General features: G+C 43.6%; 3 protein-coding genes and 1 long non-coding RNA gene across 7 annotated transcripts in view; 1 reads left to right on the plus strand and 3 right to left on the minus strand.

The window, feature by feature from the left end:
* Positions 1 to 36,063: 36,063 nt before the first annotated feature.
* KCNS3 (potassium voltage-gated channel modifier subfamily S member 3) lies at positions 36,064 to 70,380 on the minus strand. Of its 2 annotated transcripts, none has more exons than XM_027113777.1 (3): positions 70,234 to 70,380; positions 47,140 to 47,331; positions 36,064 to 38,071 (listed from the first exon to the last, which is right to left on the minus strand). In XM_027113777.1, the coding sequence occupies exon 3, from the start codon at positions 38,013 to 38,015 to the stop codon at positions 36,540 to 36,542; it is 1,476 nt and encodes a 491-aa protein (XP_026969578.1). In that variant the 5' UTR covers positions 38,016 to 38,071; positions 47,140 to 47,331; positions 70,234 to 70,380; the 3' UTR covers positions 36,064 to 36,539. The 2 variants fall into 2 exon arrangements, with proteins under 2 accessions (XP_026969578.1, XP_026969579.1); XM_027113778.1 differs by lacking the exon at positions 70,234 to 70,380 and adding an exon at positions 69,113 to 69,836.
* A 29,489-nt stretch (positions 70,381 to 99,869) lies between these two features.
* LOC113624030 (uncharacterized) lies at positions 99,870 to 112,950 on the plus strand. The gene is made up of 2 exons (XR_003434173.1): positions 99,870 to 100,051; positions 112,903 to 112,950. It is a non-coding gene; the product is annotated as an uncharacterized LOC113624030 (long non-coding RNA).
* On the minus strand, positions 100,264 to 102,866 carry MSGN1 (mesogenin 1). The gene has a single exon (XM_027113779.1). The coding sequence runs from the start codon at positions 101,658 to 101,660 to the stop codon at positions 101,094 to 101,096; it is 567 nt and encodes a 188-aa protein (XP_026969580.1). The 5' UTR covers positions 101,661 to 102,866; the 3' UTR covers positions 100,264 to 101,093.
* A 20,471-nt stretch (positions 112,951 to 133,421) lies between the features above and the next one.
* The window catches only part of GEN1 (GEN1 structure-specific endonuclease), a 29,309-nt gene continuing 18,551 nt past the window's right edge, over positions 133,422 to 144,179 (minus strand). For all 3 annotated transcript variants that reach the window (XM_027113783.1, XM_027113784.1, XM_027113785.1), the window contains 9 exons: positions 143,676 to 143,749; positions 142,247 to 142,338; positions 140,762 to 140,912; positions 140,422 to 140,458; positions 140,251 to 140,331; positions 139,151 to 139,281; positions 137,594 to 137,655; positions 135,562 to 135,702; positions 133,422 to 135,004 (listed from right to left, as the gene is read on the minus strand). In XM_027113783.1, coding sequence (XP_026969584.1) covers positions 133,686 to 135,004; positions 135,562 to 135,702; positions 137,594 to 137,655; positions 139,151 to 139,281; positions 140,251 to 140,331; positions 140,422 to 140,458; positions 140,762 to 140,912; positions 142,247 to 142,338; positions 143,676 to 143,749 — 2,088 coding nt within the window. In that variant the 3' untranslated portion in view covers positions 133,422 to 133,685. The remainder of the gene's footprint in view (positions 135,005 to 135,561; positions 135,703 to 137,593; positions 137,656 to 139,150; positions 139,282 to 140,250; positions 140,332 to 140,421; positions 140,459 to 140,761; positions 140,913 to 142,246; positions 142,339 to 143,675; positions 143,750 to 144,179) is intronic.

The following is a 144,179-nucleotide window of genomic DNA, read 5'->3' on the forward strand; positions in this document are numbered from 1 at the left end:
CTGAGCACATTAAATATTACAATTCAGTGTGATAAATGGTGTCAGAAACCAGATAGAGGGTGTCTAACCCAACTGAGGGGATCTAGAAATTTTCCCTAAGGGAGATGCTATCTGGGCTGAATCCTGAAAGATTCAAGAGTTTGCTAGATGAAGAAGAGAGCAGCATTCTGGGTAGCAACATATAGGAAGGAGCAAAGGCACAAACGGGTATAAGACAATCTGGTACCTACCAGTTATTCCCCACAGGTTGGCAGTGTGGAGAGGTGAGAGACAACAGGAAAACCAGCAGCCACATCGTGACAAGCCTTATGCACTGAAAGAGGGGGAATGGAAATTTATTCCGTAGACAATCAAAAACCATTGAAATATTTTACACGTCTTGTGATATGGTTATATTTGAGTTTTGACATACTACTCTGTCTTACTTTTACTAGCAAGACCAGTTAGGATGCTATTCTAGATGGGACATAATGGAGCTTTAACGTAAGCCAAAGGCAATCAGCTATCAAGTATGAAGCAGATTGTAGAATCATCAGAAAGCATGATCGTGAGGATTTGATAACATGAGATGTGGGGCTGAGAAGCGTTAGAGAAGAGAGAATGACTTACAATTAGTTTTCTCCCCTTTCTTTTCTCAGGTGTAACTTAAAGTCTCCAACTTTGATTAAAAGTAAAAATCAGGGCTTCCCTGGTGGCTCAGTGGTTGGGAATCCACCTGCTGATGCAGAGGACACGGGTTCGAGCCCTGGTCCAGGAGGATCCCACATGCTGCAGGGCAGCTGGGCCCGTGCGCCACGACTACTGAAGCCCGCGTGCCTAGAGCCTGTGCTCCGCAGGGGGAGAGGCAATCTCAGTGAGAAGCCCGTGCACCGCAACGGGGACCCAACGCAGCCAAAAATAAATAAATTAAATAAATTTTAAAAATTAAAAAAAAAAAAAAATCAAAGCCCTCTTTCAATAGATGATCCTAACAAGAGCAGAAACTGGTAGGAAACATTAAGGCAGAGCATCATGCCATGCAAATCCCATCACAGTGTCCCATATCGCTTCCAGTTGATATGTGTTTTGTCTGCTGGGAATCCTTAGGTTCTTCCCAGCAAATGACTAGGAGAGCATTTACTCACTGAAGGTAAAGAATGTGTGATTCTAAAAAATAAACTCAAAATGGATTAAAGACCTAAATGTAAGGCCAGACACTATAAAACCTTTAGAGGAAAACATAGGCGGAACACTCTATGACATAAATCACAGCAAGATCCTTTTTGACTCACCTCCTAGAGAAATGGAAATATAAACAAATATAAACAAATGGGACTTAATGGAACTTAAAAGCTTTTGCACAGCAAAGGAAACCATAAACAAGATGAAAAGACAACCCTCAGAATGGGAGAAAAATATTTGCAAACGAAGCAACTGACAAAGGATTAATCTCCAAAATTTACAAGCAGCTCGTGCAGCTCAATATCAAAAAAACCAAACAACCCAATCCAAAAATGGGCAGAAAACCTAAATTTGCATTTCTCCAAAGAAGACATACAGATTGCCAACAAACACATGAAAGGATGCTCAACATCACTAATCATTAGAGAAATGCAAATCAAAGCTACAATGAGGTATCACCTCACAGTGGTCAGAATGGCCATCATCAAAAAATCTACAAACAATAAATGCTGGAGAGGGTGTGGAGAAAAGGGAACCCTCTTGCACTGCTGGTGGGAATGTAAATTGATACAGCCTCTATGGAGAACAGTATGGAGGTGCCTTAAAAAACTAAAAACAGAACTACCATATGACCCAGCAATCCCACTACTGGGCATATACCCTGAGAAAACCATAATTCAAAAAGAGTCATGTACCACAATGTTCATTGCAGCTCTTTTTTTTTTTTACAATATTTTTTATTTACAATAGCTGGGACATGGAAGCAACCTAAGTGTCCATCGACAGATGAATGGATAAAGAAGATGTGACACATATATACAATGGAATATTACTCATCCATAAAAAGAAACGAAACTGAGTTTTTTGTAGTGAGATGGATGGACCTAGAGTCTGTCATACAGAGTGAAGTAAGTCAGAAAGAGAAAAACAAATACCACATGCTAACACATATATATGGAATCTAAAAAAAAAGAAAGGTTCTGAAGAACTTAGGGGCAGGACAGGAATAAAGATGTAGATGTAGAGAATGGACTTGAGAACTTGGGGAGGGGGATGGGTAAGCTGGGACGAAGTGAGAGAGTGGCGTTGACATATGTACACTACCAAATGTAAAATGGATAGCTAGTGGGAAGCAGCCACATAACACAGGGAGATCAGCTCGGTGCTTTGTGACCACCTAGAGGGGTGAGATAGGGAGGGTGGGAGGGAGACGTAAGAGGGAGGGGATAAAGGGATATATCTATATGTAGAGCTGATTCACTTTTTTATAAAGCAGAAAGTAAGACACCATTGTAAAGCAATTATACGTCAATAAAGATGTTAAAAAAAAAAAGAATGTGTGATTCTACGATTGTGCTTGGCCTCAGTGCGGGTTAAAATGAAAGCACTCTCGGCCACTAAAAGGACACATCGATACACCCCAATCCAAGCTTCCAATTCTCCCTTTCCTAGTAAAGCTGTGAGGCCCTTGCTGGTCTGCAAATGATTTATCTGTCTCGAATCCTGACAAACTTTGGCCCAGCTCTATCCAGACCTTAGACTCTAAATGGCTGAAGAAATAACAGGAAAGGAGCAGAACTGAAAGGCCGCTGGGCAACTGTTTTCCTTTAGTTCTGTCTGAACTGAATAATCAGTCAACTGGGGTTCCGCCCAGCCAAGTCCACCCCACATTTTATTACTCAGTGAGACAACTCATGTGACCTAAACTCAGAGCAGTCGCTGGGGCTGGCAAAGTTCTCAAGAGCCTACGGCCCCACTGTATATGTTTCCTAGACCTACCAATAGCGCTGTTTATGTCTTGCTAAGCCACAAAGAACATTCCATTGTGCAAAGTCCGCTTATCGCAAGTTTGGGGTTTTTTTGGTTTTTTTTTTAAGGAAGGAAAGAAAAAGAAAGATGAAAACCTCAGTGATCTCTCATTTGCCTGATTCTGACAGAGATCTTTGTGACTTACCAAAGCCTATGTGCTTTCCTAAATTTCCAAAGCCCCTGCAGTTGGAGAAGGCCAGGTAACTAGTTCTGACCAATCAGCGTTGAGCAGAAGTGATGTGTGTCATTTCCAAGCTAAAGCAATGAAGAGATAGTACACAGCCTTCCAGCTCACTCGTCCTCCACCAGCTGACCTGGATGCCATGTTTTCCACATGGTACAGCTGCCAGATACAAAAAACTGAAGTCCTTAAGTTATGGTTTAAAAAGGAATTGTCCCCGAGAGCTACCAGACTCATGAGTGAGAAATGAACCTTTATGTATTGAACCACTGAGATCTGGGGGCTTGTCTGTTACTACACTAAAGCCTAGATTCGTCAAAGAGATAATGAGCAAGAAATCAAGGCAGAGACTGAGACCTTGGGTTGTTACAAATAACTTCAATGACTGAATCAAGGTAGAGTAAGAAGCCAGCAGTAATCCAGCCAGGTCAGAGCTGGACTCAAGCCAGCTTGCCTGAGACAGAGCCTCCAGTCTCTTCACCTTCCTGCCACCTTGGGGCTTGGCTACTCCCAGATCCTCAGACAAGTATGAGCTGGGGATGGGGCTAAGTAGGCTATAGGACAGGTAGCCTGGTGGAATTAGAACACAACAGATGGGGAAACCCACAAGAGAATCTTTTCTGTGTTGCTAGGAAGTTAAAACATAAGCACTTTGTTCTTTACCATAGTTACACAGCCAACACTCTGTGTGCCACGTACCTTTCGAGGTCCTATGGTGGATGTAACAACAGCTAAGCTAGAGCCCTGTTTAGCACTGAGCTTACATCCCAGACTCAGTGTGGCAGAAATTGTGCTGCACCAAAGGCTAGGATGCCTGATGCTTTAGTCACAGCTTTACTCTAACTGTGACCTTGGGCAAGACCCCTCCCCTATCTGTGTTCCATTTCTTTGACTTTAAAATGGAATATTCAGACTTAATAATATCTAAAACACTTTATTACATAGACTATCTCTGAAGGACTACTTGAGGGCATAAGAAGAAATTGCAAGCCTTCTGGACAGAGAGTGTTTGCACCAGAAAGAGTATATAGAAAATTCTGAATAGCTAAATCAGAAAGCTTCTGAAAACCTTGGCATGCCTCTTTGCCCAGTTTTCTAAAGCCCGATGACACCATTGGTTCTTTAAATGTGTCATATTCAAAATATTCTCCTCCTTTTTCTCTTTGGATAGATATAGAAATTCCCCTTGGTATACTAGCTAACTTTAGAAGAAATCATTCCTAAAACATACTCAAAGAAAGACACCTTGAGAAGGCATGAGCTATTCTCTTATATCAGATAATTGGCTTCAGATAATACCTACCTGCACTGAATGAGAATCATGCCCTCAAGGGTTTCTATACCGATCAACTACTAAGCTTGTCTTCAGAGATTTTTAACTGAAAAATGCATTGCATCTGTAAACTATTATGCTAGTATTGATTTTTTTTCTGTCTATATAAAAGTTCCCCAATTTCCCTGTCACTTGCTGATCAACCTGGTCTTTTTTATATACCTAACATCAGCTTAATGCAAAGCCCTTGCAGTGAATTTCGTTTATGTTCCTCAAAAGGAACATTCTGCCTTTTATTAAAGAATACTGTCTGTGAAAATCTAGCAAGGATGGCTCTAAGACATGATCTACTACCAAATTCAATTCACATTCGGCCTGGTGCCTTATCTCTCCTCACAATCATCGTACAGTGCAGGATAGTGAAAAGAACACAGGTTTTGTTGTCAGACAAACATAATTCTTAATTCTCAGTTCAGAAATGCATTGAGCGTATGAACCTCAGCGGAATCCTTAAGCTCTCTGAGCCTCAGGAGAAGTGGCATGCCAGCATCTTGCACAATTTTATCAAAATTATGTGACTACCGTATATTTGGTGTTCCAAATGGTATCTATTATTAAGAATGTTAGAACTGAAAGCATCTCACTTAGTCTGACTTCTCCTCTTACAGAGGTGGAAACAGGACTTGAGAGGAAAAGGAACTTGCCTAGATCTCTTGATGGTTTTAGAATCCCTTATAATTCTGCTACCGTGTCTGCTACTGGTGGGCACTGCTGTAGCCCAGATTTCACCAAAGACATCCTGATTCAGTTCCAGTGGAGACATTTGCATCGATATTTTACTGGTCCTCCCTGCTGCTCTTGTTGGCTCAGAACATCGAAAAACACTCTGTCCTCTGGGCTCCCAGCACCTCTCACTCCTCCGGAAGGTCCGGTCTGTCTCAGGAGATCTTTGTCTCCTTAATTTAAGTGTTCCCCAGGGTTTCATCCTGGGCTACTGACTTTCTCACTCTGTAGAGTTACACTCCCATTTTCCATACCTCCTATGATAATGACTTCCAAATTTGAACCTTCACCCCAGAGCTCTTCCCCCAAGCTCTAGACAATCATCTCCAACTGGTCTTTCAACATATCTACCTGGGCGTTTCCTATCCACTTCACTTTCCACAGCACTGGATGTTAATGGACCCCACTAAGTCCATGTATGGACTCTTCTTCAGCTGATGACTCTACTATCCACCCAGACACTTGATCAAAAAACTTAGGACTTTTTATGGCTGAGTAATATTCCATTGTATATATGTGCCACATCTTCTTTATCCTCTGTCAATGGACATTAGGTTGCTTCCATGTCCTGGCCATTGTAAATAGTGCTGCAATGAAAATTGTGGTACATGACTCTTTTTGAATTATGGTTTTCTCAGGGTATATGCCCAGTGGTGGGATTGCTGGGTCGTATGGTAGTTCTATTTTTAGTTTTTTATTTGTAAAAAATTTTAGTTTTTTATTTGTAAAAAATTTTAGTTTTAATTTTAGTTTTTTATTTGTATTTGGACTTAGAGTTGGTCATACGGTGTGAAGTAAGTGAGAAAGAGAAAAACAAATACCATATGCTAACATATGTATATGGAATCTAAAAAAAGAAAAAAAAAAGGTTCTGGTGAACCTAGGGGCAGGACAGGAATGAAGACGCAGACGTAGAGAATGGACTTGAGGACACAGGGAGGGGGAAGGGTAAGCTGGGACGAAGTGAGAGAGTGGTGTGGACATATATACACTACCAAATGTAAAACAGATAGCTAGTAGGAAGCAGCCGCATAGCACAGGGAGATCAGCTCGGTGCTTTGTGACCACATAGAGAGGTGGGATAGGGAGGGTGGGAGGGAGACGCAAGAGGGAGGAGATATGGGGATATATGTATACATATAGCTGATTCACTTTGTTATACAGCAGAAACTAACACACCATTGTAAAACAATTATACTCCAATAAAGATGTAAAAAAAAAAAAAACTTGACTCATTTTTTAAAAATTCTTTTACAGTCATACCACACCCTGATCTTGCACTAAATATTTCTGAAATCCATTCTCTTTTGTCCATCAATACCTCCACTGCTCTAATTTAGGTCTTTGTCAATTTCCTCTGGAATTATTCCCCCATTCCCCCTAAGTGGTCACCCTGCCATGAGTATACACCCTTCACATCAGTTGTCCACAGCAAACAGAATAATTTGCCTAATATGGGGCCACTCCAAGTGTGGTCCTCAGACACGGGAACAGTTTTCTGGACATGACGAAATAAGAAGCTTGTGCCAAAATGAATATCAGTCACATCACTGATCTTGCTACTTAGTTCAGCTGACTTTTTTTTTTTTCATAGCGAGACATTTTCCATGAAAGAAGCAGAGTGCTGATACACATGCTGCCACGGGCTTCTTACAACATCGCAGATCAGCACGTTGAATAGTACTGATCTCAGAAAGCCCAGGTGACCAGTGTGACAGGTAAGACCCTCTAAGTTCTGACATCTGCTTCTCTCTCCAGCCCCGTGTGTCACTACGCTCAGGCTCATCTTTTCTGCTCCTGCAACACTGACCTGCCTCTCATTCTCCCCTTCTCTCAGCCTACAGCCACCCTCCCCAACCATGCCTACACTTGCAAGAAATACACAATGATGGGTTTCCTTCAGAAAGTCTTTCTATCACCATCATCATCCCCATCTTTCTCCTCGTGCTACTTCCATTGTATGTTATGCATCTCATTTGCTACACTGATCACATTGTTTTAGAATAATTTATATGCTTCTCCCAACCAAAATGTTAACTCCTTGAAGACAAGATCTGTATCTTACTCATCTCTATTAGTCAGAGAGTATAATATATTATTGTATTATACTACTATATAATTATATTGTATTACTCCATTAACTGAACTCTGAAATCTCAGTAGCTTAACAACATTAATGTTCATTTCTTGATCACGCAAAGTCCGATGCAGGATATTTCTAGGCAGACAGTTATCCCAGGTTGCTGTCCTCCACGTGGTGATTCAGGTACCCAGACTTTGTGGTCTAGCAATGGAGCTGACTCCGTGGGCCTTGGGGTCCTTTCCTGGATCTTCTGCATTCAGCTAGAGATGATATAAGAGGGAGAGAGAATAATATCACGCAAGATAGTTTAGGAGCCGGGCCTGGAAGTTGCTTCCATTACTTTTGCTGAAATCCATTAAACAGAATCTAGTCACGTGGTCTCACATGACTGCAAGTGAACTGAAAAATACCTGTGGGCCCAGGAAGAAAAGGAAACTGGTCTATGGGCACCCAAGCCACACCATCCTTGAACTTCCAGCATTTATCACAGTGCTAGGCATAACATTGTGGTTCTCAAAAAAAAAAAAAAAGTTTCTTAGTAAGTAAATGACTGTGTTCTCTCTTTTAGGCAAGTTTTTTTTTTTTTTTTTTGAGCAGAGAATGGTTTATTACAGGGCCAAGCAAGGAGAATATGACTCACGCTCAAAGCCCCCAAACTCCCAGAAGGTTTTTGAGGAAGAGTTTTTAAAGGCAAAATTTGGGGTGAGGGCTGCGGGGTGTGTGACTTTCTTCTATTTCTAGGCAAGTCTTTATTCCGTAATATACCAGCAAGAGGATGGAAGATGGAGATTGACAGATTGAACTAGTAGAGGCGTGCTGCCGACAGCTTGGAAGCATGGAAGCTACTAGAGGCAGTGGCAGGCACAAAAGCAGAGACGGCAAATGAACTATCTTAGGGATGGGTTCTGGAAGTCATGCTCGGGGTTCTCGGGCAGATGGGCCCGGTTGAGGCTTCTTCAAGAGGCATTGCTCTACTTCCCTTGCCATTTCAGGCAACAACTTGACTGCTTGATGAAGAACTTTCAAAATCCTTCCCTCATTTATCTTTCTATTTACATTTTTCATTTCCAGAGGCTTAAAGAAGAAAAGTAAAGAGTCTTACATTCCATTTATAATGGCTCCACATTTTTTCCTATGTGTTTCAGTTCCCTGGGAAAATCTTAAAAGGTTACGTTTAGACTCAAGTAACTTTCTCATTTTTTAACTTAAACCATTCCCCCGAAATCTCTTAATCTTAACCTTAAATGGCACTCTTTAAACAAAACATAAATTCAGACCTCAAACAGCCTAACAAGTGTCCCTTTACAGGAATAGTATTTAATAGTAAGAGCTATTAAATAATCAATCCAAAGTTCAGAAAGTTATTAATAGAAGATGCTGTGAGATGGATCAAAAACACATCACATTCTTGGGCTAAGAAACAACCCATTTTAAACACTTCCATGGAAATACTGATGTCCTATTCTTAGAATCTGGTTGCAAGTGTTCCACTCAGTCTGGTTCCTAGTTGAAGAAAATTATGACTTTATTTCTAACCTGACAATGTAACATAATGGAACATCCAATCAAAACACCTCCATTAGATAGTTTGAAGAAACACAGAAAGTTTGATTATAAGATCCAATTTTGTGGAAATGCAGACTTTTAAAACTATGGCGTAGAGAAGCTTTCTGTCAGATTTACAAAGGATATTTGATTTAAGTTAGTCCATCTACAAATCTCTAATCTACCCCATGCCTCTTCCATACACTGGTTTCGGGTTCAGAAGATAGACCCTCATCTTTAACTACATCCTGACTACCTTTTAAATTCAACAGAAGTTTATGAAACAAAAAAACCAAGTGGACCAAACTGTTTGCTTTCAGTTCTCTAGCTGATCCCACATGACAAGCTGGGAGTCAGTGTCCTATGACACCACTGGTCTGCCTGCTAGCTAGAAGCCAATATCTAAATAGTCATTTGTACACACTCTTCATTAATTCACTGGTTTCTTCAGTAGATTTTGAGTGCTGATTATGTGTAGAGTACTGGACTAGCATCCCTGAAGATTGCGATAAAGCAGAAAAGACACTTTAAGGAGCTTATAATCAGATAAGGAGAAGAAGAAATAAATGCCAATAAGTACTGTAAAATTCAAACCTATTTCCTGGACACCTGTTAATGCCAAGTACTGTGTTAAACGCTGAGGAGTAAGGATAGATGAGATTGAGGCAGACTGACATCAACAATAATAATCATGTGAATAAACTTGGTGTGAATAAAAGCACAAAGGAGGTATATACATGATGATAATGGTAGTAATAAATTACAATAAAGATAATTAAGAGGTTAAGTTATTATGTGATTCTAGGAAACTTCCTAAGAGCTTTATCCTCATTTTAATTTTATAAGGCATAGTATTATTATTGTTATTATCCCCATGATACAGTTGAGGAATTTGACGCACAGAGAGATTAAGTAACTTGTCCAAGGTCACACAGCATTAAGTGGTGGAGGCATGAGCCAAACTTGGCATTCCCATGCCAGAACAACATCACAGATGAGGAAACAATTACTTCTGCTTGGGATGTGACTGGGAATGGAATCAGAGAGCTGTCCAGGGGAGATAATTTGCTAATTCTTGAAGATGAATATAGGAAGATGGAGAAAGAAGAAAACTGGGCTTTCCAGGGAGGAGAAACAGTACCTATAAAGGCACAGAGGCATGAAAGAGTATGTCACAGTCAGGGACTAGCTGCTTTGGGTGCCTGGAGCACAGAGATAGAATACATGCAACGGACAACATAGAAAGACGGCATGGAAGAGTTAGGCAGGGTTCCAAGCCTGTATCTGCCACATTTAGGAGCACGGGCTTATCTTGAAGGTGATAGGAAGCTATGCCCGTTATGTGGCCCAGGAAGGATCTCTATCAAAAGCTCCGGCCTCCCCTCCAAGCCAGACCCTCCCTTTCTCATTTCTGTCCAACTGCTGATAACATTAGTTTTAGTATTTGACCCGTTCCCTCCTCTCTGTGCCATAAGATTCAGCACTTATTCTTTAAGGCTTTGCTGGCAACAAGTCACAATAGCAAATATCTGCCCCTTTTAAGCAAGCTGAGAGTTTTTAATTTAAATCAAAATTCGTCCGGGTTTAGAGTAACTAAAACAGCGACACTTGAAAAAACCCAATTTATAAAGCACCTTTAAAGTATAACAAATTCAGGAGCAAAACAATTCAACACAGCCCCCTTGAAAGGAATAGTATTTACTGGCTGTAAGTACTTAGAAAACAGTCTCCAGCTCAGAAAGTGAATGCAGATACGCCAGCCAAAGCTAATGTCCAAACTGCACCTGTGCAAACAGCCTCAGTGCTTCTTTTTCTGCCGTGATGTCTCATCTTTCTGGGGCCACCACCCCATCTCCAAAGTCCAAGAGATGGAATTGCTCCACTGATCTTACTCTGCATGAACCTATAGTGTCTGACCTTCAAATTGTGATTTCTGCAGTCCTGAGAGGCTGCCATTCCAATGGTCACCAGGCACTTCCGCATCAGTCACCTCAAGCCTGTGATGCACTTGCTCTTCGATCTCTAGAAAAAGAAAAGGGAGGGGGTGGTGCTGTCCTGTGGTGGAGAGGAAGTGGGGAGAGGGGGCGGTTTGCCTTGGGGGAGCAGTCTGCAAAGGCAATCGGTGGGTGCTCTGTTGTAGAGAATTTCAAAACAATAATAAAACCAAGTACTATCCTATCCTGGAAATTTCAAACAATGGCAGTGATGAAACAGGGCTCTGGATCAGGGCAGACACTCCCACCACACCCCTGCTCCGCGCTAGGTCACTGGTGCTTCCAGTTGATGGCTGGATTTCACAAGGAACGTGGCTGCTGCCTTTGCTGTTTTGGCTGGCATCACTTGTGGGCTTGGGCGGAGATTATCAGGTCATCCAAGAGGGCATCCCTGCTCTCATCTCCTGCTGAGAAATCTCCCTCTTAACCCCTTGAGGGAGAATCTGTGTTGTTTACTGGGTTACAGAAGACCACCTATGTGAGGAAGTTGGAAACACCATCCAGAGCAGTCACGTGGGCAAAAACCTCATGGATGGATGGATGTGCCTTGACTAACAGGGGACGTCTTGTCCATCTCGTTAGGGAGGGTTTGAAACAAAGGATTGATATAATCACATTTGTGTTTCACAGAAATTATTCTGGTGGATGGTAGTGGAGGATAAACTAGGCAAGAGTCGATTGGGAGGTGATAAAAAAAGATGAGACTATTTGGTTGGATGGAGAAAAATCTTCACATGAAATATCTCACGGTGCTTTTCATCTGTAACCCTATTAAAGCTGTGAACCACAGGGACCAGTCTGTAAGGAGTGCCACGTGGAGGTCAACCTGCAAAAAGGATTCTTAAAGTAATTCCACTCTTTACTTGTCTTATAACTAGCATACTTCTTTCTCTTCTCCACAACATTTTTATAGTCACCTGTCTCAAGAACTTCTCATGTGTAAATACCCCTAGAAAAATCTTCCTCTCCATCCCCTTTTGCTCTCTTTCTCCTCTTCCTGCCTTCCCTCTCTGTTTTCTACAATAAATGTTTAGTGTGAAGAATAACTTTTCGGGAATGGACTAGGAGATACATGGTGCGTGTGGCTGCCAATTACAAATTCTCTTTGGCAGGGGAAAAGTGTGAACTCTCTCACTGCCTTCAATCACATGTCCTGACTTGACTAAGTGCTCACTGAATAGCAGAAAAAGCAAGTACTGTAGGAATTCTGAAGAGAAGATATCGAAGATATCAATGTAACTTAAACTGCTTAAGACTTGTAGCCACGCTACTGTATGTAAGTAAAATAGAAAACTAATAAGGACCTACTGGGAACTCTACCCGGTACTCTGTAACGACCTATATGGAAAAAGAATCTAAAAAAGGGTGGAGATATGTATATGTATAACTGATTCACTTCGCTGTACAGCAGAAAATAACACAACATTGTAAATCAACTATACTCCAATCTCACTACTGGGCATATACCCTGAAAAACCATAACTCAAAAAGAGTCATGTACCAAAATGTTCATTGCAGCTCTATTTACAATAGCACAGAGATGGAAACAACCTAAGTGTCCATCATTGGATGAATGGATAAAGAAGATGTGGCACATATATACAATGGAATATTACTCAGCCATAAAAAGAAACAAAATTGAGCTATTTGTAATGAGGTGGATAGACCTAGAGTCTGTCATACAGAGTGAAGTAAGTCAGAAAGAGAAAGACAAATACCGCATGCTAACACATATATATGGAATTTAAGAAAAAAAAAATGTCATGAAGAACCTAGCGGTAAGACAGGAATAAAGACACAGACCTACTAGAGAATGGACTTGAGGATATGGGGAGGGGGAAGGGGAAGCTGTGACAAAGTGAGAGAGGGGCATGGACATATATACACTATCAAACATAAAATAGATAGCTAGTGGGAAGCAGCCGCATAGCTCAGGGAGATCAGCTCGGCGCTTTGTGACCACCTAGAGGGGTGGGATAGGAAGGGTGGGAGGGAGACACAAGAGGGAGGGGATATGGGGATATATGTATATGTATAGCTGATTCACTTTGTTATAAAGCAGAAACTAACACACCATTGTAAAGCAATTATACTCCAATAAAGATGTGAAAAAAAAAACTATACTCCAATACAAAATTTTTAAATAATAAAAAAATGTTTTAAAGACTTGTACTTATTTATCTTTTAATCAAAGCTCTTTCCCTCATTCCCACCCCCGCCGGCTAGAAACACTGTGTGTTCATTTTACATACCCAGAATATAGTCACTTTATTTCTGTTAGTGTTCCTCAAATATCAAATAATTCCTTATCTCTTAAACATAAAAATATAAACATAAACATAAAAATATCAGATTGTCTTAATAACAGAGCAAAAAATTCTCTTCATTTATCACTTACATTATTAAGACTAAATAAAAATATATTTATATCAATTTTTGTCATGCATCATTTTACTTACTATTCACAAATGGTAACTAGAATCATTGCCATTTGCAGATAAAGGAATTGAGGTCCTGAGTTAAGGTCATTGGACTAGAAAATTGACAGCATTGGGATAGCAACCTAGGTCTTCTTATGGCAGACTGTAAGCTCTGTGGACCCAGAGAACTTTATAATGTAGTTTCCTAGGTGCCATTCACCTAGCCTTGATCACACACTAGAAAAGCATTCACTAAGTTCCAACCATATGACATCAGCAACAGCAGAGGACTTTCAGTGGACGCTCTTCCCGTAAAGAGAGTAGGACCACCGATCAGGAAACTGGGCTTCTGACATTTATCCACTGTCATCCTTTTAAGCAACCTTTTGGCCTCTGTCACAATGGCACCAAGCACCTTTGCAAATGTAAGTTTTCCTATGAATAACAGGAAGAGGAGACTTTGCAGCCTTGCTCAAACTTTATAAAAGAATTCCTGGGAGAAATGGAAAAATGAGCAATGTTCCTACTGGCTACTCCTCAGAGGATTAACAGGTAACTAAGCCTACTGGTTCCAACAGCCAGATACAGCCCAGACCTACTACTGTCTATTCTTTTATTCAACACTTTAAAAAGCTTGGGTAGTTTTAACAGGGAACAAAATATGCTGCATTCAGAAGCTCACTTCAGGGCATGCTGAATAGACAATAGACTGCTTTAAATATTTAGAGCTGAGCTGAGACACACAACTCGCAAGAAGTTTGTCAAATGCATCATTTGTCTGTGGTTAGCAGCAGCCAGCTGAGAACAGGAAGTCATTTTTCAATTACCTGGTCACACAATACATGCCTGAAACTTCCCAGCATTAATCACTCAAATATAAATCTTTTTTGCCTAAAGGATCAGAGATACTTAGAGCCTACTTGGAACCAAAGTCACTGTATCTCAATGCAACCACATCTCCATGGGCGAAAGTGTCCCTGCAATCAATGGCCTCACCCACCTGGCCACTTACCTGGTGAGACCCGGGACCCATAAAATCTGGGCTCGGAAGAGCAAGGACTCCAGTAGCTCACTGGCAGAAAAAGATGGTGGGGTGGAGAAAGGAGAAGTTAAGGGGCAGGGAGAGTTGGGGAAAGAGAATAACTACTTTGATTCTAAGGAAGTCTCATTCTTCAGGCAACAGTCAATAATGGATTAACAGAGGCAAAGGAGTGACACAGAGGTAGAGAGTTTATTTTGTAGCCAGAGGCTGAAAAAGAAGCAGATGTCTCTGCTGTTCAGAAAGACCCTGTAATGGATTTCCACTTCTTATGCACAGAAGGTTTCCTGTACATGAACCTGAAAGCAAGAGGATGGGCAGAAAAAGGGAGAGAGCTGCCTGCATTGTGGGTAAGGGAAAGGATTACAAATTATATCGCCTTCAGGAAAACTGTTCTCATCCTAAACCTGGAATTAGTTTGAACTGCCTGCAAGCATTTACATGTGTCCTTGGGGGAGGTGTGAGTGTACACCCAAATATGGATTTGTGTCCATGAGCTGTCCTCAGCTGGTTGGGAGGCCACGGGAAGAGCAAACCCACATCTTCATTTCACACTAATAGTGACCTCAAAGCAGACCTGGTTTGCCAAGACCTTTCCTTTCTCACACGGCCAAATCCGGGAAATGAACAGCTACAAATCATTTTGCCCCACGGGTGGCCTGCATAAGAGAAAGTTATGGACTGCATTTTGCAGCCTTCAAAAAATTATATGTTGAAGCCCTAAACCCCAGTGGTATTAGGAGGTGAGGGCTTGGGATCTAATTAAGTTTAGATGAGGTCATGAGGGTGGAACCCCCATGTTGGGATTAGTGTCCTTGCAAAAAGACCAGAGTTTGCATTCTTTGCCTTAGGAAGACACAACAAAAAGATGGCTGCCAGCAAACCAGGAAGAGGGCTCTAACGGGACACTGGATCTGCCAGCACCTTGATCTTGGACTTCTCAGCCTCCAGAACGATGAGAAATAAATGTTTGACGTTTAAGCCACCTAGTATAGTATTTTATTGTAGCAGCCTGAACTAAGCCAGAAGAGATCTATAGGATAGAGTCTTGGAGGAAGCCAACTTCTGTGAGCAGGGGACGGTGATTTACTTCAAACAGGAAGAGAATTTTACTGTAAAGGGTTGAAGAAGTGCTTTCTCTCTGACAAGGAAAAAAACAACAGAAGAAGTGAGGCAAAACCTGGGGTATGTCATAAGGGGATCTCTACAAAGGAATCTACCTTTTTCTTTTCCTCTTAGGTGATGGAAACGGTGATATTTAACATCCAGCTTTATTTAATATTTCTTGTCATGTTCTCATTATCTCAAATGTTTAGTAAAATCTACTACATTGAAGCTTTATATTGATGGTGTTGGGAGACATAAAAGGATGGGGTAATAAAGAGAAGAACATCTTACACGTTGGGACCAACATGCTGGTGATGGCAAGGTATGGAGGCAGAAAAGAGATCCAAGAGGTCCAAAGGGTGAAGCAGAAAGTGGCTGTAGAAGACAGTGAACACAAAGAAGCAGCTGAATGTGAACAAACTTGGAAATAATTATTCCCAAATGTGCTGGAGAGAAGTGATTCAAGACTTTAGGTCACATGAAGAATCCTTACTCATTGGATAGACAGATCAGGGCCATAACAGAGGTCTCATGGAGTGAAATGGGGACACAGTGGAGGGATACCTAATACATTCTGTGGAGTCAAAGGATGGTTAGGAAAATTTCCCTGCAGTTGTTGACAGCGAACTGGGTTTTGAAGGATGAATAGGAGTTAGCCAGAAGAAGGTGGAGCAGATCATTCTGTCATTATAGGCAGCAGAAACAGGTATTTTTAGGTTGATCATTTTACCTCCATCATCAATCATACTTTATCTGGGTAACTCTAGAACGTATATGCCCTGGAGGTCATAGGATGCAATTACCGCCTGGCACCATATAATAACTAAATTCTCCCACCATTTTTCTCTGTTTGAATAAGTGCCAAAACATTTACTAGATCTTTGTTTGCATATGCTCATAAACTCTAGCTCTCATGAACTTATCCCACTGTAGCCTCTGGATCGTCTTTTCTTCTTATGTCCCAATTTATACCCCATGCGATAGCCTTCCTCAGTACCGCTGGCAGGCTGGCCAGGACGGGGCTGCTGTTGCTGACTCCACGATCTAGCTCAGCTGCACATCTCCGTGGACTGAGATAACTCAGGGAGCAGCTGAAGCATTTTCAAATGCATATGCAGATGCATCCGTCTCCAAGTCCAATCTGAACTGGCCACCTAATTCTTTTGTTATCTTTCAGTTTGGAACATGCTGGAATGGCAATTATGAAATTTTTGAAAGATTCATTGGCACCATTAGAATGAAATTCATCTTCAGAACAAAGAATTTGACTTGCTTGCTTGTGCGTACAAATAAAACCTGCCCAAAAGCCTGGAATAACTCCCATTTTCCTCCTTGGCAGAGGTTCCGTCCTCTAGAAATAAAGTAATTCTGAGAGGCAGCATGCTTTGCAACTTTATTCCTCTTCGTTGGAAATAGACCAGGCACTGGGGAGGGAATATATGGGAGAAATGCTACATTGTGAATTTGTAGTGCTTGTCAAAATAATGAACATTTACTCAACGCCTGCAACGTAGTAGCTGCTTTCTCTCGTGTGTCCTTAAATTCGGACAGTAATTCTGTGAAAAGTATTGCTGTCCCTGCTTTATAGAAAAGAAGACAAATCTGGAGAGGTGAACTCATTTATCCAAGGAAACACAGTGGTGAGACAGTAGTCACACTCTGGTGTGACTCCAAGCCTATGCTCTTTTCGAAACACAGATGGAACCTTCCCTTGAAAAGAAAGGAAAGGGTCCTTGGCATCACCCACGCTGCCTGGTGTGCCAGGGTCCTCAGGCTCTAGTGTCAGAAGGTGGTAAGGCTGGGTGTGCTCTGAGACCTCCTATGTAGGCCAATCTTAACTGCCAAATGAGGCTTCTTTCAAAATGACTTTGATGCTGGGAAAATATTGTGAACCTTGAGTGGGAACAATGGATCGATGCTCCAATGCCTAGATGAGGTGCCTGGGCTGACAGAGGGCTCCCCATTATTTTTCCCCATAAACATGGGCAGAGCCAGGCCTCGGGTAGGTGGTCGAATCAGCCACGTTGGTCTCCCTCTACTGGGTAGTGTGCTTACTAAAAAGAGCTCTTGGGGTCAGACAGATTCAAACCCCAGTTCCACTATGTGTTAGCCTTGTGACCTTTGGGAAAGCACTTAACCTCTCTGAGCCTTAACAGGGTTACTGGGGTGATTAAATGCTGTATAAGCCTCAGCATGGTACCTGGTTTAGGCAGGTGCTTAAGGTAGGGTGTCCCGTGGACGTGTACCCCACCCTGAAATTAAGGACTCACGACTGGGCTGGGCTTGCCCTGCCTCGGTATTGACCCCGGGAAGCTGGCAGCAGAGTAAACACGGATTTAGGGAAGCTGCATAGTTAAAACATTCCCCATACACCTATTAATTCACCTTATCTCCACAGGATTAAGGGTTTAATATTTTGGTGAAGTATCGCTGAAGTCCAAAGCCCAACTCTGGCAAAATAACTTAGAAGAGCAAATAAAAAGCAGCTAATCTCTATTTTACTATGAAGCATAAATTAGAAATAATAAAAAAATGTTAGGAGACACCCAAGTCATCTTAAGGACACTGATTCATATGTCAACTTTACCATCTTTTAAAAATAAGAGCACTGCATTTTTTTTAAAAAACTCTTTTTTTAATTTATTCATTTATTTTTGGCTGCATGGGGTCTTTGTTGCTGCGTGCGGGCTTTCTCTAGTTGCGGCGAGCAGGGCTACTCTTTGTTGTGGTGCGCGGGCTTCTCATTGCAGTGGCTTCTCTTGTTGCGGAGCATGTGCTCTAGGTGCACAGGCTTCAGTAGTTATGGCATGCGGGCTCAGTAGTTATGGCTTGTGGGCTCTAGAGCGCAGGCTCAGTAGCTGTGGCGCACGGGCTTAGTTGTTCCGCGGCATGTGGCCTGAACCTGTCTCCCCTGCATTGGCAGGTGGATTCTTAACCACTGCGCCACCAGGGAAGCCCGAGCACTGCATTTCTGAGCAAGTCATTCAGGAGAGAGAACTGATTCCCCATCTTAAGCAATTCATAGCTTTTCTCTTTGTAGGACTGAAAATGCCACATAAAGAGAGGGCCATGTATCATCTTAATAGTTCAAAGTATTTGAATATAGGGTACAAACAACCAGTGACTGGGAAAGGACAGTAAATCTCTCACACAGGTGAGATGAGACTTTAAAATAATGGAACTGTTTCCAAGGACATCCTTCAGAGACTTAATCTGAACATTAGATAGCAGCGGTCCGGGCAGGTATGCTGTCCTCTATTTTTCTCCCACCAGAGTGTGCTGACCCTCAGACTCTCAGCAAGGATATGGTTGATGGCCATCTGCACCCCTCCACTCTCTTCCTCATGACCTCCTGCCTGCAAGGTCATCCCGACCCGCTTCTCCAGGATGTAATGGACCTGAGGATGAGGCAGTTGGGCAGCTCTGACCCTTCACCTCTGGTCCAGTCCTGACCTCATGCCCCACATAAAGTGATGAGAAATCTGCTTCCTTGTTGTAGTTTTAACCTTTTATTTTGCTGTAATTTTAGACTTGTAAAAGTACTACAGAAAAGTACCCTTCACCCAGCTTGCCCTAATGTTAACATCTTACATAACCAGAGCAAAATTATAGAATTATAAACCCAGGAAATTAACACTGGCGCAATGTTATTAACTAAACTACAGACCGATATTTAACAGTTGCAGACAAGGCTGCCATGAAGAAACTGGTGCATATGTATTTTCATATTGTTGAGATATGTCTTCAGGGCAGATTCGTAGAAACTGGAATGCTGTGTCAAAAGGTAAGCGCATTTATAGTTCTGTCAAGTCTTACCAAATTCCCCTCCAGATGATTTGTACCAGTCTGCATTCCCCCCAGCAATGTCTAATAGTATCTGTTGCCCCACAGATTTGCCAACCAGTTGATTAACCTTTTTAATCTCTGCAAACCTGACAGGTAAGAAATGGTGTCTTGAGATGTTTTATTTCTCTAATTATGAGTACGTTGGAACATTTCTCATATGTCTCAGGTCCATCTGCTTCGCTTCTGCTGCTATATCAAGGAAAGGTATGGAACTATGCACCCATTCAAGCTGGGTGTGGCCAGAGAGTAAAGGTCTCAGATTCTCTGGTCAAAAGTTGGACGTTAGCAGTCATTGCGCCTCTGCTGGCTCTGGTCTCAATGCCAGCAGAGGGACGGTGACATCCCCAGCCCTGGGGATGTCCTACTCTGCTAAAAGATACCAGGAGTTGCTCTTTTCCCAAGAAACTGAACCTACAGAAAGAGCATGGGCTTGGGGTCAGTTGAACCTTGTACTACTTTCAAGCTATGAGTTTTGGGGCAAATTACTTCACCTGCCTGAGTCTCAGTTTCCTTATTTTTAAAATGGGGATAGAGAGAATCTCTCTATTTCACGTGGCTGTCACAAAGATTAAATGAGTCAAGGGGTACAAAGCTTTTCCCCAAAGTTTAACAAGTAAGAGAACCTTGGTAAATGTTAGTTCTCCTGACTTAACTCTCCCCTCCCAACACGGGCCATGGAAGAGTGCTTCATTAAGAGTAACACCCCTTGTGGCTGCCAAGGGGGAGGGGATATGGGAGAGGGATGGATTGGGAGGTTGGGATTAGCAGATGCAAACTATTATATGTAGAATTGATAAACAACAAGCTCCTACTGTATAGCACAGGGAACTATATTCAATATCCTGTGATAAAACACAATGGAAAAGAATATGAAAAAGAATGTGTATATATGTATAACTGAACCACTTTGCTGTACAGCAGAAATTAATACAAAATTGTAAACCAACTATATTTCCATAAAATTAATTTAAAAAAATAAATAGTAACAACCCTTGCCTTCAGATACCTGAGAGAGATGGGTGCCCATTGAAGAGGTTTGAACCCAAACATTGCTTCTTTGACTGTGGAGTAGAAAACCAAGATGGCTCTTGGATACTAGAATTTAGGTGCTGTATCATCAAATCAGGAAGATAACTGAAGTAGGGAACATATTCAGCAAATAAAAATACAGGATGCCCAGTTAAGTTTAAATTCTACGTTGTAGGTATGAATGATATTCATGTAGGATGCTCTCTTAAATTTAGAAACCTCATAATATTATTTTAAGCACGTTCTTAAAGTATGGTTACTTGGTGAGACTAGTATTGCCAGGTAAAATACAGGATACTCAAATTTGAATTTCAGATAAGCAATGAAATTTTTGGCATAAGTGTGTCCCACGCATTGTATGCAACCTACTTATACTAAAATTATTTGGGTTTGGTCTGAAATTCAAGTGCCACGTGGGACATAATTACACTAGAAGAAGGATTAGTTATCTGAAATTCACATTTAACAGGGCATCCTCTATTTTATCTGGCAACCTTAGTAGGAGACCTTCCATCTCGCTGAAAACCACCTGCCTACTGCCCTTCATGAAAAGTGGGTGTCCATCCATCGTCCACTCTGTGCAGATCACTGGACCAGCTGGTGCCCGAGGATGCCAGAGAAGTAAAAGAAATAAGCAATGAAACTTAATAAATAGGATGAAATGGCTGGCAGTTGCCTCACTTAGGATACTTTGATTGCAAATGACAAAAACCCAACTTAAGCTGGTGTACACACAAGATGGGCTGTAGCCCCAGGTAGGTGGAAGGGAGAGAGCTGACTGAGGTGTGTCAAAAGGAAGAGGATCGAGAATGTCGTCAAGAGCATCTCTGTCTTTCCATCCCTCAGCTTTGTGTTTCTGTTCTGACTTCTCATGCAATTTCCCCTTGTGGTAGCAATGATGGGAACCAACAGTTTCAGCTCACATCATCCTTATAAATAACGATCCTACGAAGGAGAGGAGCTCGCCCCCCTCCCATTTGTACCTGAAAGGCCTGGGGCATTGCCCACTCCTGTGGCTGCCAAGTGGAAGCATTAGCCTCTTCAGAGAGCACAGGAATGGGTTCCCCCAGAAGAAAGACAATCTTTGCCACCAAAGGAATTGGAGAAAGAAATGTGCAAAAACTGTGCCGCTCAATATGTTTGTTAATCAGGAAAATCTCTAATACCAAGAGATTCTTGCATTTGCAGGAGGGAGGAATCAAAGCAGAGGTATGACAGGTGACTGACGAGTTGCCTACAATAGTCTAGAGAAACCAGTAGTACCAGTATGAGGCCAGGGAGAATAATGAAGTGATGAAAGTTTACCACCCTTTATCACTCTACCTGATATAGAGATGAAATCTACATGGGAAAAACCTCCATCAATTATTAGGCACTAATAGATCTCAGGGTTCCACCAAAGATACTAACTGGAACTGAAAATGTATTACTGTCCTACGAAAGGAGGGGATGACGTCAGATTTACACCACCAGGTGAGAAAGCATTCACATCCCTGCCTAAAATCCTCCACAGCATGGCCTCACTCCTGCAAACACGTAGCTTTATAAAGTCAACTTTTCTAAAGTTGCCTTCTCCTAATCTCATATTCGTGACCTAGAGAGATTTTTCTGAATGGAAGAATTCGATCTTCCTAAATGTCGTAAGCTTGAAATTACTTGTTTTAGTGGAAGCAACATTTCTGGTGATCAGTCAGCCCTGAAATTAAACAAACAACCTAAAATGATGGTTAGAAATGGGGACCAGGAAGCTAGTAAAGGGATTGTCTTAGATCTCAGAGGAAATATTAATTGGAATTCATGGTAGGATCCAGATAAGTGAATACTAAAGTGTGACCCACAGATACCTCTTTCAAGAGGGTAAGAAAAATGACTGTGACTCTTCAGATGGGAGCATCGCACAGAAAGAGGAAGCATGGTGCAGCGGGCAGCAGGCAAGGATGCAGCAAAAGGCAAGAACTCTCAGGTTCGTCCCTGGTCTGCATCCTAAATCCTTCCAAATCTTCCAAAGCATCTCTGCCAATTAAAACAGTTTTTCTCTAATGACATTTGATGCATGTGATCTCAAATACCAGGCCAAGAGTAAGGAAATATTCCTCAAGCCAACTGCTTATAAAAATATAACATAGGAAATACTATTTCCTATGATAAAATACTAATGATAAAATGATAAATGATAAAATAAATAAATACTAATTTTATCATTTAAAAATATTAGTGTGCTTATTAAGTGTAATATAGGAAAAACTGGGTGAAATCGTATTTCCAGTGACCTCAGGAAAGCATTATTCAAGGAAACTTTTTCCCTTTTAAAGCTTGAATTCCTGTATAAAGAACACAATTGCCTTCCTCTTTTTTGTGTTTTTCGAAAGAAACTGTTTTACTTTTCCTGGGTCCTAGAGCAAGATGACAATTTAGGTATGAAATCATAAACTACCTTCTGTCTAAATCTAAGAGTAAAATGGGGGTGGGGAAAAGCACAGCAAAACACAAACTAAGGAAGTATTGACCAAAGACCAACATTTAACTTGACTAAATCCTGGGGAGCCCCATGCAACCCAGTCTCCGCATGGAGTCACATGCAAAGGAAACATAAATCAGATCTTAAGAGCATTTTTTGAAAATGTAGTTCTTTAAAAGGGGGCACCAAGTCAGGGGTTTTTACACATCTCAGCACCCAATTAGCTTCCCAGAAATCCCTTCAGGCATTGATTCCTCTCCCCCGTCTCATGCATGTGGGTCCCACACCACATGCTCCCCTCTCCTGTCCCTTCTTCCTTCACATCCAAGTGACATGTCATCCTGGCAGAACCCATGCTCGTTCCTGGGCCTGCGTGTTTTACCGCAATTAAACAACTTTTAATGTAATTAAAAATAAAATGACATGGTTGGAGAGACCGGAAGAATATGATGGTATAAAGAACATGCATTGGCCGAGCAGAAAGTGGAAGTAGATTGGCAAAGACTGAGGCTTATGTGAAAGTGCAGGGGCACAGCAGCCAAGGCACAGGCCCCAGGGGGGCAGAGGAAGGGTGGCAGCCCTGTGCCGCCTCCCCGCACACCTGCCCAGCCATGGAGAAGTCTCTGCTCTTCTAGGGGGCTGATATGGCCGCACACTGGGTCACATGCTGGCCCTGCTGACCCCAGAACCACAGCAGAAAATCAGCACAGCCCCTACCTGTGAACCATGGTCCTGCCTAGAGAGCCACGCAGCACGTGACTGTGACACAGTCACAGACAAGGGCCCACGTGCCGCAGCTCCTCAATTCTCTTGGGATTGAACTCTAACCAGTCATGTGACCAGAGAGCAGTCCTTCCACATGGCCAATTCCCAAAGAAGAAGACTCGAATAAAAATATAAAAGAAAACCACTCTGAACAATAAGCTATGCCAGACCCCACGTCACCTCCACGGTTAACTGAGGGCCGCTTACCCGAGGGCAGGAGTATGCAGGGCCTCGCTCTAAGGCCACTGCAAGTCTGGGCTGTGAGTCAATCTAATAGATGAGACTTTGTCATAATGAGACCCCGCTGTACAGCTGAAAACTGTCAGCATATTCTTTTTGTTCCTAATATCACTAGCCTATTGCAGAGATGTTGAGTAAGACTGTTGCATATCCCATTTTTAAGTCCTCACTTCCTGTTTTTCATGTCTTCTTACTGCCCTCACTATCACTCAGCCCATCCTCCACAGGGCTGCCAAAGAAATCTTTCTAGAATACACACTTCTCAAGATTATTCCCTCCTTAATGCCACCTCAGAGAGGCCTCACGAGACACAGTATCAACTCTAGGCTCTTCAGCCCAGGTCATTTGTGACCTGGTTCTGCCCCTTGCACCTGCCTCGGTGTCCACAATTCTCGTCTCAACCCAACACACTCCCTTTGCTCCAGGGTCACCTTTGACCCAAGTTTTCTCAGCCTAGAACACTCTCCCATCTTTACCAATGCCCATCCAGCCAGCCTAGTTATCACACATCCATCCGTGCATTTAGTGCAGCCTGTACTGCCAAGCTGGGTTAGGTTCCTCCAGCTGCCCCCACACTTGCTAACACCTATCTTGCCCAAGCATTTATCCAAAGACTTGAACAGAAAGTGACAAAAATTATCTTCGTCATCAACAAAAGTTCTGATTATTTTGAACAAACAAGAATCAGTTGAGCAAGTTTGATCCTTTCAAATGATTTCAGTTGAGATGGTTAAAGAAGAGGGGAAAAAAAACATTTGTAAAGAACCACATGATTATTCTGAGTCCAAAAACCCAGCAGCTGGAGTCAGTCGGTGAGGCCTCCAGGGAGGCGTCCTTGGCGACCCTGCAACTACCCTGGTCCTGTCCTCCCATGGCTTGATGTTCTGTTCTTCCTACGGATCAATGAGTCTCCCTCGAGTTTTCTAATGAATCCCCCCTTATGCTTAAGTTATCTAGAGACTTTTTTTGTTGTTTGCAACCAAAAGAGTCTTCATGGACCCCGGGAGTTTCTAATTCAAGTCCACTTTGACTACTAAGCCTGAGTATGTGAGAGGACTGGGAAAAAGAAGCAAGGAAGAAAGAAGCTCCTATCCCAGGAACGTTCCAGCTTTTGAGAAGTTACCTAATATCATGCAATATCCTTTTGTGAGCCTCTGTGCCCCCATCTGTACAATGCTAAACGATTTACAGTCTTCCAGTTGTAAATTCTGACAGCCTCTGAAGTTTTGAGAGCCCAGGATGAGCCAATGTACATATGTGTTTAAAGTCCCTGTACTGACGGTTCCACCAATAGCCCGTGACAGTGGTAAAGCTTAGTGCCAACACCAAGATCCTGCCAGAAACACAGCAGAGTGCAGTAGTCCAGACGTGCTCCTTTGTTTATTTGTAAACCAGAATGTCTGGGCTCCCTGGAGGTGTGCCTCTGCCTCTGGACCCATGAAATAAGACACAAATCTAACTGCAAAGACCTCGAAGAATAACATAGAACTTTAGTGAAGGCTTTTGAAGGAACTCAGAAGACTGTTGCTCCCATAAAACACACAGTAGAATTTCTTTAAAATCTTTCTTGAACATATTCCTCTTCCTTCAAATTTGATAATACAGGGCGGCTACTGCACCTCTTTCTGTCCACAGAGCGCCCTCATTACCAAGTGCATCCCCAGTGTCCCCCCTCCTGTGGGATGCCCCCCATCACCTATACACTCCAGTGGCCCCTCCAAATCCTGACTTGTTGTCCTGATGTCCTTGCAGAATGATGCTTCCTAAAACTTTGGCAGATAGATTGTAACTTCATTCAATAAACACCCATGTGACTGGGAGGAAGGTGTCCCTAAGGGAAAATTCAAGCTGCATTTCATACTCCGATGCCAGTTCCATCCCCTATTTCAGTTCTAAAGTTTAATGATAGGGCTTCCCTAGTGGTTAAGAATCCGCCTGCCAATGCAGGGGACGCAGGTTCGAGCCCTGGTCCGGGAAGATCCCACATGCCGCGGAGCAACTAAGCCCGTGCGCCACAACTACTGAGCCTGCACTCTAGAGCCTGCAAGCCACAAGTACTGAAGCCCGTGCGCCTAGAGCCCATGCTCCTCAACAAGAGAAGCCACCGCAATGAGAAGTCCACGCACCACAAAGAGGAGTACCCCCGCTCGCCACAACTAGAGAAAGCCCGCGCACAGCAACGAAGGCCCAATGCAGCCAAAAATAAAGTAAGTAATTTTTTAAAAAAATAAAGTTTAATGATAAAAAAATTAATTCATTGAAAAACCCTAGTCCAGCTGGCAGTTAAAAGCGGCCTCATTTAACCCAGGCTGCATGTGACGCCCCACTGGGCCACCGGTATCAAAGCCTCAGCACAAGGGGGCGGCTGCCTCACGCAGAGGCCACCCAAGGCCCAGGAGTGGGGAGGCCACCGCCACTCCCCGAGGCACTGGTGCTGTCTGGGGGGCCTTCTGTGTCCGCTGTGGGGTAGGCACTGCTGATCGCTCTGGACAGAGATCTGAGGACACTGCCGACAGGGTGACCTCAGCCTCCTGGCTCGCGTCCGACTGACGGGGCTTCAGCGCCCATGGAGGAATCGCTGGAAACTGGGCTCGTGTGGCAGCAAAGCAGCTTCTTCAGGAGGATTCAAGTTATTCAGAGAGGTGAACTGAGTTATTTCCAACCAAAAGTGACAGACTTTGTGTAAAGTGACCTACAGCTCTCTGTTTGGGGGGGGATACTAACAAGCTACCGTCATCCCACGCCTCTTAACCAGCACCTCCCTCCCATGCTCTCTCCTCTCTTCTCCATCCTCCACACTTGAAGACAAAATTTAAAAAGGATCACATCACCGCTCTGCTTTAACCCTTAAGCAACTTCTCACGTACTTGTAGGACGAAGACCGGAACCCCTCAGGTGACCCCACAGGCCCTGCATGGTCAGCCCTGCCCCCGCCCAGCCTCACTCATGCTCCCCTGTTCCCTGTGGCAGCCTCTCCGGACTTGTTCCTGTTCCTTCAGGGCCCTGGCTTCCTCTCACCAGGGCCTTTGCACATTCTATTCCCTCTGCTGAGAACCTGTCCTCCGCCCTTTAACTGGTTAGTATACATTCTCCCACCAATATCAACTGAAACCTCACTTCCTTTGGGGAAGCTTCTTACTTTATGTTTCCAAACCAATATTTATCACAAACGCAGTGTTCCTTTTGTTTTTATAGTTCTTTGATTAAAATATAAGTTTTATTTTGATTAAAGTATAAGTTCATGAAAGTGGAGGCTGGGACTTTGTTTTATGCTTACTTTTGTTTTTCCGCTAACTAGCATTAAGACTTGAAGGAAGGAAGGAAGGAAAGGAGGAAGGGAGGAAGGGGGGGAGGGAGGAACTCACGTGGGCAGGTCCAGGGGGCGACCTCCAGGCCTCGGGCTGAGGTCACTGGGTGTATGGTGCTGCCATTCCCTGAAACAGACAGACAGAAGGTCATCATCTCAGGAAGATGATGAGTTCAGCTGGGGACTTGGTGGGAGAACCCAGTGGTCATTTCTCTGTCAGTCTGAAGCTCAGGGGAATGAGTAAGTGCTAAAATGTAAAGGTCTGTCTTTGCCTTGTGAGTGGATGGGGTCGCACGAGGAAGAACGCACATGAAGAGGAGAGCACTGGGCCAGAGGGAGCTTGCCCAGAACCCATCTTTAAGTACTAGGCAGAGTGTGCGCAAGCCATAAATGAGACAGAGAGAGACCATTCAGAAGATTACAAAAATCCAGAGAGTAGAGGGTCAAAGACGCAAGGACCGTTTCCAGGAGGGAGGGACCGAAGCTGTCCAGTGTGGCTGAGAGGCCCAGCACAGTGTGGACCCAGAGTAGGCACTGGAATGACTTTGGCGGGGGCAGTGCCGGGAGCGTGATGGCGGAAGGACCCAGATTGTAGGAATTGTGGAGAAAGGAAGAGAAGGCTGGAACTGTAGGCAGTTCTTTAGAAGCTTGGCTCAGAAGAGGGAAACTAAAGTGACAAAAAGAAACGGCAGAAGAGGATAAAAAAGATTTGGGCATTTTTATAGACTGATGTAGAGGTCAGAATTTTGGTCAATATCCTAGTGAAAAATGGCAAGACCTTTGCTTTTCTACACCCACAATGGAGAGTAAAGAAAAATGAGTTGGATTTTCTTTGTATTGAGGAAAATTGGCGATATGGCCGCAGGTTACTCAGATTCTTTGAATAATGGTTAATCCCTGTTGTCTTTACCAGCAACACACAGGCACAAGTTCTCCCTTCTCCAGGAAGTTTTCTTTAATCACCCGACTCCACCCCCTGACTTGTCTCTCTCTGATCATGTCACTATTGTTCTCAATCCCTCAGTCGTACTCACTGTCCGAGGGTGAAGTTCTGACTCCATAGTTCTGGCCTTAACAAAAACAGCCATAACAAGATAAGGAACACACATTTCCAGCATTCACTCGGCCTTTTGAGATAGTCAAAATCTCATCAATCTGGGCTGCCCTGATGGCGCAGTGGTTGAGAGTCCACCTGCCGATGCAGGGGACACGGGTTCGTGCCCCGGTCCGGGAAGATCCCACATGCCACGAAGCGGCTGGGCCCGTGAGCCATGGCCGCTGAGCCTGCGCGTCCGGAGCCTGTGCTCCGCAACGGGAGAGGCCATACCAGTGAGAGGCCCACATGCTGGGGAAAAAAAAAAAAACAGAAAACCTCATCAATCGAATTTCTAAATAACATGTAGTCATGTGACTTAAATTAGTATTGAGCCAGTATATTGTAGTGGTTGAGAGCATGAATTCTGAGGTCAAACCAGCTGCCTTGGTTCAAATTCTAGCTTCCGAATTACCAGCTGGGTGACTTTGGGCAGGTTTTATAACCCCATTGTTCTTAGTGGTAAAATGAGGGTAACAGCAGTACCTTAATTCACGGGGTTCTTGTAAGGATTAAATGAGTGAATTTATATCAAGCACTTAAACAAATGCCAAGTGTACATGTCATATTATTACTGTACAGCTGCCGTTTCAAATGCAGCAACACATTCCAATGGCACCAAAATCACTTTAAAAACACCAGCTTTATTAGATCTGCTGACTGCAGACGATTTCCTGACGTGGACTGAAACATTTCACCATCAGAAATGAAGGATGCCTGTCCCAGGACTGACCTATGCAGCTCCATTGCAGAAGTCTGGTACTCAGTGAAGGATGGAAACCTTTGCCAAAATTTTTGTGGACCATGGTGTTGATTATCATCCCTCAAATACCACATTCATGAGGCAGTTATTTTGGGCCCGTGTTGTGTTTAGAATCCCTCATTGACAAGGCAATACTGGATCCACAAATGTCAGCAAGTCCGTAACCGCTCAAGGAAGCTCCCACCGTTCAGGAGTCTCCTGTCTCAGGATGCATACGATCATCAGGGGAAGATGGAAAGGTCGGTACCAGCAATCAGACAGCGGTGGAAGAGGCTGCTCTTGACCTCAGAGCAACAGGGCATATAATATCATTCCAATGAACCAACACAAGTCTATCAGCAAAGGGTGAGCTGAAGAGCAAGGACACGCAGTAAGTCTGAATCATCTGGCCCACAGTCCTCACTATTCAGATTCACTAAACACATGTCAAGGCTTCAATTCCTCTTATATAATGAAAGCTTAGCCAAGAGTGCAATATTGGTTAATGGAAAGAAGAGGAAAGTAATGTTTATTGAGCACCTACTATGTGTCTTTAATGTGCATTATCTCAACTTTGTGAAATAGGCTGAATTAGCCCCCTTTGACTAGTTGAGAAAACAGAGGCTTCAGAGAGGTTAAATAACCTGATCACGATCACAGAGGAGTAAGTGATGAAGCCCGTCCCTGAACAAGGTCTGTACTCCCAAGTCTTGTGCTCTCTTCCTGCTCTGCCTCGGACACCTCAGCCCCAGATGCCCATTCCACCACACCATGAGCTTCCTGTAAGCAGGAGCTGTGTCCTTTGCACCAGTCTATCAGAATATATGTATACATATATATGTATATATTTTAAATATAATATTAGATATAAATATATATATTTATTAGTAGAGCCCTTAATAAACTTTTATTGAAAAAATGAAATTGGACATCTGGCAAAATCATAATAAATAATCTGGGTTCTTGAAGGCAATCAGCCAGAATAAGGGCTCTAGGGTCCTCTTCTATCAACTTGGGAAGCTGCCGCAAATGACGACTCAACTCTGCAATGCCTCTTGGCCACCAGGAGCAGCTGGGGCAGGCTGGTTAGAAGAGGCGACAGTTATACTGGAGGTCCCAGGAATATGCAAGGGAAGGATGGCCCATTTAAAATCCTATTATACCTCATGCATTATCTTAGATTTGACCCTGATGTTAGTGGATAACTCTTGCTATGAAGCCTGGAGTGACGTCTGATCAGGCCTACATCCGTCAGCTGAGTTCATGGATTCCAACAGCCGGAAATGTCCAGGTTTCTCCCTGCAGGGCTTTCAGCAGGTTGGGCTGATCCCTGGCTAGCCGGGGCTCGGGGTTTTCCTGAGAGGCCAGCTGGGGTAGGTTCACATTGAAAATGGTCTGAAATGAGGAGACAAATAGACTGAGGGGATGAGGGCAAACTGAAGTGAGGAACAGAGAAATCGTTTGCCATGATCCAAGGGCAGATGATGAACAAAAGTCAAAGCTGAGAGTCAGGAGCCAGATCACACCCAGAGCCATAGGAAGCTAGAAGGGACCAGTGAAGAGGGCTTGAGTCTATCGCTGTGAACAAGAGCGCCTGGGTCGATGGCCGTGAACTGGCAGCTCATGTCCATGGGCTAGGCAGTCAGGTTAGCCTGGCGGCAAAAGGTATAGCAAATGTGGACCACCCTTGCCCCCATCCTAACATAGCCAACCCCCTTGAGAACCTGGAAAGGATTCAAATGTCCTGGCCTTTGCAGGTCCCACCCCCCAGCATGGCAGTGAATTATATCTGAGATAGCTCTGAAAGCTTTCTCTTGCTGGGCAATGGGAAGGATGAAGATGAGGATTGTGAGTGTGCTGACCTCCCCCGATCCATCAGGGACTGTGACATCAAGGGCTGTACACCATGACTCTTCCCTTACTTCTGGAATCTGTTGGGATTGACCCAGGGAAGAATGGGCCCAGTGTCTGACCCAGGGCCTTCCACTCAATTCAGTCCACAATCAGAACTGCACGTGCTGGAGTCATCACCATCCGTGGAGAGAATCCCTTGCAGGAATAGCTTTGTTGACAGAATGTATGAATCCATCAATAGCTCTTCAGAAACAATGAGCCTATTTCTTGCCAGCACTCAGGCTTGAATGTATGTGCTGTGCGTGCTGACAAACATCTTTTACCGTTTATAAATACCAGAGCACGTGCTCCCTACTCCAACGGGAATAGATCCGGTTCGCCTGCTGCAGACAAGGCGCAATTTCATCAGATAATTGCTGCTGGAAAACGAGCTCGTCGTGTGTTTCATACATCTGGCCTTGCAGCACCATGGTACTTCTCAATAGAATGTATACTGATGTTGGTAGCCGGCAGGATTCATTTGGAAAGAAAGCCGTGTTCCAGCTGCACAGAGCTTCAGGAACCATGTTCATTGATTTTTTTTTTTTAGTGATGCAGTAAAGTCCATCACTGATACCCATGTAGTTGCTTCTCTATCTTTCTTATAAAAGGGCCTCATGATAGCTTCTTACTGTGCAGTGTTTGTAGAACAGGCATGAAGCATTTTTACATCCTCACAACCATGATCTTGTTGTTCCCTTTTCATACGTTAAGACACTGAGGCTTAGAGAGGTGAAGCGGCTTCTCCAAGCCCATTCAGAAAGAAATAGGCAGATCTGGAGGCAAACAAAAGGTATTCCGGCTCCAGGTCCGATGCCGTCTTCCATCTTCAAAGCCGTTGCATCTCGGTGACATTTTCTGTTTTCCAAAACCCTTACGATCCGCTTAAAAGTTGACCCAACATTAAATGTGATTCTTCTATCTTAGATTTATATTTCTTAATTTTAAATTAGCTTTGGTGTCTTTTCACACCATAATACTTTTTAATTTTTCTACTGACACCTGTGAATGTCTTACAGTCAAATTGTGTTTGATTTCATTAATGTACTGCAATCAGACAGAAAATACCAGGTCCTGCCTGGGTACCACTTGAGATAAATCAAAAGAAGTCTTGCACTAAAATAACATGGAAGACCATTTACGGAGTGCATGTTATATGCCAGGCACTGCACCAGATCGTTTATATTGACTAGCCAGTTTAATCCTTACACTATCTCTATGAGAAGGTTGGTGTCAACCCCATGCACAGATGAGAAGACCAAGACTCAGAGAGGTTGAAGAGCTTATCTATGATTACAGACCAAGCTAGGATTAGAACTCAAACTTGTCTGGCACCAAAACCCATGTTCTTATCCAACGTTCCTTTCTCCCAACTAATAAGATGCATTATATTCACATACCACTAAAATTAACGCTTCTTAGTAACAGTGTAACTTTGGTGTAGTTGGCTGAATATTGGCCCCCAAAGATATCCAGGATATCCAGCTTCTCATTCCTGGAACCTGGAACTATTACCTTACAGGGCAAAGGTACTTCACAGCTGTGATTAAATTGAAGATCTTGACATGGGGAGATTACCCTGAGTTATCTGAGTGCATCCTAAATGGAATCACAAGTGTCCTTATAAGAGGGAGGCAGGGAGAAATGCGACACAGAAAAGAAGGCGATGTGACCGCATTGGCAGAGACTGGAGTGATGCATCCACAAGCTAAGGCAGGCAGGCAGCCATCAGAAGCTGGGAGATGCACAGAACGGAACCATGCCGGGAACCTCCAGAAGGAACCAGCCCTGCCAACAATTTTAGCCCCTCAGACTCAGTTCAGACTTGTGGCCTCCAGAACTGGGAGAATGAACTTCTGTTGTTTTTAGCCACCAAGTTTGTGGCAAGTTATCACAACGGCCACAGGAAGCTGTTACTCTTGGGAAAGTTGTCTAAGCTCGCTACTAAAATACCTACGTTTATCTGGATGTTGGTTAAATTGAGTAACACCTAATAAATGTTTTATCTTCTTCTCTTATCTTCCTGGAAAAAAAAACTGAGTAAAGTTTTCAAAACGGGGATTCTTTATAACAGGAGAAGAGAGCTCAGAACAGAGACTGAACAGCTCAAAGGACACAAACGTTCCTTATTCAAGGACAGTCGTAGTTGGGTCCACCCTCAGGGAGTGTGAAACAAGGACAAATGAATTTTAAACTGCTGTTGACAACATTTAGGTTAAATGTCAGCTGTAAGGTGTGTTCTCTGAGCCTCTAGAGATTTTTAAATCTGGAGAAAACTGTTATGTGTCTCAGGTAATTTGAAGGTCTAAGCAGAAATCATTTCAATTACTTCTTGAGGTTCCCTGCTTTCCTGCGACTCTTTAACTCATGATTTGTAGAAATTCTTACCTGAACCAGGTGTATAGAGATGCCAGGTAACTGGAAAGTCATGGCTCTGCCATACCTTCTAAGACTGGATCGTTGATAGAATTGAGAAATTACTGTTAACTTTTAGTTTTACTAATGGCTTTGCAATTGTGTTTAGAAAAAGTTTATTCTTTTAAGGATACTGAAATACTTATGGATTCAATGATATGACTGACAGTTGCTTCAAAATAACCTGGGGAGGAGAGGAAGTGAGTTGAGGAAGAGATAAAATAAGTTTCTTATGAAATGATAACTGTGGACCCTGAAGAGTAGGCACACGTAGGTCACAGAGTAGGAACAAGGAGTTTGAAAGAATTAAAAGACAAAACTCTGCGAAGTGGCCTGGTCCCACCGGAACGAATGCACCCCGGCGCCTGGGACTGAACAACTCATGTAGAGGCAGTGCCCATTAGGTCAGGTTGCCTGGCTTCCTCTGCCCTCTGCGCCCACTCCACTGCCAGCATCCCTGGGCAGCGGGTGTTCAGCCACTGACTCAGCCCCCCTCACAAGAAGGACCCCGCCATCTCACCACGTGGGAATGACCAAGAGGTGACCTGCGTGCAGCGCAGGAAAGCTGAGAGGCATAGACACAGAAGGCACTGCAGCTCTATTGCTACAGAGGTCTAATGGTGTGGCATGAATTTTGACTGAAGAGCATGACAGGGACTGAGGTGAGGCCCTGGGGGAAGGAGTTCCAGCTGGCCAAGCCCAGAGGGGAGCCACCAGCTCCACTCACTCTGCAGGCGCTCAGGCGGTCTGGCGAGCTACCTCCACGAATTAACACGCAGTACCGGTGGAAACACGAGTCCCGTACAGCTGCGACCTTGCAAGAGCTCAGAGTATACAAGCATCCAGGTTTGGAAGCTCTTCTTAAGGACCCACAAGCTGAGAGACATTCCTGGATTCTTGTAGAACCACAGGTTTCCCACTGTTTCTACCACTCGGCGGCAGGGAAGGGCCCTCAGAGCCTGTTCCAGCTTCTAGAAAATTCTGCCCTGTCAACAAATGTGTCTGCTTTGTGAGTCAGGAGAGGGACGGTACATAAGCCAGCATTTCCCCTTTCCACTCACTTCCTGGAAAAATCAACGTCGGACGGAGTTTATTGCTTTTTATCTCTTCAGATGAACGTGGCCCTGATGCATCCTTAAATCCACTCCTGAACCCAGGAGAGCAGGAGGCAGTGCCGTGTTCAAGGCAAAGGCTCTAGAGTCCGGCTCCTGGGGCTCTAAGCCCAACTCTTACTCCCTGTGTGAACTTAAGCCATTTTCCTGTGACCTTGTGTCCTCATTTTTTTCTTTTAATTTATTTATTTAATTTATTTATTTTTGGCTGCGTTGGGTCTTCGTTGCTGCGCGCGGGCTTTCTCTAGTTGCGGCGAGCAGGGGCTACTCTTCGTTGCGGTGCGCAGGCTTCTCATTGCGGTGGCCTCTCTTGTTGTGGAGCACGGGCTCTAGGCGTGTGGGCTTCAGTAGTTATGGCGTGTGGGCTCAGTAGTTGTGGTGCACAGGCTTAGTTGCTCCACGGCATGTGGGATCTTCCCGGACCAGGGCTCGAACCCGTGTCCCCTGCATTGGCAGGCAGATTCTTAATCACTGTGCTACCAGGGAAGTCCTGTGTCCTCATTTTTAAATGGAGACAGTAATAAAGCCTTGCTGCTAGGGATGTTGTAAGGAATAAATGAGATTATATAGGTAAAGCCCTTACATAGTAGCTTATTATTATTATTGCTGTTGCTGTTATTACCACTACTATTGTTATTACTATTGCTATTACTATTACTATATAAGCAATCTTCAATTACTTTATGACTATTTGGGAAATCTTAAATAAAACTGGGTTCCAAGTTCTACTGCCACGCTTCAAAACTGTATTTATAAAAAAAAAAAAAACTGTATTTATGCCAACATCAAAGGCACTTGGGGAAAAAGAAACATTTTTTTCAATGGGCAGGGGATGATACACATGCATGTAATAAACCTCCAGATTGAAAAATAACTATAAACCCTGTTCAGTGGTACCCATCTCAGAAGTCAAGAAAACATTAGAAGGAGTGATGAGTCTAAAGGTTACTTTCATCAGATAACCTACAGAGAATGTCCTTCTTTCAACAAAACCCATCTGTAAACATAAAAAGTTGGATCGTAAATCCACGTGGCTCTTCCATTCAGAAGATCTCACGGAAAGAACCCAGTCTGACAGCATGAGTTAGAGTCGCCATACAACTCCAAAATTAAGATTTTAGCTAAATTCTCTCCACCTGGGATAGAATTGCTGTCACTGCTCTGGATATGAGTACGTGTGTCTTTCGTTATGAGGGGTAGAAACATAAGAGGCGGACATGACTGCCTCTCAGGCTATTTTTAAATGTTGGCTCATTTCACAGCTGCTGGCATAGCTTCGTTCAGTGATTTAAGTCTCGCTCCTCTGGCCATAGTGAATCACATCTGTGTTTGTACAGCATTTCTCCTTTCTTCCATTCACTGAATGTATCTCTGCCTGTGAGCGTGTAAGTTTACTCTGCTCTGCGTAATTTTCAGGTGATGAGGTTTGATCTGAGCAGTAGAAATTAGAAAATATATACTGGAAACGTATCTGTAAGGGCACATGTTTCATGCACCTATGCCAATTTGAGTATGTCCTAAACATGTACACGCATAATCGGGTTACACTGGACAGTGTGGTTTAATCACGAACGTGATCCTCCCACTCGCCAACCACTACCAAGTCTACTGAACAAAAGAACTAGCCCGCTGTTGATGTATATCCAAAATTCAGAAACACACAGAAAGGGCTCCTAATGTGTGCCAAAAAGAGCTTTTCCCTCCCAAGCCAATTGTGAATATACTGAAATATACTTACTTGACATAAAAACATACGACCAAGACATTCTCCATACTGAAGTAGGCAGTTTATTAGGCGCCTAATGTCCATGTTTAGAACGTGAACATGGGTTGACATGCATTTGTCTCGTTTTGTGGATCTTACATGCTTGTAATCTTCAGTCAGCTGGGCCTTTGATTCTACTTGTCAGTAATTGACAGTTAGCTCAATGTGAGTAAATGATAAACACAGAACGATACGTAAGCCGTAGCAAGAGATCCCACCCAATACCATCTACCTTTTGTTTTTCAAAAATCATATCACAACTCTCTCTTATAAAGAATAAATTTCAGAGCAAGGCATTTAATCCACCTCTCTGAAAAAAATAAAGACGTTTCTATCATTTCAGAGCAGTGAAATGTCCAACTATGGCTGAAAAGTACACCCTGAGAATTAAATGATTTTAACAAACCCACTGAGGTTTATAAAGCTGTGTTAACCTAACGTCGGTAAGGGACACGAGGTACAGGCACAAACGTCCCTGCTCATTTCGCCGTGCAATTCTCCAAGGATGCCGTGTTATAAACATCCTCGTTCTCGTCAATGCTCGAAGCGTCTGTGGCTTCGGGGTCACTCACCACGATGCCCACAGAAGAGAGACTGGTGAGGAAGGCATGCATCCGCTGCGCATAAATGTCCCTAATGTTAAAGTAAGGGAGCTCGTGACACTTCTCTGGTGGGTCCTCACTACACTGGTCCACTTCAATGTCCTTTTGCTTCTGGTAGTACTTGGAAAACTTGTTGAAGATAATGGTGATGGGAAGGGCCACCACTAAGATGCCACAGATGATGCACGTGCTGGCGATAAGCTTCCCAGCCAAGGTGACTGGGTGGGTGTCTCCGTAGCCCACGGTCGTCATGCTGATGGTGGCCCACCACCAGCAGACAGGGATGCTGGTGAGGCTGGACGTGTGGTCATCCTTCTCCACAGAGTAGATAAGCACGGAAAAGATGGAAATGCCCACCGATAGGAAGAGAAGCAGCAGCCCAACTTCGTGGTAGCTGTGCCTCAGTGTGGCACCGAGAGACCGGAGTCCTACCGAGTGCCGGGCCAGCTTGAGGATGCGGAAAATCCTCATAAGCCTGAGGATCTGGACCACCTTGCCCATGTTTTCAATGTCCTCACTCTCTTCCTTCTTGGTGTCTACAGCCAACGTGGCATAAAAGGGAATAATGGAGATGAAGTCGATTATGTTCAGAGGGTTTTTCCAGAATTTCTTTTGACAGGGAGCAGCAACCAGCCGGACGGCCAGCTCGACGGTGAACCACGCGATGCACGCGATCTCGACGCCTTCCAGCACGGGGTCGTCCACCTCCCCGTCCTCGTTCTGGAACTCCGACATGCTGTGGACGCACATGGCCACGATGGAGGCCAGCACCACGCTCAGGGAGGAGATGGCGATGAGCTTGGCCGACAGGCAGTAGGCTGGGTTTTCCGTGCGAATCCAGATCTTCTTCCGGAGCTGACCGAATCGCAGCTTGTCAAACTTCTCCAGCTCCTTCTCGAACAGAGACGACTCTTCGAACGAGGAGTCAGTACTCACATCGTTGCTTTTCTGGTCCCAGTCCTTCTCGTGGTTTTCCTCCTTGAGCTCGTGGTAGCGATTACTGCAGCAGGAATCGAGGAAGAGCTCGTTGATGCCCCAGTACTCGATCTCCTGGCAGAACGAGAACACGCACAGCTCCTCCATGACGTGCAGCTTCCCCGTGTAATAGAAGTTCAAAACGTATCTGAACAGGGAGGGGTTCCGATCAAAGTAGTACTCTTTATCGGCCACGCTGTAGTCATCACACAGTTCCAGGATGGCCTCTTCCGAGCGGCAGCTGAGCAGCTTCCCGAGTCTGGTGTGAGGAAAGCGCAGGAGGGTGCTCTGGTCGATGGACTGTTTAAAGCCCCCCACGTTCAAGTTGACAAGTTCCTTGTCTTGTCCAGGGCGATGGAAAATCTCACCAAACACCATGGTGGATACAGGCGGCGGAGAGCTGGCTGGGAAGGGAGATGGAGTTCACGCTGGACCTGGAAGGAACATAAGACGGCATTTAGCCCTGTCCCATGCAGCCAGCCGTGCCAAGCTTATTTTTAAACTGCCCTTTCCAGGATGATGGGCTACATTAAAAGCAAAACAGGAAACAGGAAAAAAAAAAAGAATACGCTATCCCCTTTTTGATTAGAAGAGAATCGACACAAAACAGGTTTTTGGTTTTCGTTTTTTAAAAAAATGGGTTTATATATCCATTTTTTGGAAAAAGACTGCCATATAAATTTTATGAACCCCAATTCCTATTTCTCTATTTTTTAGTCATCCAACATTACCTCCCACTCCCCCAAAAGCAATGCATTTGGGATCACTTACACAATACAAGCATCTCCAGTTTTAACCACGAGGCTTCTTCATTTGGAAATGCTCAATTCAGACGTGACAGGCTACTTGCTGCCCGGCTTGTAGCTCATCTCTCCTGGCCCCTAGGGCTTGGTCGTGCACCCTCAGGAACAGCTCTGTCCTCTGCTCTGCACCTCGTCCACAACCCACACATCCCTGGGGGCTCAGCTCAGCTCTTACAAAAGATGTAGGTTTCCTCTTACGCTCCAGGGTTTCACTCTGTTTAGAAAAAGCCCTATTCCCCACGTTTCGATGTGGACAATCAAAAGGATATAATTATCTCCCTGTCCCTAAGTATCTTAAAAGATACAGTTACACTTCATGGGATGGGATTTCAGGTACATCCACAAGGGAAGAAACTGACTTAGGGAACCTTTTCAAGTTAACTGCACTATCAGTTTCCTGACACGAACAGGCTCCTCTGCCACCTCCTCCCTCCCTTCACAGTTTCCCACACGCTCCCAATCTATGACACCCAAGTCTATACCGGCCCAGCACGCACAGGCTATTTTATTCTTGATGCTAACCAAGATGTACCAGAACCATTTCTCAGAGAGAAAAATAATAGATTTTGACCATCATCCAATAGAATGACACTTCCTCAGAGCCAATGATGCAAATAAAAGAAAGGTAGGAAACTGTCATATACTAAGTTCCAACCGAGTACCAGTAGATGTTTTGTTTTTATTACGTCTTTTAATCCTTCCAGTACTATAAGGTAGGTGTATAGGAAAATAGATACTCAGAGAAGTTGAGTAGAGCCATGATTTAAACCCAAGTTGGATTAACCCCCAAGCCCATGCTATTTCCACTACACACATCCCCCCCATCCCTTCCTATTTTTTTCCTTATTATAATCTAATAACCCAATGTGGGAAGTGTTATAACAGAAATGAGTCAAGCATCTTTGGGTTTATTGAGAGAAGAACAATGACCTCTGTCTGGAGAAGCTTCATGGCAGAGGTTCTATTCAGGTCAAATGTTAAAGGTTTAAGCAGAGCTGAGCAAAGAGGGAAAAGGACATTCCCAACCGAGGGTATCAAAAGGTGGGCACAAGCCAGACTGTAAAAAGACTTGTGTATCAACCTAAAGAGTCTGGAGTTGATCCTGTAGGTAAGACCACTAAATCATCTTAATCAGTAAGTGGGCGTGGCTATATTTGTGGCTGTAACTTGGAACGACCCCACTGACAGCAGGAGGGAAGACTGCTGGTGGGAATGGCTGGAGTCAAGGAGGTAGGGCTTCAATAGAATAGGTGAGAGGACCCAAACTCATACAGCAGTGGCGTATATAAAGTGACAAATTCAAAAGTTTATGAAGTGGAATTGACAGGACTTGGTGGTTGACTGGAAGGAAAAGATAAGGAAGTGGAAAGTCAAAAGGAGGATGTGTTTTCTACTCTGCATTAGTGGGTGACATCCTTAGAGGAAACACAAAGGTCAAGTAGGAATTTCTTGCCCTTATGTTTATGCAAAGCCCAATCTGTCGGCGAGACGAGAGATTCCTCCTCTCAAAAGGACACCCCAGAGGACGCAGCCTGAAAACATAGCCCTCTGCCATCCACCCTAGGAGGAAGCCTAGTGTCATAGGGAATACATAGCCGTTTGCTCTGGACTCACCAGCACTGAATGTGTTCCCATGAACCCAGAGACCTCAGCCTGGCATGGCAAGAAGCTTCATAGATTTGCTGACCTCTTTAAAAGACTTGATTTTTTTCTGCCTCTGCTTTCTATTTTTAGTTAGAGATCTTCTCTGAAGGGCTTAAATCAGAGCTTACGGCTTGGTCCAAATACTTATGGAACCTCTGAAAGCAGGCTTATGCTCGTGGCAAGTAGGGTAGTAAAATGTTCCAAGGAACTAGTTTTAGCTAAGCTAGCGTTAAGGCTTGAGTGGACATTATCTCCTGGTGGATTATTTTTTATCTCCTTGGCACTCCTGGAAACCCACCACGGTAGAAAGCCACTGTCTGCCTTCATGATACTACCTGCTCAAGTCAGTCTCAATCAGAGACTGTGCCATCCACTTCCTAACCGTTTCACAGTCACTTCTCCAAAGAACAATGTTATCAACCATAATATCCGTCTTCCTGCTCTGTCCTCCTTGCTTTGTATTGACTCCATGCCAGTAAAAGAGAGCCCGTTCTGAGGTCCACTCATTCCTCAAAGTCTAATCACAGAAGCAACACACATCATAAGACCAGGGATCTCTTGTTGTGGGTCTTTCAGAAGAAAGAAAAAGGAAAGCATCTCTGGATCAGATCAAATGCTTCAGCTCAGAGGGCCAGACGAGATTCTCTGCGTCACGGCGGCCAGAGTACAGTGTTGATTTCTTTGGCTGTGTCTGGCCCATAGCAGCCTATGGAGGGCAGGCAAAAAGAAGACGCCCACCTTTACAGACTGTAGCAAGGTTCCCTTACGTACAGCTAGTCCCTGGCCAATTACAAACAATCCTTATATCCTTTGCTCCTCACTATTACTTTGGGATTTTGCAGATGAGGAAGCAGGATCAGAAGAGATGAATGGGCATCATGCAGCTATTAAGGGTTAGAGCAAAACCCAAGCCAGGGCTCCTTAGGCAACCCCTCTGCTCTACAGCGTGCTGGCTCACACATCCGAAGTGGCATAAGAAAAGCAGATACTGAACATCACTATTCACAAGATTCCTATATTCAGGCCAGCATTTATTTAACAGCCATCATTTACTCCCATTCAGAAAATAGTTGCTGCATCAAAGGTATATCTCTATATATTTAATATATATTTATATATAGTACATATTTTATATATGAAGTTATATGTAAATGTACATATAAAGGGATGTATATTATATACACATACACCCACACTTAGTGTGAACCATATCTCTCTCTCTCTCTCTCTCTCTCTCTCTATATATATATATATATATATTTAACTGTGCACACACTAAATAAAAACATGGGTCAATTCCTCTTTAAGTGAGACAAACTTCTCTAATTGTGACTAAAACTATAGAAAAAAATAACCAAAAAATTTTTGATTACATAAAAGTAAAATTTTGGGTATGGAAAAATATGCCATAAGCAATGTTAAAAAAGAGAATACGGGAAAAAATATTTGCCACTTACATCACAGACAAGTGGTTAATATACCTAGCATGTAAAAAGCTGTAGACAGAGAAGAAAAAAGAGAACAACAATATAGAAAAACGGACCAGATATGAACAGACAGTTCACAGAAAAAAATGCAAATGGGTCTTAAAACAGGAAAAAAAAAAAGTTCTACCTTGCTCATAGTAAGATAAATGCACATTAAACTTACGGTGCAGTATCATATCCAATACCAAAATGGAAAAAAAATCCAAAAATTGGACTACATACTCTATTATCAAGTATATGGGGAAGCAAACACTTTCACAGACTGGGAATACAAATGAAAGGGAATCTTATGAAGGGGAATTTGGACATATCTAGCAAAACTGCCCACAAAATAGGAGAAAATATTTGCAAATCATATATCTGATAGGGGTCTAGTATCCAGAATAGGATTTAAAAAAAAAACCTCTTACAACTCAACAGTAAAAAGACAAATGGGCAAAGGATTTTCTAGACATTTCTCCAATGATATATAAATGACCAAAAAGTACATGAAAAGATGGGCTTCCCGGGTGGCGCAGTGGTTGAGAGTCCGCCTGCCGATGCAGGGGACGTGGGTTCGTGACCCGGTCCGCGAAGATCCCGCATGCCGCGGGGCGGCTGGGCCCGTGAGCCGTGGGCCGTGGCTGCTGGGTCTGCATGTCCGGAGCCTGTGCTCCGCAGCGGGTGAGGCCGCAACAGTGAGAGGCCCGCGTACCGCAAAAAAAAAAGTACATGAAAAGGTGCTCAATATTATTAGTCATTAGGAAAATACAAGTCAAAATCACAATGAAATACCACTTCACACTACTAGGATGGTTATAATCAAAAAGTAATAATAATACAATATTGTATTGTGTTATAATACAATAACTGTTCGTGAGGATGTGGAGAAATTGGAAGCCTCAAGCATTCTGGGTAGCCGTTTTGGAAAACAGTGAAAGAATGATCGAATTAAAATCTCACCATTTTGCAACTCATAATGAAATAACGGATCTGGACAATGATCATAAATGGCTGCTAAAACCCAGATAAAAAGATGATGGGGAGCTTCCTAACTGGTAGATCAGAGGACCAATACCTGAACCCGCTGATCAAGCCTGGTGTAACAATAAGAGACAACAAGATAGGATGTGCCTCCTGATGGAAATATATACACAATTCTGAACTATACCAGCCCCCAAAACGTCAGACCTGAATTTGATCTAACCTCTAGATCTAACAATTGAAGTAAAATAGAGACTTCAGAGCAACATGTTCAAAGACACTATAGGGATGCAATCAGCAAAAACCAGACTGTGGGAAATTATACAGGACAAATGACATGGATCAAACACATGACATATCAAATAATCCAGCATGTGGCTCTGTATGGATACTGACTTGAGTTAGCCAAATGCTTTTAAAAATACATATGAAGGGCTTCCCTGGTGGCGCAGTGTTTGGGAGTCCGCCTGCCGATGCAGGGGACACGGGTTCGTGCCCTGGTCCGGGAAGAGCCCACATGCCACGGAGCGGCTGGGCCCGTGAGCCATGGCTGCGGAGCCTGCGCGTCCGGAGCCCGTGCTCCGCAACGGGAAAGGCCGCGGCAGTGAGAGGTCCGCGTACCGGAAAAAAAAAAAAAAAAAAACATATGAAAATCAGGGACATATGAATGCTAAACTAGACACTTGATGACATAAAATAATAACTGTCAGTTTTTCAATGTGCTAATGGTATTGTAGTTATGCTCTCAAAAAGAATCTTTATCTTTTGGAAATATACACTAAGATCTATGGATAAAATTATACTACATTTAGGATTCATTTCAAAATAATCCATTGATGTGGGGTTGGGGGGGACAGGGTGGAGGCACTGTCATACAAGATGGCCATGAATTAATAATTACGACAATCGTTGCAGCTGAGTGATGGGTACAGAGGAGGTTAATGCATTATTCTATTTTTGTACATGTTAAAATTCTCCATCAACAATGTTTTGAGAAAAATTTACTAAGCACCTTTTTGAGCCATGCGCTGTGGTAAATGCTTTCATATACACTATTGTGCACCTTTTAACTACCAGAATCTCAAGCAGTACCTCAGTGTAAGTATCCCTGAATGACTGAATCATTTCATTTAATTCTCCCACAGTCCTAAGGGGTAGATCCTACACCCCATGTTGCAAACAGGGAAATCTGAGGCTCATAGTTTAGCCAACATTATACAGCTTTTACAGGGCAAACTCTTTCCAGTATGCCTCAAATATGAGTATTTAATTTTTTTTAAGTGGGAGGAAGGAGGGACTGGTTGATCTTCAATTTTACATATTTTATCAGTCATCCTCATTAATGAATGCTAGATTCTTTGGTAGGAGATTTGGTACTAGCATGCCAAGGACACATGTGGTCTCAAATCAGGCACATCTGTGGGTCCCAAAGGCATCTGGCCACAAGGTAGAAAAATCAAATGCTATTTTCATTCTCTTCCCCAAGAAGAGCTTCGGTTCATTGTATCAATCGTCCTGCCTGCTATCAACCCAAATCACTCATGGTGAGAACACCATATACGGTATGTGGCCACCTTGTTCCTCTTGGTATTTGTAAGACTGAAAAGAAAGAACAGATGTCAAAAATCCAAGATATTCTCTGGCAGCTTAAAAGAAAACCCACATTGATCCACTTCTCTCCAAGTGGCACCCATAAAGCCTTTCCAAAGCCATTAACCTCTTACCGCTCTCTTTGCCTCATGCTTTCAAAATCACTTTAAAAATACTCTCAGAACTGTGTCTTTTCAAGGGTGAGACATATACATGCACACATGTGCGTGAGTGGCTTTGATAATGCACTTGATTTGCTCAGAAAAGTAACAAAAGCAAAACAAATACAAGCCACTTGTACTTGCTTTATTGGGCAGAACCACTTTTTAAAATCAATTCCATAAAAGTAAACAGAAAACCTTGATTCTTTTTTCCTTCCCACTTGTCCAAAATCTACATTAGTCCTATCATGAAATCCAAAAAAAAAAGGCGGGGGGCATTTTTCTGCATTAATGCTGCCATCTTTTTGGAACATTCTTCTGAAAGAGCTGTATTTCATTCTATTAAATTTAAAAGAAAAATAATTTATGTTTTTAAAAAGGGTAGGTCATACTAAATTGTATTTCTGGCCATGCCATATGAGAATATTCCAAGTAAAACTAAACAAATGTAAACAGACTTGAAAATCTAAATTCAATCCACACCCAAGTATTGAGCATCCTCTCACCAGGAACCTTCCCTGGTGATGATTTTCTCCTACAGCAAGCTCCCCGTGCAGTGGGGTGGGTAACGTGTAAGGAAAAGAAAATCAGAAGTCAATGTGGGGCCACAGAGGAGCAGAGAGTATAATGAAATGTCAGTGGCATTGCACGGTCCACCCTGACTGTGAATTTGGAAATGGAAATGCTAGTGGTCCTTGATTCAGGCCTTTGTGAATCAGAGCGTTTTTACAGCAGCTAAAATAGCACAATCCTGAGAAAGAAACAGCTGTTTATGAGACATTTAGGAGGACATGTCCAGAGCCAGAGTACAGGACACACAAAACTTCAAAGAGCTTGCTGGATTTAAGTCTTTGTTTCCAGGGATCAGCATTTCCTGGGCCTCCTGAGCCTTCTACATGGAGCCAATCCCCCCAGTAGCCTTCCAAACGGTTCTTCCCAGCCCAGTGAGGAAGCCTGGATATAAAGTGTGATTCCCACTGGCCAAATAAACGGCAAGGAAACGCCCTCCTGGTCTATTCCACATCTGACATGTTCCAACAGCATTAAGTGCAGCTGACAACCAGTGGCATAGGTCCCAGGTCGCCCTAATTCAGAACATTCATCACCTAAACCCAACTTTTAAATGTTGAATTGAAAGAAATGAACCCACCAGGTCCCCTTATCTGTGCTGAACTATAGAAGCAACGAAAGAATAGAGAAAAACGTCAAGACTCCGAAAACTTGTGCTTGAGCTGCCGCTCCCCAGCTACATGACCTTGGGTGGGAGATTCTCGATCGACAAAAGATGATGTACACACCTTGATGATACAATAACAAATGCAAACGTCTTTTGAAAACACAAAGCATAAGATACATGTAAAACCTTATTCCAAAAATAAGACATTAAGGTAACAGTATCCCTACCTCCCCTTTCCTGCCCCTACTTACTCCCTTCCCTCTCTTGCCCCCTCCACCTGGACCAGTCATATTAGAGTGGTACTTATTCCCTCTGGACTCTATTTAGTGTGGCCAATCCCCTCTGGAAAATCCAGGGAGCCCTGTAATCCACGCAGCCCATCTCCAAGCAGGAAGGCTGCTCGGAGGGCTGATTCAGTGAGACAAAAAGCCAGAAATCTCTCCTATGTGTAAAAAGCAAAGAACCCCAGGTGAAAGATTTTCAACCAGAAACAGGAAAAATGTGGACTTTGCCCCAAGAGGGGAGCCTTAACTCTGCAGTAGCTCCATCTGAGTCACAGCTCCACCTGAGTCATGTGACATGGAGGGACGCACATACAAACGGCTGTCAGAGTGACATTCTGGTGTCCAGAAGAGGGAGTACTGGAGCATTTGAACGCACCTACGCCAAATTAATAGTTCACCCCTGCCCCTGCTTGCCGGCTCTGCTCACCTTTTCCCACAGCCCTGCAGGTGCATTTTTATTTGAGCCCCTACCACAAGGAATTATAGTGTTTTTACAGTTCTCTATCCTCCACAAGTCTGACCACGGCTGTCACTAGACTCCAAGCTCTTCTGCAGAGGGGACCAGGTCTCGTCATCTCCACAGCCCCTTATGCTAATTGCTGTCCACCGTCTAGCGAAAGACACTTTTATCTGGAAGAATTAGCAAAAACTATCACTGTTTTTGTGAAAGAGCCAGCAGAAGGGTCTAGATCAGGCATGGCGAAATGAAATGCTTCCAGTGGCCAAACAAGTTACACAAGTGAAGTGGTCAGGCTGGGGACTGTGGTGAACCACCCATGCTTGTCTAAGTGGCAAAGGCTACTCAGCACCAGAGTCCCTTGTGGGAACAGAGGGCCAGTCTAGGTGTATCTTACAGTGTTCCCGGAAAACCCAGAAACCCTGCTTTTTACGTGGTATATCTCAACTGTAATTAGAATTGATCCAAAAAGTTTTTAACATTATGTGGCTCAAACAAAAATGTACCCCCGGGCCAGGCACTGCCAATAAGCCCTCAATCTGTGACCTGAGTGAGATTCTTACCAACCCCAGGTCTACGCACCGATTTCAAGCCAGACTGACTCAAATGGACACAAATAGAACCTTGTCACAATAACAGTAGTGTCATTCCCTCAAGTCTGAACTACAAACAACAAAAGGGGGTGAGCCACAAAGACGACAGAATCTTCCATAGTTGACCTGCCATGTCCCCCAGGACAACTGCAGCCCCATCCTTCCAGGCTGGCACTCTCCCTTCCTCCCTCAGTCATCTGCCCCAACTGCCCAGTGGATTTTACAGTCGGAAGAGTCTCCCTGATGTCTGACTTTCATTTCTGTCACTGCACTGTAAGGTTTGTTCTCCCCTTCCTCTGATAAGTAATGGTGTCAGAGAAAACGTCAGAGAGGCAGCGCTTACCCTTGTGGTGTTGATGTCACACACTCTGCCCTCATCCTGCCCGGTGGAATATCCATCGTCATCCAAGAAGCTCCGCCCTTCTTCCTTCACTGGAAAGTGTGGTGCACAGAGGCATTTAGTGGCCAAAAAGAAGAGAAGAATCCTGTTCTCTGGTTCTACTGGCCAAGGCAGTCGCTGGGAAATCACTCTCACCTGCAGAAGAAAGCATGCATCAAGTTGTAACTCCAAGGGGAAAACACATACAAGAAGTTTTATCTCAGACTCATTGTTCTGGGTGTTTTACTGATTAGACCCATATCTTAGAGCCCCATCTAACTCTCAGGGACCCGTCACTCCCACTGGACACGTGGCTACAGAGACATCAGGAAGGGATTCACAACCACTTTCAGGCCCCAGGACTCTCAGATCTTGACTGGAGTGGACACGTGGGACATCTCCACTGACCCCAAGGCCAAGAAAATATCCAAGGATAAAACGAGGCACTAGAATTAGGACTGCAGTCACCTCCCACGCAGCTTCTTCTAGGAGCATTATTTTAGCTAATTCATAATATTAGCTAATTCATCAAGGATATACTTATAAACCTCTAAATGAGTACCTTTAATCCACATTAGAGACCAAGTTCTGAGTGTAACTGTGCTGACAGAATGAATACTGCCGCTCTAATTTGAAATCAATAGGTTTCGAAGGCTGGCCAAATTCCATTTTGCTTCATTTGGCCATTGTCATATTTCACAGACCAGAAATGACTACAGGTGTTAGATCAAAGTTCTCTAGTTGTGTGTGTGTGTGTGTGTGTGTGTGTGTGTGTGTGTGTGTGATGTATGGGGGAGAATTAAGTTTGTATCAAAACAAATATAAGGACAAATTTCAATTTTTCGCTCTGAAAAAAGTTAAAGAAAGTAAAAAAAAAACCTTCAATTCCCAGCAAGGTAAGCCTTGCCTCACGGTGGCGCATTCCCATAGATTTATACTAGTATCCAAGCATCTATCCATTGATTTTCACGTTTTCCAATCAATGCTAGGTTCAAAGGGGAGGAGGAGAAGATAAAGAAGAAAAGATTGATTCTGAGCTGCAGAAAGAACTGAAGGCAGTGCCTCCAGCTATGTCAGTTATTACAAACTTTCATTATACTTGAAGCTCTGCCCAGTCTTATCCAGGGCACTGGGATCACAAGACGCAGTGCCTGCCCTCAACCCTACCCCGGGAGCCCACAGACCCCAAACCAAACAACAAACAAGTGGAGGTGGCCTACCGACACCCAGGGGGCCTTGAGAGGGAGCAAAGCAGGAACGGTTTCCAAGCCGGTCCCAACAGTGGCCAGAGCAACCCTTCAGTGAATTTCCAGCTCTAATAGAGATGATAATGAGGAAGGATCCAGAGAAAACTGCAGCATTACCCAAACTGAACTTCTGAGATGGGACACGTGGCAAAAGAGGGAGAGAAATCTCAACAGGGATAAATAAGATCAATTCAGGAGCTAACACCCTCCTCCCCCTTCCTCTTCTTTCTCCTCCACAGACTCCCAGCAGCACCTCCAAGGGTTAGCCCCAGACGTTTGTGTTTCACTTGAAATGCAGAAATGTTGTGCCTTTTTTAAAGGATACAGCACATATATATAGGCTTCCTTTCCCTAGCAGACGCCTTTCCAAATGTAGCACATTTTAAAGAAAGGTAAGATTAATCTGGCTAGGAGATAATGAATTAACTGCAAGCAGCTTTGATATGACTATATTAATTACTGAAGACAAAAATTAACAAAGTCCTTAGGCTATTCAGCACTTCTAAGAAACCCCAGCACTGCTGGGCACTGGCTCATCACCCAGAAGGACGGGGCTGGCCCAGGGACAGACTGTGAGTTTAGCCAAATACATCTTTTTTACAAAAACTGATGCCCAGTGGACACGAATGTCTGATGCCCAGTGGACACGAATGTCTGGTGCCCAGTGGACATGAACGTCTGATGCCCAGTGGACATGAACGTCTGATGCCCAGTGGACACGAATGTCTGATGCCCAGTGGACACGAATGTCTGGTGCCCAGTGGACACGAATGTCTGGTGCCCAGTGGACACGAATGTCTGATGCCCAGTGGACACGAATGTCTGATGCCCAGTGGACACGAATGTCTGATGCCCAGTGGACACGAATGTCTGATGCCCAGTGGACATGAATGTCTGATGCCCAGTGGACATGAATGTCTGATGCCCAGTGGACATGAATGTCTGATGCCCAGTGGACATGAATGTCTGATGCCCAGTGGACATGAATGTCATGCACGAATAACATCCCAGGCTGTCTTTTTCTCTCTCCTTCCCCCAAAACTCAGACTTCTTGTGCCTTCCCTCATTTCCCGTTACCATGATTTCTGTCCAAAAAACTGGATTTTTGGAAAACATGTAAAATGAGTCAGTACCTCTCTACGCGAATTTATGTCAGTTTACTCCCTGCTTAGGGCATTCACATACTAGGTGTGACCTCGCCACGTAAAATGGTAACTAGCATTTTCCGAGTCCCTACAACACACCAGGAACCTTCCCGAGTGTTTCACACACATCCCCTCCCTCCTCAACCACCGTAAGGGGTAAGTGCTGACATTCCCATGTTATAGGTGGGACACTGAGGCTCAGAGAAGCTGTCTGCCCAAAGTTCCACACCTCATGAGTGCCAGAGACAGGAGTCAAGTTCAGGTAGGTCTGCCTGATTTCAATTACTGTAGAAAATCAAGGTCCTCTTTTAGTTGTTGGGGAAAGTTAAGAAAGGATTGGTAGAGGTGGCAGAACGTGGCCCAAACCAGCAGGTCTGGGGGGAAGAAAAATGTGTACATCCAACACGTTCTCTCCTTCCTGCTTGACAATCCCACCAAATGGTTCTGTCTCTCTGTGCTCCTATCGTCCGTATCAGTGTGCAACTGTCTGTGATTTAGCACTTAAGCAGGTTTCTGACTGTGCTCAGTGATTCAGCAGGATCCTGGCCAAACACATCGTGCTCACTCGAGTACTGCTAGCCTCTGCATAATTCCTCTCGTCATAGGACAAAGGGAGACCCTCTGCGGCATCCTTGGACTCCCCTCTAGCCTGGCTGTATTTCTTGGTGGGTTGACTACAGCCTTCAAAAACGAACAAGATGACTGCCTCCAATACTGAGAGGGAAAGGGTGAAGATTAAGTGGCATATCGGACTCTTTCATCATCCTGAGGCCTGACATCCAATCTTGGAACAGAACGAGGAAAATCAAACCAACAAGCAGACAGTACACAGGAGTGATAATAATGTCCTCAGTCCCTCTCCCAGAACTCACAATCACAGGGATAAGGTCGCTCTCCCAAAATTAAACTCTAAAATCAGTGCCGGAGAGCTCAAAGCAGACACTCCAAGGGACACTGCAGCCTAGGTCTGTGTCCTCTGTACTTGCAGAGAATCCTGAGAGCACCTGTCATGGTCCTGCTCACATTCTTCTGAAATGTTGTCACCCCAGTGCCACCCAGTAGGCTGAGAAGCCTCCATTTAGGGACAGAGTCCTAATATCAATCTTCAAATGATGTTACCCAATGATGCTTGACACGTTTTTATTGAACCAATTCCTCTCCCCCAAGCCAACAAGACTAAAAAGTAAATTAATTAAAAGAATCAATATGGATAATGAAAGGCAGTGGGTCAGCAATGGAAACAGAGGCGGAAAAGTGTCAAAGATCAAGATGGGTTGCCAAGACCCATTCCAGCACTTCCTAAAGGAGAAGAGTCTTATCCTGAAGACTCAGCATCTCCAACACTGATGTGATACATCTTGAGTGGAGGTTTAAGACCTCAGAGTTTCAGGTATCACTAGATACCCTCAAATCTCCCCTTGTTCTGATTCCAGGCTCCCTGAGGCACCTGCTAGCAATTTCCTTTCCCAGGCTCCTTGCCAACAGACAGCATATAAGCTATGCAGCCAACACAAGCGTCCACTCTGTCCACCAGTTCTATTTATTAGTGGAATTTAATAAGGCAAAAAGAAGGTTATTTACTCACCTTCCTGGGGGTTTCTATTCAAGTCAGCCTCCTAGAGTTTAATCAGCTCTGGGACATCTGAAAGTGAGTTTCTGAAGTTGCAAGTCTGAGAGACAGCTGACCCCAATCCGTGATAAGGTTACCAGGTAAATGACACCTTGATGCACCCTCCTGGCAACCAGCTGGCTCCTCTGGAGACATCCTGACCTTGCAAACTTCTACAGCAGGGATCCTTGGCCTCAGCGCTATAGACATTTTGAGGCCAGATAATTATTTTTCCTGGGGGCCGTCCTACGCACTGTTGAGCAGCATCTCTGGCCTCTACTCTACCCACTAGATGACAGCAGTACACCTCCTCCCAACCCCCCATGGTGTGACAACCAAAATGTCTCTAGATATTGCCAAACGTCCCCTCGAGAACAAAATCATCCCCAGTGGTGAACCACTGCTAGGTTCACCACCACTGCTAGAACCACTGCTAGGTTCTCACTCAACGGGCAGAGTGAAAAAACCTCAGACACCTATCTGGGATCTGGAAGTTCAGAAAGGTCAGAATGACAGATAGTACTAATACTTCAGCTGCTGAGAAGGGCTGGGGAAATTTCCCCCAAACACTTATTCTTTTAGAATTCAGTCCTGGCATGTCTGGTGTCAGACAAGCAAAACTTTGCAAATGAGGAAAGATAAAAGCAAGGTTAACCTTTTGTTGAAACTCAAAGCATGCTTCACACAACGTGAGTCAGGAGTAAAGGTTAGTGATTTTCTCTGAGAGTCTGTCTTATGTTTGCTAATGTTTTTGGTGCCAGAAAAACACACAGGGCCCGTGCACTAATATAGTTTCAAAGATGTGTGGGGCACATCTACAGAGATGTGTAGGGCACATGCTCTACTTCCTGTGGGGCATGGTGCTCCGGCTGGCCACACCCACTCCTAACCAAATCTGTCAATCTTGCGGAAACTCATTGACATTCCAGGAAAAGATACAAATATATATCAGTTTTGTAGTCTCGCCCCTATTCATCATCCACAGACCAATTTTCAATAAAATCAAAGAGTAATGAGATAATACAAATAATAAGAAAAGGTGAAATTTGACCTCACCTCTACCTTGCTGCACTAGTGAGAAGTGTGGTCCAGGGTTTTGCTTAAATAAAATTAAAATATCGCCATCAGGCCACCATAATGGAATTTAATGTGCCAGTAAATTATGTATATATTTAAATCCTATAATCCAAAGCAATCAGAATAACACCACACTGTCTAGTTGATTCAGAAAGTAGATTACTAAGAATATCTCCAAACGACTTAGTTTTTCCAAACTATCAAATTTCAAGAAGTACCTTAAGTTAATATGACAAATCCTTGAATTAACAAAGATGTTTTTTTCCCTTTATTTTGCTCTGTCCCAAGAAGAAAACGATAACTTCCCAGGGTCTAACATATTCAGGAATTAAAAATAAATTGATAGGGGTTCTGGTCTTCGGAGAGCAAACCAGTAAGTGCTTTCTAAGTGCAAGGCCTCCAAATGACATTTGAAAGGTTAATCTAAATTCTATTTCTCTTGGCCATCCAGAATGAGTGAATCCCCAGAAATCCCCAGAAATCCCAAGGGCTGGAAGCACAGGTAACTAAACACCACTGGCCTCTTCTCGGGTTCTATTCCTAGACAACCTCCCCTGGGGAACAGAGGCAGGGAGTAGCTGCTGCTGAGTCACCTCCAAAGACAATGCACAGAAAGAAAGCCCTGTGGAAGGGTGAGCACCTCAGAAGAAAAAGCAGAACCACACAGCCACCGACGTTTGCGTGGTCCTCCGGGACTGCCGCCATTCCACTGGTCCCGGGAAGGAATACCCTGGTTCCCTCCACCTTGCAGGAGTCCCCCTGTTTTGTGGCTGACCAAAAACAGAGGCTCAGCCTGCAGCCAGGAAGCAGGCAAATCAGCTCACCCGGGGGCTTTAGACTCTGTGCTTGAGCTTGTCTGTCCCCCACGTTTTCAATGGCTGATGCATCAGACATCTCCACTAACGCAGTGATAAAATAAGCAACTGAAAGCAAACAGTTCTGGGAGGTGCAGGGAAAAAAAACCTATCATGCAATGACAGTAGCAGTAGCAGTCGGTTAAAGGAAACCTTCTGGAGGACACCAGTAATGTGTGTCACAAAATCCCACAGTTTCACATTTTGGAAGGTATCCTGAGGAAAGAAATCAGACATGTGTCCAAAGATGTAGATATAAGGATGTTCACTGCATCATTAATTATTCATAAGAGTAAAAAGTCAAAGGCAACCTAAAAGTCCATCAGTAAGGGAATGGTTAGATAGATTAGGAGGTAGCCATGCAATGGAATACTCTGTGTCCATTAAAAACACTCACATGATAATAACAGCTCCGCATACCGAGTCAGGCCCCGCTCTAAGTGTTTGCATGCCTGAACCCACTTAATCTCACAACACTAGTACAAGTAATATTTTTATTGGATTCATTTAACAGACAGAGAAACTGGTAAATAGAGAAGTTAACTAACTCTCCAGGGTCAACAGCTCTTCAGTGATAGTTTCATGGTTTGAACTCAAACAATAATGCTCTAAAGCTCTTCTCTTATCCACTGTGCTCCACTGCCCATAGATTCATGAATAGTCACAATATGCTAAGGAAAAGAAGAAAATAATTATAATACAATAGTGTCATGATTCTGATCTTTATAAACTATGTCTGACTTTATAAAATGAAAAAAAAAGGGGCTTCCCTGGTGGCACAGTGGTTGAGAGTCCGCCTGCCAATGCAGGGGACACGGGTTCGAGCCCTGGTCTGAGAGGATCCCACATGCCGTGGAGCGACTAAGCCCGTGAGCCACAACTACTGAGCCTGCGCGTCTGGAGCCTGTGCTCCGCAACAAGAGAGGCCACAACAGTGAGAGGCCCGCGCACCGCGATGAAGAGTGGCCCCCGCTCGCCACAACTAGAGAAAGCCCTCGCACAGAAACAAAGACCCAACACAGCCATAAATAAATAAATAAATAAATTTAAAATGAAAAAAATCTGTAAGAATATGCACCAAAATGTGAAATGTATTCTCTCTGGATGACGGAATTTGGGTGATTTTTTTCCTTCTACTCTATACCTCCAACATTGTGCACATTTCTTTACAAGTATTACAAAACACTTAGGAAAAGAGTTGTTTCTACTTGAGAACATAAAAGGTCATAAGCAGCCTTGGTCAGTATTTGGGAAGGGAGGAGAGGGAGTGGGGTAGACGTTAAGTGAACTTCCAGATCTGAGTGAAAGAGAACCCTCTGCCGACGTGCTGTGGAGTCATTTGTAGGAATCATAAGCTTCTGCTGTTCATTCCTGTCTGCTTTAAGGCAGGCTCTGTCCTGGGAACTATGGAGAACAAAACAGAACATGGCTCTTGCCCTCAGAGCTTACAGCAGCTTAGAAGAGCTTGGAGGACGGTAAACAGGTAAATCAACAACTGCAACCCGAGGCAGAATATGAACACTAGGGGAGGTACCAAAAAGGTGCTGCAGCTCAGAGGAAGTAAAGGGTCCTCCTCAGATAGGGAAGGAAGGACAACTACATAACCAGGTGTATCAGAGCTGAGCCCCGAGTGTCAGGTCAGATGTGAACAGGTAAAGGAGACAGGTAAGCGTAAGGCTGTTCTCCAAGCAGAGGAAAGAACACGTGCAAAGACATGGAGGCTAAAAAGCTTGTGGTAGGTACGGAGAGCGGAAAATGGGTGCGTTTGGCCAAGATACAGCCCTATGACATGGGCTATTTATTTATTTATTTATTTAACTTTTTTTTTCTTGGCCATGCCATGTGGCTTGTGGGATCTTAGTTCTCCAACCAGGGATCAAACCCAGGCCCCCTGCCGTGGAAGCTCAGAGTCCTAACCACTGGGCTGCCAGGGAATTCCCTGGGCATATTTAAATAGATTCTTTCTTCTTACAATACGAAGAATTCTGCCTGTACTGTCCACACCTTTGTGAGCCAGGAGTTACCCAAGTGAGAGATGTCTCTGTGGAAGGGAAATGTACTGCATGTGACCATACAGAGAATCTGCTGAAACTGAGGGACCCCGCCCCAGGTCTCCTGAACTATTCAGCCACAAGGAACCAGTCAGAAAAATTTTAAAAAAAAACCCTCTTGGAGTTATCACTGTTCTAGAACATCTGAAAAATTAGAGGCTGCCACCAGGTAGAGCAGTACACCAGGAACTGCAGTGATCTGAAATGGCTAGATCATCTTTAATGAGTTAATAAAGAAGAACATATACCTGTATTGCTAAGTCATAAGTTGGTTTCAGTATTTTGATAACTGTATTTGCATACAATTGGATTCTTTTTTATCTTGTGACTTTTTTTTTTGCATTTAAAAATGCTATTCTGAAAAGTGGTCCATAGGCTTCCCAGACTACCAAAGGGGTCTGTGGCACAAAAAGAGTTGACAATGCCTTAGCTGGAGATCCTGTCAAAATGTAAGTCACTTCACTTTGCTCCTGTGTTCAACCCAGCAGTGGCTTCCATGTTACTCAGAGTAAAATCTCCCCTCCCCCGCCTGACATCTGATTTCATCTTCTACTCCTCTCACTCTCTTTCATTCCCATACTGGTCCCTGTAACAGTCCTTAATCATGCCAAGTGAGGTACATTCCTGCCTCAGGGCCTTTGCACTGGCTGATCTCTGTGCCTAGAACGCTCTGTCTCCAGGTGATTGCATGGCTCCTTCCTCACTTCTCTCAGGTCTTTAGTCAAATGATAGCTTCTCAGTGATGCCTTTCTTGGTTACCCTATCTAAAATATCCCTCGATGAAACTCCAAGCCCCCTTCCTTACTTTATTTTTTCCCCTTAGCATTTGTTAATCCCTAAAATACACGTAGAGACATATGCTTTGTTTCTTTATTTTATTTATAGTTTGTTTCCCCACTTGGATATGAGCTCCATGAAAGCAGAAACTTTTGCCTTATGCGTCACTGTATCCCCCAGTGCCTTGAACTTTACATGACACATATGAGGGTCTTAAAAATTACATGTTGAGTTGACTGATAATCAGTTAGTTGGTTTACATTTATCACATAGCTTGGCTACTGGCTGCTTCCATCCCATGTCGAATTTTAAAGTCTTTCTTGCCCACTGCACTACTGGGAGAAAAGAAAAATCGTAGCAGATGTGAGTTTGAAATTGTGGCCACCACAGAGGAAAAGTAGCTTATTTATCAGCCACTGCAGAAGGGAGATACATTTTTTTCCTTAATAAAAAGAGTTTTACATCAAAGACAAGATAGTTCCAACACACACACACACACACACACACACACACACAATAAGTTAGATCAAGCTATAGCATAACAAATACAAAAAAAGTAAATGGAAAAATTGGCATATGGCATAAAACCAATAAAAGCACACAAACCCAGACTGAAATAGAAGGGATGCTGGTTGATACGATCATCACACAGATTCCACCTGGCAAATGATAAAAAAGGAAATGGACAGCTTACAAAGGCATAAGTAAATGCAGGTTATAAATCACCACATGGCCACGGCTTGACTTAACTTGCTGTTGCTAAAATGTAGAATTACCCCTCTAAAGGCACTGCTGCTTACATATCAGAATAGCAAAACTGCATTGAATGCTGGTAAAATCAGAAGTTCACAGGGCCGTCTTCATAGGCATATAAAGCACCTCACGCCATCCTATACCCTGGGAGCAGGTAGTTTTAATAAGAACAACCTTTTTCTTGTAGGATAATCTGCTAAACAACCAAAGCCAAGACTGGATTCCTTGTAGTTATAAAATGTAAGTCAAGGGTAAATGAAGAAAGTACTATTTTATATCACATACGTCCTTATATAGATGTGCTGAAGGCATTCACATATCAAAAAATAACACAAAATAAAATCTCCCAACCCCAAATTCCTCTTTGCAACACAGCTGCTTGAAAACATTTTTTACACTCATCCTTCCTTCTTCTGCTACAATACCTACCCTAACGCCACACTAAGTGTTTTTGCTAAAGGCATCTTCTGGTGACCAAACCCGGCTGTGCGTGACTCACTTGTCCGAGGCATCTGTCACTGCTGACCTCGCCACCCCTGCCGTTCACGGACGCCGCTTGTCTGGCCACTTATTCTTGGTTTCCTATGAAACTCTGCTTCCTCTTCCCAAATCTTAAATCTGAGGTCACAAAATAAAATACCTGCAGGGGCTCAGCAGGTGCCCAAAATGAGAAAGGAGGTCACCTGGCCATCGTGACAAGCTGGAGAGCACCAGCCCTGCCAAAAAAGGACCGCTATCCCTTAGCTGTGAGCATCAGGTGGCCAGATTGCCCCACACTGTCAAGAATGCCCACAAATCTTATTTTTATGGGAACTTTCCCAACTTTTTCACTGTTATCAACTTTGTTGTTAATGTTTTAATACTGTAAAGCCAAATCAAACAGATCTGTAGCCTGGATACAATCTGCAGGTCTCAAGTCTGTGTCACCTCCCCACCCCGTGGGTACTTCCTCATCCCGCAGTTCTTCTCCCTGAAAATTTCACCCAACTCCAGAGGTCAGGTGTGGATCTCCAGCCCTAAGCTTCCTCCTACATTGTGGACTCATGGAACTGCCTACTGGATGTATCCATTCAACTGTCCTAATGGGACCTTGAAATAAACACGTCCACACTTTCCTTTCATCCTCTGCTCCCAAATATCTCTCAAGTCCCTTTCCTTCCCCTCTCTCTCTCCTGCCTCTGCTTTCATTCAGACGCTTGGTATTTTTCCATGGTTTATTCCACAGACTTCTGACCGTCCTCCTTGCCTTAGGCCTGTCCCCATTCCCTACTCTCAAATTCATTATTCAATCCAAGCTAAAGTTACCTTCTAAAATGCACAACCTTAATGTGCTTGATGGCTCCCTTGGCCTTCAGGATAAACTCTGGATCCAGACGGCTTGAGTCTCAATCCCAGCTCCGCCACTCACTAACCATGTGACTTGGGCAAGTCATTTAAGTTCTCTGAGCCTCAACTTCCTCATTTGTGAAACATGGCTACAAAATAGCACATAGCACATCGGGCAGTGACAAGGCCTAAAAATGAGATAATACAAATAAAGCTCTCTGTGCTTGGTACATAGTTAATGCTCAATTAAATGTTAGCTGTCAGTATTATTATCATTCCTCATCTATTATCCTCACCTGTCACAACCCAACTCAAACTCTAGAACTGTAAAGAATTACTTGAAATTCTCCACAAGTGCCCCTAACTTCTCACTTGTTTGCTCAGAATGCCCTTCAAGACTCATATTCTCTGTCATATTCTTCAAAACCAAGCCCTGACCCCTGACCTCTCCCTACCCCAGAACCAGGTCCCCCCATCCCCCATCCGCCAGTATCTGTCTCCATCTGAGTATATTAACTTGCTGAGCTGCAGTAGAACAATTCCTCGAAGCCTCCACCATGACCCTGTGAGCTCTTCAAAGGCAGGGCCTATTTTTTCTTAATTTTTGCATCCTTGATGCCCAGCAAGAAACAATGGATGAATGAATGATCTTCTTTCATCCCCAGATCCACCCAGAGAGGCAGGCATTATTATAATCCATCATTTACGGATGAGGAAAGTGAGGTTCAGAATGGCTAAGTCCACATGGGAGACGGCAAGCCCTGGGCCCAAGCCCGGCTCCCCAAGCGAGGCCCGTGTGGGTGAGCTGGTCATACTCTGCTCCTGTTGGCTGTCTGTCCTCACACACCAGGCTCATGTACTTACAGCAAACTTCACTTTTATCCTATATCCCTAGATAAGTGTGGGAAGAATACACGTAACCTTTATCATCTCATGTTCTTTCTATGAAAAGCTACAAAACATCTTCAAAGGTCATTGTATAGAGCACAGGTGTTCAATACAGGGTCACAATTTTTTTGTGCACTTTTCTCAACAAAGTATGTACAGTCAGTCCTCCTGACTGTAGATAGTATCTAAAGCTAAGGTTCACGTTCATAGGCAAGAGCACAGACTCTGTACTTAGCCTGACCTGATTGGAATTCCAATTCTGCCACTTTCTAGTTCTATGACTTAGGTAAATTATTAAAATCTCTCATTGATGTTTCTTCATCTGTTGATAGATACATAGATTAGATAGATAGATAGATAAATAGGTAGATAGATGAACAAGTAATATAAGATAAAATGATAATACCTACCTCGAGGTATTATGATAAGAAACAAATGAGTTATTATGTATATCACATTTCGAGCAGTACCCAATACTTTATTTATATAAGTACTACATAAATATTGCCAGAGCCCTGAGTGTCGTCTGAGTAAGAACTGAAATTCTAAATACACAGCGATTGCCCCATCTCTTTGATGCTATTTTCACACACACACGCACACACACACACCCAGGTAGACACACCTGCAGTCAGGATCACCTGCGGCAACAGTCGGAGGCCCGCAACGTTCACTGGCAGGGCCTTCGTCTCCTATGTCCCTTTCACTACTTCCCTCATTCCCTTTCAGCAAACACTATCCTGTGTTTGCCCTGTTCCCCTTTCAAAACCAGTAGAAAAGGCCATGAGATTAGTCTTCATGCTCTGGTGTGAAGTAAGGCCTTCGGACACTTCCCACGTCACCGGAGGCCCTTTGGATACAAACAAGAACCAGGGGGCTCACTAGCAAATCCAGTGTGCGTCAGTCAGAGGCTATCTGAAGCTCTCAGGACCAAAGAGAAGTCTGAAAAACCACACCTGGCAACAGACGGGAGCCAGGGCACTTCTGAAGGACATGGAAACAGAAATAACTAACTGATAGAAGAAGACGTCTGGTTAGGCAGAACAAGGAACACGCCAGTGGACTCTTCCATCCTCCAGTCCCTCCACTGACAGAGCGCCTGATAGGCTGGGCAACGTCACCTGCCCACCCAATGGCTGGACTGGGGCAGAAGGAACCTCGGGGAAATCCTTAACACTTACCATCCCACCAAGACAACGTTCAAACGGGGAGGAATAATTACCCAAAGGAAATTATGGGGCTGCAGGAAGTGGAAGCAGATATGTGGCCAAAAATTCCATTCAACCTTCCCAGAGAAGTCTCTATTCTTGACCTTAAAATATAAAGATAAAGAATGTAGAAGTCTAAGGAACAGGTCAAACTAACTACCTGGGTGATAGAGGCCCCGCTCTAATGCAGCCAAATCCCACTAGTAGACGAGTCAGTGACAGCATCTTGCCCCCCCTTCTCACTGACACCCCTTCCGCCTCCGCAGGCAGCCAGAGAGGCTTTTCTAAACTACAAGTCAGAACGTGTCGTTTAGGTAAAGCTTCAGTGGCTCCCCAGTGTGTTTGGAATAGAGTTCAAACTCCTCCACTGATGTCAAAGCAAGAACATCCCTGCCTGCCTCTCTGACGGCTGCGTCCCCCAATCTACTTCCAACCCCTCTGCCTCAGCCCCATCAGATTCTTTCCCATCCCCAACCTTACGGCTCACTCTCCTTCTCATTGAAGCTGTTCCCTGTTCCCTTCTTTTCCAGTTAGTTCCAGTTCTGTCATCAAGAAATCAGCTCCAATGTCACCTCTTCCAGGACACTCCCCTTTGACGTACTACACGTGTGCACACGTGCACACGCTCCCACGTACACATCTCACGCTACATAGGCACCACCCTCCATGCTTGCAGAACCGAACCATATTTGTAAGCAATATCACCAATACACAGTGGTATCAGCATCTGATATACAGCAGAGAAGTGGGAGAGATGTTTGGTGGAAGCATAACTAAATTAATGCTCTGCATGAGAGTAAAGACAAGGATTTTCCTGCCTAAAAGAGTGGAGAAGGCTGTTTGGAAGGGGTCTTCACATCATACAGTCTTTCCTGGACACTCCAGGACAACAGGATGAGAACGCCTGACCGAGCTATTGTTTCTGCCCAGTCTGCACACCTGACACATTATGGTCTTTCCAAAGGATTGTAGGAAAGTATTTATTGCTGCTAGGAGTCACAGATTTTGCCAAATCATAAATCCTCAGCACACTTACAACAAAACTCTGAAGCAGCCAAATGTCTGTTGCTGTAGTAAGTTGCCACAGTGACGATTTATTTCATGGGGCGCAAAAAGAAGTTTCCCTTAACATTCTAAATATGATGGCTCATATAGCACCTAATAAATATGATGGTTTATAGAACACCTAATCCATTATTTGGAAGGGAGGAAAAATGTTTGTATGCTTCACCAACATCCAGCTCCTGAAAACCATCCTGAGAGGATTTTTTTTTAATGCTTTGCCCAGAACTATCTGCTATGACTAATTCCATACTTTATCAATATGAAAAAATTATCAAATAATGAGATCCCCAGTGATGCAAGTCAGAAAGTTTTCAATTTGACGTCTTAACATAAATTTTCACACCTCTCCTTTCTCCAATCTACGTCCTATGTGTGCTCACCTCTCTCTGAGTTTCCAAGTTCTCCATACAATGAAGAATGAGGTGGGAAAGAACAGGAAGGAAGAAAAGGAGAGCCCCCAAGCCCTCCAGTGAGCGCAGCAGTAACATGTGACAGTAGGACAGAGCCCCAGGGACAGCTTTCAGTACAGCCTCTGGAGGGGTGCAGACTTTCCTTCTGAGATGTTGAAAGGAAGTCCTCATTCCATAGTAAATGAAAATGCATGCTTGAGAAAAACAAATGATACGATAGTTCTTTTTTTTAATGAGCCACCTAGTTCTTTCATTTGAAATCACAGATAAGCAATATATGGAATTGCTAAAGTTCAAATTCAGATAATATTAGAGGAAAAGAGACTAAAACATATAACACAACCAAAAATTAACTTGGCTGGAGATTTATTCTATAGCAGTAGTTCTCAAAGTGTGGTCAGGAAACTCTGAGGTTCCTAAGATCCTTTAAAGTATTCATGAGGTCAAAACTATTTTCATAATAAACTAAGATGTTATCTTCCCGTTTCCCTCTCATTCTCTCACAAGTGTCCTATGGAGTTTTCCAGAGGATGTATGATGTTTGAAAACATAACAGACTTAATAGAGAAGCAACTCTAAGAATTCCATTGTGTTCTATTAAACCGGACAGTAAATAAATTTGTAAAAGTGTAAAACAATGTCACTCATAATTTTGTTGTTTAAAAAAGCTAGTTACTGGGCTTCCCTGTCGGCGCAGTGGTTGAGAGTCCGCCTGCCGATGCAGGGCACGTGGGTTCGTGCCCCGGTCCGGGAAGATCCCACATGCCGCAAAGCGGCTGCGCCCGTGAGCCATGGCCGCTGAGCCTGTGCATCTGGAGCCTGTGCTCCGCAACGGGAGAGGCCACAACAGTGAGAGGCCCGCGTACCGCAAAAAAAAAAAAAAAGCTAGTTACTTTTCATTAAAATATGCCATTTATGTTAACATGTTATGAGATGATTACTGTTATTTTTAATGAATTAATAATTAAATACTTTGAAATGCATCTGTTTTCATTTCTAATATAAATATTGACAGATATAACCCACATTGACAAAAGCTCTTGGGGGGTTCTCAATAATTTTTAAGCATGTAAAGTCCTGAGAGAAAAACACTTGAAAACGTTATTTCATAGCACTGGAATCTCAATTTCTCCTTCTTCCAAATTTTTTATTTTTTATTGTGGTAAAATACCTAAAATTTACCATCTCAACCATTTTGAAGTGTACAGTTCAATGGTATTAAATGCATTCACGATGTTGTGCAACCATTCACCTTGCAAAACTGAAACTCTCTACCCGATACGGTACTTTTTTGTGGATTTGTCTATTCTGCCCAATCAGCTAAGCAGCCCACACCAACGGGCGCCCTTCCTCCTCGAGGCTTGCGTCTGAGAAGATGGGTGTGTGCGGCAGGACCCTGTCCCCAGGAGAGAGAGCTCCATCCCCTCCCGTCTACACCACACAGTCTTGCACGTCCACTACTCAAAGCCATCTACCGCCCCACTCCTTAGGACTTAATTCTGCATTCGTGGGGCACTCTGAAACCTAACCCTGATGCCTAATAACGCTTAAGTGGGAATTATTTCCGAAGTGCTGACACTAACTTACAAATGAAGGATTGTAAAACAGGGCTTACTGGCGTGCAACTGTTGATATGGGTGATAGGAGCAACTGGTAAAAAAGCAAAGCCAGGGGAGTTTAGGGCCACATTATATAACTGTACATCCTACTGGGTACTCTCTGCTTCAAAGTGCTATACAGAAGACACAAGATGAGAAGGCAAAGCGTGCTGCACCTTCCACATTTTAAGTCTGGAGCAGCTGGGAAAAGAGAACTCAGTGCTCATCACCAAAAAGAGGCACCATTCTGACATTTGATTTCTATTTAGATCCAGAAGCCTCTGGAAACTGCTTAAAGGTGAAGCTCTCAGGCCCCATATGAACTTTCATAAGATTCCTATTTTTACCTATTTGGAGAGCCTACACTGTAGGATTTGTGATTTAAGGAGATGATAATGTATGGGGATATTGATATCGTTTTGCACCTCAGCATAGATGATAGATAGATAGACAGATAAACATTGTCACATAACGACACTTTTTATTTACACATTTAGCACAGAGGAGACAAGCTTCACCAAGAAGGCTCAAACTTGAAAAAGCCTAGGGGCTAAATCTTGGCCAGGCAACAGCTCATGACCAAGAGGTGGAGGCCGGGCAGAGGTCTTATGTCAGTGGCCTCAGGACGGTACCACGCTTAGAAAACTGGGATCTTAAAAACCTACAAGAAAACACTACCCAGAAGGTATGATTTACTGACCTCAATGACAAAAGTGCTGAAATACTTTTGCCAGGCGTATCCAAATCTGCAAACCACGATCTTTAACCACGGAGATCTCCCATCCCTTTAACCAAATAAACTCTTTACCTTAAGTAAATCACAGGAGATGATTTTAGGTTCACTTTGGCAGGCCACTCAGGGCTCAGGAAAAGCCAAACCAGTTCATAGAAGAATGTAAGTAAAAAAATGTAAACATGTTCAAGCCCAAAATGCTAGTCTGCTGATATCCTTTTATCTCAACACACTAATTATTTGTCAGGATATAAGTCACCATTACTGAAAGAAGTCTTCAAAAGGCCTCTGAACCAATGTTTGGAGTAGTTTTCAATTATATGGTCTTTTTTATGCTCTCCTTACAACTATAAATTGGTCACTGGGAACTCACCCACCGCTTCTTCAAGACTCCATCAGGCTATCTGTGATGTTCCTTATTGATCTTTAGGCCAACATATTCCACTAAACATGGGTTCCCAGATGACGGACCATATGTTGCTCTCTTGAATCTTTTTACAAGATACCAGTGAGTAAAGAGGAAGAGTCTCATGTGACGAGGAAGACCTGGTAAAGGAGGATTCCACTGAAACACAGAAAATTGGCCTCTAGCCATGCCTCAGGCTCCCCATTGGGCCTCGCCCCCATACATCTTGGAGAGGCTTGGCATCTCCTCACCACCAAGCTGATCACTGATTTCTCTCCATTTAAGCCAATTCGAAAGCAGCTTACCGGTGATCATCAAGGACCAAGTGCTTAGAATCTCGCCACAAATGTTCCCACATACCCACTCCTAGTTCTCCTAATTCAATTTATATAAACAATCCAAATTAACACATATAAAGGACATTATGGAAGAAGAATACTCATAGAAAGATTATCTAGTTTTTTAATCATAACATTTCCAGGCTGTGGGAAAAAAAACAGGGAAGGACAAGTGATACGCTTAAACTTACCCAGCGATTGGAGACAGAGTCAGACAAATGTCTAACATTCTAGAAGTGCTAGTATGTACCATGTAACCCCACACACAGAGATGGGTATGTGTTGGTTTATTGAGGAGCTGGACTCAGCTCCCTAACATCAGCCGCGGTCGCCTTCCACATAGACGGACATAAACGCAAACCCTGCCCTGCACTCACCCTGTCTCTGTTTTGTTTCATAATCAACCTGTACCTGTACCACTTCCTCACCGCCCATTCGTTCTCACTCAGTCCAAGCTGGCTTGAGGTTCCACATCCCCAGCACGCCTCTAACTAGGCTCCCAACTGCCACGCTGGAACCTCTCTAATCTCTTCTTCTTTAATATCGTTTTCACAGCCTTCACAGGTGATCTTCGAGAAACATAAGCTGACACTCCCTTGCCACTATTCCATTATCTCTTTCTCAGAGCCCTCAGGATAAACTCTAAGATCCTGAACTTGGCTCAAAGCACACAGCGTGATCTGGCCCTTGCCCTCCTCTCCAACCTTCTCCCAGTGCCCCGGCCAGTTCTCCTGGAGCTCCTCCAACCATCAATGCTCATTCCTGCCTTAGAATCCTCACACCGTGCAGCCCAGAAATCTTTTTCTCTGCCTTTTCACATGATAAACTCTTCTCCATCCCTCAGAAGGAGAAGTCTCTTCCTCAGAAAGGTCTTCCCAGCTCCCCCATCTAAACTAGCACCCTCCCACCCTTGCTACTCTCCCGGATGAAGTTCTTTAGAACATTTGCCTCTGCTCAAATGTTTGCATTTATTTGTTTAACGTCTGTCTCCTACCCAGCCCCAGCCTTGTACATAATATGGGGTAAGTACTCAAATACTTGTTGAATAAATGCTTGTGCATAATTGTATATGTAAAGAGGATATATACAAGACCACAGAAGTTAATCATTAAGTCAACATTGGTGAGCATCTGCTGGGCGCTCAGTTGAGCTCAGCTGATCTGCTCAGGACCCCAGCAGGATGCTTCATTCGTTGGGAACTTCGGCAAGCACACTGTAGCCAGCTGCTGTCAACATTAACATCTGTAACGTTACCGCCTAAAAGGGGGTCTTGGGCCTTTATCATCCAACGCTTGTGCAGTTAAAGACAATTTTATAAGGTATCTACTCCAAGCAAACTATGGTGCAACAGGGAACTCTGCTCAATATTATGTAGCAACCTAAATGGGAAAAGAATTTGAAAAAGAATAGATACGTGTATATGTATAACTGAATCACTTTGCTGTACACCTGAAACCAACACAACATTGTTAATCAGCTATACTCCAGTATAAAATAAAAAGTTAAATATATATATATGTATATATATATATATTTTAAAAGCTGCTTGCTTTCTCTGCCTCTTACACAATTCTGACCAATAGAAAGTAAGCAGAAATATGCTGGAAAAGCTTCTGAAAAAAAAAAAAAAAACCCCATCATGATGCAAGGCTCCTCAGCATTCCAGAAACAGCAAGACCCCGTTGCCCACAAAGAAAAACACTACAACCTAATCTAGGAACTACTTATAGCTTAGCAAGAATAGTTTACTTTTATAAGGGGTAGGTGTGTGTGTTGCAAAGTTGCAAAGGGTGATCTAAAGAAATGATAAAGGAAAACAAGGATGGGAGTTCTTCTAAATCAGCTTCTACATTTGGCTGCACATTTTAAACGTCATTGATGTGCTCATCGCAATTGGGATTTCTCTCCAAGTTTCACCTACCATGTCACTGAATGCAAAATAAAATAACAACAGTAAAAAGTACTTTCTCCTCCTCCCCTGCTCCAGCTAAGCACCCTGACTAGCCAAGAGCAATAACCAAAAGCCAGCTTCAGGATGAAATTCAAACTCCACCACCTCCAAGCACCCTCCACATCCACTGCCCTCCTTTGTGAGACACAAAGATGGTGGACTTGGCCCACAGTCTTTATGATCTGTCTCCTTTCTTCCCAACTAGCTGGGCAGAATTCCATTGGAAAGAGGATAACTTTGGCAAAAGAAAAAAGAACATTTTTCTTGCATCGTTTTCAAGTTTCTTTCCAAGGGGAGACAGGGGGCCAAAAAGTCGCCTGGTAACAGCAAGCCACCTCTCCCTGTCACCATTCAACAAGCCCAGTCTGAGTCCTACTAAGTGCAGGGCACAGCATCAGGGCTATAGGGACAAACAAAAAGGACAGAATCTCACAGTGGCTCCACAGCCAGATTGCCAGGGATAGAATCCTGGCTTTACAACATCCTCATTATGTGACTTTGCACACGATACTCATTTGTCTCTTTTTTCTCATCTACAATAGGTTAATTCACGGAGGCAGAGGTCAGAGTTATGTAGCCATACGCCAAGGAATGCCTGGAGCTACCAAAAGCTAGAATAGGCAACGAACAGATTGCCCACAGAACCTCTGGAGGGAGGGTACCCCTGTGGGTAACCTTGATTTGGGACTTCCAGCCTCCAGAACTGTGAGAGAACATTTTTCTGTTGTTTTAAGCCAATAAAATTAAATTAAAATGGGAAAATAAAAGAGCCTACCTCCTAGGGTTGTCATCAGGATGAAGTGAATTAATACATGGAGAGCTTTCAGCATAGTGCCTAGTACGGGGTAACAACAATGTCAGATGTCTACATCCTTGCAGCTAAAGAGACTGAGGCTCAGAGAAGCCAAGTGACTTATGTTGAGTCAAGGAGCCATAAGCAGGTAGAAATCAGGCTAGAGCCCAGGTCCCCAGTCCTAGTAGGTTTTTCACACAAGTGGCACCCAGGCAGATCTACCTTCCTGACACCTGATCAGCAGAGACAATAAACACGCCCACCTGCCCCTCTGCCTCACCCCATCCTGGATAGCTGTCCTCGCCTGCCAGTGAGACCTCAGGCTCAGCCCCACCCTGCGGTCTCCCATCAGGCTCCGAATGCCCTGCAGGGGCTCCATCTACTGCTGGCTCCCCCTGAAACACTGTGACCAAGAAGGGAAACCTCACTTCCCAATGGGGGTGTCCTGAGGATTAAATGAGATAATGCCTGGAAAAGTGCCAAGCAGCATAGCTGGCATATGGTATCCAGACAATAAATATCATCTATAAAAAAAGAAAAAAAAAAAGAAAGAAAGAAGGCTTCCCTGGCCATCCAGTGGTTAAGACTCCACGCTTCCACTGCAGGGGACCTGGGTCCAATCCCTGGTCTGGGGAACTGGGGAACTAAGATCCCTCATGCCTCTCATGGAGAGGCCAGAAAAAAAAAAAGAAGTGGAGGAAAACCCTTGTGATGCCTGCGGTCTCTCGGAGCTGACGCACATCCCAGCCCCAAATGCCAGACACAGGGCAGATGGAGATCTCTGGTAGCACAGAGGGAGGCAGGGTCTGTGAAGGATTACAGCGAAGGGCAAAATCCACTGAAGACAGAGGAGGTGGCTGAAGTGCCCACTTTTCCCCTACTTTAAAAAAATAATAATAATAAGGAAGAAGAAAAACCTTAACTAGTGCTTTGCTGGCAAACTCAAGTGTCAGAGCATTGGCTTTTTAATATTTTAATATTTCTGAACAGAACAAAGGTTGCTTCCAACCTCCCAATTTGCTCTCGCACACTTTAACCAGCAAAACCTTAGCTTTGCTGTATTCATTAATGGCTTTTTGGTTCAGGCTGATTTTCCAGGTAATGATGGCTCAGACACAAGCCTGAGTCCACACAGGTCCTGCAAGTCTCCTTAAAATATTCACAACATGCTCTGGCTTCAGGATTCTTGAGTACTTCAGTATCATCTCCTCCCTACCCTAATATTGACAATTCCTAGTTCTGAAATGGCTAATTTAAGATTAGAACAGGAGAAGGAACGAATCTGGTGAGGAAAAACGGAATAGACTGGGAGGCAGAAACTTCACCATGCTCTGGGTATGACCAAGGACTGGCCCAGCCACTGTGGGCTGGCTGTAGATACACTCTGAGTGAATCAATGCCTTCAAGCAGTTTACAACAGAGGTAGAATGAGGCCTGCCCAGTACCCCAAGTTCAACCACAGAATCAATGCCACCCTCTCTCAGCCTGAGACATGTGGGGAGGGAGGCACCAGGGCATCTGACTTTAGCAAGCGGGCAGGTGCTCAGGAAAATGCTTGCTGCCTGTTTACCCGGGCAGGTATTTGCAAGTAGTCTAGAAAGGGGAGCAACTAGGGGTAACTTACACAGTTCTAAGCCAGCGCTTATGCAAATCACTTAAGCAAATACATGAAAAGGGAGGGGAAGGTTTCCCATCCGGTTTTTCTCACCTGCTCCTCTCTCGGAGGGTGACATGAAAGACAAAAATCAAGAGCCTACTCTCCAGGAGGGCGAGGAGAAACACCCCACCACCGCGCCCCAGCATCAGACTAGGGCCCCAGGGCCATTTCCGCGGGTGGAGGTAGGTCTTGGCTGCCGTCCACCCCAGTCGTGGGCTGCCTCAGTTAGACTACCGGCTCAGTGTCCCCCGCCGAGACGCTGGAGACACCAAGGGCACAAACGACAAGAGGCAGAGCCGGGGAAGCGGCGCGGGTGGCGGTTCGGAGTGATCCCTGCAATGCGAAAGGCGCCCAGCCCGCCTCGCCGCGGCCCCTGCCGGCAGGTCTGCTTCGCTCGCCAGCCCATCCACCTGCAGAAGTCGGGCAGCCACCCAGAGAGGCGCGGGAAAGGAAAGTTCCCGACCCCGAGGCTCCCACTCCCATCGCTACCACTGATCCGAACGCAGTCTGCGGGAGACTCAACACGGGCCCTGCAAGCCACAAGCCGCTCGCACCCGGAGCGCGCCGGCAGTCCCTGGGCGCAGCGCGGCACCAGAGCAAGGGCCCTGGCTGCGCTCTTCCCAGCAACTGTCGCGGGGCGCCTCGCACCGCTGCAGGGCAAAGGGGAGGGGAGAATGACAGGGAAGAAGGCGGAGCAGGCGGCCTGGGAAGCACTTACGTTCGTCAGGAAAGCGCCTCCTCTCGAGGAAGAGAAGGAACGGCTTCCCGGCTAAGGAAACGCCCCAGGGATGCCCCTCCGCGAAGTGCCGCCTTTCCCCGGCTCCTCGATTCTCCCGCCTCCATCCGTCCTCCACCCCGCGCTCAAGAGCGGATTCTAGACACCCTCCCTGCGGCTTTCCGAGGCACCCAGACACTGCCTCGGCTGCCGACAGCCCGCGCAACAGGCGGATCCTTAGGACTCCAGCAACGACGGGTCTGGGGACTGGAGGATGGACAGCGCCGGAGACAGGCGCCCAGCAGGATGCGAAGTCCCCCTGCGGGTGTAGATCTGCGGGGTCGTGCACCCGTGACCTAGGCCACGGCGGGGCTGGGCAAAAAAAGGCGGGGAAAGTTGCGGGGTCGCACGGAGAAGTCTCCCGAGCGCAGGGAGAGGAGGGGACACAAGCAGGTACCTGCAGGAGTCCCGGCGTCTCTGGCTGGCTCCGCTCTGCGACGCCGCCCGCCGGCGCTGCAGGGATCAGGCGTCTCCGCGCGGCCCTGCGCCCGCCGCGCCTGCGGCGAGGAGAGCCGGGCGGCCCGCGTCGGTCAGTCTGTCTGTCCCGCCCGGCAGGCGCGCGGCGCCCGGGAGCCGCCGGAGGGGCGGGGCGGGGCCGGCCGCTGGGCCGCCGCCCCATTGGTCCCAGCTCCGCACGCCGCCTCGCCTCGGGCTCCCAGTCGGCGCTCCCCCGGCCGAGGGCGCGGCGCTGTGCCGCGGGCGGTTGCTGGCTGCCGGGATCGGGCAGCGCGACAGGCGAACTGTTGGATGGACTGAGAGGCGGCCCCGCGGGGCGCGCGCCCCCGCCCAGACCCAAGTGCAGAGTCACCCGTGGAGCTGCGCGCCCAGGCCGGGGGGATGCCGGAGCGCGCCCCGCGCCTCCCACCTGCGAGCCCTCCGCGGCTGGGAGTACCTTGAACCTGTGGGAGACAGATGACCTCCTCTGCGGCCCCGGCGGCTCCGGCAACCGCCTCTCCTCCCAAGCAAAGCCCTGCGAATTTGCCGGGATTTTCTTAGTAAGTATCGCGGCCCCCAACTTGTTTTAAAACAAAGTGCGAAGGAGGAAAAAGACTCAGGTCCTGCCTGTTTACCACCAGCTCGGCTGCCTGAAGACTCAAGCACAGTGCAGAACAAGATTGTTTCACACGCTCCATTCCTCGACTTACCAGATCAGAAGAGGTGGCGGACGTATGCACTGAGCAAGGAGGACGAGTCCGGTCCCCTTCCCGAAGGTCAGAGAAAGATGCCTTCTGCCGAGGTTGAGGAACGAACCAGGACTTCAGCAAGGCCGGCGTGTGGTCCAAAGGCATCGCCCGCCCCTCTGCAGTGAGCGAGAAGGCTCAGTGAACCGCCCGGAGGAGAAATGGGACGCTCGCTCGGGGACCCACCCCCGCGCTCCCCCGCCCGCCCCCAAACTGCAGATTTTTAAGTTGTGCAGACTTGGCAATAATTCCTCAGAGCCAGCTGCGCCAAGCTGTAGGTGCCCACTGTTCCTTGGGTTCCCGCCCCACATCAGGCAGTCTGCCAGCTGCCCCCAACCCAGCACCCTCTGATCACTGGCCTCAGACCAGCACCTAGCAAGACCACACATAGTTAGGTTCCAGAGCCTGAGTCAGGCCCACGGGGGGAGGGGATGGGGGCCAAGAGATGCATGGAAAAGGTAAAAGACACTTTCTCTGACCTCATCGAAGTACCCGATGGTGTCTTTGGGTTTTTCTCATCATTTTTGTTCGATCAAAGCCCACAGTGGGAGTCAGAGGTAAGGGAGCAATATCTGGTAGGCTTCTAGAAGGTCAAACCTGCACCGTACAGGGAGGTTTGGCTAGAGGAGAGGGTAGCAGCAGGCAGGAATGGCAGAGGAGGAGAGAAAACCTGCCTTCCCTCAGCCTCCAACATTTTCATTTGGCTCATGGAGGGTGAGGTGGGGGGCTCAGGTGAATGGAGAACAGGTGTTTGGGGGCCCTCTGACCCTGATCCCATGGTTCTTTAGCTCCCCCAAGCCTGCACGCTCTTCTGTGGAAGAGGGGCCAAAGCATTTGTCTACACTGCTGTAAGCAAGCAGCTGGAAAGGTAAATTTTCATGTACCATTTCATCACCTTTAGCATCAAATCTAAGATTATTCTAAAAATATGTTTACATTGTGTCAGCACCTGAGAAGAATGCTTCCAGGTCTCTTCCAGCAGTTAGCTGTTAAATCATTTTTAAGTCGCCAAGCTTATCCCAAAAGTCCGGCGTTGTTTACTTGAGAATGAACTATGTTCCGAATCTCTAAGCACTGCAGAAGGCATCTGCAGTGCAGGAGAGTCTGGAGTGAGGTCCTTCTCACAGGGTCTGGATGGCACATGTGAACTGGAGGAAAGGCGCACAAGGGGGCTCGGAAAGGGCCCCCACTTGGCATCTGTGAAAGCTGAGCACAGAAAGGTCAGGCCTCCACTCTGGGCATATTTGGGGGATGGGGTAGAAGGGGCACAGATTTGAGAGTCAGACAAACTGGGTTCTCATCCTGCTGTACCCTGTGGGGAGCCCTGCAAGCAAGTCACTTAGCTTTTCAGCCCTGGTTTCTTCATCTACAAGAAAAGTTTCTCCCTCAAAGGGTGATCATGTGAAGCCAATGAAATAAGAAACAGAAAAGCATTGCGTGGACCATAAAAAGCGTGTCTGTTCCCTGAAAGTTTACTAAGGTTGAGCCAGGCCAAGTGGTGAATGCACTCCTATACACACACACACACAGCCACACTCTCACCGCCTGTGTCTAGAGCCCCTTCCTCTGGCCTCAGTCTCCATCACCACGGTGCATGCACGGATCTGTCTGACTGACATGCTCTGATCTCCCTCCTTCCACACATCCACCTCCCACCCCATCAAAATGTCTTTTTGCCTCATGATACAACACCCCGTCTTCTTTTCACTAACGCTGCCCACAGGGAAGCGTCTGGGCAAGCCATGCACTGGGCTGTAAGGGGTTAATCACCAGCTGAGGGCAGTGCTCACCCCCACGGTTTCAGAGAAGATTCCCAGAGTCAGTGGAGGCGTCTCAAGCAGATGTGGGCTTTGTGCAGCCTGTCTTCCAGGGCTCCATATTCTCCTTGCTCTGGACACATCTCATTTTCAGGGTCTCCCTCTCTCACCCACTTACCCACAGGTCCCTGTACTCCCTTCCCTCTCCCCACCCAAAGCAGTCCTTGACCTCTCATTCTCACTCAAGTCCAAATGACAGAAAAGAGCTGGGCGTCACCCCTGGAGGCAAGGGAAGTACTAATTTGCTTTTGAAATGGGGGACAGGTCTCCACGTGGATATGAAGAGGCTCTCATCTCTGGTGGGAAGTTGGAGAGTGAAGGGGTGTCAGTAATGATGGTCAACATTTATTCAGTTGCTGCCTTTTATTCGCTAGTCTTTACCCAGCCAATATGAGTACATTAAACACTTGCAATTCCCCCAGCCCGCCAGGCTTTTCTATGTTTCCCCGCCTTCTGCTTAGAACACCCTCCGCCAAACCCTTCTTTATTCAACAGACTCCCTTTGTATTGGGATGCCATTCAACCGATAATTACTACCCGCTGGAAAGACCCCCTTCCTGTCCTGAGTTCCGTGTCTCCTCTCCCTTTGCAACTGCCATAGCAACTGCCATATTGAATTGAATTGTTTATGTGCGACCAGGCAATGAGCGCTCTGAAGTCGGAACTTCCGGGCCCTTCTGCAGGGTCTGCACGTTTATGCAGTGAATGGCTGAAGGCTCGGTTACCGGGCCGCTCAGCCCCTGCTCCTGTGGGGACCGTCCTCCTTTACTTCCCTGTTACCGTCTATCAGGTAAAAAGAAACATATAAACTATCACATTGATCTCTTTGCTTGGATACCAGGCAGCTCAAGACCAAATCTAGAATTCTTTCCTTCCAGATTATGGCTACAATGATCACTCTTCATTCACAAAATCATTTGTATGCTTACTTTAAATGCCCTGTTATATTATTTTTATTTTGAAAGTGCCTTAAATATTTATCAAGTTCAAAGACTTGAATTCTAATCCACCTCTGCCTCTGAACATCTCAGTGATATCTCCTCTCCAGTTCTGTTTGGGTTTGGACTAGATGATCTCCAAAGTCCTTGCCACTTCTAAAATTTTTACAATTCTACAGATAAAAGGACACCGTTTACACATTATTAAAGAAAAAAAACAAAAACAAAAAACCCTGTGACAGAATATGGCTTAAGTCTCCAGGCACAAAGGAACACTCTCCTAGGTACTTGGAGGTATCCTCTGAGGACTCCCAAGGTGAGTTCCATGGAACACCTGTGCCATGGTCAAGGGCTCTGGGCACACACATACTGCATTCCACTTGTCAATACATTTTTGCACAGTAAAGGCTCTGTCTGAGAAGTCAGGTCATAAAAATACTCCAAGGGATGGACTTCTAAATCGCTCATAATCTGGCCCAAACTTATCATTTTAGCCAGTGTCAAGCTCTTCACAATTTTCTTTCCGTCTTACGCATTCCTACACTTCCGCCACCCCAACACACACACTCTCCGCTCACATTCCAACCTGACACATTAGCTCCTTCTCTCCCCTGTGCTCACTGTGTGCTCTCTGAGCCTTGGCCCTACCTACACTCTATTGCTATAATGCCCCCTTCTCTCCCTGGCAAATGCCAACTCAACCTCCAATATCATTATCACCCATTCTGTGACACTTTCCCTTAACCCACAAATCATGTTTAGTTGCTCCTTCCACTGGGTTCATTATACTTTGTACAGTTATACTCCTGTAGTAGTGTTTCCTGCGTGGAATGAGTCTCTTCTATTAAACTGTGAGCTCCTTGAAGGCTGATATTATGTGGTATTATTCAGCTCAGTACCTTCAAAGCCTGGCCCATTACAGATGTTCTGTGACTGCTTTAAGAATAAAAAGGTGGGGCTTCTCTGGTGGCGCAGTGGTTGAGAGTCCGCCTGCCGATCCAGAGGACACGGGTTCGTGCCCTGGTCTGGGAAGATCCCACATGCCGCAGAGTGGCTGGGCCCGTGAGCCATGGCCGCTGATCCTGCGTGTCAGGAGCCTGTGCTCTGCAACGGGAGAGGCCCGCGTACCGCAAAAAAAAAAAAAAAAAAGAATAAAAAGGTGGGTAATTGGATGGATGGATGGATGGATGGATGACAGGGCTTCACACTTCAGGGAAGGGGCAGGAAAGCAAATTCAGAGGCACCAAAGGTCGGATATGTCAACCTGGTGGGTTTTCCTCTGGGGGAATTCTGCACCTGTTTGAATAATCCTTCATTTGTATGATGGAACTTAGGGTCAAGTCTTTATTTACAGCTAGAAGAGTAGAGAGTTTCTCCATGACAGAGATTGCTAGGAACGACCCCATGATCTTTTCTCTTCTACTTCCTCAGTAATAGTACCTCCAATGGTTACCTAGGTAGTAGGGTGAACTACTCTTCCTGGTTTTCCTGGGATTGTCTCAGTTTTAAAACTGAAAGTCCAGTGTCCTAAGAACCTCCTCTGTCCAGGTGAACCAGGACAGTTGGTCATCCTACAAGATACATTGCTGCCCAGGATAAAGTCTACATGTCCAAGCTTCCCATGTCACTAGGGGAGAGCATACGACTGAGGTCTTTCCAATGGGATGTCAGTGGAAGTGACCCGTTCAGTTGCTGGAACAGGAGAACTTTTCTATTAAAATTTCTTTTGAAAAAAAAATCATAGCTTCTTATCACAATAATTTGGAGGCAGTTCTGCCCTATCAAGATATGGTGGAGAGAAGGAACCAAAAGATCTTTCTGGAGGAGCGAGATGGGAAGTAAGTGCCCTGCTCTGCTGGCAGTAAGTAGCAGGTCACTCTTGCATGCATCCACTCTTCCTCTTTAAATGCAGTTTCAGTGACCTATGCGTGTGGGTCAGCTGGACTGACTGAGTCATCTTTCTTTCCTTTATCTTTCCTTCCCTTGGCTGCAGAAGGCTACTTATACTCTTCAGTAATAGCATATTATCATCATTAGCACACACTGAATGTTTCTTTTGCCTTTATTCCCCATTCCACATTGCATTGTCACCCCGCTCTCCATAGGCTGCCGTTCTAATGAGCTTGTTGATCGTCTTCATTTCCATGTGCCCTTGCAAAATGTGTATGGTTGTTTTGAACGCATACATGTTAAATTCATGCAAATAGTCATTTGTCCTTTATCTCAATCTTCTCATGTGTTTCATTCCACACGGCGGGATGGTTTTTACCTCCATCCCTGTTGGTCTGTGTGTATCTCTACTTTATTACTGTGTATGTCATCCACTCTCCAATGACGGGTACCCAGAATAGCCCAAATTCCCCACCACCATAAAAAACACTGGGATGAAGAGCCTCACACGTATCACCTTATGGACCTGGAAAGAATTGAGGGTGGTACTAGATTACCAGGATTGCTGGTCGTAGAGTTCAGAGGGGGCTGATACAGAAATACTGAAATATTTCTATACTTGTTGGTAAGGAGCCCTGCCCCAAGCTTCCTGAGTATCCTTCCCATTGCCCCAGCCCCTTCTCCAGGAGCCCCCAGAAATGTCCACCGTCCACCAACTAAGGGTTGACGCCTGACCCAGTGAGAACTGACAGTCTTTCTAGCAGTTGATGAGTATTTTGAATATCACCCCTGGATATGCATATGCTGAATTTGATGGTCTTAGTCATTATTTCTCCACAGAGCAACCAAAACAAACAGACAAAAACACCCTAACCTGAAGAGTTCAGTCCAGTCTCTCGTCCCGTCCTTAAGGAATTCTCAGAGCTATAGAAACACTGCTGATGTTCCCATCTGCAGCCCCAAGGTCATGTCCTACGCTATGCTATGCAGAGATATGGGAGCCAGCATGTTGTGACCACCCTCCCGATTCAGGGCCAACACCACAGGCAGCTGTGCCAGCAGGTGAAGCGCCCTGGACTCAGCACCCTGAGTTTTAACTCTCTAACTGGGTGACTTGGAGCGTTTCACCTCTCTCTCTGACCCTCAGTCTCGTCCTTGGAAAGACGGTCCCCCAGAGGGTGGGAGTCGGGTTCAAATAGGATAATGATGTGACACACAGCAATACCAAGGAGGGAAAAAGCCTTTTGGTATTAAACTCAGCATTCTACTGGCTGTCTCACCTTGATCCTCCCCAGGTCTCAGTTCCTCCCATGTAGAATGGGGATAATTACACTGTACTGTACCTCCCAATTATGAGATTCCATGTGCTGCCTTAACATTGATGAACTTCACAGGTCCGCAGAAGCTTAGCCATGAGTTCCCCTGCTCTGGTCAGATGTGCCCCCACCCAATGGGGAAGGCTTCCCTCCTGGCTGGTTCTCCTATATCAGCTGGACCACCTTTATTCCACTGGGTCCTCAGCCTAATGGGTTTCACCTCCCTGCCAGTTCACAAAGCTACTCAAACTAGCCAATAACATCCTCCTGTGGAAAGCAAGAGTCACTTCATCTTCTTGTCACCTCAAAGCCCGCTGGTTTACACCGCTCCTGAATGCAGCCCTGTGTCGCCCTGCTTGGCATGTGGCGTCTTCCTCCCCAGGGCTGTGAGTACATGTGAGCAATGACCTGCAGCCAGCCTCACCAGTCCAGTGTCAGGGGTTATGTGTTCAGCCATCTCATATTTAGTGGGGGAGGGGGAATCCCTCCTTCACCCATACGGTGACTAGGAGGTGATCAGAACAGACACCTATCTCAAAGAGTTAAAAAATTAAAGTGAATCATAGATGTAAAGCACGTATCATCATGCCTGCTCCGGTAGAAGTTCACACCAACAGAGAAGAAAACAAAGGGGAATGTAGCCACGGGCAGGAGGTATCCTCACCAGAGGCTGGGACACTGCTAGAAGTCATGTGAGAAGGAACCCTATTGCAAGGACCTACCTCATGCTGACTGGTTTCATGTTTTCCTTGCCGAAGGGAAAAATCACATAGAAAAATGATCTCTCTTCTTCTTAGTATAACAAGAAATGTTGTCACTCATAATTGAAATGGCATTGTAAGGCACCCCATCTCCCTTTGGCTCAGTTTTCTCACCTGTAAAATGGGGATTCTGAGCTGAATAATATGCCAGATACCAAGCTACAGAAGGGAGCTGAAGAGAAAGGATCAGAATGATTGATAACAGGGTCCCTCCCTGCAAGAGCTCACAATTCAGAGGGATGATACCGCCTGCCTTATGCACCAGGCAGGGAGTGAAGATAACGTAGCAGGATAATATAATTGAGAAATACGAGCACTAGAGAATGAGATAGGGACTGCCGCTGTGTCACTCAATTTTTATCTACAGGGCAGTCACATCCCTAACCAAACACATTACATTTCCCAGCCTCTCTTGCAACTAGAGTGGCCGTACCAACTTTTAGACAGTAACATGTAAGCCCAAGTGGTCTTTGAAGATGTTTCCAGAGAGTCTTTTTTAAAAGAGTAGGTATGCCCTTTTTCCTACTTTCCTCCAACTCCTGTCTAGATTGTGGATGAGATGGCTGGAGTTCTAGCAGCCATTTTGATCCAAGAGAACAAGTTACATCCTAGGGATGGTGGAGTGTGAGCTACTGAACTATGGGGCCCTCACCAGTTCACAGAGCTGTTGTATCAATGTCAAGGGCTACACTTCTTTTACCTGAGAGAAAAATAAACAATTTATTTGTAGGACTATGTGTGTATATGTGTATTAATGCAACAAATTCTAATCTCAACTGATACAACAAATACTTAATATTAAAAAATATTATACCTAGTTACTATTTTATTTAGTTCCTAAAGATCTTATGAGATTTTTTAAAACATAAGACCCTTCAAGAATTCAAGGATTTATTTTAGCTTCTGAAATGTCAGGTTTCATGGTGGTGCAGCATTGCATCGCAGGTATTTTCACAACCAGGAGACCCAAAGCAATGTTTGGGCTTAGGTCATTTTAGGACTGAAAAGTCTAGAAAATTCTACCTTCTGAACTAGTAGGTAGATTTCTAGGACTGTAAGTCTGCTGTACAGAACTTGAGTCCACATGCACCCTCATCCACATGCCTGTACAGTCACGTGCGCACACCTGCATGGGGCACACACATACTCTCAGGAAGTTGCACATATGCATCACACACACTCACAGCCACACACAGGTGCATTCTCATATCCACACACGGTGAGAGCTCCGGTGGTTCCCTGAGATTGTGAAAGCCCCAGATTTCTCCTTCATCAGAGCACTAAACTATGATATGAGTTATTTTCAATAACCTTGTATCCTGAACTGGAAGTAGAATGCTGAGTCATAACAAGTAAGAGCAAGAAAGCTCGGTAAGTCAATCCTTGACCATAGAGGTGCGCTCATGGCCAAGCAGCAACAGGAGGATGCCCTTCCCTCCCCCATGTGGGTTCAGGGTCAGAAGGAAAATCCTGATGTGTGTGGCGGGAGGACAATTTGGACTTCATGAGGCCTCACCTTCATGGGGGATACTTCCATGAGAGTGTGAGTTAAGCTCCTACCTGAGCCTCTGTCTTCTCTCCAGGGCTGTTCCCCTAAATGAGTGTATCAATTGACTCAATCCCTGCTTGTATATATATATATATATATATATATGTACTTTTTTTTTTTTTTTTCTTTTGTGGTACGTGGGCCTCTCACTGTTGTGGCCTCTCCCATTGCGGAGCAACAGGCTCCGGACGTGCAGGCTCAGCGGCCATGGCTCACGGGCCCAGCCGCTCCGCGGCATGTGGGATCTTCCCGGACTGGGGCACGAACCCGCGTCCCCTGCATCAGCAGGCGGACTCTCAACCACTGCGCCACCAGGGAAGCCCCCTGCTTGTATATTTTGATGTCTCCTAGAACTCACCCCCTGGCTCTGAGGCCAGTCCTCTGAGAGCTTGCTCAGCACTGCATGTTGTGCTAAGGACTTTGGAAAACACAAAGATGAAGGAACTTAATCCCTGCTCTCAAGAAGTGAGCATTCTATCCGAAAATCAACTGAGAAACAAATATGGAGAGCCGACTCCATAAAAATGTATGGATAATTACAGAAGTTGACATGAATCTAAAATGTCACTTGCTACCTTTAAAACCTTGAGAAATTCTAAGTTTTCTCATTCACAACTTGGGAATAATATCTGGTTCCTTCCAACATGGCTGTTAGCCATACCCCCTTCTTTGGGAGACGGGTCCCTTTGCCATTCCAGATGGCCCAGGCGTCTCCCTGGAAGCGATGCCAGGGGTTTGAGGGTGGGCCTGGCAGGACAGGAGAACCTCAACGTGGAATCCTTGTCTAGCCACTCATTAGAATTCAGACTGCTTCTCACAGACCTCAGTTCATCTCTCTCCTGAGCAGGTGCAGAGGCTGACGTTCCCATCCATCCATCGCCTCCCTGCAGGCACCTGGGCAGTCTGTTTCCACGTGAGAAACCTGTAATCCTAGTTTACTCTTTTCAAGTTGTCCAAACTATCCTCTGAACACCAGTCCCAGTGGATTTAGTTCTCTCTGTTGGTGATCCCAGCCCACTTGGTGTTGGAAGTAAACTTTACCAATCAGAGCTCACTCCCAAGTAGAAAACTGCCTGCCACTCAGCAATCTCCGAGATGCTGGAGAATTCATACTTGTCAGAAAGTACCAACTTTGGCCCCTCAGGGCAGGCTGGCACTCAGAGAACCATTTCTAACAGCCCTCCAGCTCCTTCTATATAAAATGAAATATGCAAGCACCACCAAACAGTTAACATTCCTGAGAATTCTCTCAACTAGCTGCTAGAACAGGGCTGGCGCTCCGGAGAAGACCAAAATGAAAAAAATCATCATCATAATCTTCTTAAAAAAAAAAAATTAAGGCTGTTCCTTTTCTTCCCCAACCATGAATTCATCTAGTGATACGTCTAAAATCTAACGCTGAAAACCACTGACCCTCTGCTAAACGGACTAGGGTGAATCCAAACTTGTGTACATTTTTAATCCATTTATATAGTGTCCAGTACTTCACACATATTTTAGTTTTTCAGACTTTTTTGTGTTCAAATACGAGTAGGGATACATGCAAATTTAAGATGTGCATATGATGTCATTGATTTCTTTAATAGGCTTCCTTAAATCATTACTCTGAGAATAATTCTTTTAGAAAATTCACCTAATATTGCATAGTGATATTTATACTAAAAACATGTAATTGGTATATATATATACCAATTAAATGTTTTATACATATATAGATATATATACATATATATGCGTGTATATCTATTTATATATATATACACACACATATATCTTCGTCCGCTTAGCTGCTATAACAAAATATCATAGACTGGGTGGCTTAAAGAACAGGAATATGTTTCTCACAGTTCTGGAAGCTGGAAAGTTCATAATCTAGGTGTCAGCAGATTTGATTCCTAGCGAGAACTCTCTTCCTGGTCTATATACAGCCGTCTTCTTTCTCTGTGCTCACAGCCTTTCCTTGGTATGTGCTATGGTGAGAACGCTCTCTGTCTTCTTTTGAGAATACTAATCCCATCATAAGGGTTCCACTCTAATGAACTAATTCAAACCTAATTATCATCACATTGGAAGTTGGGGCCTCAACATATGAGTTTTGGGAGGACACAAGCCTTCAGCCTATAACTGCTCTACACACACACACACACACACACACACACACACACACACACACACACACACATATATAGTGTGTAGATACTTTGCTTCTGCTAAATCTGGTAACCTATCTCCTACCAGTTCATCCCCTGCATGCCCCCGCCCCACCCTGACCCTCAACATATACACACAAATCTGTACCCTTAGGAAACTGGTAGCATCCACACTGCTGCCCTGGGGCTGTCCAGGCTGGACCACAGATCCAGCGTCTGCTCATGTCCTCCTACTAACTCTGCTATGGTGTTGAAGAGCTCACCTCTCTAGTGAAGGAATACAACTTTCTCTTAAAAAAAAAAAAAAAACCCATGTTGAATAACATACAGTTATAAAATTCTCTGCATAGCTCAGAAATTTATTTCTCCCAGTTCTGGAAGCTGGAAAGTCTATGATCAAGGTGGTAGCACATTTGGTGTCTGGCGAGAGCCAGCTTCCTGGTTCATGGATGGCCATCTTCCCACTGTGTCTTCATGTGATGGAAGGAAGCCGAGTAGTTTGTGTCAGAATTGAATTGACCCAGTTGATGTCTACAGAGAACTGGAGAATTGCTTGGAGTGGAAAACCCATACATTTGGTGTCGGAACTGTTGTAACAATGAAAAACAGTTCACAGAAAAAGCGGGGGTGGGGACAATACAAGGGACCAAACTCCCCGCCTTCCTGTGGTTTGTTGTGTCAGGGATGGGCTGTTTCCCCAGAGGCTGAGGTCAGGCATCGGGCAGACACTATGGGATGCAGCTCAACCCGGGCCATCTTGCAGCTACTCCCCCCCAGGGAGGGACTCCATCAGCAAGAGGCCCTGAACTGGGCACTGGTGGCAGGAGAAAAGGAGGAGGGAAGAGTAAGGTTTCCCACGAGCAGGGACTGAGCAGTGGGGAGCCTGCGGGCCCACTAACAACCCAGCCCCCTGAAGCTATCAGAGCCATCAGTGTCAGCCAGAGCAGCAGTGGTGGTCGGCAGGGAGAAGACTGTATCTGTGCCCACCCAGGTAGAGACCAGCCCTTTATCCTTCATCCAGGGGTGTGCTCACTCCAGCTCATATCTCTTCCCAACTCAACCTCCAGTGACTCCACATCACTAACTTGAAATCAGCCTTGGGAGTGGGGCGGGGGTGGGGGGGTGGAGGGCATTTACTCCACGGAAATGTGCAAGCTCTTCAGATCAGGGAATCTCTTCCAGGGAGCTGGTTGTTAAACATTTACCAGCACACCACTGCCCACTTTCCACCTCCCTGCCCAACACTCTGCTGGATTAAAGACTAGACCAGGCAGGAGAAACAGAGGAAGAGAAAGAGGAGAGGGAGGCCATGCCCCACTCCCTACTCCATGCCCTTCGAGCATGGCAGTGACCTAAAATGGGCCGGAAGAACAACTCTGAATCACATATGAGGTTGGCATCATGAACTGGACTGGACTAGTTTGAATCAAAGGAAATAACCAGAGCCTGTGAAATCTGCCCAGGATGTGGTGAAGGGGGCTGGCCATATTCCAGTTGTGGAAAGTGATTGTAAGAGACGGCACTATTCTGTGTTCATGCCCCTGAGTAGAGGGTCCTCAGAAAACCCGTTCCATCAGTCTCCCCACTGCACTTAGTAGGACTGCTGATAATCCTGGGTTAATCGCCTCCCTCTTGCGGCTCCAGTGTTCTCCCCTGTACAGAGGTGACTGGAGGAGATGCTCTCTCCTCTCTCAAACATGTGATGCTCCTCCGTGAATTACACACACACGCAATACACATACACACACCCCATACACTGAACACACACACACGCCCTTCAGGACACCAGCTTAGTCATCACTGAGGCTGGCAGTCCACCATCCTCTGGGGATTTCACAACCAAGAGGGAGGACAGGAGGCCCGAAGTGGAGGCAAGATGCCTGACGGAGGGGGCTGGCAGCATCGTCCTTGTGCTGGGAGCCCGGAAGGTTTGGAATAAGGGTCTGTGGAGAGTTATAATGTCCTCTGCATTCTGCTCACCCACTTATGTGGTTTTTAAGAGAAACTGTCTGCAGAGAACATGCAGGGTTATATTTATTGATCAACGTAATCTGAAATGGGACGATCTAGGGCAGGAGCATCCATAGAAGGGCAGACTGTGCTCCCTGTCACTGCAGCTTACCCCTGAGCTGCCCCCTGCCCCTCTCCTCAGTTCTGGGCAGCGGCGGAAAGAGCACTGCCCAGCAGTGGCTAAAGAAGGGAAAACTGAGGCCAGGAGGCTTATTGGTCAGCCTCGACTCAAAAATAAACCTGAAGAGGATTTCTTTTCCAATCATCAGTTCAACCTCATCCCGTCAAATGGCTCTTTTTTGCCCTTAGTGACACCCGGGGAAATGCCACAACCTGTCAGGTAGTTGTGTTTGTTAAAAGTCCAGGGTAGTTTGAAATAAAAGATGCAAACAGGCAATATGCCCAGCTTTCACTCCCCAGGTCCTGGCTGAAGGGACCCAAGTCAGAGACACCTAGGAGTGGAAGGCGTGACTGCTCTCTCCCAACAGCCCCCTTTCTTCTCTAGGAGCAAGACCTCCCTATATTAGGGCAGGGAGGAGAGAAAGGGAAAAAAACAAGCATTTTTTTGGGGGGTGCTTTATCGCCGCCTCTCCCCAGGACTCTTCTCACTCAGGTGGCTCAGGGTGGATCTGCAGCATCTCTGTTCAGCCAGGTGCCCAATCTCACCTTCATTCAGTCTCCTCCCCGAATCTCTCACCTGCATTCAGTCTCCTCCCCGAATCTCTCACCTTCATTCAGTCTCCTCCCCGAATCTCCAGGAGCCTCCAGCTTCTGACCCGTGCTGTGGGACTTTGCCTTGCACTTCGGTTCCTAGAGATATGTAGGGGCCAGAGGAAAAGCCCTACGTATCCCAACAGAGCAGAGGGTGCCGGGTCTCCTGCCTCTGAGCTACACCCTTCAGATCTGAGAATTCCTTTCTCAGTCCCAGCCTCCTTTAGGCACTTCGCCCTCGCTAAATGGGGCCAGCGAATGTTATAAAGGAGGGCTTAGGGCAGGTGTTATTTCAGTTTGGGGCCCTTCCAGGAACTGGGACGGTCAGGTCTCACTCTGCTCTCTGCGTTCAAGTTGTTCACTAGCATCTCCGCGGCGCCTCCTAAAAGCCATCGGAGGGGCACAGGCTCCGCCCTGTGGCCGACTCCTAACATTGCACCTGCACAGGATTACAGCCTCTGAAAATTCAAATCTCTCTTGATCCTACACGTAAAAATCCTCAATTTACGATTCTGTTGTATTTACTCCTAGTAGGCTTTCCATGGGCACAGAATGTATGAAGATCTATGTCCTTCTTTTCTCACTTAACTGCCCAATTTAATTCTGCTACTCTTGAGCATTTTTTAATGTAAGAAATTCCTTGTGCAAAGTATTTAAAAACTTGCTAAAATACTGAGAAACAATCACTTGTTTTACACTGGATAGTTTTCTCTCTCTCTCTCTCTCTCTCTCACACACACACACACACACACACACACACACACACATATTTAGGGAATCTTTATTTTTCCAAGTAGAAGTTGGAGGTGGAAGGAGAGAAGGGAGTTTCTTATAGGCTTTCTTGAGTGTGTGTCCCTAATTTGCCAGGCACTGTTTACATGAGAACATTGTGACACAATAAATCCCTATTTTACAGATTAACAAAAAAAAAAAAACCTCAGTTCAGAAGAGTTAAGTAATCTTCCCGAGGTCACACAGCTGATGAGTGTCAAGACCAGGAATGAAGCACTTTCATTACCCCAAAGCCCTGAGATACTAGACCTGCCAAATTCGAGCTTCCTCCTGTCCCTGGAAATGGTATCATTGAAGGATATCAGTTGGGACAGTGTCCAGAGGTTTTTGGATCAATTTTACACATTCATCCAGAATGGCTCTGGCTCTGCCGCAGTTCCCCCCAATGAATGCTCACACTGCCCTCAGGGCAGAGTCTCCTCACCCCCTCCCTGTCCTTGGAAGGTACACTCTGCCCACTGTTCCCACAGTGGGAATCGTTTCCAATGACAGAGACTTGACAGAGCCCTGTGTTGTTGAGACCATCTGGACGACGTACATGACTGAACCCTATTAAGGCCTCTATATAAACTTTTAAGATTCCTGGGGGCAGGTGTGGTGACCTACTTGTGTTGCAGCCTCCCAAGACAAGCCTGGTATGTAAGTTCCGTTGCTTATTAAACCTGCTGCCTACCAGTCTGGAGTGATCTGCCCCTTCTTTGGTCTCTCCTTGACCTCCATGTGCAGGAGCCCGTTTCAGATCTCACACAACAGCCTAGGGGCTGGGTTACCAGGGGAGATTAACTTCACCCCCATATCCCCAGTCCCTAGCACAATCCCTGGTAAATAGCAGGTCCTCATTAAAAGGGTCGTAACCCATGACAGATTCCTGCCATGGAAAGTTCTTATTCCAATAAGGAGAGAGGTGTTCTCTATGTGTACACACATAGGCAGGTTCACTCGCTCCCAGGCTGATTCCATTTAGTCTGGCCAAATATCTCACAGGTCTTTCTCAGCTACCCATTTAATATGCACATCGAACCAAAAGCTGCAGAAAACATTTTTTAATTTGGATAAATATATATTCTTTCTCATCCTAGTTTTCCTTTCCTGCTCAGCAAAACCAAGACCTTGCAATAGGGGTGCCAATTTAGCAAATAAACATACAGGATGCCCTGTTAAATGTGAATTTCAGATAAACATGGATACTTTTTTACCATAAGTATGTCCTAAATATTGCAACTATAATAATTGCAATATTCCCCAGATTATCTGAAATTCTAATTTAACGGGGTATCCTGTATTTTATTTGGCAGCCCTACTTGGGGGCCTCTCCTGGAGTGTTTGTGGAACATTCCAGAACATTCAGTGTTTGTGGAAAGGGAAGCCTTGGGAAGGAGTCTGCAGATGGCGGAGGCCTCCTTGCAGGGCAGCGGTTCTGGACCTGCCTTGTTTCTAGGAAGAGTGGGGAGGGCCGCTATAGTGGATTCTCCTAGTGATTGCAAGCCCCACGGAGGACAGGCCCACGCTGACAGGCCAAGCAGAAAGCAGAGCTTGTCTGCAGAGATAAAAGGCCAAAAGTCTGGGCTGGGCCTCATCTTGTACCTGGCTGCATGTCTTGCCGTGAGGTGAACAACTGTACCTGGCTCTTACTGTAGGTCTGCAGCTGAGAGAGGCCACAGGACCTCAGGGCTCTCGGCTATTTGAAAATACGAGTTGGAAGATTAGTCCCTGTCCTCAATATGGCTCTCTCCCTCTCTCTCTCTCTGCATCTGTCTGTATGTGCGTGTGTGTGTGCGTGTGTGTGTGTGTGTCTGTGTCTGTGTCTGTCTGTCTATGCAAATCTGTCTGTCTATCTCTGTCTCTCCTCACCCGCCCAGCCCTCTTACTGACACTGGTAAATTTCTCTCAATGCCTCTCAAAGCAGGATGCAGGGGAAGGCATTCAAGTGCAGACTTAGCAGTGGAGTGTGTGCTGTCTTTGATCACAGATTAATTCTTCTTGGAGCTTCCGTTTTCAGACCTGGGGCTCCTGTTACAGGTAGTTGATGAGGTTTTTCTTGTCCACCTGGGCATGGCATGGCTAAAAGTGATATTCAGAGGCTCAACGCCCCCCTTGTCTTTGCTTCACGTAGCTTCCTGTCCCTGGACCATGTGGGGAGCCTCATGTGAACAGCCGCGGAGTCTGCACGTAGCAGAGGCAGTATCTGGACTTGCGTGTAGTTGGTGAGCCTCGTCATCTGGGGACAGTCTTGGCTACACTTCATTCTCATGGGGAAGGGGGAGTCGTTATCTCACTCGGTTTTAATCATGCCAAAGGATTGCCTATTTTGCAAGTAGAGCTCAGAAAGGCCTCCTGTTTCCCACAAATCCCTGGTACTTCCTGGCTTCCTCGGTGTCAACACAGCCCTGATTTGCCATCTGTAGAGTATTTCCCTAAATCCTAGCCCTCTAGCCATAGCATAATTGGCAGATTTCACATGTGGGTGGATTTATGTATATAAACAGTTGCCTATTATCAATAAGGAACAGCCCACACTTCAGAAAGGAGCTATGTGTCTTATAGAAACCACAAAATATCATGGAGAGCGCTAAAAACTGAGTTTAATTTCACCTCTGTTGTTCACTAGCTGTGTGACCTTGAAGGGTACTTAACCGCGTGATCCTCAGTTTCCCCAGAAGTTGCAGACGCATGATGTCATGTGTCTTGCAGAGGGAGATGCATGGATGAAATACTTGTCAAGGGTCCAGCAGAGCCCCTGCCACATCATAGTAACTTATTCCTTAACAGCCATAATTGGGCACCTACATTATACCAGACACTTCCTGGAGGCTGAGGGAGATGGGGTCAATGAGACTACAAAAATTTCTATTTTTATTAAAAAAAAAAGAGAGAGAGAGACTGAGAGTCCAGGCCTTGGGTCAAGTGCCTGAGTTTGAATTCTGGCTCCATCTCTCCTTAGCTGTGTAATTTAGGCAAGATTTTTCTCATCTATAAAGTGGGGGCTGGTAGACTGACACCTAAAGCTGAATAGGGAGAAGGGGGTAAGAAGGTGTCTGGGGCTCTATTCAGACCAGTTTGGCTCAGGAAGAAAAATAGATGAGGCCCTGGCTGCCCAGTGTGGCTACAGCATCCTGTAGGACCACTGGGAGAGTGTGGGCATCTCTCCTCAACCACTACACTTGTGTACAGGTGTGACCCAAGCCCTCTAAGGCACATTTAGCCTTGGCAGTGGCTATAGGCTTGGAGTTTGGGATCTTCCCCGAGTTACTAATATATTAGCAGTCTCACCCTTGGCTTCCCCAAGCCCTTTCTTGGGGAAAGGACATCAGCTGAGTCAGACACAAGCACCACTCAGGGCTGGAGTTGGACCCCTACCCAAAGAGTCCATGACCTTTGAGGTAAATGTTGAGATTTGATGGTTCCATGTTAATTTTTTTTATCATCCTATGATGATTCAGTCACTAATGGAAGCTGCTTTCTTCCCAATCAGATTTGCTACATTATCTACATTTGAAAGAATTTATGGGTAACAGTTTATCCAAAGGCTTTCATCGAACCACTAGAAAGAAAGCTACAGAGCTAGATACATAATACTGAGAATCACCTAGGCTCAGATCAGCTCTAGCACCTAAACTAAACAGTAAAGTTTCTTCATATACTCATAGAGTCAAGACTCTGAATCCTCTTGTATGAATATTTTTGTTTGGTGTCAGAACTGACTGCATAACCTACTAGCTTTCATTTGCCCACATTCCCTTGAGGCCAACTAGACAACAACCGTGAAGACTTTAGAACCTGTGTACAGGGTGGGATTGAGGACAAAATCACCACAAAATAGAAAATGATATTTTAACCCCCCTCCTTCATTACTCTGAAACCACTTTGGAAATCTCTTCCAGATATAATCTGTACTCTCCTAGGAGGTAAGTCCTTCCAGAATCGCTGCTTCACTAAAGTTACTTTTGAAAGACAGTCAAACCCTTGCTTATATGAAAGGTTTGTCTATTAGTTATCCCTTCTCTTCTGAAAAATTAATAGGTAAGATATTTTTATACTTTTATAACGTAAAGCTCCATGCTTGACACAGTAGCTGTATCACTCTATGAATGAGGAAATAAAAACTCTTAAACAAGGAATTCACAACCGAAGAAATCTATGGATGAAAGCTGATTACTAGGCATACCATATTGTTCCATCTGTCTCATTTTTTGCCTAATTTCTCTCCTCACTAATTTTGCTTTGGGTGGTCAGTTTGGAGCAGTAAAGAATGCTTTAGTTTCACCTGAGACTACCACAGACTCCTAAGCAGGAATAATTACTAAAATGCAAGAATGTCTTTGACTTAACATGTTATATCCAAGTAGAGTTATGTTCAGGATTAGTAATACTTTTTGAAACTGAGGATGCCTGTCTTTTATCAGTTCTAGGATACTCTCAGCCATTGTATCTTCAAATATTACTTTACCCATTCTCCTTTTTTGGAACATCTATTAGACATGTGTTAAACCTTTATTTTTCCATGTCTCATTTTGTTCACATTTTTCACCTGCTTCTTTGTTACTTTTATTTTTTTTTGACTGCATCGGGTCTTTGTTGCAGTAGGATCTTCGTTGAGGAGTGTGGTATCTTTCGTTGCGGTGCTCCCCGGCTTCTCTCTAGTTGTGGTGTGCGGGTTTTCTCTCTCTAGTTGAGTCACGCAGGCTCAGTAGTTGCCCCGCAGCATGTGGGATCTTAGTTCCCCGACCAGGGATTGAACCCGCATCCCCTGCTTTGGAAGGTGGTTTCTTTACCACTGGACCACCAGAGAAATCCCCTTTGTTACATTCTGAATAAATCATTTAGATGTACATTCCACTTATCAAATTCTCTTCAGCTAGGGACTTCCCTGGTGGCACAGTGGTTAAGAATCCCTGCCAATGCAGGACACAGGTTCAGTCCCTGGTCCGGGAAGATCCCACATGCCGCAGAGCAACTAAGCCTGTGCACCACAACTACTGAGCCTGTGCTCTAGAGCCCATGTGCCACAACTACTGAGTCCTCATGCCACAACTACTGAAGCCCTATGTATCATGCAGACTCGTGGCTATATTGCTTGCATTATGCTCCAAACACACCATTAACTTCTACTATGACTAAGAATTCACAGCATAAAATTTACTGAATAATGTTGTAAAAGCTGTTTATCAGTTTTCAGTTTTTAGATTTAACCTATAAATAAAACACAGAACAACTCATTGTAATTAGAAAACAAGATTTATTGTTATAAATCTTGCCAATGTAAAAAAAATGGAATAATTAGGAGACGCAGTGTTTGAAAAAGGGTAAATGCCGCTTTCTTTGTCTTTCATATATATCATTTAAAATCATAAGGCAAACTCCAGAATAAAAAAGTGTAGGGCTTCCCTGGTGGCACAGTGGTTGAGAATCTGCCTGCCAACGCAGGGGACATGGGTTTGAGCCCTGGTCTGGGAAGATCCCACATGCTGCGGAGCAACTGGGCCCGTGAGCCACAACTACTGAGCCTGCACGTCTGGAGCCTGTGCTCTGCAACGAGAGGCCTCGATAGTGAGAGGCCCGCGCACCGCAATGAAGAGTGGCCCCCGCTCAGCGCAACTAGAGAAAGCCCTCGCACAGAAACGAAGACCCAACACAGCCAATAAATAAATAAATTTTTTTTAAGTGTAGTAGTTGTCTAGACAAGGAGGAAAGCTAATTGTACTTTGCATTTTCAATTCCTCCATACTGTCTGAACTTTTTATTTTTTTAATTTTGCTATGAAATGAATTGAAACGTATTTTAAGTAAAATACTATTATTTCAAGACTGAATTAAAGGCAACAGCTTCCTTCTGTAGTTTAGTTTGGGTCTCTGCCTCCAGGCTGGATCATTGACTGCCAGCCCAGTCTCTGCCATCATGAGGCCACCTACCCCCTGCTGGCCCCATTGGGGACAAGAAATTCACCTCCTGCCAACTCTCCTCTGCTGAGCTTGCTGATTTAACTTTTTGAGAAAAATGTCAGATAATTCACGAGAGCTCCTGAACTTAAGGGGAAGGAAATTAGCATTCGCTTCATCCATCACTGTGCATGTCACTGTCCCATTTAATCTCTCGCTCCTGGCCATGAAGTAAGCTTTGTTCCCCCATTTTGCAGATAAGACAATTACCTGGAGTTTATGAACCTTGTGACTTTGGAGGCATTGCTAAGGAACTCCAAAGCAGAGCGCTTTTTACTAAACCACCGGGCTTCTCCGTTTCCCAGACCACGAAACAAAGCTGTCCCTCTGCTTTGGCATCAAGTATGTTCAGAGCCTGGCTGAGAGGAAGGGACGTGGCCTTCGTTCCCCCTCCCACCCCCAGGCTCACGCTTGAGCACCGCTGAGGGTCGCATCTGCGCTGCTTTTCCCTCTCCTCAGTCCAGGACCAGGTCTGCAGGATTGCCTACTCGCCCGGAAATAACGTTTTCTGAATGGATTCCTTGTTTTCCAGCCAAGGGGCCTCCCTGACAGCGGAACAGTTGGCCGACGCCCCTCGAAGCCTGGCAAGCGCTGAGCCGGGCTGCGGGGACAGGGCTCGCTGTCCCCTCGTCGCCCAATTCAGATACCCGAGGGCAGGTGGGTCTGGAAGCAGCGACTGGGTGCCTGGTGGGTAGGGAAACTGACCTCAGCATTTCAGGAAAAAAGCCTCCGTTCATAGGATGGACGGGGAATTCCAAAAGTGGGGGAAATAGGATCTGCCTCGGGTTCCTGCTTCCGCAAAGACGCGCTGCCCTAGGGCTACAGGTCCTCGGCGTTGTTGGACGTACTCCGGGCTCCGGAATGGAAACTGTTGTTCCTTCCTGGTATTTGAAATACACACACACCAAACAAACAGGAAACAAGGCCCTGGCGTTTCTCCAGCACCTCTTGTTCCTTTTAACTAGAGCCCTTTGTGACGGATCCCCTGGTCCCTCCGGCCCCCCAGGGGCCCACTTCAGCGCCTCCAGCCTTGTCAACAGCGTGAAAAGCCCGCTGTGGGAGCCCCTCGGAGGCTCGCCCGCTGCGGTGATTAGGGGCGGGGGCAAGGGGACACCGGAGCAGGACGGACTGAAAGGACCTCTTTTGCAAGAACCAGAGAGCCCGAAAAGTGACTGGAGCGTTTTACTTGGATGTGCATGCTTTTTTAAACCACTGGGTCACCCCCTAAACAAGAAAACTGAAAGACCAAAATAGAGAGGTGTTTGCATTTCCTTAACTCGCTGTAAATGGAGAAATACATCTGTCCCTCCCCCATTCCTGAAGTTTATCATTTAAGAATTAATCACAGATAGTGCTACGCTCAGAAGCCTCCTGAGTAATCATTCCTCCCGTGTGATCATCACTCTCTAGTTTCTACGTTCAGGTTCTTTATCTGAATTAGGGTAGTGCTGCTGGGGTGGGGGTGGGGGGGCTTGGGGAAGCTCTGGAACCAATTAGCCCTTTACTGCAAAGACTTGCTTCTCCTCTCTGAGCCTCGTTTTCGTCTGTGAAATGGGGATGGTGGGAGTGTGTTCGGATGTGGAAGAACTCGGCAGGCACTCTGTTTTGATAGTTATGCACTGAAGCGAACATTCAGGAACAACAGAATGCTCACGGGCGGATCAGAATTTGGAAATGTCTTTTGCACTGGCTTGTCCAGAGCTTTCCAAAGCAGGGCCCACCTTTCCCTTCTCGCCACTTCTCCTGGTACCTCATTCACCCTCCTCTCCAGTTCCACTGGGATGCTCTGCCTTCTGTGTCCGTCCCAGCCCTCCAGCCTCAGCTCTCTCATTCTGTAACCCCTCAACCCCTCCTTCCTGTGCTTCCAATCCCCAGAGAACGCCCCTCCAGACTCACTCTCTGAGCCACAGTCCTCTCAACCAATCATGGAATCGTATTCCTCCACCACTAGAGCGTAAGCTTGCAAAGGCTTGGGGTCCTGTCTCTCTCCCAAAAACCAAACACAGGCTAAGAAACATGCCATCAGCTCATCAACTCTTGTTCGGCGAATAAATTCATCATCTTCACATAGTCTTACAGAACAAAGGTGTTTGCTGAGTCCAACCCCTTAGTTTAGCATCCGGGCCCTTTGTAACCTGTATCCAAACTCACTCTCTACTCTCTGTCTCAGCCCAGGTGCCCTCATACCGTGTCTCTCACTGATTCCTGCCTTTGGACCTTTGCTTTTGCTGTTCTTTTTCTCTCGAACTGCCCTTGTGCCCTATCAAGGTTCCACTTCTCCATCTAGGTTCAAGTTCAGTGCCAGCTAACCTACGAAGCCAGGTACCCCGTCTAACAGAACCCCTCTTTCCTTCCCTTATTCCCACTGATTTTAGGCACCCTTTAAAAATGTCTATCGCTTTATTTTTTGCCTGTATATGCTTATTTAGGTACAGGCCTGTCTCCCCCAATTCCATTTAAACTTCTTGAGAACGAAGACTACATTTTGTCCTCACAAGGTCATATGAGGATTAAATGAGATCATGTAGGTTAAGAAAGAGCACAACGTGACTTGTGTTCAATTTGTGTCATCTTGATCTCCCTTCACCCACGTGTTGCTCCAAGGCCTAGTACTCAGCTAGCTTCACGTATGCTTGATAACCCATACTGCATGAATGATTAAAAAATGAAAGGGGCCCTTAAATGCAAGCCAACGCTGCATGGAGATCTATGCTCACAAGCAGCAAAGGATGAACACTGCCTGACTGGACCTAGCGATGAAAGAAGATTCTGGCTTTATCTGCTTCATTTCTCCCCCTTCCCTCCCTAGGAGAGCTCTAGAGCTGGACGGGTGTGATCAGAACAGAAGGAGGGGCCGGTGGTGGGGAGAGCGGGAGGGGGGAAGGACAAAAGTGGGGAGGAGATTTTTTCGAAAAACTAAAATATGAGTGAGATACAGGAAAAGCAGAAGTGGAGCGATGATTTTAAGAAATATCACTAAAGACTGGATTTCTTCGTGGATATGTAAAGAAGTACAACAGAAGAAGTAAAGCAAGAAAAACTTGAGGATTTAGTAACTGAGCCAGTGGATCACATCGTCAATTGCTCATTACAAGGGCGTGATGTTCTATGCCAGGTGCATTGATCGGGACACGGTTATGTAACCACCTGAGTTAGGCTGTGGGTGAGAGAGGCTTCTCTCATGTTGAGAGTCGGTTTCCCCACAGCTGGAAGGAGGTTCAAGCCCTCAGCCTCCCGGTCCTGCTATCCTGTCCATCTCCCTTCCCTGCCCACCAAACTCACCCTGTGAGCTTCAACCAAACCAGCCAGCTTCTGATCCCCAAACCCCAGTGCTTTCTCAGACCCCTGTGCTTTTGCGCACGCTGTTTCCTCTGTTCAGGATACCCTTGGCTCCCTAGAGGACAACTTCAAGAGCCTCCTCCTGTGTGACGCCTTCCCTGAGTCCTGCCAGGGGCATCGGGTCCTTTCATCTCTTTACTTGTCCTTCTCCCTCGCTGGGCTGCGTGCACCTCTGCTCTGCATCTGCGCCGCCGAAGGGCTGCCGCTGAAATCTGACTCCCGTCTCCTTCCCTAGCCCTCATATCTGGTCTAGCAGCTCCCACCATTATTGCATGTCTCCCCTCTGTTTCAGTGCCGGGGTATTCAGCCCACTGCCTGACTCTCAGCTGCCCCAGAATATGTTAGGCTTTTGATGTATGTTAGAATCCTGGAACTTAAATTACTTAAATGTCACCTGCTTTCTCTGCTAGGAAGTAATTAGATGTGCAGTAAAAACAGGGATGGGAATCTCTTGGGGATGGAAATTCTCGAGTTATGAAGGGGAATAAAATTCTGTTCAAGGGTTTAGGCTTTCGTCACCCTTCCTTACATGCAGATACAGATTGTTTTGTGTGCACACTGATGAGATTCAAAAATTCAGAAAAGGTTCCATGGAAAACCCACCTTGAAAAAATGTTACCATAGAGCACATTTTGTTGTTCTGTTGTTATGAGGATCCCCTTAGGGGCAGGCTTTAAGGCACAACTAGATTTCCTTTGGAGACAGAAAAGTTTAGCCAGAAAGTACCAGACCAGGAGTTTAAACACTTGGATTCTGGTACCAGAGCTGCCATTTATTCCTAGTTACGATATTTTGTCATTATGAGCCTTTAATAGCCTCATCTGTAAACTGGACATAACAATCCTTGTTCAACTTCATATATAATTAGGTTAAACAGGAATTAAAGAATCAAATAGGATAATGTATGTGAAATGTTTTGTAATCACTAAACCAATATAAAGACACACCTGGTGTAATAGTAAGGGCTTAGTGTGGAACGTGCTGGGGTTTGATTCCTGGGTCTGCTGCTGATATGTTGTGTAAAATTGGATTAGTTTTCACTTCTCTGTGCCTCAGTTTTCTCATCTATAAAATGGGGAAAACTTTAGTCCTTATTTCATAGGGTAGTAAAGTAGTTATTTCTTCATTCATAAGGGGTTAAAGTAGTTATTTCATGCAAAGTACTTAGAACGGTGCCTTACCCAGAGTAAACACACAATAAGTATTCGTTGTTGTGCCATTATTATTAATATTATGATTTCCATTTTCCATTTTTTCATTTTGCACCCAAAAGAAACTGAAGGAAATGATGTGTAAACTGTAGTCCCTAGGAACAAGTACTTCTGAAATCTGATCTGTGATCCCTTTGGAGGCATACAAAAGCCCCAAGTTTGTTACCAAACTCCCATACTTTTCTCACATTCCAGTCTATGAGAGAGAGAGAAAGAATGACCATGCTCTATATCATGTGGGAGGAGAGTAGAAAAGGTATCACAGTTTAAAATATGCCCTGATCTCTGTACATCCTATAAAGTTGCTTGAACATGCAAATGCAAACCTTCTTCAAATGAGAGCATAGACTAGTGGGAGAGGCTTGAATGCGGAGACTCTGCTGTGTCTTATTTTGTTCCTGGCTGCATTTCCGGCACCTGGAGCTTAGTCTTGTCAAAACAGTGAGTCAAGCAGCCCTGGGTGGAATCCTGAGCCCTGCACCAATTATGTGACCTTGGGCAAGGTGACTTGGCTTCTCTGAGCCTGTGTCTTTATTTGCAAAATGGGCTAATATTAGTGATCTCCTATTGTTGGCTGTTAAGAGTGAAAGAGAAAAAGTATATTGAGTCTTTGCCCCTGAGACTGACACCTCAGATGATGAATCTACAACTACTGTTGGCAGGGCTGGGAAGAGCCTGTGCGGTGCCTTCTAAACTCTCCTCCCTCCTGCACAGCCCTGACCTCCAGCCCTGCTGGGCTCCCCACTTAACTTAATGAAGAGAAGTAGAAGTCAATAGAGTTTATATGAGAAAGAACTTAATGGGAGACTCTGCTAAGGAAAGGAGAGTCAATAGCCCCAACCCCAAGAGACAAACAAATAAGTGTGCTTTCTCCCCAGGCTTCTCAGAAGATTTTTGCTTTCTTCCTCCTCAGGGCTGGGACTTTCTGGAACCAAAATAATAAGAGCAAGTCCATCCAGCGCTGCTCTAAGAGGCACTGCTTAGTCTTCAGTATTTCATTGCAAGGTAGAGGTTATCTTGGCTTCCCAGCAGGAGGACAAGAGGTGTTTGCCAAGCTCTTGCTGCCTTCAAGCCAGCTTGGACTGCGCCCACAGGGGTCAAGGCCCAGGTCCAGTCTCCTTGCTGCAGCCTGGAGCCTGTATGGGAATCAAACAACGCCTCAGGGGAGTCACATAATATACTAAGCTACTGTAATGAGAGCTCAGAGCGGCAGCTCCAAAACTCACTTGCATATGCATCTTCTTTTGCTGTTGTTTTTTTTTTAAGATGTCCTAAAGTAAGGGTAATTCTGTCGACTTGTCAGTTTGCTGAGGCTCTCTCCCACCCCAGCTCTGACCTCTCTCCCAATTAGCTGATGCGGCCTAAACCACAAGAAGAACAAAGAAACCTCAGCCTGGTGTGAATTGTGGAACATTTTATTGAACACAAATGAACAGCAGAAGTCAGGTTTCTCTGTGGATTAAGAAGGACTCTAGGCGCCAGCAAGGAGGTGAAAGGAATTTTGGAGGAAATGTTTGGGGCAGAGGCAGAAGTTCAAAGGGAAATAGTTTAGAGGACAAGATGAAGAGCCCTTTCAGAAATGCTTCAGACAGTAAAAGAAATGAGGGCCCCAGAGATGGCGAGGCAGAGACAAAGCTGAGAAGCCTGGGCGTGAGCATTTGCCGAGAAAGCTCTCTGTCTGCTCAGCCCAGGGCACACAGAGTCGCCTGGAGGAAACGGCAGCGCGATTCTGCAGGAGGGGCCCGAGCTTTGGAGTTAAGAGCTGAACTCACCCGCTGCCAACTAGCCAACCACGTGCCCGCAGCTAATCGTGTGGCTTTACACCATTTAGCTGTCCTAAACCTTCGTTTCCTCATCCTCAAAACGGGACTGATAACGTCCACCCCCAGGGGCGGTTAGGAGGATTACATGAAATTATGAGTGTGAAAACTCTGACCACAACACGGTGGATGCCCACAAACTGTGGTTCCCTAGCCAAGCACCAGAAATAACTTAATCTTGAGCTACGCTTGAGCCAACTGCTTTTAACTGCTTTCTAGAGGAATCAGGGACCCGGTCCAGCTAGCTATCCTCCCCACTCCGGAGATGACTTCACTGGGGATTACTGCGGAGTTGAATGCTGACGTGCAGCTGCCTCTCCTGGTGACGGCCTGCCGGGGCTGCAGGTGGTGACGGTAAGACCAGGGAACTGTCACCTACTCCAGGCTTTCCACATGCCTCCCCTCTGAGGAGGACCTTCGGAGTCCTGAGGGCAAGCCCACCTAGTAGTTGAGTTGGTGGCTTTCCAGAATTTTTTGAAACTAAAGATAGGACCTCCTAACCCATCCACAGTATTTTGTCCCCAGGGCAACCAAAATTATTCAAGCGATGTATAAACCATGCTTAAAGCTTGAGCTTCAAAAAATCAAAAGCTGGGCTTCCCTGGTGGCGCAGTGGTTGAGAGTCCACCTGCCAATGCAGGGGACACGGGTTCGTGCCCCGGTCCGGGAGGATCCCACGTGCCGTGGAGCAGCTGGGCCCGTGAGCCATGGCCGCTGGGCCTGCGTGTCCGGAGCCTGTGCTCCACAACGGGAGAGGCCACAACAGTGAAAGGCCTGTGTACCGCAAAAAAAAAAAAAAAGAAAAAATCAAAAGCCAAGCACATTTGGGTTCCACTCTCTTTAAAATGGCAAGGAAAATACCAGCTGGTCTAGACGCTGATGAAAGGCTGAACACTCCCTTTCCCATATTATTATCCTCTCTAATTCTCTTCCCCCGACACATGAAACATCACACACACACACACACACACACACACAAAGGAACAAATACACACACATCTGCACACACACACATGCTCACGTGAACACCTGTACATGCACAGGGTGGAATCCCTTGAAGAAAATCTTGATATTATTCAACATTTTCTAGTTTCTCCTCTAAGGCATCAACAAGAAATACATCAGAAGTAGACAAAGATCTGTATACATAGGATGACATTTTAGCAGCTCTTCCCCACTGTCACCCACCACCCCTCATGACAAGTTATACTTATTTTGCAGTTATAAGAAGATTAATCAGAAATAAAGTTAGATTCCTTCTTTGCACTATGGACAAAAATAAATTGCAGGTATATTAAAGATCCATTTATAAATATTAAAATATTTGAAAAATCAAAATATTTGGATAGCCTTGGAACTGGGAGAAGTTAAGCAAAGGGAAGAAACACAGAAGCCATTAAAAAAAAAGAGGAGAGATTTGATCATATACAAATGAAAAGCTTCAAAGAACAAAAGATATCAGAATCAAAATCATAAATATAAGATACCATACACAAAGATGATAACAAAATGAGAAACTGGAAGGAAAATTTTCAATACGTACAGTGTGCAAAGAAATCTCCCAAATTCTTAACAAGATAAATAACCCAATAGAAAACTGGCAAAGGACATACACTGGCGAGTTATAGAAGAACCAAAATGAACAGCAGTCACAAAAAGATTTTAAAAGGTGAGCCATCTCAGATTGTACACAGGGAAATTAAAATTAACACAAGAACAGCAGAACCCTTTTTTAATCCATTGAAAATTTCAGAAGATTGATAATATCCAGGGACAACGTGGACCAGCTGCTTCTGTCCCATAATGTTGGGCAAGTGTAAATAACTACGAACTTTTCTACACCTAACTGTATCTATTTAAATTTAAAGTGTGCAAGCACACAAGTCTGATCCAGGAATCCCATTTCTGGGAAATTTTCAAGCTAATGATAATATCAGTGGATAAAGCTAGTTGTCCGTGATGTTTGTTAACAGCAGTTTTTGGTAATAAAAAACTGAAAAAACCCTAAATTTCATTCAAAAGGTGATTAATTAAACAAATTGTGTTTAGCATAGCATACCTGTGCTATGGAACATTGTTCGAACCTCTACTTTCCCCTATATTTTTCACGTGTGACTTAGGGCAAGTCTGTGCTTCAATTTCCTCATCTATAAAATCAAAGAAATAATGGTACTTACAATACGGATTTATTTGTGTTAAACTGGAAGGACTTTTACTATATATTGCTAAGTAAAAAAAAAGCAATTTTCAGAATTCAAGGTATTCTTAAAAAATGTATATACACCTATATTTATTTGTATACGTTTGTATCAGCAAAGAAAGTGGAGAAGTTATATATTAAATTGTGAACACACCTACTGCCTTTGTAATTTGTTATTAAAAACAAGAAAAAAAACCAGTAGAAAAAATGACAGGAGACAATTCACCAAAAAAAAAAAAAAAAGCAGCTGGTTAATAACAATTGGGAGAAAAATTCAGCCCTAAAAAAGCCTACTAGGGCTTCCCTGGTGGCGCAGTGGTTGAGAGTCCGCCTGCCGATGCAGGTGCATGCCGGGAATATCCCACATGCCGTGGAGCTGCTGGACCCGTGAGCCATGGCCGCTGAGCCTGCGCGTCCGGAGCCTGTGCTCCGCAACGGGAGAGGCCACAACAGTGCGAGGCCCGCGTACCACACACACACACAAAAAAGCCTACTAGTTTCTGAGGAACTCCTTAATTCCAAGCCTCCTTTTCAATGACGTGTGCCATCAGATCAGCCAAGCTGAGGGCGCTACAGTCACCACCTTAAGATGAGGTACTGGGAAGAGGGGGTGTGTTTGTGCGGGCGTGCATGTGAGGTGATTTGGGGGGTGTAGGAGAAGGAGCTATGGCTAAAGAAATAAATCCCTTTGGAGGGTTAGACAGAGACTTGAGTTCTAATCCTGACCCTTTCACTTATCTCTAGACTCAAACTAGAGTTTTGGGCCAATCTCTTCATTTGAGAAATGAGTAAGTGAAGGGATTCAGTGAGGTCATCATATTCACACCCGGCCTGGCTCAGGGAGAGCCCACCCTCCCAGCTCTATTCAAGCCCCGGCTGTGATGCTGAGTCTTCCGCCTTTTCCTCCTCTGGCTCCAAAAGCCCTGTAAAGCCTCCTTTTCTTTCCCTTAAGAGAGAAGGGGCTGGTCTTTAAACTCTCCAGTCTGTCTTAATGTAGTCTGTCTGCCTGTGAGTTTCTATTTACCATGTCACTAATTTCTTCTGCATTTAAGTGATTTTGTTCCCTGCAAAAGCAAAGGCCTGATTTTAGTCACACACACACACACACACACACACACACACACGCACACGAACAAAATAAAACAGGAGCGCTGTAGCCCTTTACTTGACACTAATCTTTCTAAGTAAGAATCCAGGTGTCACCCTGGATCCCGTACAAAATACAGGTTTAGTTAGCAACAGAAAGAAAGCTACCCCCCCCCCAAAATGGCAGGAGAAGATTAATTGTAACAATTTTACACGATTGAAAAAATACATTTGAAATCACTGACCCTTTAAAATACCTCGAACAGACAGAAAAGGGTAAAGCCAACTGTCTCTTTGCAAAGGGCAAGTCTCTTGAGAAATGGTGGGAAAACTGGAAGCAAAAGTACCTGCTGACTGTCAGTTAAGTGTTCTGGTGGTCCTGACTAGTCCAGTGGGAATTCCCTTAGAACTTTTCAGACAACAAGGTCACCACGCTCACTGTATAACGATAACCAGGTGCTGTTGTGCCGTGAGGTGGTCCAGGTCTTTAAAGGTCCTCTGCCCCCACCCAGGGGGCTGGGTGGTAAGTCCCTGAGTCCCTGGGCCGAGCTCAGGTGCTCTGGGCCCCGCTGTTGAGAAGGTCTGTGAGTTCTCCGATGTACTTGATGGTGTACTTCAGCGTCTGGATCTTGGTGAGCGGCTGGCCCCTTTGGCTGTAGACGGGTGGCAGGTAATTCCGGAGGGTGTGCAGGGCATCGGCCAAGGTCCTCATCCGGAGCTTCTCCCTCTCGCTGGCCTTCCGTCTCCGCTGAACAGACATCCTGACTTTGGTGCCCTTCGGGGTTTTGGGGCCACCAGCACCCTGCAGATAGGCAGGCTGGAAAGCTAACATATCATAGCCCACCTCCACCAGGCCGCCAGTCCCAAGGCCGCCGCAGTCATCGCCGCCCCCATTGTTGGCACCTCCATGCCCACAGGACAGCCCAGCCACAGCCGGACAAGGAGAAGAATAGGACTCCAGCGATGGGGCCGGAGAGAGGCTCTGGGTGGGAGAGGCCTGGGTCAGCTCAAAGGGCCCTGCCCTGTCTTTCCAGTCCCAGGAGGACAGCAGGCCAGGGCTGTCGGAGGAGTCCAAGCCATCTTCGAGGCTGAGGAAGGTCTCACGCAGGCTGTCCATGCCTGCGACACAACTGCAGAGAGAACGACTCCGTGGCAAGTGAGAAGGAAAGTTCTGCCGCCCGGCCAGGGCAGAGGTCTCTTTTATGATGGTCGGGGAGAAGTGCTGAAGTGGGAACGAGGGCCGGGTAGAGGGAGTTCAAAGGAGAAACCAAGGACCAAGATGGAGAATGAACTCTTCAGGTGTCACTTTCTCCTCATTGATAATTAGCATCTTCCAGCTAAAATGTCTTTAAACAGAAAGGCCTCTGAGAGAAGAAAAAAGGAATTATCTTGTTGTAACTAAACCAATTAAAGCTGCATAACTAGACTTAGCATGTCCTGTGGAACTCATTAATGAGGGAGCGAAGAAAAACAAACCTAGGGCAATCTGCAGCAAGGAAGTGGTGGTGAGGGGCCTGGTGGAGAGGTGCAGAGTGCCCCAGAGGGGCCACGACCGCTTAGAGATCTCGGAGCAGAGGGGGTGCAATGCTGGAGAAGCGGTGTGCTCTAGGGACAAGGTAACCCCTCTGAGCTTGGATTCTTCATTTGTCAAAACGCAGACAACGGCTCTTACTGCATGCGGCTCTTGGGAGGAGGGAACACAGGCACACCTTGGACGCCCGTTTCCTCCTTTCCTTCCTCTTTAGCAAATTTCCTTGGGTTTTGCAGAGTGCAGACAAGCCCCCAGCATTCCTACACCGAGAATGACAAAAGCCAACAGCTCCAGTAAACCCAGAGCCATAATGAGCAGGAAATATCCTTCGAGAAGCTTAAAGCCCTAGCTTTAACTGAGCAGTTTGGGATTTCCCCCAGCAAACAGACACGGGGAAACAGAAAGCTCCTTTAGGGCAGGGAAGTTTGGAAAGTACCTGGCATTTAGCCTTCTGAAGGTCTTTTGAATATCCAGCTGCAGAGTCACACCTTGTTTTTTGAAATGTATAGAGGAAGTGTGAAATTAACTAGGGAGCCTGTTTTCCCCACCATAGCTCCAAATGCTGCTGAATGTGTTAAGTTGGATGGTCTTGCTAGTTTGCTTCACTTCCTAATGCTCGGAGACATAGACCCTGTGCTTTGGAAAGGGGGTCTCAGATTCCCCATTTGTCCCACAAAAGCAACTTATTCTCTGTGCCACTAATTCCAGAAATTAGTAGGAACATCAGACTCACAGTGAGTTACATTTCATATTAATGTGTCCTTTAACATGGTTATTAAGGTCCCTTTGCAGTTACCGAAAAGAAATGTCAATGGTGTAATTAGAACATTTGTGGTATTTTTTAATTAGCTTGGCTCAGGGGGAAAATAGCTCAAGCAGGTAATCTGTGGAAGAATGCTCTTAATTTTGCCATTTACTAAAAGACCCTAAGCCGTATCTTGAAGAATAATAATGTTAATGAAACATAATAAATGTAATAAATGACTTCTCCTTTCCCTTCTCCTCTTTCTCTCCCTTCAACTCTTATTGGAAAGCCTAGAATCTGTTGATTCTATTCAAGGAATTTTATATATTGTTATAACTAACCTTTATCTAAAAAAAGAACAAAACACACTTTACAGATAAAAATACTGAGGCTCTAAGAGCTTAAAAGAATCAGTAAAGATTTCCCTGGTAGGAAGTGGTAGTGCCACCAGGAAGTGGTTGACCCAAGATCCCTCTTAAGACCCCAAAGCCCACCTTAAAAAAAAAAAACCTTTGGTTTCGGCAGAGGCAGGTGACGTGACTGTGACTCGGAGAGGAGGGTGCTCTCAGTAGACCTCAGGTGGATGTGGTGGTCCCCGTCACCGTGGGCTTTCAGGCCTTGTATTGTAAACCACGTAAGACCATTTCTGCTTCCAGACGCCATCATATTTTTCCCTCTCTAAAGCTTCTTTCTAAAATTGCTGGTTTCTTAAACTTCTATTTTCGGAAATTTCATTTTCTAAATGAGACAATATCTGTCAAATCCTTGGTATACATAGACACTTAATACATGTAGGTTTTGTTCTCGTTGTTACTGTATGTGCACGGTCAAATTAACCAGTACCAGAACGACTTACTGGGTTCTGACTCCTCTCTCCCCTGACCCTGGTCACCCAGAAACCTGCTCTTACAACAAGGAAAACTGCCTGGTTTCCATGTTTGTCAATGTAGACTCTCACTCTGGTAAGAAACAAACCAGAACCAGACTTGCATTTACCCCGCAATGAAGCATTTCCACCCTCAGAGGAAAATGGAGGCCCAGGACAGCCTAACGCTGTTAGCATGCGAAGGCCTATAGCTGAGCACATGCCAGTTGGTGCTTTTCTATCTCCATTGAGGACCAGGCCACAGAAAGTGGACAAGACTAAACTGGACCCAGTAAAGCCTCGTTGACAGTGTGGTGTAGCGGGAATATGCGCTAGAGTTCACCCTCCTTTAGACCAAATGACTCACCCCCTCAGGGCCTGAGGATTTTAATTTGTAAAAGGAGGATAGTAGCATCTGTTCTACTTTGCAAAGAGCACCTGTGAAGTGAGGAGTGTAGACCAGAGGATCGTTAAACCCCCATCCAGCTTTAAAATGCGGTGCAACACGTTACTGTGTGAACATGGTACTTGATCGGAAGTAACCCATGATCACACCCGTGAAGGGACTTAGAGACTACTGAGTCCATCCTTTTATTTGCATTCTGGAGACGACAATGACTCGCTCAGTGTCACACCGAAAGGCTGTGGCAAAGATGGGAATAGAAAAGCCAAAGTTGCCTGGCTCCCAGATCTGTCATGTTTCTTCCCTTGAAGCTAATACAGATTAAGTGATAGATAAGCTTTCATATCAGTCAGAATGCATAGTTCCCACAGTACTGAGTTATTGGAATAAATATTTTAATATGAACTTAAATGTCATTCATTCAAAACAATTTATAAGCTATTGTGACTATGATTGTAACACATTAAAAAGAATTCTCCAACCCCAAGGCATTCTCCTGAGAGGACTTTAAAACGTGCTGCATACCAAGTACTGCGCTGGGTGCGGAGGACAGAAAGTTAAATTTAAAACCTTTTTTTCTTTGTGTTGCTGAGAGTATTGAGGGTGGAGATAGAGAAGTAAAAATACTTATAAAACCATGTGTAAGCGCTATGATAAATTGAATCAGAGGGCACCACCTGCACAACTGTATGTGGCAGCCCTGGGGGCCCTCTGTGTCCCCATTGCCATATTAGCACCCGTAGTACTTCAGTGGCTGTCCAAACATTGGTGGATGGCTAGAAAGTGATATTAGTGTCAAGAGGAGAGCCATCGGAGGCAGACTAAACCTGGGTCAAATCTTAGAAATAGTTGTGCACAGATGAGGCCACGATAAAGAATCTGGAGGGTTTTCTGTAAGGTATGATGTCTGCAGCCTTGCTTTTTAAGTAACATTCCTGTGGGTTCTTAAAAGGCTGTTCCTTTAAAAGTAGAGCTCTTTTAACAAGGTGAAAGTTTGGAGGAGAGCATTCTAGCCATTGCTTGATGGTTAGACCTAGCATGAATTGTGCAAGAAACTACCAGTCATTCCATGGTCCCAGGGGGTCAATTGGAGCTGGAGAGGAGAGCCTTGTTCACAATGATAAGGCACTTGGAGTTTATCTTGTAGATGACAGGAGCTTCTAGTCATCAGGATGAAATTTAAGCAGAGGCCGGATCTGGCCAGCAGAACCCTAGAGCCATCACTCTAGCTGCTTGTGGAGGACGTGTTTGAGTGGAACATGCCTGGAGGCCAAGGCTGCACCAGGTCTTATTCTAGGTGCTTAACAGAGGTTAACTCACATTAATCCTCGAAACGACCCTATGAAGTATATGCCATGATCATCACCAATCCTCTTTGACTAATATTAGAAATTGAGGCACAGTTTGCAGCAACACAGATGGACCTCGAGATTATCACACTAAAGCGAAGTAAGTCACAAAGACAAATACCATATGATATCACTTATATGTGGAATCTAAAATATGACACAAATGAACGTATCTACGAAACAGAAATATTCACAGATATAGAGAACAGACTTGTGGTTGCCAAGGAGGAGGGGAGGAGGGGAGAGAAGGGTTGGGAGTTTGGGATTAGCAGATGCAAACTATTATCTATAGGATGGATAAACAACAAGGTCCTACTGTATAGCCCAAGGAACTATATTCAACATACCGTGATAAACCATAATGGAAAAGAATATGAAAAAGCATACATATATGTATAACTGAATCACTTTGCTGTACAGCAGAAATTAACACAACATTGTAAATCAACCATACTTCAATAACATATTTTTTTCAGAAAAGAAATTGAGGCACAGAGGGGTTAAGTAATTTGCCCAGGACCCCACACCTAATGACTGGTAGCCCTAAGATTCGACCCTAAGCAGGCTGCCTTGGGTCCAGCCTTTTAACCACTGGCCAGAACACCGGAGAAGAATGAGAGACATCAGCATGATGGTCCCTGTAGTGCCCTTGAAGCCAGAACCCAAGCTTGAACTTCAACTCTGTAAATACGAGAAGCCTGATTGATTGGTACCATTCAATCATGTAGACAATACAGGGCGCCTGAGATTGGCACTGTAGGGGCTAAAAACACAAAGTAGGTTTAGACTTGCTGTCCTTACTCCTAAATTAGATGTTAACATAAGATAGGCACTCCTCTCTGCCATGTTAGTGAACAGGCATAATTCTTACAGTCTTAAAGGAGTGTCATGTGTGCGTGCGTGTGTGTGTGTGTGAAGCAGTCCCTTTCTTGGCCATACACAGTTATCCCAGGGATGAAACAATAATAATAAATGTATTTAGTGCTAAGTGCTTTGTATGGTTTATTCCATTTAAATCTTACAAAAAATCCTTTAAAGAAAACACTGGGGCTTAGAGAAGTTGAAAAAGTGGCCCAAAGTCACAAGATTAACCCGTGGAGGAGACACAGTCAAGACCCAGGCAGTCTGACTCCGAAGCACCGAGCTCCAGGAAGTGATTTTACATCTTGAGGGAAGAGGTAGGTGAGGGAGGGGTTTGGAAGTCCCCTTGGAGCCTGTTGGAAGGTTTGCCACTGTTTTCCAACTTTGGGTTTGCAGTTCCAAAATAAAGGCCTCTGTCACCCCATACCACTTTCTACTTAGACTTAGCCCACAAAATTATCTTTATCAAGCAGGTACGGGTGATATTTAGACATATTTTCCTATAATTGAAATTTTTAGAAAGAATTCTTTTTGTATAAATAAAACACTTTTATGTATATACGTCAATCACAGCAGCAATAACACCTTTTTTCTAAAGCTAGTTTTTTTTAATTTTATTGATTTGTTTGTTTGGTTGTTTTGCGGTACGCGGGCCTCTCACTGTGGTGGCCTCTCCCGTTGCGGAGCACAGGCTCCAGACGCTCAGGCTCAGTGGCCATGGCTCACGGGACCAGCCGCTCCGCGGCATGTGGGATCTTCCCGGACCGGGGCACGAACCCATGTCCCCTGCATTGGCAGGAGGACTCTCAACCACTGCACCACCAGGGAAGCCCCTAGTATTTTTTTTTAACAGATGCTTTTCTTTTGTAAGTCACCAATGTCTTTTTTATTTTTATCTGTTTATTTAAATTTATTTATTTTATTTATTTATTTTTGGCCATGTTGGGTCTTCATTGCTGTGTGCGGGCTTCTCTAGTTGTGGCAGGCAGGGGCTACTCTTAGTTGCGGTGCGCGGGCTTCTCATTGCGGCAGCTTCTCTTGTGGAGCATGGGCTCTAGGCACGCGGGATTCAGTAGTTGTGGCTCGCGGGCTTAGTTGCTCCACAGCATGTGGGATCTTCCCGGACCAGGGCTCGAACTCGTGTCCCCTGCATTGGCAGGCGGATTCTTAATCACTGAGCCACCAAGGAAGTCCAATAACACCTATTTTGAAGACTCACAACACTTACTCTGTGCTAGGTGCTAAAAATGAGGGCTTTGCCTACACTCTCACGTAATCCTCGATACGATCCAGTGAAGTAGGCATCATCCTCAGTTTACAAGAGAGGATGCAAAGCTCAGGTGCTCAGGACCTCGCCCAAGGTTCACAGGACCCAGCGTCCCCTTTGGAGACCCAGCCTTACCCAACATCTGTGCAGCAGACACCCCCAGAGCCACAGCCCAGTCACGCGACCACTTCCAGCCCTCACTGCCTCTAGCCCTGTGCTTGGCACGTCGACACTCAGTGGGCCCTGGTTTCAAAAGCTGTTTTTGGCCTTTGGGGTCTACACACTCCCCGGACCTTTGTATAATCCGCAGTCCCTTATCCTAGCCACAGCCCCACAGAACCCCACTGTCCACGGTAGCTCCTGGCCTTTCCGCTGGCAAGGGACACAGACGGTGCTTGAACACAGTTGGGACTAAGTTAAAAACCTGGACCGTTTGCCCTATCTCACAACCTTAGCGCCCAGCTCACATTTGGATAATAGATATTTCTCATGGGGCAGAGGGTGTGTGTGTGTGTGTGTGTGTGTGTGTGTGTGTGTGTCTGGGTGTGTGTTTAAAGAAAACACTTAAGTGCAATGTGATATCTTCCTATGCCCTTGAGCTGGTAAAGAGAAATAAAAGTAGCAGTTTCCTAGTTGGTTACTGACGCAGCCTCCTGGGCTGTGAAGCCTGTGAGAGTTCTAGCGAAGCCAGTGATGGTTCTTCCCAGCATCGCTTTCACGTCACTGCCATCGCTCTCTCTACAAACTAGGAAAATAATAAAAGTTTCTGGCTCTCATGATTTGAGTTTGAGGCTCATTGGAAAGCCAAAGGGTAATCTTTTTGTTTTCGTCCTCTTAAAAATAAATTGCAAAGCATTGTGCACTGTGCACATAGATGACTTTCACCAGCTGAGTATTTAAACTAGGACAAAGTAGCAGAAAAGAAAAATAGGAATGAAATCCTATGGCTGACTTCGTAGGAGAGATGAGAGACAGAAGATAAATAGGCTAAACTGTAGAAATCCTTTAGGACAGAAAGAGAAAAGCCTTGCAGACTTCTCAAGCAGTTCCTGAGGAGGATTTCCTGACCTGAAACCATGTTTATCTCCATCCCCTTGGCTAAGCAGTGTCACAAGGTAGAGTAGCACCCTTGCTCCCAAAAGTGTCTAAGATTTCTTTGTCCTCAAGCGCTTGTATGACCTGAGCTCAAGGTCCTCACTCATCAACTCACTCCACAGCCAAGTGCTGGGTGAACTTTCTTGGCCGAATGAATGTAGGTGGAGGCCAAGGCAGTGTGGCTTTCTCTTAAAAAAAGCCTTAAAAAGGCTATTCCCAAATAGCCATGTCCCTGTGGGGTCCCTACAGTTTCTTTCTTCTTTTTTTTTTTTTAAATAAATTTATTTATTTATTTATTTTATTTTTGTCTGCGTTGGGTCTTCGTTACTGTGCACAGGCTTTCTCTAGTTGCGGCGAGCGGGGGCTGCTCTTCGTTGCGGTGCGCAGGCTTCTCGTTGCGGTGGCTTCTCTTGTTGCGGAGCACGGGCTCTAGGCACGTGGGATTCAGTAGTTGCAGCACGCGGGCTCCGTAGTTGTGGCTTGCGGGCTCTACAGCACAGAGCTCAGTAGTTGTGGTGCAGGGGCTTAGTTGCTCCGTGGCATGTGGGATCTTCCCTGACCAGGGATCGAACCCGTGTCCCCTGCATTGGCAGGCAGATTCTGAACCACTGGGTCACCAGGGAAGTCCCGTCCCTATGGTTTCTAATCAGAATATGAGCCACCTTCTCTTTTGAATATATGACTAAATGTGTTCATTTGGGATAAATACCCAGTCACCATGTCTGCACAAAATGGGCAGTTCGGTGGAGGACAGGAAGGTAGCAGAGAGGGGCATGTGATGTGTGGGGCGGAGGAACATCAGAGCAGGGGAAGAGGGTAATAAATAGAGGAAGTGAAGCTAATTCTCCCTTGAGAGGAGCAGGGCAGAATGTGTGGGGTTTTCCTATTGCAAGGGAATATGAGCCGTTCGTCTTGTTTCAAAATCTCATGTCAATATTTAGTCCACAAATAGCCTGGGGTTTTCCACACAAGGAAGGAGAGGCAGCTTTGAGAGCTTCACCACTGATTGTTCAGCACCAGTCTAGCAAGATTCCAAAAAAAAAAAAAAAATCTCATGTGTTACATTTACACCTACTCCCCCTTTTAAGTTGGATTCTTTATTACCACTGGTATTTGGGGTGGCATTTTAATACCCATGTCAAAAAAGTTGAAAGCAATTTGCACTGAGGCTGTTCTCTAAGGATTTCCCTCTGTTTTTATCAGCCTGAGCAGCAGAAAAGTGCAGTTTCTTCTTTAGTCGTTGCCAATACCAATGACTAAGATGCCAAAACTCCTGGTATTAAATGAGTACTCAATGTTTTTAGCAAGATATCTGTGTAATGAGTCTGCTCATTTTCAGAAACTCTGGCCCCTCCTTTGGACCATTTTCAATTCAGACTTTCATATTTGCAAGTTAATTGGAACCTAAAAGGCAGATACAAGGCAAAGAACAAACGTGGGAAAATATTTCCAACAAATATGACTCAAAAGGATATTGCTATGAAGAACTCATACAGACAAGAAAAACACAAGCTTGCCTTTGGGGAGATGAACAAGGGCATAAATAAACAGCTCACAAAAGAAGTACCCAGCGGCTAACAAACGCAGAAGAAAATGTTCACCTCACTTAATCAAAGACATGCAAATGCAGCAACAAGGCGAGGCCATTTTTCACCTCCCAAATGGGCAAAGTTGGCAAGAGGGTGAGGAAACGGTCCCTCCCACACACCACTTGTGGGAGGGTAAACTGGTTAGATTTTTTTTTATATTTTAAAGTCTCCAGAATGCATTTGAGATTTAAAAGTCTCTTTGACACGTGAACTTTATTCTATAGAACTAAATCAAGCTGCAGTCAAATATTTATGGGCAAGAAAGTTCATCATAGTATTATGAGAGTAAAAAATTAGAAACAACCTCAACATCTAATAAGAAAGCAGTGATTACATAAATTATGTCCTCTCCATATGATGGCATACTATATAGTGGATAAAAACCGTATTTATGAAGAACATGTAATATAGGAACTATAATTTAATATTAGAATTGTAAAGCAAGATATATGAAATTAATACTTTGATACAATTACATTTTTTTTTAATAGAGAAAGACTAAGTGTTTGAGTGGTTACTTCTGGTAATAGGAATTGAGGATAAGTTTTCTTCGTTCATCTTTCTTCTTGAGGGGTAGTCTAGTGTCATGGTTAGAAAGTGTAGACTCTGCAGCTAGGCTTCCTAGGTCCAAACTTTGACTTGTCTACTTTTGTAACTATATGATCCTAAGCAGGTAACTTAATCTCTCTGCATCTCAGTTTCTCTATTTGTAGCACGGGAATCATAACAGCACCTACTTCACAGGATTGCTGTGAAGATTAATACATGGAAAGAAATTTCAATTTTTTGTAGTTGCTATTATAAAGTAACTATACTTTATAGTTGTCAGTATTCTCTAAGTTTCAAAAAATTATTAATTTAAAAATTAGAATTTTCAAAGCAGTGACTAGGCAAGGCTGGCCTGAGTAGGTCCATGTATAGTGTACAGTACAAAGACTTGAGGACCACAGTTGCCCTCAAGTTGAATCAAAGCAACTGGATAGTCCACTTATTTAAAAAGAAAGAAAGAAAAGACAAAGTCGGAAGGAGGGAGGGAAAGAAGGAAGGAAGGAAGGGCCAGGGCAGCCGGGGGAACAGCAGGGAGGACAGTGGGTGTGGGAAGGTGGATGGTCCAGCTGCTACTCCCGTTAAAAATACAAAAAAGGAGCATCTAAAGTGAAATAATCACAAAGTGAAAATATATCCTCAAACAGCCCCTGAGATCCCCACAGGGGAAAGGAAGGGAGGAAGGGAGGGAGGGAGGGAGGGACTCTGTAAAGACACTAGGACATCAACTAGTAGGATGTGCTAAGGTTGCTGAGTCTTTCTGGGGCTCCACGTTTAGCACGCATGGCACATAGCTCACATGCACACCTCCCACACTTCCATGACAACAAGAAGAACCTGGGGAGAGAGGAAGAATTATTTTGAAAAGGAAGATTCCTAGGCCCCTCTCCTGAAGCTCTGATTTGATGAGTCTAGGCTGGAGCCCAGTAATCTCTTTTTTTAATAAGCAGGGAAGCTGGGAATCACTCACTTGGACAGAGAGAAGACCTCCAGGGCTCCAAGAGCTACGGAGCCTGGCTCCAGAAAGCCAAGAGCATGTCCAGTGCAGGCCCTTTGTCTAGATTGTTGGAGAGAGATAAACCCTTGGAGGCAGGGAGGAGGACTGAGTGACCTCCCGGGCTTGACATTTTCATGCTATTAAAATCTCTTCTGATAACATCTCTGCCTGTCATTTAAGGCCATCCATGTTCTGGCTCATCCTGACCATCCCAACTTTCCATCCCCCTGGTCCTCAGGCACATTCTCTGCCCCATTCCAGGATGGCCCTACTTTGTCAGTAGACCACATTTTCTTCTCTCACCCTTCGCCTGGGCTGTGTCCCTCACCCAAATCTCTCTCTCTCTCCCTTAACCTCTCAGATTCTACCAGTCCCTCTGCGGGGCCAAGTGTCTTCTCCAGAAACCTCTGTGATTTCTCCACTCCTCAGAGACCATGTATACGGACAGCCCAATTCAGAAGTTTATTATACTGACAGCCCATTCAGAAGTTTATTATTATTCAGAAGTGTATTATATTGTTTAATAATTTTTCACTTGTTAAAATCAGAAACAAGGACCTTAATAATACCTAATACAAGAATATTGCCTTATAACATGTAAAAGATTTTCATATCTATTATATCTTTGGAGCTTCACAAACAACATCGCGAGGTGGGTAATATTATCATCACCATCAGAGAACTGAGGAAACTAAGGTTTAGAGAGGCTTTTTGAGCTTGCCTTCAGTCAAACGACCAATAAGTGGCAGAAGTAAGAAACTGTGCCACTGGTGAAAGGAATAGGGGATCCCCCATATGAAAACTTGAGATGTGGGGTGTTCACGAATGGCTCTCTTTGTTGTCTAGAGCTGGGGAGGGCTAAGACATCAGGCATTAAAGAACAGCTGCATTTCGGGGCTGAGCCGGTGTCATCCACAGGCTCAAATGGTGGGTTCATTATTGCAGCTGTTGCTGCTTTAGGGAGCCAGACAGCTGTTACCAGGAGGTGAATTCAAAGAGAACAGAGGAAATGGAATCCTGTGAAAATAACTGTGCCTGTATGTACGTGCTGGTGTTCTCCCTTCTCGCAGCTCAAAACGTCCTAAAGATTTAATCTAATTACTCCTTGTAGGAAGACCAGCCTTGGCAAGCACAAGTGAGAAAGCCAGGCAGAGAGAAGGTAAGTGTCTTAAACTAGCCTTTCCTGGACATTCTTAGGAATGGAAAGCCGAGGCTTTGAGGACTGCACAACTTTTCAATCATCAGCATTTGTGATCAGCTCTGCAGAAGGGTGATCTTGGCAGAGCCGGGGAGCCCTGGGAGTGTCTGTGCTAAGGAACAGACAGTGGGTTGGAGATGAATTTCCCACTCCCCCTCTCCCTCCTCTCCCATCCCTTCCCCACGTTGCAAGCTGTTGTCATCTTATGGATCTTAGCAACATTTTCCGATGTTTTGGAGACTGTGCCTGCTGATAAGCCCTTGGTCTGTTTTCTCTTTTGATATTCTTACTATCCAGCTTACTTCTCACTAAAGTTTCTTATTCCCTTCTCACCTGTCTCTTTCCTTCAGTTTGGACTTTCCCTTCTCACTCTCCTTAGAAGACAGGCTGCTCGTCCCATTGTTATACATGGGCTGGTGTAGCTTTCCTGCCTGGGGTGAGTGGTGCAATCCCATTGCCTCTCCAGAGGCAAAGTGTTTTTTCTGGTCTGCTCTGACTACAAGTCAACCCCGTGGTGGTGGCCTCTATTGTGTTAATAGTGGGTGCTACATGGGCTAACACAAGGCTATCCTCCTGTGGTACAGTCCACTGGACTAGACTGTAAGCTTAACACTAAGAGGACAGGCTTCCTTTCTTCTAATTACCCTCAGATGCCCATCACTTACTGCAGTAATCATATGTATTCAGTGCCCACTTGCTTGAAAATATCCATTTCTCTACTCTTTTAAACTCATTTTTCTACATTAAACTGTCCTGTTTTATGTTGGGTTGAATTTTCAAATCATTATGAAATTTTATGGGGCACTTTCCATACATTTTGACTAGAACTTTATCTCCTGGTTTAATCAGTACACAACCCTAGGGGGTAGGGACTGTTAGTACCCGTATTTCACAGTGAAAAACCTGTGGCTAAAAGAGGAAAAGTAACCTGCTGGAAGTCACATGCTCGTGGGCCAAGATCTTAACCATTTGTTACAGTGCTTTGCATAAAACACCGAAAAGCCCTTCTAGGAAGTGTACAAATGAACAGTTCTAATACGATAGATGTTCCAAATAAATGGGTGGGCTGGCATTTGGAGAACGGGGTGTTCCTCTCCAAAGGCCGGGCTCTTGCTACCATATCCCAAGCCTCACCTAGGAACGATATGGTCCAACCAAGGGTTTGTTCTTCCTTAGATGCCTGGTTGAAACTTACTACACTGCTAGTGACAAGCAGCTTGGAGGGAGTGGGCGGGTGTACCGAACTCCAGTCCCTGTACCTCTATACATGGATTATTTGAACTCAGAAGATCTAGGGAAAGGGGCTTGAACTCTGATTTCCTCAGGACATATCTGTTTCCTGGGAAGCTATGATCATGTATCTGTAGGCACTGGCTTGGAGGTAATTCCTTTTGGACAGAAGTGGTAGCCCGTTCTCTTAACTGACCCAACTATGAGTGAATTATGAGGTAAGCCAGTGAACTTTCTTGGGAAGCCTGTGGCCAAGGTATAAACGGGCTCAATGTGTTTTCAGAAGTCATCTTTGCTGAGAACACGTTCTTGCTGCAGCTCTTTTTTAGAGACTTAACTGACCACATACACCTCAATCCAATCCTCTGGCAGGTGGTGTTCTTCAGGCAGCTCAGGGTAACCTGCAGAAGGAGACTGAACATATGGTTCAGAGCCACCATCGCCCGATTCTGATAGGTTGGATCCCGCACTGCAGGATGGAGAAGTTACCCTGGTATCTACCCCTTGGGATCCACTGCCTTTTTCTGCTCCCTTTGATGAATGCCCTGATCCCCCAGGTTTCTCCCAATACTCAGTCCTCTTAAATGAAACCTGCTCTGGATAGCTTTCCCTTTTCCGGATGTACCCGTTAACCACTCTCATCTACAGAGATACTGTGCCTTAAAGCAAACAAACAAACACAAAGCCAAAGGATCTGGTCCAGGAGGAATTTGTACTTGAATGGACTCAGACCCTTTCTAAGCTCCTATAGTGGGTCCGGGGAAAGACTCTGCTTCTGAAGACCCAGAGGCAAAGTCACAGACTTGCCCTCAGAGAACCAGGACTGTGCTACCCAGTATGGCCTCCACTTGCCACATGTGGCCACATGTAGCACTTGAAATGTAAGGAAAGCTGAAATGAGATCTAAGTGTCATATACACACCAGATTTCAAATACTCAGTGTGATTTTAAAAATCTTGTTGATGAGTTTTATATTACTACTTGTTGAAATGACATTTTGGATATATTGAGTTAAATCAAACATGCTATTAAAATTAATTTTACCTATTTATTTCCATTAAGCAAAATATGGCTACTAGAAAATTAAAGATTATGTATGTGACTGGCATTATATTTTCATTGCACAGCACTGGTGGACAAATGTCATATGAGGAGTGGGTCATGCTATAAAGTGTCATTAAAGACACTGGAAATGTGCCATGGAGGAGAGAGAAGGGGAAGATAACAAATTTCAGCTGGACATCCCAGGAAGGCTTCCTGAAAAAAGTGACATCAGAACTGGGTTTTAAAATGAGATTATAGGGGAAAGGCCTGGAGGCATCCACACCAGATCTAGGATGGGAATTTTTTTGGGGGGGGTGGTACACGGGCCTCTCACTGTTGTGGCCTCTCCCGTTGCGGAGCACAGGCTCCAGATGCGCAGGCTCAGCGGCCATGGCTCACGGGCCCAGCCGCTCTGTGGCATGTGGGATCTTCCCGGCATGCACCTGCATCGGCAGGCGGACTCTCAACCACTGCGCCACCAGGGAAGCCCTAGGATGGGAATTTTTGATCTCAGCTGGCTGGAGGACTGAAACAGATGTTGTGGTGCTAGAGTCCTCCTAAAGTTTCCAAATCTGGTGGCCCATCCAAAATACCTGGTGGTTTTAAAAGAGCGCAGGTTCCTGGGATCACCGCAAACCTTCTGAGCCAGAGTTCAAGGGTGTGAGGCCCAGACATCCATATTTCACAAAGCTCCATGGGTCCTCCCCCCGCAGCTTGAGGATTCCAGTCTGGGAAGCTGCATTTGGAAATGCCAGGTGCAAATGATCAACTTTGGGCCTCTGGGAGGCCAGCTGTGGTGGGCCTCCCACAATCCATGGCTAGAGGCAGCCTTGGCATCTTCTGTTCTCGTTATATGTCATTCGGGGAGAAGCCCCTGAAAAACAGAGCTCGAAAAAACAGCTCATGTCCCGAGTGGGTCTGCTGGTTTCCCCTCGTGGGAGCCAAAGTGGAGGTCTCTGTAGGCTTGTTCTCCCTGTTACCACGTGAGGAACTTGTTGAGTGGCTCCTGCCTGCGCAGTGACCAGCCTTTGCCAGAGCGGTGATTTCAGGAAAAAAAAAAAAAAAACTCTGCAGGCTAATATTTGATCACTCTGGGCAATGTGTCATAAACTTTCAAAAGCTCTTTATAGCTGCAGCAGATTAAAAGAAGGAGATAGAATGAGAGTAAAGGAGAGAGAGACAGACAGAAAGAGAGGGAGAGAGAGAGAGAAATTCATTATCCTTATCGTGCTGTGGTGAATGGATCTGTGCCCCAAACAACATTATTTTCCTTCTTTTCTTTCTTCAGCCTCTACATCTTTCTCTGATCTACAGCAGTGGTTCTCTAAGTGTGATCCAAAGACCACCTGATTCGGAATCTATGGTGGTGGGATCCAACAGCTTGTTTGTATAACAGACTCTTCAGATAAGTCCTAAGAAGGCTGAATTTGAGAACTATTGGTCTGGAGGTTTGCAATCCCCAGGGTACTCACCTGGCACCTCTTCCAGTCCGTGCCATCCCAAGGTGTTTCCCTTGTCAATGCTGTCAACCTTGTTTGTCCTGCCCTCTCTCATTTCCACCCAAGTGCAGCCTTGGGGACTACCCTTGAGCTATGCACAGTGTCACTTAATGTCACTCTTACTGGGCCAACAGAGCAATGGTCTCCTTCATGGGGTTATCACCAAGCCAGCATTGCTCTCACAAACTCACTCCCAGATCAGTTAATTCATTCAACTTGCAACCCACATTTCCCAAGTACTGTATCTATTATGCACCAGAAACCCCAGTACACTCTGGAGACACACAAGGAACCAGACGAGGTCCCCGGACCAGGATGCTCTCTCTCTAGAACAGAGGTTAGCAGTGTGATAGACGTCAGAGATGGGCTTCAGGGTGTCAAATATAGCACGCAATAATAATCACGTATGTTCCCATGTAAAGTTTACTGGTAGGTAAAAGTTTTCAAAAAGTTTTATAGGTTTGGCATAACTGAAAAAGGGCTAAGAGCTACTGGATGGATTGATAACAATGTTGAGTGCTTTCTGAAAAGAGAAAATATCATCACTGCAAGCTAGCAAATGTTATCACTGCAAGCTAGCGAAATGATGCCAAACCAGGGCCATCAGTAACACGGTCATTAGCAGGTCATCTCTTTCCTCCAGAATGGGTGATACCAAGATGCAGAAAAGTTTCCTTACGTACTGAGGTCAAAAGTGTCCCCGGTCGCACAACTAAATGCCACCGATGACAGTCTATCTTCCTGATAGTTACGTGTGGGTGTATCTCATTTCTGAGGAGAGTGGAGATTAGCCTGGATGGATGGCCAAGAAAAATGTTTTGGGAGACATGGGTTGTGAGTTGTACCTTAAGAGCAGCTGGGGCTGAGCCAGGGCTTGCTGGGTAAGATTTGAAGCCGCTGGACCAGCGTCATCTCCTACCCATGTTGTTCTGAACATTGGGACCCACAGCTGCAGAGTCAGTGCGAGTATTCAGAAAAGAGCTCTCTTAGGAGCAGCCCAATCCGCACCAGAACCTACCCCGGTGCTCAGGAATGGAGATCTCTGCTTCTGTAGCCATTCTTCCTGGAGAGGAGCTGTCCCAGGAGCCTCTGCCATGGCATCTATCTGGAGAGAGCAGAGAGGATGCCTCAGACCCCCCGTCTGACTCGCAGCTCAGCACAACACGATCCAGAGGCGTTTACAGGAACTGCAGTGGGGGAAGGGAAGACGCGTCCCCTCTCAGGATCCGAGACAGGATGGGGAGAGAAGGTGGGGGAGCTGCGGCTTGAGCTTTGAACCTGATCTCTCAACCTCGACAGGAAGACTTGGCACTAGCGACAACTTTCTTATGGCTCCCAATTTGGCACTTCTAAGGCCTCCTCTTTGAGGGTGGGGGATGGATTTTCCAAGGAGGAAGGGAACTTGCAGAACCTTCTGATTTGTAGCAGACAGTCTCAGCAAGTCTGGGGAGAGGCTGCAAGTAGGCAAGTGGTCCTTGTTTCCAGGGGAGGCCTTACTGGTCAAAAGACCACCCAGGTGGTGGTTGGTGAACACCAGGTAACCTCAGTCTAGACTTGACTTCCCGAGAAATCCACGAAATGATGGCATTCATCTCTGTCCTGTTGCTGTTTGCTCTGAATTCAGCACAGGAGCAGCCAGGATACTGTCTGGGCTCCTCAGCACATCCCACCGCCTGCCGTGGAAAGGAAGGCTCTGTACAGTCCTACCATCGCCTGGGTTCAGATCCCACTTCCACTAGTTACTCGTTGTGGAACCTTCAGTCAGTTATTTCTCTGAGCCAGGGCTCCCCCGTAACATGAGGATCATAATTAATTGTGCCTCACTGGGTTGTAGTGGAGATTAAACAAGACAAAGCCCCCAGCACGTGGAGGCGTCCATGTCATTTGTCTCTTTTATCTTTCCCTTTTAACATAGCAAATACATAGCAGGTATTCTCATAAGTCTGACGCCAGCTACCTCGCATGAGTTATTCTCGGAACCTCTGTTTCCTAGATGTTTTCCAGGATCCTTTCCAGCTGCAAAAAAGTAAGGGTCTGAGATTCTGAGCTTGTCTCCAACAGGCTTTCTTTGGGGCCAAAGGCAGCTCTGTTCAGCAAATCCTATGGGCCTGCAGAGGACGGTTCCAAAGCGAGCCGTGCAGCTGTCGGGCTGCAGAGGCCTGCGTGAAAGACGAGTAGAAGAAGGAAAAGAAAAATCTCAGAGCCCAAGAAGAGCTGCAAAGGAAGACAGCTGCAAGTCTGTCCCGAGTAAATCAAATTGTGACGTTTATTGGGCTGTTTCCAGAATAACACCAGCAAGAAAACTGGAGTGCAGAATAACCTTTTCCAAGAAGGAGCTCAGCTAAGTAGCCTACCATAACCGGGCTGTGTGACTGGAGTCGGGCCGGCTTCATGAAAATGTCATAGGTTTGGAGATGCACAGACCTGGGTTTTAACTCTGTCGCCATTACTTCTTATCCGTGATTTGGGGCAGGTTAGTTAAACTCTCTGAGCCTCGTTTTCCTTTTCCCTTAACAACAACAAAAAAGGTAAATAACAAAACTTGCAGGGAGGTTGTGGGGATTAGAAATTAAGAAAAGTACTCAATGTATAGCTGGTATTCAATAAATAGGAGGTTTATTTATAATCTGAGTATGAGCTTAGCACCCACGGCACATGTCCTAGAAACCTCTGGGCCTGGAGCCGTCATTTCTCAAGTTTGTACCTGGGACAGTGTAGAGAACTGGGGGTGGGGAAGGCAGGCAAGCCTGGGGGTGGGTGGGTAGAGGGGAGAAAGGAGATCGAAAGGCCTATAAATATCTGTCAAACTTTAAAATGCAAATCCCTTGTCTGTGGCCCTGTTGGGACCAAATCTTCTGTTATCACCTTTCTGGGAAGAGCTTGAGAGAAAAAAATGTTACGTATGATTTTTCCCTTCATGAAGTGTTTTGGTTTGGTTTGGTGTGATTTTGTAGCCGAGCCTGGATTTCATTCAACTCTGACCTGAGTAGACAGTTAAGACACTAACTGCATATGGTTTTCCTTGTGGATAGACCATGAGTTCCTCAAGGGAACTGTCTAACCCTTACTATAGCCCCTGCAATTTGCTTGGTACTTGGCATAGAGTATCTGCTTGTTGAATGAATAAGTGGATGGATGGATGGATGGATGTTAATTCTGGGCATCGTAAGTTGTCTTCACCAGCTGCTGACCCAGTCCTCAGGGATCTCCTTATCTACACGTCACTGGGAGCCATGGTTGGAGGTGGAGGGGCATCCCCTCTGAGGGGGAATCCTCATGAGGGGCAGCTGTGGCACTCTGAGAAACGCTTGGATGGCGTCTGCCAGTGGCCAGGGCTCTGTGCAGCCCCTACCTGGGCACACATCATACTGCAGAGCAGCTTTTCCCTCCATTTGCCCCCAAAATGTGGCTTCCTCATATGAGTCCCTGTTGGTGATTTATTTCTGGAGAAAGAATGAAATTCCAGGTAAATCTTACAGAGGAGAATTTCAGGGGTAAGAGAGCCAATAATTATGTGACACCGTGTGCCTGGTCCTGGTCCCCCGCCACCATCCTAAGTCAGGAACATGGTACCTCACTCGCTTTTCTCCTTTCCTCTTCCCTTGCTGGCCTTTTTTTTCTCATGAAATAGTACTTGTACGTAATGGGTGACTGGGTTTTTTTAAGATAAAAGAATCTAACAAATGCGTCCAGCCTGGAATGCCCTAAAACACATCATTTATGAGACTCTTCCTGGACAAACTCACCTGACTTCACCTTATCCAAGAACCTGACAGCCTTCCTTCCCCAGCTCTAAACCGCATCTGCCGTTCAAGCCTCCTATCAAGTCACTCACCGCTAGGGAGCCTCTGAGGATCCCCTAGGTCCCTGCTGATCACTCACTTCCGCATTCTGGCGCCACTCCTTTCCCCCCCGCACTTATCTGTAGAACCTGTTGTTTCAAGAACAGAGAGTCTGGTATCACAACTAAGTTATAAACATCTTGAAGAGAAGGACCGGGTATTATTCCTGTGTGCTCTGCACCATGCCTTGCCAGGACTGAATCCACCTCGAGTTCAGATTGCAGCATTTGCATTTTCAGGTAAATATAAGCAGCACATCACTTATTTCATATGTAACCTTCCAGGTAAAAATGGCGGGGGGGTGGTGTCGATTGGATGAGGACAGTTAGGGGAAAAGTATAAGAAGATGACTCTTGAAATAAAATGATGATATGATAAAAAAAATTGCAGCATGTTGGTGGTCAAAGCTTGAGCTTTGGCTTCAGGAAGATTTGGGTTCAAATGTTAACTTCATCCACTCATTCATTCAACAAGGATGTATTAAATGTGCACTACGTGTTAGACGCTGCTGCAAGCTCGGGGGATATAACAAAGAACAAGACAAAGTTTCTTCTCTTGTGTTGTTGCTCTAATGACATGAGACGAACAAAATCTAATTATTTGTGAAGAAAATAGTGGGGTTGGAGTGGGGAGGTGAGGCCGCTACTCAGCTGGCGTGGTCACACAAGTTCTAGCTGAATGGCGTGGAGGTGCTTACCATCCAGAGATCTGCCAGAAGTCCAGGCAGAGAGAACAGCGGGTTCAGGAGCTGGAATGTGGAATGAGTTCCATGGGTTTAAGAAGCTGGGATGAAGTGAGAGAGTGGCATGGACATGTATACACTACCAAATGTGAAATAGATAGCTAGTGGGAAGCGGCCACATAACACAGGGAGATCAGCTCCGTGCTTTGTGACCACCTAGAGGGGTGGGATAGGGAGGGTGGGAGGGAGACGCAAGAGGGAGGGGATATGGGGATATATGTATACATACAGCTGATTCACTTTGTTATACAGCAGCAACTAACACACCATCGTAAAGCAATTATACTCCAATAAAGATGTTAAAATTAAAAAAAAAAAAAAAGAAAGAAAGAAAACAAAAGAAAGCCAGTGCGCTGGAGCCAGGTGAGCTAGGGGAAGGAGGCAGGAGACAAGGCTAGGGGGCCAAGCAGGGGTCAGCCACAGAGGACTTTCCAGGCTCTGTAGAGGACTGTGGAATTTAGACTGAGAGGGATGGGAAGATTTGCAGGAGGGCTGTTAGAAAGTGATTTGCATTTTATTTATCTGGCTGATGTGTGCACTACGAAGGAAGGGAGTGAGTGCTTTGAAGCAAAGATCAATCAGAAGGCGCTTTTAGGAGTTCCTGCAACAGATGATGGTACCTGCCCTTTGGAGGCAGCAATACAACTGGGAGGAGATGTTTGGACTAACGGTGTGACCACAGGCAAGTTGCTTTACTCCCTTCGATTGCTTTCAAGATTCATGAAAAATGTGCTTAACTGATTTGATTATCATGGGGCCTCTGGCCCATTTTAGGCACCGTGCAAAGATGATTCAAGTCAGAGATGAATGCTAAAAAGGAGACACTCTTAATTAATGCTCTACTGAGAACTTGCAGACAACCTCGTCTAGAGGATATCTGGCCCTAGTGGTTAGAGCTTTGAAGGAAGGGGACAAAAATTCTGGGATATTTGGTGTCCTGCCTGTCCCTCACATGCTATTCTTTCCTCACATACAAAAATCCCCAACCTCCCCAAGTGTTAACTGTGATAATTATTTTTTAATTCTGAAAATTAAAGTAACTTTTGTGATCATGTCTTGAATGTTCACAATACTGCTTTTCTGGGATTCTGAACTACTCTGACCTAGTGGCCAGTTGCCTATAAATAAGATTAGTAGAAGTCATTGCACCTCTCTGATGGATAGTTTCTTTAAAAGTGACACAGACTTAGATAAATGTGGAGTATACAGAAGCCTTAATTTTTGCCAAAGAAACTTTGGAGTTACACTAGCTCTGGATTCAAATCCTTGTCCTGCTGTTTAATAGATTCTGACCTCGGATACATTCCTTAGCTTCTCTTAGCCTCATATATAAACAGGGCATAAAAGTGCCTGCCTTTCAGAGTTTTTGAGGGACATATAGGAGGAATTTGAAGAATCATAATAGTAAACAAGCAATATACGTCATTTCTCTTTTTCCAAGATTCACTAATACTTTGCATCACTGTGTGAACCTCCTCACACTCTTTACTGCCCAATATGTTTTGCCTCTCTTTTCTTCATATGTAAACTAGAGACAACTGCCTTCTCAAAACAAATTATACAGGTTATAGTGGAACACATTTTAATGCCATCATTTGTGGACCATTAATGGATTTAGCATTTCAAAATCAGTAATGCTAAATTTATACATTAAGATATGTCTCTCAAAAGCCATCTGTCCTCAGTGTATAAATGAGGGCAAAGAGAGGCAGAAACATCATTCCCACTTACAAGAAGAGAAGCAAGGTGAAGCCTGGGAAGGTTTGCCCAAGGCAGCTAGTCGCCTTCAGAACTAGGACAATTACTCAGACCACTGCCTCTCGGGTTAAAGAGAGTGTCCTTTGGTCTGTTTCACAGGATGTCAACCTGGTTGTACTGAGTCCTTTGACACCTCCCGTAGAACTATCCCAGCTGTGAAGTCGTGGGGCCTTCACAGGGCCTGGATGAGAGACGTCTGTCTTTGGACACAACCCTGTAAAATAAGCCTCCTTGCATCTGGCATCCACAGAATCAGCATTCTCAGTTTAATAAAAATGTAAATGATTTAGGCCTTAATAATTACTTTGGAGCAGTTCCTGTAGCCAGTATTGGTTTAAAACAAAACCAGACAAAAAGGCAAAGGATTTGTAGTCTATCTTCACATGGATGGTGAATAAATCACTCATTCTCGTTTGCGGAGTCAAAGGACAGCCCTTTTAGACGTCATTCACAGCTGAAAGGCAGGCATCTATTGAGTGGTAAATGAAGAGATTCAAGTTATGATGATGCAAATGCTATAGAATTCATTCATTAGGTCTTTGATCAGAGAATTTTAAACACACAGGCACCTTTTGCCATTTGGGAGGTCAATATCTTCCTTTTCAGGTGTTGGCACAGAATAATGCTGAGGAAGCCCAGACACTTAATCCCCACTAAAGAAGTTCTGCTCTAGTGCTTACAAAAAGAATTCTTCCAAATATTAGCAAAATATTCAGCCATTCTGCCCACAGAAGGGTCAGCCTACCTTGCTGATGACCCTGCCCTCCATTGGCAAACAGACAATTTATTGAATTTATCTGGTCTGGGGCTAAATAAGCTATTTATTCTGGCAATCACCTGCCAAGGTTCCACATTTTGGAGTGTTTGGGCTGACTCTGCAGCATCTCAGGTTAAAGGCAATGTGGCAAGTCCTTGCAAGAGGCTAATGCGAGCTGTTAGCTGAGCCTGATAAAAGCTTTTCCTGGCTAAGAAGGTGATAAACGTCGCCACGTTAATCTGCAGATGAAAGGAGGCTGACTTCAGTAATATTATTTAAGCTGTTTTACCCTAAGTGCTACAAGCACAACAGGAACAGTCAGCAGGTGATTTAGCCCCCCACCTTCAGAAAGCAAGGCATCTCACCATGGCCTCTTAAAATGACTAAACGGGACCAGTGATCAAGGAACCACCCAAATGGATTTGCTCTTTCTCCACAGTCAGTGGAAGAACTAAGACCCTGAATTCATTACCAGGCAATCAGCACGCATTCACTGAACGCTTTCTATGCCAGCCCCTCTGCTAAATGCTACAGATTCAGAAATACAAGATGCTCACAGCCTGGTGCCCGAGACAAAAATGCAAATCAATCAACACAAAACTACTTATAGCTAATATCTTAGATAGGTAGAGGAACTAGTAGAGATCCATAAGAAGCTATATAAACCCTTCTTAGGGAAGACCATGTTTACACTGAGTCTTGATCAGTAAATAAGAATTAGTGAAGTAAAGAATCAAACTCTGTGCAACGTTCTGGGGGCACAAAATATTGCAATGCAGTCCTTACAGAGTTGTTGAGAGGATAAAAAATCTTGTAAGGAACTTTACTTTGCACATTCATAGTAGGTACTCAAGAAATGTTAGCTTTCCCCTTGCCCAGCGATGTATTTATTTATTTTTATATATTTTATTTATTTATTTATTTATGTTTTGGCTGCATTGGGTCTTTGTTGCTCCACGTGGGCTTTGTCTGCTCTGCGTGGGCTTTCTCTAGTTGCAGCGAGCAGGGGCTACTCTTGTTGCGGAGCACGGGCTCTAGGTGCGTGGGCTTCAGTAGTTGTGGCACATGGGCTCAGTAGTTGTGGCTTGTGGGCTCTAGAGTGCAGGCTCAGTAGTTGTGGCACACGGGCTTAGCTGCTCCATGGCATGTGGGATCTTCCCGGACCAGGCATCGATTCTCTGTCCCCTGCATTGGCAGGCGGATTCTTAACCACTGTGCCACCAGGGAAGTCCCTTGCCCAGTGATTTAAAATTCCTTGTCCTTGTTTTCCTTCCCTTCTGTGCAGGTTGGGTGCACCTTTGGTACTTAAAGTGTGTGAATTGATGAACCCACACATAAACTTTTTTTTTCTTTTTGAATAAAAGTGTTAGTTTCTGCTTTATAACAAAGTGAATCAGCTATACATATACATATATCCCCATATCTCCTCCCTTTTGTATCTGCCTCCCACCCTCCCTATCCCACCCCTCTAGGTGGTCATAAAGCACCGAGTTGATCTCCCTGTGCTATGCGGCTGCTTCCCATTAGCTATCTATTTTACATTTGGTAGTGTATATATGTCCATGCCACTCTCTCACTTTGTCCCAGCTTACCCTTCCCCCTCCCTGTGTCCTCAAGTCCATTCTCTACGTCTGTGTCTTTGTTCCTATCCTGCCCCTAGGCTCTTCATAACCATTTATTATTTTTTTAGATTCCATAAGTATGTGTTAGCATATGGTATTTATTTTTCTCTTTCAGACTTACTTCACTCTGTATGACAGACTCTAGGTCCAACCACCTCACTACAAATAACTCAATTTCGTTTCTTTTTATGGCTGAGTAATATTCCATTGTATATATGTGCCACATCTTCTTTATCCATTCATCTGTCGATGGACACTTAGGTTGATCCATGTCCTGGCTGTTGTAAATAGAGCTGCAATGAATATTGTGGTATGACTCTTTTTGAATTATAGTTTTCTCAGGGTATATGCCCAGTAGGGGGATTGCTGGGTCGTATGGTAGTTCTATTTTTAGATTTTTAAGGAATCTCCATACTGTTCTCCATAATGACTGTATCAATTTACATTCCCACCAACAGTGCAAGAGGGTTCCCTTTTCTCCCCACCCTCTCCAGCGTTTATTGTTTGTAGATTTTTTGATGATGGCCATTCTGACTGGTGTGAGGTGATACCTCATTGTAGTTTTGATTTGCATTTCTCTAATGATTAGTGATGTTGAGCATCCTTTCATGTGTTTGTTGGCAATCTGCATATCTTCTTTGGAGAAATGTCTATTTAGGTCTTCTGCCCATTTTTGGATTGGGTTGTTTGTTTTTTTGATATTGAGCTGCATGAGCTGCTTGTAAATTTTGGAGATTAATCCTTTGTCAGTTGCTTCGTTTGCAAATATTTTCTCCCATTCTGAGGGTTGTCTTTTTGTCTTGTTTATGGTTTCCTTTGCTGTGCAAAAGCTTTTAAGTTTCATTAGGTCCCATTTGTTTAGTTTTGTTTTTATTTCCATTTCTCTAGGAGGTGGGTCAAAAAGGACACACATAAACTTTTATATGTGGTTTATACACTCAGAATCCTTTAGCATCCTGGTCAGTTTCTTTGCTATATTTCTTTTTTCTCTTTGTCCTAAAATAGCCTAGCTTGCTTTCTGCTCCAGATTCCTCATTACTTTTCCCCAGTTCCTGGTGATTCCTTTGCCTGCATAGCAATTTGTTCTCTAGAGACTGGAGTTCCAAATAACTCCACAATTGAAAGATTTTTTTCACCATTCGCTAAACATGCCAACTCTCATTCTTTAATCTGTGTCAAGGTTACTTCAAGTTATTCCTTCATCCACTGAAATATCTTCTGCTGGTAGTGCTGCTCCAGTTCTGCCAATCATACTGCTGCCTATGCTTCAAAGCCCAAATTCTTTTCGTTTGCTAAAAGAATCTTCCCTCCTCTGGAAGATTCCTGTAATACTGATTGCCTACTGCGTTCATTTAACAATTCTCTGCTAGCCAATAGAGTTTTTTCTTGGATGCAAATACGCCACACTGCCCTACCTTGCTCTAGCTTCAATTCCTTGAAAGTAAAAATCGGGCTTTACTCCACTTTGTCTTTCCTGGCAGCCCTTGGCATTTGATGTGTGTAATACTTATTCATTAGACTCTGAATAAATGTTTCCGGGTTGAATGAACGTACACTACCCAAATGACTTCACTTGGAACTAGGAACCAGTTACAGCAAGGCTTGGAACTACATCCCGGGTTAGGGGTGTTGAGCACCTCAGAGCCTCTGTCATCTCTGTTACCGTACTCATCCCTGGTGATGTCAGAAATTGGTAAAATGGGCAGATCTATAGAGTAGGAGAGAAGCTTTGGCCAAAGATCTATATCTGGAGTCATAAGCACATAAGCAGTTGAAGTCATGAGTATAGAAAATATCTAGAGAGAATAGAGCCAGAGAGAGAACTGAAGGAACACAAGTATTTAACGAGCATGGATATTTAAGCCTATGAGGAGTTTAAAACGATAGCCAAGGACGTGGGAGATAAACCAAGAGGCAGTGTTGACATGCAAAACAAGAGAACAGAAATTTTCAAGAAAGAGGGAAGTTCAATAGTCCCAAATTCTACAGAAAGTTAAATTTAAGACTGTAAATTGTTTATTAGCTTTAGTAACACGAAGGTCAGTTGGTGATCTTGACAAAAAAATACAGGCAATGAACAAAAATACAGTACTTGATTTCAAGACTTACTATAAAGCTACAGTAATCAAAACAGTGTGGTACAGGGAGATCAGCTCAGTGCTTTGTGACTGCCTGGAGGGGTGGGATAGGGAGAGTGGGAGGGAGGGAGGCGCAAGAGGGAAGAGATATGGGAACATATGTATATGTATAACTGATTCACTTTGTTACAAAGCAGAAACTAACCCACCATTGTAAAGCAATTATACTCCAATAAAGATGTAAAAAAACAAAAAAAACAAAAAAAGAACCCCAACAAAACAAAACAGTGTGGTATTGGAGTGATGAAAGGCATACAGATCCATGGAAAGAATACGTCAGCAATAGACCCACTCTTACATGGTCCACTGATTTTCAACAAAGGAGCCAAGGTAATTCAATGAGGGAAATGATGTCTTTTCAACAAATCATGGTGGCACAACTGGATATCTGTATGGGAAAAAAATTTTCCTCAATGCTTACCTCACATTGTACACAAGAATTAACTTGAAATGAACCACAGACCCAAATATAAAAGGTAAACACCATTCAACTTGTAGGAGAAAACAGAAGTAATATCTGGGACACTAGGTTAGATAAAGATATCTTAAATAGGCCACTGGAAACAAAAATTAATAAAGTAGACATTAAAATTTTAAATATTTTGCTCTTTGAAAGACACAGTTAAAATGACAGACTCAGGGATACAATTTTTGCAAAACACATCTTGTATCTAGAAAAAAATAAGGAACACTTATAATTGAATAACAAGAAGACAAACTACCCAATTTAAAAATTGGCAAAAAGAATTGAAATTTCACAAAAGAAGATATATGAATGACCAATATGCACATGATAATTAATCCACCAGTTATCAGGAAAAGACAAATAAAGCCACAATGAGATGCCACTATACACTAATTAGAATGACTGAAGTGAAAATGATTGACAATATTAAGTTTTGGTGATAATTTAGCATAATTGAAACCCCTATGGTGGGAACACAATGCTTCTTTGGAAGAGTTTGGTAGTATCTTAAAAAATTAAACATATGCTGATCATATGAACCTGCAATCTCACTCTCAGATATTTATCCAAAAGAAATGAAAATGTGTGTCCACCTAAAGACCTATATCTGAATATTCATGGCTACATTATCCATAATAGCCCAAATGTGAAAACAACCCTATTTTTCCATCAACTGATGAAAGAATAAAAAAATATGGTATATTAATATTATGTCATACTATTCTACAATGAAATGGAACAAGATATTAATATAGACAACATAGATAAGTCTTAAAAACATGCTAAGTAGAAAGTCAAACACAGAGACTATATACTGTATGGTCCCATGTATATAAATTCTAGAAAAGGCAAACCATAGTGAGAAAAGAGTACCAGTTGTTGTCTGGGATCAAGGCTTGGGAGAGAGGATTAATTGGAAAGGAGCATAAGGAAACTTAAGGGTGATGGAACTTTTCCATATCTTGATTGTGGTGGAAGTTACACAACTGTATACAATTACCAAAATTCATCAAACTTTACATTTAAAATGAGTGGATTTTATTGTATGTAAATTAAACTTCAAAAAAGAAAAAAAGTCAGTGAAAAAGGAATTGAGTCTTTAGGTTTATTTCTGAGAACATAAATTGACTGGGTGTGGGATCAGGTGAGCAGTTCAAAACAAAATTATTACTCCAAAGTAAAATTTCATACTCATCCCCTTCAATGTAGAGTATTGGGTCTTTATACAACTCTAACCTCAGAACTTAGAGCTGTACACACACCTACGAAGTAATTAATGTCCAATTTATGTCAAAAGCATGATACCTCGAAAATTAAAAACTTACATTACATGGGCACTTAAAATTGAGATTACTAAAAATATGTGGTACTACTTCAAAACTGGTCAAATTCTAAAATGTGATTTTACCACAGAAATAACACTCTTGGTAGCCATACTGTCAGCTTTTTCTAACGTCAGGTCTTCAAAGTAAATTTATTATTTTCATGTGTAAATTCATGTCATTTACAATTATGCTTAACTATTTAAGGGCATATGGGAAAATTTTAAAAGAGGAAGCTTACAGCAAAGTCAAATATGAGTTTTAAAAGCATTCATATGATTTAGTTCACATATCTGAATTTCAATAGTTTAGTTAGCCCTAGAGATTTAAAAATGTTTCAATTGTACATTTATCAACAGTTAAAATCAAACATGACATTCACATCTACTGTATAGCTCTAGGCATCTGTGCAGATACACACGTAGGGATATTGATGTCATTAAAGAGTGAGACATCATATTTATTGACATGGGAAATTTCTAAGATACATTAATATGTTGGTACAGAACACCTCTGGAAGGATCTACAAGACATTAGAAACTGTGTTTGCCTCTAGATGCAAGAATTGGAGTCTGAGCATTAAAGATAGATTGACTTTTTCACTCTCTGTATTTTTGTGCTGTTTCACCTTTTTAATTAACCACACAGAAGTATTACCTTAAAAGTAAATACAGTTGACCCTTGAACAACACAGGTTTGAAATGCGCAGGTCCACTCTTAGGCGAAATGCTTTTCAATAAATAAATACTACAGTACTACATGATCTGTGGATGGCTGAGTCTGGGATGTGTAACTGCAATTACGGAGGACCGACTGTAAAGCTCTGTAAGGATTTTTGACTGTGCAGGGTGGGGAGTAAGGGTTGGTGCCCCTAATCCTCCACGTTGTTCAAAGGTATACACTTATATCAATACAAAAAATCACTAGGTTTTAGAAAACGTATCAGTTCAGCTAGAATAGGTGGGTTTCTTGAGAGCAGTGGACTGACTGCCTTTATTTAGTACTCTCCTTGCCCAGTAAGATTTTATATATATTAAGTGCTCTGCAGACATGACACTTTTCTAAAACAATGTTACACTTGATTCAAAGTATTTTATATATTTTTAGTAGAATTTTCAAAAAAATACCCAAAATCATAACTTCAGAAAAGCACAAAACTTCAAATGTATTCCAAATTTGATCCTAATTTTACAACATGGCATAATGAAATAAATACTAGATAAATAAACACAATTCCATCTCCAGTCTTGGGAAAATAAATCTCTTCACTTTTCTGGACTTATTTTCAAATCTAGACAATAATGATGGCAGTGCATATATGCCAGTGAGGTTAGACTATATACATTTTAGATATTAAAGAGTTTGGACAGGTAAAACTCTCCACAATTTCTTTTTGTTTTTAAAACAGCTTTATCGTGATATAATTCACATACCACAGAATTTATCTATTTAAATTGGAGAATTCGATGATTTTAGTATATTCAAACTTTCACAATCAATTCTAGAACATCCTCATCATCACCCACTCCCCCCAAAACCCATCTTGCAAGCAGTTATTTCCCTTCTCCTTCCTCAACCTCCCCTCCCTGCCAGCCTTTGGCAACCATGAGTCTACTTTGTGTTTCTATATATTACAGATTTGCCTATTTGGAACACTTTATACAAACTGAATCATGTAATACATGGTCTTTTGTGACTGGTCTCTTTCACATAGCATGTTTTCAAACTTCACATTGTAATATGTATCAGCACTTCATTTCTTATTATTGCCAATATTTCGTTGTATTGAAATGCCACATTTTGTATATCCATTCATCAGTTGATGGGCATTTGAGTTGTTTCCACTTTTAGGCGATTGTGAATAATGCCACTATGGACATTTGTTTACAAGTTTTTGTGTGGGTGTGTCTTCATTTCTCTTGGGTATACACCTGGGAGTGGACTTGCTGGATCATGTGGTAACTATGTTTAACCATGTGAGGAACCAACAGTCTTTTTCCATAGTGGCTGACCCATGTTACATTCCTACCAACAGGTTATGAGGGTTCCAATTTCTTCACATCCTCACCACACACTTCAAGTTTTTTTGATTCTAGCCATTTTATTTGTTGTGGAGTGGCATCTCTTTGTGGTTTTGATTTGCATTTTTCTGATGACTAATTATGTTGAGAATGTTTTCATCCACTTGTTGGCCATTTGTATGTCTTCTCTGAAGAAATATCTATTCAGATATTTTACCCACTTTTGTCTTTTTATTATTGAGTTGTAAGTGTTCTTTATATGAGTCCCTCTAGATATAAGCCCCTTTATTACATTTATGATTTGCAAATAGTTTCTCCCATTTTGTGGTTGTCTCTTCATTTTCTTGATGATGTCCCCTGAAACACAAATGTTTCTGGTTTTGATGAAGTTCAATTTATTTTTTCTTGTTGCCTGAGTTTTTGGTGTCATATCTAAGAAACCCTTGCCTAAGTCAAAGTCACAAAGCTTTATGTCAATGTTTTCTTCTAAGAGTTTTATAGTTTTAGATCTGACATTTAGGTCTTTGACCCATTTTTGTGTGTTTTTTTATATTGTATGAGGTCGAGATCAAACTTCATTCTTTTGCATGTGGATATTCAGTTGTACCAGTAGAATTTGCTCAAAGACTATTGTTTCCCGATTGAATTGTCCTGGCACCCTGGTTGAAAATCAACTGAACATAAATGTGAGGACATATTTCTGGACCTTCAGTTCTATCCCACTGATCTATATGTCTACCTTTATGCCATTCAACACATTCTTCATTACTGTAGCTTTGTGGTAAGTTTTGAAATCAGAATCAGGAAGGGCAAGTCCTGTCCTGCCATTTCTTTTTTTTTTTAAGGATCGTTTTGCCTATTCTGTATCCCTTAATTTTCCGTATATATTTTAGAATCAGCTTATTGGTTTCTGCAAAGAAATCAGCCAGAATTGATGGGGATTGCATTGAATATGCAAATTAGTTTGGGGAGTATTGTCATCTTAATATTAAGTCTTCTGATCCACGAACGTGGGATGTCTTTTCATTTATTTAGGTTTTCTTTCATTTCTTTCGACGTTATGTTATAGTTTTCAGAGTAAAAATTTTGTACTTCTATTGTTAAATTTATTCCAAAGTATTTTATTCTTTTTGTTGTAAAAAGAATTCCTTAATTTCATTTAGTATTATTCATTAGAAGGGTATAGAAATACAACTGATGTTTATATATTGATCCTGTATCCTGCAACCTTGCTGAACTCATTTATCAGTTCTAATAGTTTTTAGTGAATTCCTCAGAATTTCATAAACACAAGATCTTGTCATCTGCAAGTAGCAACGGTTTTACTTTTATCTTTCCAATCGGGTTCCCTCTAGACTTTTTGAATGCTAAATAAATAAATGAATAGCTTAATATTTGGAGGTGCTGTAATTGATATTGTATAGATGCACTGTTAAAACAGAAGGGGAAGAAAAAAGTGCTATCGAAGAAAAATTTTAACAGAAAAAGCAATGAATTGAGAGGCAAGAAATCTGGTTCCCATACCACTATTAATTACGTGTATGACCCTGAGCAAGTTCCTAATCCTCTTCTGGTTATACATTCTATTTTCCAAATCTTTTTCCACTTGGCATCCTGTGGACTTCTGGGGATATGTAAGAAGTAGATTTCCTCAGTTTATTCAGCTACCACAACCATGATTTTCACTATATATATTGATCATCAACCTCCTTTTCCATTTTTTTCGTCCATCACAAAACAGAATAAGATTACTGAAACTGGAAGAGCAGCTGAAAGTATCTTCACATTGAAAGCAAATATAACTCTCAGAAAAGCACAACAGAAGATGTTGTGAGAATGCAGGCAATTATAAAGAGTTATCCCTTGGGAACAAGCTGGACTATCAAAAAATGCTTTAGGGGCTTGTGGAAGAAATGAGTAAAAATGAGCAAATGAATGGAGCATTTACTCTAGTAGTGTACTAACATTTTAATGATATAACTTAAGAATAATCAATAAAGATTTTTTTTAATGAAAAAAGTATGTTATAAAAATATACATTATCTGAAGTTTTCACTGCAGAGAATCGTCTTTTAAAACCAAAGTTTTAGGTAACATTTTTTATTACAGTTTTGATTAAAATGTCAAGTGTCTCACAACATATAGAATCACGTTAAATTTTTCTACTATACATTAACTAGATACCTTCCTTCTGCTTCTGCTAATGCCAACAGTACTAGAATACTAAGTTATACTTGAATATTTTAAATTTAATTTCAGGTGTTTTGGAACCTTAGTTTTAATCTCTGACTTAAAGGAAGAGGACTATCCAAACAGGTACCAGAGACGTCTTTTTCCTTATGACACTGTAGGAAACTCAGAGACCATTTTGCTGCATCTTGGAAATGGGTTTCTTCATTTCCAGCTGTTTTATAAGGCTGGACACACTGTTCAGTTTCTTTAATATGTGCTTTAGGGTTACTCAGTTTGTTGGCATCATTTTTTTTGAACTGGGCTGGGCTATGTTTCTGAGAACTCTGCTTCATTTTTTGAGTTGTGGACTTAGCTTTCCCAGACTCTGGGATAATTTCTTCACCAGAGGAATGTTTGTCAAGGCAAACACTCTTCTTCATTACAGTTTTCCGAGTGGTTTGCCCATCAACTTTTCTACTATAATCTAAAGCAGTATTTGGTGGTCCAATTCTAACATTGGAGGTCTTTACTATTGGGTTATTGACAGAATAAGGTATAGAAGTATTTGCTTTATAGTTTTCTGGAAACAGCTGGTTTCCTTTTAGGACTTTACAGTTTCTAGATTCATTTTGCAAATGAATTCCTAGAAAATCTTTTGAAAGATGTGATAGACACTCAGAACTACTATTAGCAATACAGTGTTCTTGTACAGTAAGTAGGGACAATGTTTTCAGATCATCATCTGGTTGTACATTATTCTGAGGATATGATGATTTTATATGTATTCGTTCCTTTAAAGGTAAATCCTGAAGATGTAAATCAGTAATGCCAGAAAGTAGGTGCTCTTCAGGATCAGTCTTTTGAAGATCCCAATCGAACTGTTTATTAATGTTTGTAGTGCACCATTCTGATTCACATGACAATTGCTCTGTAATATTTTTAAAGCTATCAGGGATAGCTGTTTCAAGTTCCGATTTTACACCATGAGCAAAAGTGTTCCCTGGGATAGCTGAAGAATTACTAAAAGAAGTACCTTCCCAGTCAATGGTGCTCAAGTGCAGATCAGCAATTGCAGATATATTAAGGGATGAGGTACTGGGTTGACTAGATTCTGCAATCAGAGACTTACTGACAGCTTTAATTTGCTGCACAGCCAAAGGTCTTGGAGAAGATATTAACTGTTCTTGTGTATTCAAACAGGGAGCATCTTCAGGTAAAAGCAAGGTATTCAATGACACAGTAGATTCCTGTGGTAATGTAGAATCAGGGGAAATTTCCAAATTTAACTTGGAATTCTGCTTAGAAAAGATTTCACATGTGGGTTTTAAAGTCATGTGTGATTGCAAAGTCATCATATCATCTGATTCTGGCAAACTGTTTCCTTTAGACTTAGTTTTCATGCCTGAAAGAAAAAGAAATATATAATACAATTAAAATCTATTTTATTCTCCTAATATGGGTAAACAAATTAAAAAGCTCAGATCAGAAATCTTCTGTATGATCAGTTTTTGCCTTTTGTCTCAGAGCATTCCTGAAAACTGTTATACATAATTATAACAAAATAATTATTAATAAAATATTATAAAATATTATATTTGGAAACAATGTTATAATTGAGTGGCATGTTATAAAATAATGCTGTAAGTTCCCCACTGAGTTCTGGGAAATAAAGAAAATGTATTTATAATCCAAAATATGTTATATATACTAGTTGCTCAATAAGTGGTTATTATAATTACTAACAGTCAGTTAAGTTAGCAGACTCAGAGCAGAATGGTCTATTCTTGGCTTTTAGATTTTAAAGCAAACTGTGTCGAGACAAAGAAGAAAAAGTACAATCCTTACTCTTGATTTTACAGAACTTTCAGCAAAATCTGGACAAGATAGATTCAAATAAGACAGGTCGCTCTTTTGTAATATTTGTGTGTAGCCTAAATAGTTATCAAATGTGATACTTACTTTTTTGTTTCTTGCCTTTAATTTCTGACTGTTGTTTTTGATAAATAGCAACAATCTCAGGATAAGCTGCTTCAAACAATGATTCTTCTTCTATTGTTTGTAAAACCAATTGTCCAGGTTTATCTTCTATAGAGTAATGTTCTGAAGGATTAAAAATACAATAAAACAGCTTTAATTACAGATTTGAAATATTACATTTTTCCAGGTAACTTCAGTTTACCAAGTCAACTAGGTCATTCACAAATGGATAATTGATGCAAATCTTGCTTTATAGCACCGCTATTCTAATAATCTGTTGATACTAATACAGAAGTGATTTTATTCCACCTGGGAAGAGCTGAAAAGAGGTTCCTTTTAAATTAGAACTTTAAATTTCTCTTGCTTCAGAGATGGTAGGAGCAGCTTAGAGACTAGGAAACTTTATTTAGATAAGGCTAGTTTGTTTTAATTTCATATAATAAGTGTAAAATTTCAGATAAAGAATGGAAACAATTTCCTAAAACTTTAACATTGGCTTTCTTTAGTGGTAGCTTCTGAAAAGGACAGAATTGAAATGGTCATCAAAACTATCACTATTTTCCAGATTGTTGTTTCAAAGGTTATCAATCTCTCGAGGACACACCCGGGCTTACTGGACTCACAAGCACCTGATAAGTGAAAATGAGAATGCTTATATGTAAACTTACAATAAGATATGTAAATAGTAGACTAGATTCTTGTATTTATCTTATATGAGGGGAAAACTCCATAAGAAGCCAAACTATAATGAAACTATTCCTTGATGAGTTTAAAGTAGAAACAATGGAAACAAGTGAACTTAGAATTAGTTCTTAGTTAAAGTAGCGTGGGGTACATTTTTTCCCTTAGGGGATGACTCCTACAAGGATAAGTGAAAGTGGGCACCCAATCCTCAGTTCTTAACAAAGGAGACACACTGCCAAACTGGGTTAATGCCGTTGTCTTTCCTGAAAATCTACTACAGTTGGTGGATCTGTTCCTAAACAGTTTTCAAAATTCTTTAGCTATTTTCCGATTATTGCTTAGAACGACTTATCTAATTCTTTATCACTTAATTCTTCAAAGTTACTTACAACTTTCATTTCATTTCAAATCTGTTCTCTCACTCATTCACATGTAATTATACAATCTAATTTCAAAGCCAAATATAAATTAATTTGGTATTATTTTCCACTTTAAATGATCTGTGCTTTCCTTGCCTTCAGTTTTGGAGCTAATTCAGAGTTCACTGTATTTCTGCCTGTAGAAGAGAAGAGTAATCTGACCATTATAAATCCCCATGAAGGGCTTCCCTGGTGGCGCAGTGGTTAAGAATCCGCCTGCCAATGCAGGGGACACGGGTTCAATCCCTGGTCCGGGAAGATCCCACATGCTGTGGAGCAACTAAGCCCGTGCACCACAACTACTGAGCCTGCACTCTAGAGCCCGCAAGCCTCAACTACTGAAGCCCGCATGCCTAGAGCCGGTGCTCCGCAACAAGAGAAGCCACCGCAATGCGAAGCCCGTGCACCACAACGAAGAGTAGCCCCCGCTCGACACAACTAGAGAAAGCCTGCAGGCAGCAACAAAGACCTAACTCAGCTAAAAAAAAAAAAAATCCCATGAAAACTAAACAGAGTAAAGAAAGGAGAGGAAGAGCACCCCTAGGTGCTTTTCAGCAGCCCTGGTTTCTTTAGACCCAGCTATACAATGAAATCCAATGACTAGACCATTTGTAGCAGTATTTTCTTGAGAAATATAAATCAAAACTATTTCCATATTGTTTTCGTAAACATTAATTACAAAAGAAATATCAGTTTAAGACACTGGAATAAAATTACTTAAGTTTTAAATATTTACTATTAGTCAACGGCTGTTTACATAGCACAGGTAAACTATGAAATTAATCCTTGGTGTATGTGATATATTTTCATCTTTATTTTTTATATACATACATATGTTTTACCTACGTATATGATATTTGCTAAACATACATGACCAAATGTTATAAATTCTGCTTAAAGTGTATACATACCAGGCTTTTCCCATTCTATTTCAAAGCAACGAACTCCATTTCTGATTCGGTTTTTAACAATTCTGAAAAAAAAAAAAACTCACTAATGAGGTTTAATTGCATGAGTTATTTGGAAATTTTCAATTTATAGATTGAATAATTCAATTCCCATTAATTTTTATTGTTTTACTAATATTCTAAAAATGTTTTAAGAATTATTGTATGGCTATTCCTTTGACTTGTTATTTAAAAGAGAGAGTTTATAATTGTTAGATCTCATCAGTAGAGTTTTCCTCTTATTATTCAGTGTTCCTCTTTTCCATAATAATGATTTTTGTTTTAAAGTCTTTTTTGCTTCTGTTAATTTTGCTACATCACTTTGGTAAATATTTGCCTGGTTAAATCTTTTAAATCTCTTTATTTTCAAACTTAACATAGTCTTATTGTGCACATGACCTATAAAGCAGACTACTGTTGAATTTTGTTTACTCATCTGATATAATGTCTTTTAATAATGAGCTTAATCTACTTACATTTATTATGATTACTGATACAGTTGGATTCATTCATACATCTTATTTTGTGTTTTTGGTTATTAAGATTTTCTATGCTATTTCCACCTTTCACCTTCCTGTATTCTTCCGGTTTGATAGGTTTACTTTCTTATTTTATGTATTGGTTTTAAAGACAGAGATTGTATTTCTAATGTTTTAGTGGTTTCCCTTAACTGTTTACATGCATACTTTGGGAGTTTTAGTTTATTATCATCATCATATACTGACCATCAAGCATTATTAAGATATTTATATACAAATTTTTTCCATTCCATTTATTAAATTAGCTAAACATGTTTTATCAGTTTGTATGCTGGCCACTGTTAGTTGTTATCCACATCTTCCCCCTGAGTTCATTTTCCTTCTTGCTGAAGTCATCCTTTAACAGTGCTTTTGATGAGGGTCTGTGAATGGAAAACTCTTAGTCTTCATATGTCTGAAAATGCCTTGCCAACCAGTGAATAATTTTAATGATGTCTGGGTTGCCAATTATTTTTAGTCAAAGCTTTGAAATATTACTCCATCATCTTCTGGAATTTACTATTGTCGTGAAAGATGTATGCTAGCAGACTGTCACTCCTTTGTAGCTTATCTTTTTTCTTTAATACTTTCCCCCAAACTTTTTATTTTGAAAAGTTTCAAGAAGAGTACAATGAATAATCATATACCCTTCACTGAGAGCCACCAATTCTCTGTTTCAGTCCCTCCATTCACTTTACATTTCTGTCCCCTTTCTGGTCCACGGAAATAATTATCTAGTTAATCTATATCTTTTTATATTTATTTCTTTTAATAGTCTATTATTACTATATGTTTGAGGCAGAGAAGTGTGTCAGAGCATGAACTTACTATGTTATCTTGACTGTAAGCCCTGAATAAGCTTTTAATATTCCAGTAGACCTTTCCTCCATTTTTATAAAACAAAGAGATATATATCCCACTATTGAAGATACTAAGAAGAATATTTTAGATAAGATATTCCAATGAAAACACAGGGACTTATTCATACAATTCTTTATATTACCGAAGTGGCTGTAGTTGATTAGAGTTCCTTGTACCGAGCTTTCTTTCTATCATGTCATAGTGGGTCAACAGTACCAACAATTTCTCACATGCATAGTGACTGGGCCACTCCATTTTTTCAAGAGCAAATCTCTGTAAATATAATAAAAATAAAACAAGACCTTGTTATCTCTTGGAGACAAACAGCACTCTCAGGGTGATATTATCTTTTCCTTAAGAGATAACATTAGTTAAAGTTGTATCAACGAGAATATTCCCAGAAAGAACAGTGAGCCTCCTAAGGAGGCAATATGGCACAATGATGTAAGCGTGAGGGTTCTGGGTGTGAAGGCCAGAATATTTCCTAGATTTGGGTAAATAACTTAACCTCTTTTAGCCTCAGGTTTTCCCTCTGTAAAATATAATCCGGCACACACATTATAAAGTTAGGGAAGATTACATGTAATGTGGTAAATATAACAGCAAATTTTAAATGTTCAATGAATGTTGGTTGCCATTATTACTACTGTTGTTGGTAGAGCCAAGCAACAAGTAGTTACAATTTATTGAGCCACTCTGTTTCTTTAGCTACTATAGTAGGGGTTAATATAAATAATCTCATTTAATCTGCATAGTGACTTCACAGGATAAGTAATATTATTTCTATTTTGAGGAAAACACATATCCAGGGTCACATGGTAAGTGACGGACTGTCCAAATTTAAATTTAGGTCACTGATTACAAATCCCAATGCACTTGTAAACTATACTGTCTTCCATAACAATATACTGTCTTCCATAATAATATACAATAACAATATAGATCTTTACATTCTCTGGTTATTAGCATCTCTCCCCCAACATATCCCTGAATACAATACATCTGTACATGGTCTTTAAGGTGTCTTGTAAAGAACAGCATAATTGTGATTTGTCTTATGGGCTGCAAAGTATAGTTACTGTGTGGCAAAGGAATGAAGATTAGATATAAATGCTGAAAAACACATGTGTACTCAAGAGCCATCTATTTCAAACTCCTCTCAGTTCAGTCAAAGTGATTACCCCTTCTTATCTTCCTAGTATCCAACTCCACACTGTAAAATAAGAGTTTATTTTCAGATACCTGAAACAATAATAAATCAGGTCTTTGGTACCTGATTGCCATCACCAATTTATCCTTGTTCAAAAGGAATTCTTGAATAACCTAGCAAGAGAACAGAGAATAGCAACTGACATGTCAAACTTTTAAAAAAAGCTTCTGAGATAAACACACGGTTGAATTATTACTCATTACCTCATGGAATGGGAATCCCTGACAACTGCAAGCTTTCCTGAAAATAAGTTATATACATGTTATTAATACAATCAGGCAATTTTAGATAGACTCTAAAATCATCCATTTAATCTCTTCTCATTTAATGGAAAGTGTCCTTGTATAGTATCCTAGTCATCAAGCTTCTCGATGAAACATTATTAAATTACTATCTTCTAAGATAGCCTAATTTTTGAACAAAATCTAGAAAAGGATTTTGTGAAACGTTATTAACCTACATGGGGGAAAGTTATGCGGAAATAATTCAACCACAGGTGTATAAATAGGCCACATCAGGAAACAATGAGCACAAAAAACTTACTTCCTAATACTGTTTTCCACTGCATTTAGTTGTCTCTCGTGTTCTGTTCGGTGCCACTCACAAGGACAACAGTATTCATAATCATGTGGCTCACAATATCGATCAGTTTTACATAATTTGCATCCATTACGTTCATGATCCTTAGGTGAACCTTCATGGAGACACAAAAAGTATGACTTTCACTGCTTTTTAGAGTTACCTTCTATGTACATTTTTTTTTTTTGCCCTTAACCAAATTTTCAAAAACAAATACTGCCTAGCACAATGCCTAGCATATAGAAGGGTTTCAATACATTTAGGCCCAATAGAGTAATGAACACAATAATAATTCTTACGATAAAGTAGATCTTTAGCTATTACTATCACATGACACTATTTTTTTTCTGTAAATTACCCTTCTGTCTGAAAGTGTTAATTTGTAATATGAAATTATACATTTATAATAATCTCAAATGGAAAACTGTGGTGTATGTGGTAGCTACATACAAGAAAAACGGACATTATTGTAAAACATTATTTAGTTAATAGAATAATTCATGAAATGGTTTCTTTAATAAGAATATGAAAAGAATAGAGCAGTTAATTACCTCTGCTAGTGGCTAGCTCTCAGTTACTATATAGCTATTTTTAAACTATGCTTGGAACATAAATTCTGATTGTGGCCTGGGTGTGGGGTCCTAGTGCCCAGTAAAAGGAAAGCATGACTACCTTCAACACTTTTGAGAACACAAAGAACCTACATAACTGATATGACCTAAATCGTCATTTATAAGGTACCAAAAAAACTACAGAATGGCATTTTATCTATAAAAACATTGATCTCTTCCATGGTTTCATCTATCATTTTAAAAGGCTAATGAAAACATATTAAGACAAATAGATAAAGCAGAATTTCTTTTAAAAGATGAGCTAACATGATCTCTTAATCTCTCCTGAGAGCAAAGGGCCTTTTTAACCCAGTACATGTCAGGGACATACATGTCAGGGACATCATATTTTTATCAAGACTAATGAACAGGGTCCAAGCTACTTAACAGTGAACATGTATTAGAAATTAGTTTTAAGTCACTATCTTCACACACAATAAAAATGCACTATAGGACAGTTAAGAATTCTTTAAATATATGAATATAAATCACTGATATATAAGCAAATGATTTCACTTCCATTTTTCCCTAAGATTTATCAGTACAATTTTTTTCCTTAAAATGGATTTCTATATTGAAAACATAATTTTAGGATCAAAGTAATCTGATAACATAGTTCGAAACTGCACATATCCTATATTTATCATTTACATCACGTTATTTCATTCAATAAATATTTATCAAGTGCCTACTGTGTGTATGTGACACAACTCCTGACACTGAGGGTTCCCAATCTGGTAAGGAAGGTAGGTATGTAAAAAGTACTATAAGAACAGACATGAAAACGTAGGTATCAGACAATAATATCCTAGAGATATCATTCCCTATGTCTGCTTACCTGGATGGGAACATACAGAGCAATGAGCCAGTTTGCTAACAACTGCTGGTTGTGAATTAGAGTAACAAAATTTTTCATTCCACTGATTAAACCTTTAAAAGAAAATGGTATTAAAAAAAATAAAGAAATAATAAGGTCACCAAAATGCCATGTTCTCAAATATCAGGCTATTCTGTTCCTTTCCACCTGCCTACTTATTTTTCCTTTGGCGGTAAAGTTGCTGTCCCAGTCTGGGGACATAAAAACATAAAAAATTAAAAATAACTAGGGGGAAGTTTAGTCTAAATTAATAAAAATTGGAATGACAGATAATTATAACAAAATGTAATCTCATTATTTTCAAGCGTGAAGGCAAACATTTTATAAAATGTTGCCAAAAGTACATATTTGCTGAAACTGTCTCAATAAGAATGATTTGTAGTTAGCCAGGTGCCACATTTGCTTGCTTTTCCTTTTTTATTTTATTCTTCACAATTCCCAAATGATTCCTTAACTCACCCCCAAGCCAAAGTATACCTTTGCTTTTTTGCTTTGGAAAACAGTCATCACTGATGTTAATAAGGAGTTTATTAAAGTCTTAGATCTATCAGTAGCTTTACAGCTGAAAGAGAAGCACTAAAAGAAAGAGCATGGCTATTTGAAATCTTTCTCATGGTCACCCCTTCTTCATTTCTACCACTTAATGTTTCCTTTCATGTACTCACTATCTCATAACTACTGGAGGCAAGGACTATTTTAAGTCTCCCAGAGTCCTAGTTCCTTTCCTTTTTATTCATTCTATACTTTATCATCATAAATATTAATTTTTATAAAACTTTGCCCTCATCAAGTAAATATAACTGACATGCTTTCAAAACTAAATAGCACAGTTTGTAAACTTTAATATACTCTGTATCCTGTCTTGAATCCTCAGATTGTACAGTTAATTCATTAGAATTAACGTATTACTAAATTTGTGGCTATAGAACAAAGGGCAGTCAAGAAAAATTTTTGATCAAGTGTTATTAAATATTTGCAACATGTCAGACATTTCATTTATAGAAAAATATAGTATCAAAGTATTTATATAAAAAGTAATTTAAAATATAAAATTAATTTAATGTTAGTTTATCTTTATTTGTTGATGAAATGGTCTAAAATAGCCTGTGGCAAATGCCCATGGTTATAAATAAACGCATTTGATATCTTACTACTTGTGTTTGTAATGAGCTAATAATATTGAAAAAAACAAAATATGGCTTAGGACATATACTTTTCAGCTTTCTTTGGAAAACTTCTGAATAAATAAAATAACTGATTTTAAATAAAAATACAGATGATCTCAAAAATACAAAACCTTTTTTTGGAAAGCACAATACTTTTTGTATTCACTATTAAGTTCAACAAGAATAAAAGACTAATGTCACAAGAAAAAGTAATGTTTAGTTACCTCTGAAGTAAACTTTGTCCTTTCAAAATCTTTATAAGTTTTAATGCTTGCTCTTTTCCAACTCCAGGGACTCCCTTTCAGAAAGTGGGAAAAGAAGTTCAAACGTTAATCACTAGGGAATAGATAAATGAAGGGTGAGATGTCCATTCAATGTAAGATTGTGTAGCTCAAAGAATGAGGTAACTGTGTGCAAGACACATTGTTACGTGTAAAATGAAAATTGCAGAATAGCATACAGTATGATTTAGGTTTGTAAGTTAAATAACAATTATATTGTTAACTTATGCAAACAAAAAAACCACTGACTGTTTATTTTAGGAGAGGGAGGAACAGAATTTTAGAGGGCTTTCATTATCTATGTTAATTATTCTGATAGTATTTTAATTTGACCTAACTTTCTGTTATATTTGTAATCAGGAAAAGGCATGTTCATTTGATTATATGAACATATAATATTTAAAGATCCAAACAACCAAAGAGAACAAAGGAGAATTCCAAGTTAAC

Source organism: Aethalodelphis obliquidens, unplaced genomic scaffold, assembly GCF_003676395.1.
Source record: "Aethalodelphis obliquidens isolate GAN/ISIS:26980383/991018 unplaced genomic scaffold, ASM367639v1 scaffold12, whole genome shotgun sequence".
In the NCBI taxonomy this organism is placed as follows: domain Eukaryota; kingdom Metazoa; phylum Chordata; class Mammalia; order Artiodactyla; family Delphinidae; genus Aethalodelphis; species Aethalodelphis obliquidens.

Excerpts from the sequence above, each read along its gene's own strand:
- MSGN1 (XM_027113779.1), bottom strand. The coding sequence starts at position 101,660 with ATGGACAGCCTGCGTGAGACCTTCCTCAGCCTCGAAGATGGCTTGGAC.
- KCNS3 (XM_027113777.1), bottom strand. The coding sequence starts at position 38,015 with ATGGTGTTTGGTGAGATTTTCCATCGCCCTGGACAAGACAAGGAACTT.